The following is a 144,179-nucleotide window of genomic DNA, read 5'->3' as shown; positions in this document are numbered from 1 at the left end:
AGTCGCTCGTCCATCCATAATTGTATACCACCTACCCGTGGTGTTTTTTTTTCTTCTATCTTCTTGATACTAGTAGCTTACTTTAGGAGTCTGCAGTGCTGAGCTGACAGTGTCCAGCAGGTCCGTCATTATATAATATATACCTGTCCGGCTGCAGTAGTGATATATATATTTTTTTTATATCATTATCATCCAGTCTATATAGCAGCAGACGCAGTACGGTAGTCCACGGCTGTAGCTACCTCTGTGTCGGCAGTCGCTCGTCCATCCATAATTGTATACCACCTACCCGTGGTGTTTTTTTTTCTTTCTATCTTCTTGATACTAGTAGCTTACTTTAGGAGTCTGCAGTGCTGAGCTGACAGTGTCCAGCAGGTCCGTCATTATATAATATATACCTGTCCGGCTGCAGTAGTGATATATATATATATATTTTTTATATCATTATCATCCAGTCTATATTAGCAGCAGACGCAGTACGGTAGTCCACGGCTGTAGCAACCTCTGTGTCGGCAGTCGCTCGTCCATCCATAATTGTATACCACCTACCTGTGGTGTTTTTTTTTTTTCTATCTTCTTGATACTAGTAGCTTACTTTAGGAGTCTGCAGTGCTGACAGTGTCCAGCAGGTCCGTCATTATATAATATATACCTGTCCGGCTGCAGTAGTGATATATATATTTTTTTTATATCATTATCATCCAGTCTATATTAGCAGCAGACGCAGTACGGTAGTCCACGGCTGTAGCTACCTCTGTGTCCATCCATAAGTATACTAGTATCCATCCATCTCCATTGTTTACCTGAGGTGCCTTTTAGTTGTGCCTATTAAAATATGGAGAACAAAAATGTTGAGGTTCCAAAAATAGGGAAAGATCAAGATCGACTTCCACCTCGTGCTGAAGCTGCTGCCACTAGTCATGGCCGAGACGATGAAATGCCAGCAACGTCGTCTGCCAAGGCCGATGCCCAATGTCATAGTACAGAGCATGTAAAATCCAAAACACCAAATATCAGTAAAAAAAGGACTCAAAAATCTAAAATAAAATTGTCAGAGGAGAAGCGTAAACTTGCCAATATGCCATTTACCACACGGAGTGGCAAGGAACGGCTGAGGCCCTGGCCTATGTTCATGGCTAGTGGTTCAGCTTCACATGAGGATGGAAGCACTCAGCCTCTCGCTAGAAAAATGAAAAGACTCAAGCTGGCAAAAGCACAGCAAAGAACTGTGCGTTCTTCGAAATCACAAATCCACAAGGAGAGTCCAATTGTGTCGTTTGCGATGCCTGACCTTCCCAACACTGGACGTGAAGAGCATGCGCCTTCCACCATTTGCACGCCCCCTGCAAGTGCTGGAAGGAGCACCCGCAGTCCAGTTCCTGATAGTCAGATTGAAGATGTCAGTGTTGAAGTACACCAGGATGAGGAGGATATGGGTGTTGCTGGCGCTGGGGAGGAAATTGACCAGAAGGATTCTGATGGTGAAGTGGTTTGTTTAAGTCAGGCACCCGGGGAGACACCTGTTGTCCGTGGGAGGAATAGGGCCATTGACATGCCTGGTGAAAATACCAAAAAAATCAGCTCTTCGGTGTGGAAGTATTTCAACAGAAATGCGGACAACATTTGTCAAGCCGTGTGTTGCCTTTGTCAAGCTGTAATAAGTAGGGGTAAGGACGTTAACCACCTCGGAACATCCTCCCTTATACGTCACCTGCAGCGCATTCATCATAAGTCAGTGACAAGTTCAAAAACTTTGGGCGACAGCGGAAGCAGTCCACTGACAAGTAAATCCCTTCCTCTTGTAACCAAGCTCACGCAAACCACCCCACCAACTCCCTCAGTGTCAATTTCCTCCTTCCCCAGGAATGCCAATAGTCCTGCAGGCCATGTCACTGGCAATTCTGACGAGTCCTCTCCTGCCTGGGATTCCTCCGATGCATCCTTGCGTGTAACGCCTACTGCTGCTGGCGCTGATGTTGTTGCTGCTTGGAGTCGATGGTCATCCCAGAGGGGAAGTCGTACTCGTAAGACCACTTTTACTACTTCCACCAAGCAATTGACTGTCCAACAGTCCTTTGCGAGGAAGATGAAATATCACAGCAGTCATCCTGCTGCAAAGCGGATAACTGAGGCCTTGGCATCCTGGGCGGTGAGAAACGTGGTTCCGGTATCCATCATTACTGCAGAGCCAACTAGAGACTTGTAGGAGGTACTGTGTCCCCGGTACCAAATACCATCTAGGTTCCATTTCTCTAGGCAGGCGATACCGAAAATGTACACAGACCTCAGAAAAAGACTCACCAGTGTCCTAAAAAATGCAGTTGTACCCAATGTCCACTTAACCACGGACATGTGGACAAGTGGAGCAGGGCAGGCTCAGGACTATATGACTGTGACAGCCCACTGGGTAGATGTATGGACTACCGCCGCAAGAACAGCAGCGGCGGCACCAGTAGCAGCATCTCGCAAATGCCAACTCTTTCCTAGGCAGGCTACGCTTTGTATCACCGCTTTCCAGAATACGCACACAGCTAAAAACCTCTTACGGCAACTGAGGAAGATCATCGCAGAATGGCTTACCCCAATTGGACTCTCCTGTGGATTTGTGGCATCGGACAACGCCAGCAATATTGTGTGTGCATTAAATATGGGCAAATTCCAGCACGTCCCATGTTTTGCACATACCTTGAATTTGGTGGTGCAGAATTATTTAAAAAACGAGAGGGGCGTGCAAGAGATGCTGTTGGTGGCCAGAAGAATTGCAGGACACTTTCGGCGTACAGGCACCACGTACAGAAGACTGGAGCACCACCAAAAACGCCTGAACCTGCCCTGCCATCATCTGAAGCAAGAAGTGGTAACGAGGTGGAATTCAACCCTCTATATGCTTCAGAGGTTGGAGGAGCAGCAAAAGGCCATTCAAGCCTATACAACTGAGCACGATATAGGAGGTGGAATGCACCTGTCTCAAGCGCAGTGGAGAATGATTTCAACGTTGTGCAAGGTTCTGCAACCTTTTGAACTTGCCACACGTGAAGTCAGTTCAGACACTGCCAGCCTGAGTCAGGTCATTCCCCTCATCAGGCTTTTGCAGAAGAAGCTGGAGACATTGAAGGAGGAGCTAACACAGAGCGATTCCGCTAGGCATGTGGGACTTGTGGATGGTGCCCTTAATTCGCTTAACAAGGATTCACTGGTGGTCAATCTGTTGAAATCAGAGCACTACATTTTGGCCACCGTGCTCGATCCTAGATTTAAAACCTACCTTGGATCTCTCTTTCCGACAGACACAAGTCTGCTGGGGTTCAAAGAACTGCTGGTGAGAAAATTGTCAACTCAAGCGGAACGCGACCTGTCAACATCTCCTCCTTCACATTCTCCCGCAACTGGGGGTGCGAGGAAAAGGCTCAGAATTCCGAGCCCACCCGCTGGCGGTGATGCAGAGCAGTCTGGAGCGACTGCTGATGCTGACATCTGGTCCGGACTGAAGGACCTGACAACGATTACGGACATGTCGTCTACTGTCACTGCATATGATTCTCTCCCCATTGAAAGAATGGTGGAGGATTATATGAGTGACCGCATCCAAGTAGGCACGTCAGACAGTCCGTACTTATACTGGCAGGAAAAAGAGGCAATTTGGAGGCCCTTGCACAAACTGGCTTTATTCTACCTAAGTTGCCCTCCCACAAGTGTGTACTCCGAAAGAGTGTTTAGTGCCGCCGCTCACCTTGTCAGCAATCGGCGTACGAGGTTACATCCAGAAAATGTGGAGAAGATGATGTTCATTAAAATGAATTATAATCAATTCCTCCGTGGAGACATTGACCAGCAGCAATTGCCTCCACAAAGTACACAGGGAGCTGAGATGGTGGATTCCAGTGGGGACGAATTGATAATCTGTGAGGAGGGGGATGTACACGGTGATATATCGGAGGATGATGATGAGGTGGACATCTTGCCTCTGTAGAGCCAGTTTGTGCAAGGAGAGATTAATTGCTTCTTTTTTGGTGGGGGTCCAAACCAACCCGTCATTTCAGTCACAGTCGTGTGGCAGACCCTGTCACTGAAATGATGGGTTGGTTAAAGTGTGCATGTCCTGTTTATACAACATAAGGGTGGGTGGGAGGGCCCAAGGACAATTCCATCTTGCACCTCTTTTTTCTTTCATTTTTCTTTGCGTCATGTGCTGTTTGGGGGGTGTTTTTTGGAAGGGCCATCCTGCGTGACACTGCAGTGCCACTCCTAGATGGGCCAGGTGTTTGTGTCGGCCACTAGGGTCGCTTAGCTTACTTACACAGCTACCTCATTGCGCCTCTTTTTTTCTTTGCGTCATGTGCTGTTTGGGGAGTGTTTTTTGGAAGGGCCATCCTGCGTGACACTGCAGTGCCACTCCTAGATGGGCCAGGTGTTTGTGTCGGCCACTAGGGTCGCTTAGCTTACTCACACAGCTACCTCATTGCGCCTCTTTTTTTCTTTGCGTCATGTGCTGTTTGGGGAGTGTTTTTTGGAAGGGCCATCCTGCGTGACACTGCAGTGCCACTCCTAGATGGGCCAGGTGTTTGTGTCGGCCACTAGGGTCGCTTAGCTTACTCACACAGCTACCTCATTGCGCCTCTTTTTTTCTTTGCGTCATGTGCTGTTTGGGAAGTGTTTTTTGGAAGGGCCATCCTGCGTGACACTGCAGTGCCACTCCTAGATGGGCCAGGTGTTTGTGTCGGCCACTTGGGTCGCTTAGCTTAGCCATCCAGCGACCTCGGTGCAAATTTTAGGACTAAAAATAATATTGTGAGGTGTGAGGTGTTCAGAATAGACTGAAAATGAGTGGAAATTATGGTTATTGAGGTTAATAATACTTTGGGATCAAAATGACCCCCAAATTCTATGATTTAAGCTGTTTTTTAGGGTTTTTTGAAAAAAACACCCGAATCCAAAACACACCCGAATCCGACAAAAAAAATTCGGTGAGGTTTTGCCAAAACGCGTTCGAACCCAAAACACGGCCGCGGAACCGAACCCAAAACCAAAACACAAAACCCGAAAAATTTCCGGTGCTCATCACTAGGGGTGACGGCGGGCTCTGGGAACGAGCATCTAGGCGTACCTAGCGATAAGACCCTCAGGATCTAATAGTGTCCTGTAGCCAAAGAAGCAGAGCCTTTAAACTCACAGAAGTAGGTCTGACTTCTCTCCCCTAAGTCCCACGAAGCAGGGAGACTGTTGCCAGCAAGTTATCCCTGAAAATAAAAAACCTAACATAAAGTCTTTTCAGAGAAACTCAGTAGTGCATCCAGTCTCACTGGGCACAGATTCTAAACTGGAGTCTGGAGGAGGGGCATAGAGGGAGGAGCCAGTTCACACCCCTTTGAAAGTCTTAAAGTGCCCATGTCTCCTGCGGATCCCATCTATACCGCATGGTTCTTGAAGTGACCCCAGCATCCTCTAGGACGTATGAGAAATTGGGTATATTTGCGTTTTAGCATTGTTTTATTATTGATACATGTTTCTGATTGATTCACCTTTTCTCCACATGTTGTGCAAAAGCAATGGCTCCATCCTTGTCCTCATTTAGAAATTTGCGGTACATACATATGGACTTAAGAAAACCCAAGAGTTCTGCCACAGACACGTGAGACACTTCTGTAATGTCAGTGATCCTAAGAGATAGAACACACAATGTAGAAATCTCAACATAACATTTTGTCAGATCACAAAATACAATAGTAGAATTGTTATCATAATACTTAAAAAGTAATGACAGTTGCCTTAGTATCATGGGCCTAATTCAGGTTGGATCGCAAATTCAACCAGAATTTTAACGATCGGCCCACGAGCACATGCACAGGACCCGTCCTGCACATGCACCCGCATGTGCGTGGGGGGGGCTACGCTCCGTTTCCAGGGAGGAGACGGGGCATTGCAGGGGTGGTGCGGTGCAAACATGGGGCGGAGGCAGCCGAATGGGGGCATGTCGGGGGCGTGATCACGGCGGCTGCGTGACATCACATGCAGCCGTCGTGATCAAGAACGTGGCGGCGTGAACTCTTGCGGCAGGAGACATCCTCTGTTTCTGCTGACAGGCAGAAATTGTGATATGAGCGCAATTTCTGCTTGTGGAAGTGGGGGGAGGCGGCGGTCAGCATTGGTGGCCCCCAGCATGCTAGAAAAAGGATAGAAAATGCTGCTAATTAGCAGAATTTGCTATACTTATTGAATTAGGCCCTAAACCTAAACTGCTCAGTGTCAGTTCTCCATAGTATCATCAGTGCTCAGTATCATCAGTGCTCAGTATCATCAGTGCTCAGTGTCTTGTGGTGCTCAGTAATCAGTGGCGTAACTACTGCCCCCGCAGTCCTCGCGGTGGCTTGGGGGCGAGGGGCTGCGGGGGTGCCACTGACTTAGAACAGATTGACATTCGGAGGAGCGTCCGCTTGTCAATCTGCGGTCTCCTCTCCCTCCCTGCTGTGTTGGAGGGACACGGAACGCACATCGCGCGTCTCTCCTGTGTCCCTCCCTGGCTCTCCCCCGGCCGGTCTAAGGAAGTGCCGTTCGTGAGCTCCGATTGGCTCACGAACCGGCACTTCTTTTATTAGACCAGCCGGGGGGAGAGCCAGGAGGGACGCAGGAGAGACGCGCGATGCGCTTCGTGTCCCTCCAACACGGGAGGGGGAGGGGGATGGGGGGGAAAGCAGGGAGCAGGCACTTGGGGCATATACCTGGCACTGGGGGCATATACCTGGCACTGTGGGGGGAAGATCTGGCACTTGGGGCATATACCTAGCACTGTGGGGGGCACATCTGGCACTGGGGGCATATACCTGGCACTGTGGGGGGCAGATCTGGCACTGGGGGCATATACCTGGCACTGTGGGGGGCAGATCTGGCACTGGGGGCATATACCTGGCACTGTGGGGGGAAGATCAGGCACTTGGGGTATATACCTGGCACTGTGGGGGGCAGATCTGGCACTGGGGGCATATACCTGGCACTGTGGGGGGCAGATCTGGCACTGGGGGCATATACCTGGCACTGTGGGGGGAAGATCTGGCACTGGAGGCATATACCTGGCACTGTGGGGGAATATCTGGCACTGGGGGCATATACCTGGCACTGTGGGGGAATATTTGGCACTGGGGGGAGCAGGCACTGAGGGGGCATATGTGGCACTGTGGGGGAATATTTGGCACTGGGGGGAGCAGGCACTGAGGGGGCATATGTGGCACTGGGGGGGTATATGTGGCACTGGGGGCATGTACCTGGCACTGTGGGGGAATATCTGGCACTAGGGGCATATACCTGGCACTGTGGGGGAATATCTGGCACTGGGGGCATATGTGGCACTAGGAGCATGGCCCTAGCAACAAGCACTACCCCTAGCAACGAGCATGACACCCAGTGCATGAAACCCCTGGCAACGAGCATGACACCCTGAGCATGAAAACCCCTGGCACCGTGCATGGAACCAAGAGCATGAAACCCCTGGCAACGAGCAGGTAATTTAAAAGTAATTAGAAGCCTTACTGTAGAACTTAATGTGTAATGGGCATTACGGTGTGTGTCATAATGTATCAGGCATTACGGTGTGTTGTATACTATATCACGGGCATTGTGGTATGTGGTATAATGTCTCAGGATCATTGTGGTGTGTGTCATACTGTGTCACAGACATTGTATGTGCTATAATGTATCAGGGGCATTGCAGTGTGTAGCATAATGTATAACGGGCATTGCGATTCCTGTCATAATGTGTCACAGGCATTACGGTGTGTGGCATAATGTGTCTGGGGCATTACAGTGTGTGCATATTGTGTCATGTGCATTATTGTGTGTGGAATAATGTCTAAGGGCCATTGCAGTATGTGGAATAATGTATACTGGGCATTACTATAAGGAGGAAAAATGACAAATAATGTAAGGGGCATGAATCAGGATTATTTTTCTTTCCTGTGGTGGCCAACGTCTGGGCGTGCAGGTTGCAAAACTGGGGTATAAGGTAGTCTTTTCCTGCAATGCCACGCCCTCCACGCAAAGCCACACCCATTTCGACAAAGCCACACACCCTTTTTGCCGGCGCGCGCCTTTTTCTACCTTTGCTAGTGCCAATTACGAGGGGTATGGGGGGGGGGGGGGGGGGGGGCGCCGAAGGATTTTTTGGCTTGGGGGAGAAAAATTTCTAGTTACGCCACTGTCAGTAATACTACATTACTAATACTAGTACAGTGTCTTGTGCTAATCGTGCTGCTCAGTGTCAGTTCTCTTGTGAGTGAGTGAGAGGGTCTCTTACTTGGAGTAGTAGAGGGGCTGTGATTGTGCGTGTGTGAGGGGTGTTTTTTTTCTTTTTTTCTTTAGCAGGAGCTGGAAGCTGAGTAAAAAGGAGGTGCAGTGAGCTGGAACAACTGCTAAGTGGAGTATAGGTGCCGCAAGAGAGAGTACTACGGCTGCATAAAAGTGAAGGACCAAGAACCGCACAAAGAAAGATAAGTATAAGCCAGCTTAATTATTGTATAAGTGAGATTGTTTGTCTTCTACTTTTTATTTTTGCTGCTTTTTCTTTGAGAGTAACAGGGAGTTAGACCTTACAAACAATATTGGAGGGGCTGTGATTGGGGACCTCACTCAGTGCATGTCGTGCAAGATGTATGCACACCTGGAGCTACCGGCCCAGTCTGATTACATCTGCACGAGGTGTGTGCGAACGGTTGCCCTGGAAGCCCAGGTAACTGATCTAGAGCAAACCGTTACGCGACTGAGGGAGATTCACAATCTCGAGTGAAGTTTAGACAGAACGGTGGAGCAGTTGCGGGAGGGGTCACTGGTAGAAGAGGATGATGATCAGGTAGCCAGCTGGGTCACAGTTAGAAGGAAGAAAAAGAGGGGGAGGCTCGACATCTCTGAACTATCAAACCCGAACAAATTTGCCCGACTGGACGAGGAATCGGAGGATGATAGTGAAGAAATGACGGTGCCGGAGGAGACTGCTCCCTCTAGCATCCAGAGGAGCGGTCCCTCTGGCGCGGTTGGGATAAAAGATAGTGAGGTACCTAGTCAGATGGTGGTGGTAGGGGATTCTATCATCAGGAAGGCAGATAGGGCAATCTGCTACCGGGACCGTGATCGCCGTACAGTCTGTTGTCTCCCGGGTGCTCGGGTACGGCACATCGCGGACCGGGCAGATAGATTGTTGGGAGGGGCTGGGAAAGACCCGGCGGTCTTGGTGCACGTTGGCACCAATGACAAAGTTAGCGGAAGGTGGGATGTCCTTAAGAAAGACTATAGGGACTTAGGAAAGAAACTGAAGGCAAAGACATCTAAGGTAATATTCTCGGAATTATTACCCGTGCCACGCGCTAGTCCAGGGAGGCAGAGGGAGATTAGGGAGGTAAATGTGTGGCTTAGGGATTGGTGCAGGAAAGAGGGGTTTGTGTTCCTGGAACACTGGGCGGACTTCTCAGTCAGGCGCCATCTCTTTTGTCGTGACAGATTGCACCTGACTGAGGAGGGGGCAACGGTGCTGGGGGGAAGGATGGTTAGAAGATTGGAGGAGATTTTAAACTAGGAGCCTGGGGGGAGGGTTTAGCTAGAAACTACGGGTCATGCAGTGAGAATAGTGGGGATGGCGGTAGTAAACAAAATGGGGGAGAAGTTGGGGGGAGGGTAAGAGCAGGCGGTAAGGTTACTAACATGGGTACTAAAAGAGATTTTACCAAAGCACTAACCAATGACGATTACAGGTCATCATTGCTACATAAGGTAAAAGATGTCCCTAACGCAAGGGAAAATACTTATCTTAGTTGTATGTATGTAAACGCCAGAAGCATTACTGGTAAAAAGGGTGAACTAGAAATACTTGCAGCAAGCAAACAGTATGATATTATAGGCATTACTGAAACTTGGTGGGACGAATCTCATGATTGGACAGTCAATCTAGAGGGCTATACACTGTTTAGGAGAGACAGACTAAATAAAAAGGGTGGAGGGTTGTGTCTTTACGTAAAGCCGTTTTTAAAACCTGATATACGGGAAGATATTCAGGAGGGGACTGTAGACACTGTCGAGACATTATGGGTAGAAATTGCATGCGGGGAAAAAGGAAAAAAAAAGTTAGTATTGGGTGTATGCTATAGGCCGCCTGGTATCAAAGCATCTGATGAGGAATTGTTACTAAAGCAAATTGAAAGAGCAGCAGGAGTAGGAGACATAGTAGTGATGGGAGATTTTAACTATCCAGAGATAAACTGGAAAAACAATTCATGTGATACTGCTAGGGGCAAAATGTTTTTAAACACACTTAATGATAACTACTTAGTTCAACTAATTGAGGAATTAACTAGGTACAATGCAATCTTAGACCTGGTATTAACAAACAATGGGGATTTGGTATCAGGTATTATAGCAGGGGATCCCATAGGAAACAGCGACCACAATATGGTCACATTCAATATCAGTTTCCATAAACAGCCCTATACTGGCTCAACTAGGACTCTAAACTTTAGCAAAGCAAATTTTGATAAGATGAGGGTATTTTTCAGGGATATTGAATGGGAAGGTTTGTTTTTAGGAAAAAATACTACGGAGAAATGGGAGGTACTAAAATTCCTGCTAGCTAAAAATACACTCAAATTTATTCCTACGAGCAGCAAAAATAGGAATAAAAATCATAAACCGATGTGGCTAAACAAAAAGATTAAGGAACTTATGGGCAAGAAAAGGCGAGCATTTAAAAAATACAAATCTAACAGGGAAGCAGAGTCATTTCAGCACTATAAGGAATGTAACAAAATTTGCAAAAAGGAAATAAGAGCGGCTAAAGTAGAAACTGAAAAACTAGTAGCAAAGGAAAGCAAAGCGAATCCCAAAAAAATCTTTAAATACATTAATAGCAAGAGATTAAAGACGGAGAGTATAGGCCCTTTAAAAGACAAGTTGGGAGTCTTAAGCAAAAATGATAATGACATAGCGGACACACTAAATTAGTTTTTTTCAACAGTATTTACTAGAGAGGACCCAATTCAGGGACTAACATATAATCTCAATAATGAGAATATCCCACTGATAGGTACTTATTTAAGCGAGGAAGTAGTCTGTGACCGATTAAAACATTTAAAGATTAATAAGTCACCAGGTCCCGATGGTATTCACCCAAGGGTTCTAATGCAGCTTAATTCTGAACTTGCAAAGCTGCTATTTTTGATCTTTAAGGATTCAGTAATATCAGGTATGGTTCCCAAAGACTGTCGTATAGCGGAAGTAGTGACTATATTCAAAAAGGGAAGTAAAGCTGAACCAGGTAATTATAGACCAGTTAGTCTTACATCTATAGTGGGGAAAGTATTGGAAGGTATTCTAAGAGATAGTATTCAGAAGTTCCTTGAAGTCAATAAGGTCATTAAAAGGAATCAACATGGGTTTATGAAGGACAGATCCTGTTAAACCAACTTACTTGGCTTTTATGAAACGGTAAGCGCAAACCTAGATCAGGGTAAAGAGGTGGATGTAATATTTTTAGATTTTGCCAAAGCGTTCGATACTGTACCACACATGAGACTTATCTACAAGCTACAAGAATCAGGGCTAGGAAGCACAATATGCACTTGGGTCAAAAACTGGTTAGATAATAGGGAGCAGCGCGTTGTGGTTAATGGATCTTTTTCAACTTGGAATGAAGTGCTAAGTGGTGTGCCGCAAGGCTCAGTATTAGGACCGCTATTGTTCAATATTTTCATTAACAACCTAACAGAAGGTCTAGAGAGCATGGTGTCAATTTTTGCAGATGATACCAAATTGTGTAAAGTTATAATTGCGGAGGGGGATGCTGAGTCGCTTCAGAATGACTTAATTAAATTAGAAGCTTGGCCAGCAAAATGGAGAATGCGCTTCAATACAGACAAGTGTAAGGTAATGCACTGTGGTAACAAGAACAAAAATAACACCTACCTACTAAATGAGGTAAAATTAGGGGATTCTGTACTGGAAAAGTACTTAGGTGTCCTCATAGATAGCAAACTAAGCAGTAGTACCCAAAGTAGGACTGCAGCAAAGAAGGCTAATAAGATATTAGCATGCATAAAACGGGGAATTGATGCTAGGGACAAGAGTATTATACTCCCGTTATATAAATCACTTGTGAGGCCACACCTTGAATACTGTGTACAATTCTGGGCACCTTACTACAAAAAAGATATCCTGGAGCTAGAAAAGGTTCAAAGGCGGGCGACCAAACTAATTAAGGGTATGGAGACGCTGGAATACGAGGAAAGGCTTGCAAGACTAGGCATGTTTACACTGGAAAAGAGGAGATTAACAGGGGACATGATCATCATTTACAAATATATAAGGGGACAATATACAGATCTTGCGCAGGACCTGTTTTTGGTTAGATCAACACAGAGAACTCGTGGACACTCGCTCAGGTTAGAGGAGAGGAGATTCCACACAATACGGCGTAAAGGCTTTTTTACGGTAAGGACTATACGTGTTTGGAATTCCCTGCCTGAGGGAGTTGTAATGGCCAACTCAGTCAACACCTTTAAGAATGGGTTAGATAAATTCCTAATGGATAAGGATATCCAGGGTTACGGGGCATAGTAACGCACTATGGTTATTATAAAAAAGAGGGGTTAATCGGAACGGCAGTCAGCAACTTCAGTCAAAATTTTATACAAAATAATCGTGCATAGGAGACCACAAATAGGTTGAACCCGATGGACAATTGTCTTTTTTCAACCTTATATACTATGTTACTATGTTACTAATACTAGTACAGTGTCTTGTGCTGCATCTTGCTGATGTAGGGTGCTGTGGTAGTGTCCTGTCACTGTGCATAGGTCATCATCATTCCAGTCACAGTGGTATCTGGTATCTATCTAGTGGTATCTAATTCCAGACATTACTGCCGTCTAATTCCAGATATATTACTGGCATATAATTCCACACATTAAAATATGGAGAACAAAAATTTAGAGGGTAAAATAGGGAAAGATAAAGATCCACTTCCACCTAGTGGTGAAGCTGCTGCCACTAGTCATGGCAGAGACAATGAAATGCCATCAACGTCGTCTGCCAAGGTCGATGCCCAATGTCATAGTAGAGAGCATGTAAAATTAGTGATGTGCACCGGACATTTTTCGGGTTTTGTGTTTTGGTTTTGGATTCGGTTCCGCGGCCGTGTTTTGGATTCGGACGCATTTTGGCAAAACCGCCCTGAAATTTTATTGTCGGATTCGGGGGTGTTTTGGATTCGGGTGTTTTTTTTACAAAAACCCCTCAAAAACAGCTTAAATCATAGAATTTGGGGGTCATTTTGATCCCATAGTATTATTAATCTCAATAACCATAATTTCCACTCATTGCCAGTCTATTCTAAACACCTCACACCTCACAATATTATTTTTAGTCCTAAAATTTGCACCGAGGTCGCTGGATGGCTAAGCTAAGCTACCCATGTGGCCGACACAAACACCTGGCCCATCTAGGAGTGGCACTGCAGTGTCAGACAGGATGTAACTTCAAAAAATAGTCCCCAAACAGCACATGATGCAAAGAAAAAAAGAGGTGCACCAAGGTCGCTGGATGGCTAAGCTAAGTGACCCAAGTGGCCGACACAAACACCTGGCCCATCTAGGAGTGGCACTGCAGTGTCAGACAGGATGGCAGATTTAAAAAATAGTCCCCAAACAGCACATGATGCAAAGAAAAAAAGAGGTGCAATGAGGTAGCTGTGTGACTTAGCTAAGCGACCCAAGTGGCCGACACAAACACCTGGCCCATCTAGGAGTGGCACTGCAGTGTCAGACAGAATGGCAGATTTAAAAAATAGTCCCCAAACAGCACATGATGCAAAGAAAAAAAGAGGTGCAATGAGGTAGCTGTGTGACTAAGCTAAGCGACCCAAGTGGCCGACACAAACACCTGGCCCATCTAGGAGTGGCACTGCAGTTTTCTAGCGAGAGGATGAGTGCTTCCATCCTCATGTGAATCTGAACCACTAGCCATGAACATAGGCCAGGGCCTCAGCCGTTTCTTGCCATTCCGTGTCGTAAATGGCATATTGGCAAGTTTACGCTTCTCATCAGACGCTTTTAATTTGGATTTTTGGGTCATTTTACTGAACTTTTGTAGTATACTTGATGACACAGAGGTAGGTAGAGCAGTGGCCTACTGTACCGCACTGCTATATATTATATACTGGTGGTCAGCAAAATTATGCACTGTACTCCTACTATATACTGCGCACAACAACTAAAATGCACCACAGGTATGGATGGATAGTATACTTGATGACACAGAGGTAGGTAGAGCAGTGGCCTACTGTACCGTACTGCTATATATTATATACTGGTGGTCAGCAAAATTATGCACTGTCCTCCTACTATATATACTGCGCACAACAACTAAAATGCACCACAGGTATGGATGGATAGTATACTTGACAACACAGAGGTAGGTAGAGCAGTGGCCTACTGTACTGTACTGCTATATATTATATACTGGTAGTCAGCAAAATGATGCACTGTCCTCCTACTATATATACTGCGCACAACAACTAAAATGCACCACAGGTATGGATGGATAGTATACTTGATGACACAGAGGTAGGTAGAGCAGTGGCCTACTGTACCGTACTGCTATATATTATATACTGGTGGTCAGCAAAATTATGCACTGTCCTCCTACTATATATTCTGCGCACAACAACTAAAATGCACCACAGGTATGGATGTATAGTATACTTGACGACACAGAGGTAGGTAGAGCAGTGGCCTACTGTACCGTACTGCTATATATTATATACTGGTGATCAGCAAAATTATGCACTGTCGTCCTACTATATATAGTACGCACAACAACTAAAATGCACCACAGGTATGGATGGATAGTATACTTGACGACACAGAGGTAGGTAGAGCAGTGGCCTACTGTACCGTACTGCTATATATTATATACTGGTGGTCAGCAAAATTATGCACTGTCCTCCTACTATATATACTGCGCACAACAACTAAAATGCACCACAGGTATGGATGAATAGTATACTTGATGACACAGAGGTAGGAAGAGCAGTGGCCTACTGTACCGTACTGCTATATATTATATACTGGTGGTCAGCAAAATTATGCACTGTCCTCCTACTATATGTAGTACGCACTACAACTAAAATGCACCACAGGTATGGATGGATAGTATACTTGACGACACAGAGGTAGATAGAGCAGTGGCCTACTGTACCGTACTGCTATATATTATATACTGGTGGTCAGCAAAATGATGCACTGTCCTCCTACTATATATACTGCGCACAACAACTAAAATGCACCGCAGGTATGGATGGATAGTATACTTGACGACACAGAGGTAGGTAGAGCAGTGGACTACTGTACAGTACTGATCTGATATAATACTGGTGGTCACTGGTCAGCAAAATTCTGCACTGTCCTCCTACTATATACTACAATGCAGCACAGATATGGAGCGTTTTTCAGGCAGAGAACGTATAATACTGGTGGTCACTGGTCAGCAAAACTTTGCACTGTCCTCCTACTATAATACTGGTGGTCCCCAGTCACCACAATAAAGCACACTGAGCACAGATATGGAGCGCTTTTCAGGCAGAGAACGTAGATATTTTCAGCACACTGAGCACAGATATTTGCAAGCACACTGAGCACAGATATTTGCAGCACAAAGAGCACAGATATTTGCAGCACACTGAACACAACTGAGAGAACGCTGCACACATTCTCTCCCTATCATCTCCAATGCACGAGTGAAAATGGCGGCGACGCGCGGCTCCTTATATAGAATACGAATCTCGCGAGAATCCGACAGCGGGATGATGGCATTCGGGCGCGCTCTGGTTAACCGAGCAAGGCGGGCGGATCCGAGTCTGCCTCGGACCCGTGTAAAATGGGTGAAGTTCGGGGGGGGGGGGGGGTTCGGATTCCGAGGAACCGAACCCGCTCATCACTATGTAAAATACAAAAAGCAAAAGTTCAGTAAAATGACCCAAAAATCTAAATTAAAATCGTCTGAGGAGAAGTGTAAACTTGCCAATATGCCATTTACGACACGGAGTGGCAAGGAACGGCTAAGGCCCTCTCCTATGTTCCTCATGACTAGTGGTTCAGCTTCACATGACGATGGAAGCACTCATCCTCCCGCTAGAAAAATGAAAAGAGTTAAGCTGGCAAAAGCACAGCAAAGAACTGTGCATTATTCTAAATCACAAATCCCCAAGGAGAGTCCAATTGTGTTGGTTGCGATGCCAGACCTTCCCAACACTGGACAGGAAGAGGTGGCTCCTTCCACCATTTGCACGCCCCCTGCAAGTGCTGGAAGAGCACCCACAGTCCAGTTCCTGATATTCAAATTGAAGATGTCATTGTTGAAGTACACCAGGATGAGGATATGGGTGTTGCTCGCACTGAGGAGGAAGTTGACGAGGAGGATTCTGATGGTGATGTGGTTTGTGATGAGATTGAAGGAGGAGCGAAAACGGAGCGATTCCACTAGGCATGTGGCACTTGTGGATGGAGCCCTTCATTCGCTTAACCAGGATTCACGGATGGTCAATCTGTTGAAATCAGAGTACTACATGTTGGCCACCATGCTCGATCCTAGGTTTAAAGCCTACGTTGTATCTCTCTTTCCGGCAGACACAAGTCTGCAGATGTACAAAGACCTGCTGGTGAGACAATTGTCAAGTCAAGCTGATCGTGACCTGCCAACAGCTCCTCCTTCATTTTCTACCGCCACTGGAGCTGCCAGGAAAAGGATAACATTTCCAAAACCACCCACTGGTGATGATGCAGGAGCAAGTGCTGACATCTGGTGTGCACTGAAGGACCTGCCAACGATTACTGACATGTTGTCTACTGTCACTGCATATGATTCTGTCACCATTGAAAGAATGGTGGAGGATTATATGAGTGACAGTATCACTGTAGGCACGTCAGACAGTCCGTACGTATACTGGCAGGAAAAAGAGGCAATTTGGAGGCCCTTGCACAAACTGGCTTTATTTTACCTAAGTTGCCCCCCCTCCAGTGTGTACTCCGAAAGAGTGTTTAGTTCAGCTGGTCACCTTCTCAGCGATCGGCGTAGGAGGTTACTTCCACTAAATGTGGAGAAGATGATGTTCATCAAAATTAATTATAAATTCCTCCGTGGAGACATTTACCAGCAATTGCCTCCAGAAAGTACACAGGGACCTGTGATGGTGGATTCCAGTGGGGACGAATTAATACTCTGTGAGGAGGAGGATGTACACAGTGAAAGGGGTGAGGAATCAGACGATGAGGAGGATGTGGACATCTTGCCTCTGTAGAATCAGTTTGTGCAAGGAGAGATTGATTGCTTCTTTTTTGGTGGGGGCCCAAACCAACCAGTCATTTCAGCCACAGTCGTGTGGCAGACCCTGTCACTGAAATGATTGGTTTGTTAAAGTGTGCATGTCCTGTTTATACAACATAAGGGTGGGTGGGAGGGCCCAAGGATAATTCCATCTTGCACTTCTTTTTTTATTTATTATTTGCATCATGTGCTATTTGGGGACTATTTTTTTGAAGTGTCATCCTGTCTGACACTGCAGTGCCATTACTAGATGGGCCAGGTATTTGTGCCGCCCACTTTGTTCTCTTAGCTTAGTCATCCAGCAACCTCGGTGCAAATTTTAGGACTAAAAATAATATTGTGAGGTGTGAGGTGTTCAGAATAGACTGGAAATGAGTGGAAATTATTGTTATTGAGGTTAATAATACTATAGGATTCAAATTACCCCCAAATTCTATGATTTTAGCTGTTTTTGAGGTTGTTGTTTTTTTTTAAAACACCTGAATCCAAAACGCATCCGAATCTGACAAAAATCTGAAAGTGTGGTTTTCCCAAAATGTGTCCGAATCCAAAACACGACCGCGGACCCGATTCCAAAACCAAAACACAATACACGAAAAATGCCCACTGCACATCTCTATTAATTACTAGAGATGTGCGCTGACCCCTGTGTTTTGGTTTTGGACCTGGATTCAAAATGAATCAGTTTTGCAAAACCACTCTCAAGTGTTTTGGCTTATATTCAGTTTTTGGTTCGGTTTAAAATCTATAGAAAATTGATAATCTAGGATAAAAATCGATAAAAACAGCTAAAATCATGTAATTTTTGCTACACAAAACCAAAAATTCAGACTTAAAATCTGAATCCTGAACCTTGGGAACGTCCAAACTGGAACTCGGGCTGGGATGAGTCTGAGTCTGAGTCCGGTGGCCGTGCAGGATGTTGGCCTAACTCCGCCTTGTACATGATTGCCCCTTTAAAAAAAGTCAGAGTTTGGCCGTCATCCCGCAAGGCCACTGAACTTGGACTTCATTAAATTCCAACCTCAATTCGGATAGGATATCCTTGGGAGAAGCGGACTGGGTTTTGGTTCAGTTCGGATCCACAAAATTTGGGTGGATTCAGATTTCTTAGGTACCTAACCATATATCTCTATTAATTACCATACAATAAACATATAGAAAAGGGTGAATAGTACAGAACATTGTCTACAGCATAATTAATAATCCATCTAATTGATAATCCAACAGAAAATATATTCACTATACTGAGAAAGAATGTTAAGGGCAGCACACACGTATCGATGTGTACAGAGATGTGTGCTGAGCGAGGGGTCGGGACGGGGGGATGCTCACTATACCCAGCGGTGAAGTGAGCGATCTGTCTAGTTGTGCCTGCATGCATGCCAATCTAGAGTCAGCGATAGTGACGCAAGGGGCCACGCATCGCTATTGCAATGGGGCATACACATAGAGAGATCCGTACTTAATTTCTAAGCAATCTAGTCAGATCTCTCCATGTGTACCCCCCTTTACTTGTTCTTACTGTGATAGGAGCGCAAAGATCCCCACAGGTACTTCTTATACACTAAGTGTCAAGGATGTGCAATGATGTGGAAGTGAATGGATGATTGTTTACTTGCTCTATCTTGCTGTATGAGTAGATTAATTTTGTTGGAGGTGTCATTGATGGGTGGGAAATTGCTCTATTAAGATTTTGACTAAGCAGCTAATAGCGCACAGAATAAACAACATACTGTATGTTGCTCCACAACCTATAAAGGTGTGAAAAGTACAATATTACAGTACCTTTGCCAAAGTTTTAGGCAGGGGTGGGAAAAAATTATGCAAAGTAAGAATGCTTTCAAAAATAGAAGTGTTAATAATTTATTTTTATCAATTCACAAAATGCAAAGTGAATGAACAAAAGAGAAATGTAAATCAAATTAATATTTGGTGTAACCACTGTTTGCCTTCAAAACAACATAAATTCTTGGTACACTTGCACACAGTTTTTGAAGGAATTTGGCAGGGAGGTTGTTCCAAAACATCATGAAGAAAATAACTAAGATCTACTGTGGATGTAGGCTTGCTCAAATCTGTCTATTCATGTAATCCCAGACAGACAGGGAACCTTCCAGGACTCCTTGTTCTTCTTTACACTGAAGATAGTTCTTAATGACATTGGCTGTATGTTTGGGATAGTTGTCCTTCTGCAGAATAAATTAGAAACCAATCAGACACCTCCCTGATGGTATTGCATGATGGATAAGTACCTGCCTTTATCTTAGCATTACAGCACAAAGAAAGCAGCAATGTTAAGGACCTTAGATGCAGTGGTCAGTTAAGGAAACTTATGGGATCATTCCGAGTTGATCGCTCGCTAGCTAGTTTTAGCAGCCGTTATGAAGCCGCCCACTGGGTAGTGTATTTTAGCTTAGCAGTAATGCGAACGCTTGTGCAGCCGAGCTCTGCAAAAACATTTTGTGCAGTTTCTGAGTAGCTCTGAACCTACTCAGCACTTGCGATCACTTCAGCCTATTCATGTTCGGATTTGACGTCATACACCCGCCCAGTGAACGCCCAGCCAAGCCTGCATTTTTTCAAACTCGCCTGCGTTTTTGCAAACCCTCCCTGAAAACGATCGGTTGACACCCAGAAACGCCCCTTTCTGTCAATCTTCTTGCGGCCGTCTAGTGCGACTGAAAACGTCACTAGAACCCGTGCACAACCAAAACGGGCTTTGTACCCGTACGTCGCGCGTGCACATTGCGGTCCATACGCATGCGCAGAAATGCCATTTTTTAGCCTGATCGCTGCGCTGCAAACAACGGCAGCTAGCGATCAACTCGGAATGACACTCATAGTGCATCAGATGAAAGACACATTTTGCTTACTTTCCTTTGAAATTGGAAGATGTCCAGCAGTGCCATCATCTGGACCCGGGTACACCCATCTACTGTTCGGAGGTGTTTCCTGGAAGAATTGCGGCCAAAAAGCCATAGCTTCCACACGGAAACAAGGCCAAGCGACTCAACTATGCATGAAAACATAGGAACTTGGGTGTACAAAAATAGCAGCAGGTGCTCTGGACTGAAAATGGTAATATTGGTCTGTAACAGAAGGCAGTTTGTTCACTTAAGGGCTGAAGGGCAATACTATAATGAATGTCAGTGAAGCATGGTTGGGGTTCCTTGCAAATTTGGGGCTGCATTTCAGCAAATGGAGTTGGAGATTTGGTCAGAATTAATGGTGCCCTCAATGCCGAGAAATACAGGCAGGTACTTATCCATCATGCAATACCATCAGGGAGGCATCTGATTGGCTCCAAATTTATTATGCAGAATGACAATGACCTCACAAATAAAGCCAATGTCATTAAGAACTATCCTCAGTGTAAAGAAGAACAAGGAGTACTGGAAGTGATGATATGGGGGGTCATTCAGACCTGATCGCTCGCTAGCGTTTTTTGCAGCACTGCGATCAGGTCACAACTGCGCATGCGTATGCACCGCAATGCGCAGGTGTGTCGCACAGGTACAAAGGGGATCGTTGCTGTGCTTTGGATTTTACGAAGAATTCATTTACACAGCCGATCGCAAGGAAATTGACAGGAAGAAGACATTTGTGGGTGGCAACTGACCGTTTTCAGGGAGTGGTTGGAAAAACGCAGACGTGTCCATGCGTTTGCAGGGAGGGCTCCTGACGGCAATTCAGGCCCCGAACAGTCTGAAGTGATCGCAGAGGCTGAGTAAGTCCTGGGCTACTCAGAAACTGCACAAAGTTTTTTTGTACCGCACGGCTACACATGCATTCTCACACTTGCAAAGCAAAAATACACTCCCCTAAGGGTGGCGACTATCTGCTCGCAGTAGTGCAAAAAAACCCTAGTGAGCGATCAGATCTGAATTAGGCCCATGGCCCCACAGAGCCCACAACGTCATCAAGTCTGTCTGTGAGTACATGAAGAGACAGGAGGATTTGAGCAAGCCTACTGTACATCCACAGAAGATCTGTGGTTATTTCTTTAAGATGTTTGGGAACAACTTCCCTGCCAAGTTCCCTGCCAAGTGCAAGTTATTGCGCGTGCTGCAAAAAAGGGGCATGGTCTCAAAAAGAAAGGGGTGTGGTCACACAATAGTAATAACAACCACAGTAGTTGCATCCCGTAATACACATAATGCCCACAGCAGTAGCGCCCCTTATACAATGCCCACAGTAGTAGTGCTCCTTATGGAATATCGACTGTACTGGTAGTGCCCACAGTGGTAGTGCCCCTTATATAGAGCCCATAGTATTGGTGCCCCTTATGCAATGACTGCAATAGTAGTGCCCCTAATGTCCCCAGGAGTGATGCCCCTTATGAATTGCCCCCTTTACAATGCCCTCATTAGTAGTGCCCCCAGTAGTAATGCCCTTAATGGTAATGCCCCTGTGTAGTATTGCCCCCTTAGTAATGTTGCCTGTAGTAATGCCCCCAGTCGTTTAGCCCCATGTAGTTTAGCCCCAGTAGTTATACCCCCAGTGGTAATGCCCCTGCAGTTATGACGTCAGTAGTTTAGCCCCCAGTTGTTTAGCCCCTGTAGTTTAGCCCACATGTAGTTTCTCCATTAGTAATGCCCCCAGTAGTTTAGCCCACATGTAGTTTACCCACTTGTAGTTTAGCATCCAGTAGTAATGCCCTCTGTAGTTTGCTCCATTTTCGTTCAGCCCCTGTAGTTATGCCTCCAGTAGTTTATCCCCTGTAGTTATGCCCCCTTTTCGTTTTCCCCCTTATAGTTTAGCCCCCCAGTAGTAATGACCCCAGTAGTTTAACCACTGAAGTTATGCCCCAGTAGTTTAGCCCCCTGTAGTTTGCCCCAAGTAGTAATACACCTGTAGTTATACCCCCAGTAGTAATGCCCTCCTGTAGTTTGCCCCCAGTAGTAATGCCCCCAGTAGTTTAACCCCTATAGTAATGCCCCCAAGTAGTAATGCCCCTGTAGTTATACCCCCAGTAGTAATGCCCTCCTGTAGTTTTCCCCCCAGTAGTAATGCCCTCCTGTCGTTTGCCCCCAGTAGTTAGCCCCGATAGTAATGCCCAAAGTAGTTAGCCCCCGTTAGTAATGCCTCCAGTAGTAAGCCCCCATTAGTAATGCCCCCAGTAGTAAGCCCCCATGTAGTTTGCCCCCTTGTATCTTGGCCCCTTGTAGTTTAACCCCCAGTAGTAATGCCCCAAAGTAGTAATGCCCCCAATTAGTAATGCCCCCAGAAGTTTAAACCCTGTAGTTATGCCCCAAGTAGTTTAGCCCCCTGTAGTTTGCACCCTTGTAGATTGCCCCCAGGTAGTAATGCACCTGTAGTTATGCCCCCAGTAGTAATGCCCCTGTAGTTATACCCCCAATAGTAATGCCCTCCTGTAGTTTGCCCCAGTAGTTAGCCCCCATTAGTAATACACACAGTAGATTGCCCCCTTGTAGTTTTCCCCCAGTAGTAAAAAGCCCCAGTAGTAAAGTCCCCCACTAGTAATGCCCCCCCAGTAGTTGGCCCTTGTTAGTAATGCCCCCAGTAGCTTGCGCCCTTGTAGTTTGCACACAGTAGTTTGCCCACAGTAGTAAAGCCCCCAGTAGTAATGCCCCCAGTAGTAAAGCCCACCAGTAGATGCACCGCTACACATTGGAAAAACCACCCCCCCACCATACTCACGAGCCCTGCTCCTGTGTCTGACCGCTGCAGTCCTTCCAGCGTCCGCTCCTTGGCACTATGGGAGAGACATCATGACGTCTCTCCCATAGCACACACTGAAAGAGCCGGAAGCTGGAGCTCAGTAGTGAGCTCCTGACTCTGGCTGCCCGCTGTGGAGAGGGAGCCGGGCATCACATGTTTTAGGTGCTCTACTGTGGCGTAACGTGTACAAGTGGCTCTTCTGTGTGGCATAACATGTATAAGGATACTACTGTGCAGTGTAATGTGACTAACGGACACTACTGTGAGGTGTAATGTGACTAACGGACACTACTGTGAGGTGTAATGTGAATTGGTACTATTCTGTGGCCATGGCCCTATATTTTTGATGCTCAGCTTTGGTGCGCACTGTCCCTGTCTTGAGCATGGTGGGCACCAAAGGAAACTTTCGCCCTGAGCCCCCAATTCAATAAAGGGAAAGGGGCGATGAAACATACCCTTGCTCCAGGCACCATGGCACCTAGCTACACCTCTGATAAGGGGCACTACTGTGGGTCTTGTGTGTAAGGGGAAGTACTGTGTGGGGTAACGTGTACAAGAAGGGGCACTACTGTGTGACGTAATGTGAATAAGGGGCACAACTATGTGGTGTAATATGAATCAGGGGAACTACGTTTGGGGTATTGTGACTAAGACTGTAATACTGTGTGGTGTAATTTAATTGTGGGTACCATTGTGGCCACGCCCTTTCCTTGTGTGACCACACCCCTTTTTGCGGCATGCGCTGTCCTTTTTTTTGGGATGGGAGGGCGCAAATTTATCATTTGCCGGGGAGCGCCAAACACTCTAGCACCAGCCCTGTAAGTCAACAATGATGAAATGACTGACATTGATGACTTACACAGTTCCGCCTTGGAAAGAGGTCAAGATAATTAAAGACATCAGATGCTAAACATCAAAGCTGAGTATTTTACTTTCAATTGTATATTTATGGCATTATCACTTATCTGAGTCTCAGTGTATATTTACTGACTGACACAGAATAAAGTGAGCCGCACCAGCCAATCATAGCATTTAGCATTACACTGCACCCTGGATTACTGTTGTAAGTATATTTGAGCACAAAAATAGTAATCCAGAATTGCACGGGATAGTCATACAAAATCTGGGAATTTAATTATATTGCAGAGATATGTAACTGTCACCTAGGAAATCATGTGGTATCCAATGTAAGTGGAGAACTCCTTTATTTATTTATTATTTATTAACAGTTTCTTATATAGCGCAGCAAATTCCGTTGCGCTTAACAATTTGAAATAACAACAACAAGCAAGCTTACAATCTATAGGGAAATAGGCATATGTACACAAGGAAAGGTGCTATCTATTGCATAGAATGAGAAGACATGTGAGGATATGTGTGGACTGTACAGAGTGGATGTAATTTGATAGGAAGGTTTATGAAAGTTATGTGGGCGGTTCAGGAATTTGATACGCTTGCCTAAAGAGGTGAGTTTTGAGGGAACGCTTGAAGGTTTGGAGACTAGAGGAGAGTCTTATTGTGCGTGGTAAGGCAATCCACAGAGTGGGTGCAGCCCGATGAAAGTCCTGCAGTCGTGAGTGGGAGCGAGTAATGAGTGTGGATGAGAGACGCAGGTCTTGTGAAGAGCGAAGAGGTCGGGTTGGGAGATATTTTGAGATAAGCGAGGTGATGTACGTTGGTGTAGTATGGTTAATAGCCTTGTGTGTGAGTAAAAGTATTTTATATTGAATGCGGTAGAGTACAGGTAACCAATGGAGGGACTGACAAAGCGGATCTGCAGACGATGAACGTCTAGCGAGGAAGATAAGCCTCGCCGCAGCATTCAGAATGGATTGTAGTGGGGAGAGTCTCGTTTTGGGAAGACCAGTTAGGAGACTATTGCAATAATCAATGCGGGAGATAATGAGAGCGTGGATTAGAGTTTTAGCAGTGTCTTGTGTAAGGTATGGTCGTATTTTGGATATGTTTTTTAGATGCATGTAACATGATCTTGAGACAGATTGAATGTGGGGAACAAAGGACAGATCAGAGTCAAGGATGACACCTAGGCAGCGAACTTGTGGGGTAGGGTAGATAGTCGAGTTTTCAACAGTGATAGAGATATCAGGTTGGTACCTACTATTGGCCGGTGGAAATATAATTAACTCTGTCTTTGAAATATTAAGTTTGAGGTGGCGAGATGTCATCCAGGATGAGATGGCAGAAAGGCATTCAGTGACCCGGCACAGTACAGATAGGGACAAGTCAGGAAAGGATAGGTAGATTTGAGTATCATCTGCGTACAGATGATACTGAAAACCAAAAGAGCTGATTAGTTTACCAAGAGATGAGGTATAGATAGAGAAAAGCAGAGAAAAACTCCTTTGTAATACAAATTAAATATAAATTAAAACATTAATAACAGAAGACACCCAATAACAATAAGTAAAATATGCAAATGCTCATTATTTATTCTTCCACCACATGGTGCAATGAGAATGATAGGCAGATTCAGCACAGGTTATGATTTGCATGCCAGTATGCAGAAATACTTGACATGGAGCTCCAGGATTTCATCACCAGACAGTTCTCCCATGGTTTCACCCATCCTGCGGGAGAGAAATAACCGTGTAACAACTGATTTATATTTGTCAGACAAATATATTTATTTATATAGCAGAATAAAAGAAAGGTGGTGGCATAGCTTTAACCAAGCAGAGAAATGGCAATCTTTTACCCCATGCAGTAAACCAGCAGATATGCAGGGATGCGGTCAAGATCCCGCCAGACGGAATCCCGGCGGCCGAAATACCGACACCGGGTTCCCGACCGACACAATCCCAACATATTCTCCCTCCGTGGGTGTCCACGACACCCATAGAGGGAGAATAAATTAGTGTGCCGAGCGTAGCGAGGCTCTGTGCCCGCAAGGGGCTGCATTGCGCTCGCCCCCCTGTCAGGATTGTGCCAGTCGGGATCCCGGTGTCGGTAATCCGACCACCAGGATTCCATCCGGCGGGATTTTGTACTGATCCCGATATGCACCATAGAATTTTGAAATGGTGCCAACAAGCTCCATTTGTCTCATCTGACCACAGAACCTTATCCCACAATTTATCTGGGTCACTCTGATGTGTTTTTGGCAAACTCCAGAAGTGCTTTGATTTGGTTTCGGATCAAATATGGCTTCTTTCTAGCCACCATTCCATATAGGTCAGTTTTATGCAGAGTTCTTGATATGGTTGTCTTTTGCGCCATTGTAACATTGATACAGTATAAATAAACAAAACTAGTTTCTAACAAGTATCAAGAGAAAACGAAAAGCACTAGTAAATGTAATTTAATGGAACAAAAAAAGACAATATATTCACACCGGCCGGTACATACAATTACAAAAAACAGAAATAATATGAGTATTATGCATATCCTTACAAACAACTAAGGATTAAATAGGGTTAAGGTTACCTAAATGTTAAAAAGAAAGGGGCAGACTAGATGGGCCAAGTGGTTCTTATCTGCCGTCACATTCTATGTTTCTTTAATATCAATAAAAACAATTCCAGCAATCTTCTATTTAACTACTAATCCGTCACTGTATTGGTATTAGCATGCGGTCAGATTTTTAGTCAACATTTCCCATTGCATTATTCTCCAATAAAGCACAAAAAAGGTTCAAAAAAGCAGTCAATGGGTGGAATTCAAATGAAATAACACAATCAATCTCCTGTCTAAAATGATCCTCGTTATCATGCATATCGCGTCAAAGGTAATCAGGTTTAGCCATGGAAAGGGTTTCAGTGCCTCGCTACTCCAAAGGCAGCAAGCTGTGTTAATAGCAAGAGAGTTATATTTGTGGTCCACCCCACATTTTGCCTTCCACAGCCACAATTTATTAGGTACATGACATAGGAGGATTTACAATTTCTTTGATCTGAAAGATCTCCCCAGTCACACAGAGCCCAAATTCTGTGGCTTTTATTGGGGCCTATGTGCGTGAAGCACATGGTAAATTTCCAAATCTATGGTATCCGGCTGGTCTATTGGAAGACAGGTATTATTAACATTCACTCCCTGTTCTATGTGTCTCAACTTAGATCTCAAGTAATCAAACTTCCGTAGTTGATCTACTGTTTTAACACTTCATCTAACATAAGTAGTGATGTATTCTTTTTGATTGTATTTTTGATCTCCATGGCACAGCTATTGAACTGTGTGGTAAACATAGCTGTTAATTCACTGTGTCTCTTATCTAGTTTAGAGGTTGTTTGTGCTCTGACTTAAGAAGTTGTTCCCTATCCATCATGCTTACATCTTTATATGCCTCCTGTAATATGTTTTTTTAGCTATTCCTGACCTAAAAAAGATTTAATCAGAGATTGTACCTACTGATGGTATGCTTGCTTGGAGGAACAGTTTCACCTGACCATAACAAACTAGCCTCCAGGGATGTTCTATAAGGTATATATTCTGGTCTACCAGCTTTACATAAGTTTCTGTGACCAAACTGTCCCTTGCTACCAAGAGCAGAGTATCAAAACAATGAATGATAAGTGAGATCATAAGTGCAAGTGAATTTCAAACCAAAAGTGTTATTATTTCAATGATCAGTGAACTCATGCAGACAGGTCCCCATCACAAATAAACAACAAATCATCTATATATATATATATATATATATATATATATATATATATATATATATATATATATATATGCCATAGAGGACAAATTTGACATTCGTAAACCAGCAACCTTCTTAGGGGCACCTAAGGTAGGTTGTATAAAATGTACAGGATGTGTAACCTGTATCTACTGTCCAGGGTTGGGTAGGGGTACCGGCAGCTGGGATAGTGACTACATCCCACTGTACATGCTAACGGGAAAAATTTAAACATCCCTAGTCTAGATTTTTAAATTCCGCCATAGACCTACCTGTATGAGTTATTAGTTGTTTATGCTTTGACTTTGCCATGTGGTAAGTTCTACATACAGTAGACAAGACAGAACGCTAGTTTAAAGAAAGGATGGCTGTGCACAGGACAGCTAGCCTATACATGCTACTCAAACACAGGAGAACAACCTGCTGTAAGGCACTTTGCCCTAGCAAGGCGTTCACTGACATCTATGAAGAATACTGTGATTTACCTCATAACCCCCCTCAATAGAGGAGGTGACCGAGGTCACTCTCCAAAGGGAAGTCAAATGGATTTTTCATTGTTATTGTGTATGCCACACTAAATCCCGGCTCTCAGCTAAGAGTATCAAAGAACAAGCAGGGATTACACTACTAGAAAATAGATGATGTAGAGAGCAAAAGACTTAGGGGTCTATTTACTAAGCCTTGGATGGAGATAAAGTCGCTGGGGGTAAAGTACCAGCCAATCAACTCCTAAAGGGGGGTACTCACGGAGCGATCGCTGCTTAAAATCTAAGCAATCTGACTAGATTGCTTATATTTTAAGCAGTGATCTCTCCGTGTGTAGGCCAATCTAGCGGGTCGCTCACTTTACCCGCTGGGAGAAATAAGCACCCTCCCCCCCAGGGCCGTCTTTTCGTATGGGCTCAATGGGCTCTTGCCCAAGGGCCCCAGGAGTAAAAGGGCCCTAGGCTGATAGCTGAGGGTCCACTCTTTCCAGGGGTACCAGATTTTTGAAAATCGGCCCTGGGGAACCGGAGATATCTGACTTCAAAGCAGTGGTCCCCATCCAAGCCTGTTAATTGCTCTTCCCTGCCAGATATCTCGAGTTCTGTCTAACTTAGAGTTTTTCTGAGGGTAAACTCCAAAAGCTGAGACTCTCCCCTTTCAGTGGACACTGGCAGCTTGTCTCTACTATGCCCAGAACCAGAGATATCAGCATTCAAGCAGCTGGTCCCTGCTACAGCTCCACATGCATAATTTGCAGTTTTAAATTTTCGTTGGTGGATTACTCTGGCTCCTGAACTCTGATCCCCAAGTCCCCAGTACATCCTGAAAGGTGGGACTATCTGAAATCTATTTCCAGGAACTGGAGATATCTGCAGTAAAGCAAGCTGCCCTGATCCCCGGAAAATGATGAATATTAAGCCCACTCCACTATCCTCCCCTCCCCTGTGTATTAAACACCCCCTACCGCCCTGGAAGTCATGTACAAGTGCCCCTTCATTCTACAGTTTAGTGTTCTCCTTCCCTCCCCATCTGTGCAGTAAAGGAGTAATTAGCAGAAATTACTGCTCCAGGTCCTACATGTTGAGCGAAAGATAGAACCCCCCTACCCCCCGCGGGACATCAAAGCTACTGCTGATAGCACCTCCCACCCCTATCGCTGATGGGTGGGTAGGGGCCCCAGTGCATTGCTGTGCCCAGGGGCCTACACTGCTGTTAAGACGGCTCTGCTCCCCCCGCACGCTCAGCACACATGTCTCTCCACATCTGCCAGTGAGTACCGGCCTTAACTGTCATTTTTCAAACACAGCCTGTGACATAACGGTACTTTAGCTCCAGCAACTTTATCTCCATCCAAGGCTTAGTAAATAGACCCCATAAGTACTAATACTTCAGCTATAGGTTTCCTCTTTGTAATGCATACAGATGTAGCCACGCTCATCCAGCCTGCAGCTTGAACGCACAGACACACGTCGCTCCGAAGGACTGGGTGTGGTTTAGTATGCCGCCCATGTATTCCTATGGGTGCGCGTACTTAGACGCATGCGCACGTCCTTGTCACAGGCAACCTTGCTGCCCCTGGATTGCCGAGAATATGGTAAACTGCAGGAAGGATGAGCATGGCTAGATGTGTATATTTTTCATTTGCCTGAAACATTGAGTAGATTTGCTTTTTAGCATTGTTTTATTATTGATACATGTTTCTGATTGATTCACCTTTTCTCCACATGTTGTGCAAAAGCAATGGCTCCATCCTTGTCCTCGTTTAGAAATTTGCGGTACATACATATGGACTTAAGAAAACCCAAGAGTTCTGCCACGGACACGTGAGACACTTCTGTAATGTCAGTGATTCTAGGAGATAGAACACACAATGTAGAAATCTCAACATAACATTTTGTCAGATCACAAAATGCAATAGTAGAATTGTTATCATAATACTTAAAAAGTAATGACAGTTGCCTTAGTATCATGGGCCTAATTCAGGTTGGATCGCAAATTCAACCGGAATTTTTACGATCAGCCCGCGGGCACATGCACAGGGCCCGTCCTGCGCAGGAATGGTCCTGCGCATGCGCCCGCACTTTCTATGGGGGGGCAGCATTAAATGCAATCACAGGCAGAGGTGGTCGCGGAGCGGGGTGGGGGTGGGGGGATGGCAGGCAACGCTCCGTTTCCAGGGAGGAGACGAAGAGATGCAGGGGTGGTGCGGTGCTAAAATGGGGTGGAGGGAGCCGAATGGGGGCATGTCGGGGGCGTGATCACGGCGGCTGTGTGACGTATCACGCAGCCATCACCATCAAGAACGTGGCGGCGTGAACTCTTGCGGCAGGAGACATCCTCTGTTTCTGCTGACAAGCAGATATTGCGATATGAGCGCAGTTTCTGCTTGTTGAAGTGGGGGGAGGCGGCGGTCAGCATGGGTGGCCCCAGCATGCTAGAAAAAAGACAGAAAATGCTGCTAATTAGCAGAATCTGCTATACTTATTGAATTAGGCCCTAAACCCGTATCCATATGGCTTACAGTACTTCTGCGTCTGAAGGTTTTTGCAGGATTAAGAAAACTGAAATTGTAGAGACAGCAAACTAACTTCTCTCTGGCAGCCTGTAATTAATTTCCTTTTCCATACATAAAGAAAGAGATCAGACACTGGAAATTACATTAACGGTTTTAAACGGGTTGGGTATGTTATGCCGGCTGTTGGTATCTTGGCGGTCAGCATATCGATACCGGGAGCCCATGAGTAGAATGCGGGCGGGGGCGAGTGCAGTAAATCCACTTGCGGGCTCGCTGCACATGCCATGCAGCGGGCTAGGTGGTTCACAGCGCTCGCCACAGGTTCTATTTTCACTCTATGGGTGCTGTGGACACGAGTGGAAATGTACCCTGTGGGTCGGCATTCCGACTCCTGCCATTTTTAGCGTTCGGTATCCCGGCACTGTCATGCTGACAGCTGGAATCCCGAATGACGATTACATAGCCACATCCAGGGGCGGATTTGGGATCAAAAACCAGCCCGGGAAATTTATGGTAGGAGCCCTAATGGTGAGGGGATCTGTTGAGGGGGTGGAGTCTCTCAAGTGCGCAGGATTACTGCGCAAAGGCATAATTACATGCAGGAATAGAAAGTGCGCGCTACAGACTCGATGATGTTGAGGGCTCTGTGGGGGCCAGGGGCCTAATTCAGACCAGATCGCTCTCTGTGTGCAAGTGTACCTAGAAGAATATATGCGGTTTTGAAGGCAAAGGGTGGTCACACCAAATATTGATTTGATTTAGATTTCTCTTTTGTTCATTCACTTTGCATTTTGTTAATTGATAAAAAATAAACTATTAACACTTTTATTTTTATAATTATTCTTACTTTTGTTTCCCCACACCTTCCTAAAATTTTTGTACAGTACCCAGTGCTTAAAGTGGTCCTAGAGAGGTGGTGGAACTCACCCCCCCTCCCCAAGGTGCCCATGTAATAAAGCTATTGCGTGTGCCACAAAAAGTGGGCGTGGCCTCAAAAAGAAAGGGGCGTGGTAACACAATAGTACTAATGCCCACAGTTTTAGGACCCCGTATTACACATAATGCCCACAGCAGTAGCGCCCCTTATACAATGCCCACAGCAGTAGTGCTTCTTATACAATGCCCACAGTAGTAGTGCTCCTTATGCAATGTCCACTGTACTGGTAGTGCCCACAGTGGTAGTGCCCTTTATATAGAGCCCATAGTAGTGCCCCTTATGCAATGCCCGCAATAGTAGTGACCCTTATGTCCCCAGGAGTGATGGCCCTTATGAAGTGCCCCCTTTACAATGCCCTCATTAGTAGTGCACTCAGTAGTAATGCCCTTAATGGTAATGCCCCTGTGTAGTATTGCCCCCAGTAGTAATGTTGCCTGTAGTAATGCCCCCAGTTGTTTAGCCCCATGTAGTTTAGCCCCAGTATTTATGCCCCCATTCTAATACCTCTGCAGTTATGACGCCAGTAGTTTAACCCCCCTGTAGTTTGCCCCCAAGTAGTAATACCCCTGTAGTTATACCCCCAGTAGTAATGCCCTCCTGTAGTTTGCCCCAGTAGTAATTCCCCCAAGTAGTAATGCCCCCAGTAGTAATGCCCCAATAGTTTAACCCCTGTAGTTATGCCCCCAGTAGTTTAGCCCCCCAGTAGTAATGCCCCCAAGTAGTAATGCCCCTGTAGTTATACCCCCAGTAGTAATGCCCTCTTGTAGTTTGCCCCCAGTAGTAATGCCCTCCTGTAGTTTGCTCCCAGTAGTTAGCCCCCAACAATAATGCCCCCAGTAGTTAGCCCCCGTTAGTAATGCCCCCAGTAGTAAGCCCCTATTAGTAATGCCCCTAGTTGTTAGCCGCCATGTAGTTTGACCCCTTGTAGCTTGCCCCCTTGAAATTTAGCCCCCAGTAGTAATGCCCCCAAGTAGTAATGCCCCCAGTAGTTTAACTCCTGTAGTTATGCCCCCAGTAGTTTAGCCCCCCTGTAGTTTGCCCCAAGTAGTAATGCACCTGTAGTTATGCCCCCAGTAGTAATGCCCCCAGTAGTTATACCCCCAGTAGTAATGCCCTCCTGTAGTTTGCCCCCGGTAGTTAGCCCCCTTAGTAATGCCCCCAGTAGCTTGCCCCCATGTAGTTTGCCCCCAGTAGTTTGCCCCAGTAGTAAAGCCCCCAATAGTAAAGCCCTCCAGTAGTAATGCACCCACCCAGTAGTAATGCCCCCCAGTAGTTAGCTTCCATTAGTAATGCCCCCAGTAGCTTTTCCCCTTGTTGTTTGCCCACAGTAGTTTACACCCAGTAGTAAAGCCACCAGTAGTAAAGTCCCCCAGTAGTAATGAATCCCAGTAGTAAAGCCCCAAATAGATGCGCCGTACACATAGGGAAAACAAAACAAAACCCACCATACTCACCGAGCCCCGCTCCCGCGTCTGACCGATGAAGTCCTTCCGGCGTCCGCTCTTCGGAACTATGGGAGAGACGTCATGACGTCTCTCCCATAGCGCACACTGACAGAGCCGGAAGCCGGAGCTCAGTAGTGAGCTCCTGCCTCCGGCTGCACACTGTGGAGAGGGAGCCGGGCGCCTGCTGGTAACACAATCTCAGCGGGCGCACAGCATCTTCCAGTAGAACTGACAACTGACGGAACGCAGTTCCGCCCAGTTCCGGCTCATTTTAACCCCTGACAGTACCGTATATTAAAGATATGTGGTTTGGGTTCTGTGGACACCAAACACACCCAAACTCAGGGGTTCCTAGTCTCTCCGTGCCCCGACTCAGGTCTTCCTACCATGTTCCAATCTCAGAATTAGGCAAAATTTCACTTTCCTGGCGTCGGATAACACATGATTTAGATTGCATAGAAAAGTCACTCCGTCATAATCAGGCCCCATTTCTCACAGGAGACCATAGGAAGAGGGTGTGGGACTGTGGACTGCAGCACTGTGAAACACTAAACGACATAAGGAGTCAGACTGGAGCACTGTGTTAACTTAAAGCCAGTAAAGGGGTACTGTGTCATTTAAAATAAAAACGCCTTTGGGAGCATTGCGTTTAACTTAAAGGTGCACTGTGTAAAAATAAACCCATAGAGGCACTGTGGACTGTGAGCTGCAGCACTGTGAGGCACTAAAAACACTAAGTAAAACTAAAGGTGGGTACACACTAATAGATATATCTGCAGATCAATTGATCTGCAGATATATCTATGGACGGATCGGGCAGTGTGCTGTGCATACACACTGCCCGATCCGTCGGGGACTGACGTCATGAACTGGGCGGGCGTGTACACACGCCCACCCAGTTCAGCTGTCAATCACCGCCGGCCGTCGCAGCATGTGTACGGGCGGTCGGCCGACCGCCCCGTACACACACAGCGACGCGCCAATATATCGGTAGATATATTGGACATCGGCTGTGCTGCGCGGCCGACGCGATACGTCTGTGAACGACGGAGTTCACAGACGTATCGGCCGTACACACTGGCCGACGGTCCCGCGATATATATCGGCCATTCAAGAGAACGGCCGATATATCGATCAGTGTGTACGGGCCTTAAGGTGTATACACACGGTGCAAAATTACCTTGTGATTTTGATAGAGATGAGCGGGTTCGGTTTCTTTGAATCCGAACCCGCACGAACTTCACTTTTTTTTTCACGGGTCCGAGCGACTCGGATCTTCCCGCCTTGCTCGGTTAACCCGAGCGCGCCCGAACGTCATCATGACGCTGTCGGATTCTCGCGAGACTCGGATTCTATATAAGGAGCCGCGCGTCGCCGCCATTTTCACACGTGCATTGAGATTGATAGGGAGAGGACGTGGCTGGCGTCCTCTCCATTTAGATTAGATTTAGAAGAGAGAGAGAGAGATTGCTGTGATACTGTAGATTAGAAGAGAGTGCAGACAGAGTTTAGTGACTGACGACCACAGTGACCAGTGACCACCAGAGACAGTGCAGTTGTTTGTTTTATTTAATATATCCGTTCTCTGCCTGAAAAAAACGATACACAGTCACACAGTGACTCAGTCTGTGTGCACTGCTCAGCCCAGTGTGCTGCACATCAATGTATTGTATATAAAGCTTATAATTGTGGGGGAGACTGGGGAGCACTGCAGGTTGTTATAGCAGGAGCCAGGAGTACATGATAAATAATATTATATTAAAATTAAACAGTGCACACTTTTGCTGCAGGAGTGCCACTGCCAGTGTGACTAGTGGTGACCAGTGCCTGACCACCAGTATATTAGTAGTATTGTATACTATCTCTTTATCAACCAGTCTATATTAGCAGCAGACACAGTACAGTGCGGTAGTTCACGGCTGTGGCTACCTCTGTGTCGGCACTCGGCAGGCAGTCCGTCCATCCATAATTGTATTATAATATATACCACCTAACCGTGGTTTTTTTTTCATTCTTTATACCGTCGTCGTACTAGTTGTTACGAGTATACTACTATCTCTTTATCAACCAGTGTACAGTGCGGTAGTTCACGGCTGTGGCTACCTCTGTGTCGGCACTCGGCAGGCAGTCCGTCCAACCATAATTGTATTATATACCACCTAACCGTGGTTTTTTTTCCATTCTTTATACCGTCGTCATACTAGTTGTTACGAGTATACTACTATCTCTTTATCAACCAGTGTACAGTGCGGTAGTTCACGGCTGTGGCTACCTCTGTGTCGGCACTCGGCAGGCAGTCCGTCCAACCATAATTGTATTATATACCACCTAACCGTGGTTTTTTTTTCATTCTTTATACCGTCGTCATACTAGTTGTTACGAGTATACTACTATCTCTTTATCAACCAGTGTACAGTGCGGTAGTTCACGGCTGTGGCTACCTCTGTGTCGGCACTCGGCAGGCAGTCCGTCCAACCATAATTGTATTATAATATATACCACCTAACCGTGGTTTTTTTTTCATTCTTTATACCGTCGTCATACTAGTTGTTACGAGTATACTACTATCTCTTTATCAACCAGTGTACAGTGCGGTAGTTCACGGCTGTGGCTACCTCTGTGTCGGCACTCGGCAGGCAGTCCGTCCAACCATAATTGTATTATATACCACCTAACCGTGGTTTTTTTTTCATTCTTTATACCGTCGTCATACTAGTTGTTACGAGTATACTACTATCTCTTTATCAACCAGTGTACAGTGCGGTAGTTCACGGCTGTGGCTACCTCTGTGTCGGCACTCGGCAGGCAGTCCGTCCAACCATAATTGTATTATAATATATACCACCTAACCGTGGTTTTTTTTCATTCTTTATACCGTCGTCATACTAGTTGTTACGAGTATACTACTATCTCTTTATCAACCAGTGTACAGTGCGGTAGTTCACGGCTGTGGCTACCTCTGTGTCGGCACTCGGCAGGCAGTCCGTCCAACCATAATTGTATTATAATATATACCACCTAACCGTGGTTTTTTTTTCATTCTTTATACCGTCGTCATACTAGTTGTTACGAGTATACTACTATCTCTTTATCAACCAGTGTACAGTGCGGTAGTTCACGGCTGTGGCTACCTCTGTGTCGGCACTCGGCAGGCAGTCCGTCCATCCATAATTGTATTATATACCACCTAACCGTGGTTTTTTTATAACCACCTAACCGTGGCAGTCCGTCCATAATTGTATACTAGTATCCAATCCATCCATCTCCATTGTTTACCTGAGGTGCCTTTTAGTTCTGCCTATAAAATATGGAGAACAAAAAAGTTGAGGTTCCAAAATTAGGGAAAGATCAAGATCCACTTCCACCTCGTGCTGAAGCTGCTGCCACTAGTCATGGCCGAGACGATGAAATGCCAGCAACGTCGTCTGCCAAGGCCGATGCCCAATGTCATAGTACAGAGCATGTCAAATCCAAAACACCAAATATCAGAAAAAAAAGGACTCCAAAACCTAAAATAAAATTGTCGGAGGAGAAGCGTAAACTTGCCAATATGCCATTTACCACACGGAGTGGCAAGGAACGGCTGAGGCCCTGGCCTATGTTCATGGCTAGTGGTTCAGCTTCACATGAGGATGGAAGCACTCAGCCTCTCGCTAGAAAACTGAAAAGACTCAAGCTGGCAAAAGCACCGCAAAGAACTGTGCGTTCTTTGAAATCCCAAATCCACAAGGAGAGTCCAATTGTGTCGTTTGCGATGCCTGACCTTCCCAACACTGGACGTGAAGAGCATGCGCCTTCCACTATTTGCATGCCCCCTGCAAGTGCTGGAAGGAGCACCCGCAGTCCAGTTCCTGATAGTCAGATTGAAGATGTCAGTGTTGAAGTACACCAGGATGAGGAGGATATGGGTGTTGCTGGCGCTGGGGAGGAAATTGACCAGGAGGATTCTGATGGTGAGGTGGTTTGTTTAAGTCAGGCACCCGGGGAGACACCTGTTGTCCGTGGGAGGAATATGGCCGTTGACATGCCAGGTGAAAATACCAAAAAAATCAGCTCTTCGGTGTGGAGGTATTTCACCAGAAATGCGGACAACAGGTGTCAAGCCGTGTGTTCCCTTTGTCAAGCTGTAATAAGTAGGGGTAAGGACGTTAACCACCTCGGAACATCCTCCCTTATACGTCACCTGCAGCGCATTCATAATAAGTCAGTGACAAGTTCAAAAACTTTGGGTGACAGCGGAAGCAGTCCACTGACCAGTAAATCCCTTCCTCTTGTAACCAAGCTCACGCAAACCACCCCACCAACTCCCTCAGTGTCAATTTCCTCCTTCCCCAGGAATGCCAATAGTCCTGCAGGCCATGTCACTGGCAAGTCTGACGAGTCCTCTCCTGCCTGGGATTCCTCCGATGCATCCTTGCGTGTAACGCCTACTGCTGCTGGCGCTGCTGTTGTTGCCGCTGGGAGTCGATGGTCATCCCAGAGGGGAAGTCGTAAGCCCACTTGTACTACTTCCAGTAAGCAATTGACTGTTCAACAGTCCTTTGCGAGGAAGATGAAATATCACAGCAGTCATCCTACTGCAAAGCGGATAACTGAGTCCTTGACAACTAGTTCACAGGGAACTAGACAATTTATTGAGGCAGTGTGCCCCCGTTACCAAATACCATCTAGGTTCCACTTCTCTAGGCAGGCGATACCGAGAATGTACACGGACGTCAGAAAAAGACTCACCAGTGTCCTAAAAAATGCAGTTGTACCCAATGTCCACTTAACCACGGACATGTGGACAAGTGGAGCAGGGCAGGGTCAGGACTATATGACTGTGACAGCCCACTGGGTAGAAGTATGGACTCCCGCCGCAAGAACAGCAGCGGCGGCACCAGTAGCAGCATCTCGCAAACGCCAACTCTTTCCTAGGCAGGCTACGCTTTGTATCACCGCTTTCCAGAATACGCACACAGCTGAAAACCTCTTACGGCAACTGAGGAAGATCATCGCGGAATGGCTTACCCCAATTGGACTCTCCTGTGGATTTGTGGCATCGGACAACGCCAGCAATATTGTGTGTGCATTAAATATGGGCAAATTCCAGCACGTCCCATGTTTTGCACATACCTTGAATTTGGTGGTGCAGAATTTTTAAAAAAACGACAGGGGCGTGCAAGAGATGCTGTCGGTGGCCAGAAAAATTGCGGGACACTTTCGGCGTACAGGCACCACGTACAGAAGACTGGAGCACCACCAAAAACTACTGAACCTGCCCTGCCATCATCTGAAGCAAGAAGTGGTAACGAGGTGGAATTCAACCCTCTATATGCTTCAGAGGTTGGAGGAGCAGCAAAAGGCCATTCAAGCCTATACAATTGAGCACGATATAGGAGATGGAATGCACCTGTCTCAAGTGCAGTGGAGAATGATTTCAACGTTGTGCAAGGTTCTGATGCCCTTTGAACTTGCCACACGTGAAGTCAGTTCAGACACTGCCAGCCTGAGTCAGGTCATTCCCCTCATCAGGCTTTTGCAGAAGAAGCTGGAGGCATTGAAGAAGGAGCTAACACGGAGCGATTCCGCTAGGCATGTGGGACTTGTGGATGCAGCCCTTAATTCGCTTAACAAGGATTCACGGGTGGTCAATCTGTTGAAATCAGAGCACTACATTTTGGCCACCGTGCTCGATCCTAGATTTAAAGCCTACCTTGGATCTCTCTTTCCGGCAGACACAGGTCTGCTGGGGTTGAAAGACCTGCTGGTGACAAAATTGTCAAGTCAAGCGGAACGCGACCTGTCAACATCTCCTCCTTCACATTCTCCCGCAACTGGGGGTGCGAGGAAAAGGCTCAGAATTCCGAGCCCACCCGCTGGCGGTGATGCAGGGCAGTCTGGAGCGACTGCTGATGCTGACATCTGGTCCGGACTGAAGGACCTGACAACGATTACGGACATGTCGTCTACTGTCACTGCATATGATTCTCTCAACATTGATAGAATGGTGGAGGATTATATGAGTGACCGCATCCAAGTAGGCACGTCACACAGTCCGTACTTATACTGGCAGGAAAAAGAGGCAATTTGGAGGCCCTTGCACAAACTGGCTTTATTCTACCTAAGTTGCCCTCCCACAAGTGTGTACTCCGAAAGAGTGTTTAGTGCCGCCGCTCACCTTGTCAGCAATCGGCGTACGAGGTTACATCCAGAAAATGTGGAGAAGATGATGTTCATTAAAATGAATTATAATCAATTCCTCCGCGGAGACATTGACCAGCAGCAATTGCCTCCACAAAGTACACAGGGAGCTGAGATGGTGGATTCCAGTGGGGACGAATTGATAATCTGTGAGGAGGGGGATGTACACGGTGATATATCGGAGGGTGAAGATGAGGTGGACATCTTGCCTCTGTAGAGCCAGTTTGTGCAAGGAGAGATTAATTGCTTCTTTTTTGGGGGGGGTCCAAACCAACCCGTCATATCAGTCACAGTCGTGTGGCAGACCCTGTCACTGAAATGATGGGTTGGTTAAAGTGTGCATGTCCTGTTTTGTTTATACAACATAAGGGTGGGTGGGAGGGCCCAAGGATAATTCCATCTTGCACCTCTTTTTTCTTTTCTTTTTCTTTGCATCATGTGCTGATTGGGGAGGGTTTTTTGGAAGGGACATCCTGCGTGACACTGCAGTGCCACTCCTAGATGGGCCCGGTGTTTGTGTCGGCCACTAGGGTCGCTAATCTTACTCACACAGCTACCTCATTGCGCCTCTTTTTTTCTTTGCGTCATGTGCTGTTTGGGGAGGGTTTTTTGGAAGGGACATCCTGCGTGACACTGCAGTGCCACTCCTAGATGTGCCCGGTGTTTGTGTCGGCCACTAGGGTCGCTAATCTTACTCACACAGTCAGCTACCTCATTGCGCCTCTTTTTTTCTTTGCGTCATGTGCTGTTTGGGGAGGGTTTTTTGGAAGGGCCATCCTGCGTGACACTGCAGTGCCACTCCTAGATGGGCCCGGTGTTTGTGTCGGCCACTAGGGTCGCTAATCTTACTCACACAGCTACCTCATTGCGCCTCTTTTTTTCTTTGCGTCATGTGCTGTTTGGGGAGGGTTTTTTGGAAGGGACATCCTGCGTGACACTGCAGTGCCACTCCTAGATGGGCCCGGTGTTTGTGTCGGCCACTAGGGTCGCTTATCTTACTCACACAGCGACCTCGGTGCAAATTTTAGGACTAAAAATAATATTGTGAGGTGTGAGGTATTCAGAATAGACTGAAAATGAGTGTAAATTATGGTTTTTGAGGTTAATAATACTTTGGGATCAAAATGACCCCCAAATTCTATGATTTAAGCTGTTTTTTAGTGTTTTTGGAAAAAAACACCCGAATCCAAAACACACCCGAATCCGACAAAAATAATTCGGTGAGGTTTTGCCAAAACGCGTTCGAACCCAAAACACGGCCGCGGAACCGAACCCAAAACCAAAACACAAAACCCGAAAAATTTCAGGCGCTCATCTCTAGATTTTGACTATATAGTCAAAACCGCAATGAAAGTTAGTGCAAATCACAAGGTGTTAGCCACCTTGCAGTGCCGATTCAACGCCGATGCGCACTCCCATGGGGTAGGTATCACAAGGCTAGATAGACTGTGCAGGCAAGTCAATTTTGACTATCTTGTACTAAAGTATAGTCAAAACTGCCACTTAGTCAAAATCGCATATAGCCAATATCACTAAGCTGCCAATTTGATTTGACTTGGAAATTTACTAAACACAAATCTATGCAGTGTTGGACCAATTCGTATTGAGATAAACTGCCGTCCACACAAATACTTGGAGAACCACAAGTACCAGCATGCGGGGCATTAAAGGGCCTGCTGGTACCTGTAGTTCCACAGTAAAATAAATATTAAAAAAACACAGGACACACACACCGTGAAAGTGAAGCTTTAATAAATCACACTTGCACATCTCTTTTAATTACCATACAATAAATTTATAGAACAGTGTAAATAGTACTGAAATTATCTACAGCATAATTAATAATCCTTCTAATCGATAATCCATCATAAAATATATCCACTATACTGAGAAAGAAGAGTGTTACTTGTTCCTACTGTAATAAGAGTGCAAAGATCCCCCCAGGTGCTTCTTATACACAAAGCGTCAAAGACGTGCAATGATGTGGAAGTGAATGCAACCTGCTCTGGCTTGCTGTATGAGTAGATACATTTTGTTGGAGTTGTCATTGGGGGTCATTCCGAGTTGATCGCTCGCTAGCTAGTTTTAGCAGCTGTGCAAATGCTATGCCGCCGCCCACTGAGGAGTGTATTTTAGGTTAGCAGAAGTGCGAACGCTTGTGCAGCCAAGCTCTGCAAAAAAGGTTTGTGCAGTTTCAGAGTAGCTCTGAACCTACTCAGCGCTTGCGATCACTTCAGCCTATTCGTGTCCGGATTTGACATCATACACCTGCCCAGCAAACGCCCAGCCACGCCTGCATTTTTTCAGACACGCCTGCGTTTTTGCAAACACTCCCTGAAAACGGTCAGTTGACACCCAGAAACGCCCCCTTCCTGTGAATCTTCTTGCGGCCGTCAATGCGAAGAAAAACTTCGCTAGAACCTGTGCACAACCACAACGGGCTTTGTACCATTATGACGTGTGTGCACATTGCGGTCCATACTCATGCGCATAAATGCCATTTTTTCACCTGATTGATGCGCTGCGAAAATCGGCAGCGAGCGATCAACTCGGAATGACCCCCATTGATGTGTGGGAAGCTGCTCTATTAAGTCAGATTTTGGCTAATCAGATAATAGCACACAGAATAAACAACATATGTTGCTCCACAACCTATAAAGGTGTGAAAAGTACAATATTACAGTACCTTTGCAAAAGTTTTAGGCAGGTGTGGAAAAAATGCTTCAAAGTAGGGATCCTTTTAAAATAGAAGTGTTAATAGTGTGTTTTTATCAATTAACAAAATGCAAAGTGAATGAACAGAAGTGAAATCTAAATCAAATCAATATTTGGTGTGACCACCCTTTGTCTTCAAAACAACATCAATTCTTGGTACACTTGCACACAGTTTTTGAAGGAACTCGGCAGGGAGGTTTCTCCAAAACATCATGGAGAACTAACCAAGATCTTCTATGAATGTAGGCTTGCTCAAAACGTTCTGTCTCTTCATGTAATCCCAGACAGACTGTATGATGTTGAGATCACATCTCTGTGGGGCCATATCACTTCCAGGACTCCTTGTTCTTCCTTACACTGAAGATAGTTCTAAATGATGTGGCACCCCACTAACGGCTCTCGTTTTTTTCTTGATATGGGGCCCCTATAACCAATTGTACTGACAGCAGCTGGCCATATCAGGATGGTGGCACCAAGGGTGTGTTAATGGATTCAATACCCCCTTGTGAAGTCAGCAGCAGCATGAACACCAGGGGCACTAGGACCCAGGGGAGTGGAGCAGCAGTGCCCAGGGGGCAGTAGGACAGCTGTGTGGCAGTTGGTTAACCCCTGAACTGGGGCTTTGGCCTAGAGAGCTGAAACTGAAAAATAGGCGGAGTTACCTCTTGAGGAGAGCTGAAGCCATGTGAGGAGATGGACGGCTCGCATTGGGAGGTGATCATGAAAGGGGTGGGCTTCTGAGGAGAGCAGCGCAACGTATCGGGCGGCGAGACGCGTCCTGCTGTGGGTAGAGCCGCGACTGATGGGAAGCCACGTAAGCGGAGAACAGACAGGCAGGACACCGGGCGACAGTAGTGACTGTGGGGAGAGTGGCTACCCAGTAACTTGATTACTGGAGGGTGTCAGGAGGGGTGCACAATAGGAAATGCCAGGGAAGGAAAAGACATCCACTGGCAGTGTAAAGTGCCGGTGTTATCCGCAGACAAGTACCCCAGTCACGGCCCACAACTTCACAAGTTGCTGCTTAGACTGAGCTCACCATGGTTTGCATTAGGGAGCAACTAGTCAGTCAGTCAACTAGCTGCAGAGGCAAACTAGGGAACAAAACTGACATACAGTACTCATTCCCCATCCTCTTTTATACAGCCCATTAAGAGAAACTGAAAGCCCAGCTAAAGTGGCATAGACACCGCCAGGAACTCGCAGCCAGCCAGCTTATTACAGTCAGCCAGCCTGCTAATTATAAACAGCTAATTACAGCCAGCCATTCATAGCTAAAGCCAGCCTTAAAGCTCCTGTCATAGAGACTAACTGTGTACTACAAAAAAGGGGGGCTGTCAGTCCACCTTTATCCTATGCATCGGGTGGCTACTGAGTGAGAAGTGAAGAGAGAGAGACTTGTGCCAGTTAGCCAGTATTATACATACTCAGGGAACCAGCCCATTACAGCCAGTTTGTCAGTCAGACAGCTATTATTCGGATGCCAAAGATTTTGTATTCCCTCTGTCTGCTAACGCGTTGCATTTTCATTACTCCTACAACTCCCTGCTAGAACTGCTTGATACTGCTTCTATTTTGCTGAGGGATTCACTGCATGGCTTTCTTACTCATTATATGCTAATTACCACTATGGAACTGTGCTGTTAGTCACAGTGCTGTGCTGTGCTGTGCTCTTCTGTGCTTGTTTCTACCAAACTGAACTCTCTGTGGGGGTAATTTAGATCTAATCGCTTGGCAGCGTTTTTTGCAGTCCTGCGTTCAGATAGTCGCCATCTGCGGGGGGTGGTGTATTTTTGCTGTGCAAGTGTGCGAACGCATGTGTAGCAGAGCTGCACAAACTGGTTTTGTGCAGTCTCTGCACAGCCCAGGACTTACTCAGCCGCTGCAATCACATTAGCCTGTTCGGGACCAGAGTTGACGTCAGACACCGTCCCTTCAAACACTTGGACACGCCTGCATTTCTACAGACACTCCCTGAAAACGTTCAGTTGACACCCACAAACGCCCTCTTCCTGTCAATCTGATTGCGATCGCCCGTGCGAATGGATCCTTCGCACAACCCTGTTGCTGACCGGCGATCCCTGTTGCAGCTGATCAATTAACTGGCACATTGCGGTGGGCGGTATCCGTTCACATGGTCGACCATGTTATGGTCGACAGTCATTAGGTCGACCACTATTGGTCGACATTGACATGGTCGACATGGACACATGGTCAACACATGAAAATGGTCGACACATGAAAAGGTCGACATGAGTTTTTTAACTTTTTTTCCTTTTGGGGAACTTTTCCATACTTTACGATCCACATGGACTACGATTGGAACGGTAAAGTGTGCCGAGCGAAGCGGTAGCGGAGCGAAGGCACCATGCCCGAAGAATGGCGAGCAAAGCGAGCCATGCGAGGGGACGCGGTGCATTAATTGGGGTTCCCAGTCACTTTACGCAAAAAACGACACAAAAAAGTTAAAAAACTCATGTCGACCTTTTCATATGTCGACCTTTCATGTGTCGACCATTTTCATGTGTCGACCATGTGTCTATGTTGACCATGTCAATGTCGACCAATAGTGGTCGACATAATGACTGTCGACCATAACATGGTCGACCATTCATACCGGAACCGCGGTGCATACGCATGCGCAGTTTAGATCTGATCACCCACTGTGTGAAAACGCACAGCAGTGATCAGGTCTGAATTACCCCGTGCATGTGTTAAGCCCCATACACACTAGATGAGAAAATGAAAGATCACGCTAAGAAGGGCCGATCTGAGCGAGATCTCTCACAATCTCGTTCAGTATGTACACTCAATGTCGTTAACGATGCGCGCTCCTGCGCATCATTAACGACCCCCTCCCTTGTCTGAACATGTACAGATGACGGAGGTCCTAGTTAACGAGAGCCATGCAGCATGGCCGTCGTTCCCACCACCGTCGTTCCCTCACTCGCCGGCATCAGCACGTGTGTAACCCCGCCCAGTCCTCACCACGCCAATATCGGCGTCAGCGGGGATAACCTTGTATGTACTAGGCTTTAGACTTTACAAGACAATTTAGGGTCTAAGGGTGCGGATTTGAGGTGATAAAATCATCCGAATCCGCACTGCAATAATTGATTACATCGCACAGATGTATCAATTATTGCATGCATGGCCAGAGCTTGCGAGCAAGCTTTGTCCCTGCGATGCCTGACCGCAGCATCATTAGGGTATTTTTTGTGAAAAATACCCTGATGTCCTGCTGCGCATGCACCGCCTCTGCCGACATTGCCGTTACCGCTGCCACCAGGGCGAACCCTCCGTCACAACTACCCCCTGCATGGTAAATATACTCACCAGTCTAGGGAGCCGGTCATCGCTACTCCTGCATTGCTGCCAGATCCAAAACCCGAAAAGGGTGGTTTTGGCAAAACCAATCCAGATCCAAAACACGAACTGAGATCCAGATCCAAAACCAAAACACAAAACCCGAAAAGTGTCCAGTGCACATTTCTACTTACAATGCATGGATTTGCCTTATATGTAGTGATGAGCGGGTTCGGTTTCTCGGAAACCGAACCCCCCCAACTTCACCCTTTTTACACGGGTCCGAGCCATACTCGGATTCTCCCGTATGGCTCGGTTAACCCGAGCGCGCCCGAACGTCATCATCCCGCTGTCGGATTCTCGCGAGATTCTGATTCTATATAAGCAGCCGCGCGTCGCCGCCATTTTCACTCGTGCATTGGAAATGTTAGGGAGAAGACGTGGCTGGCGTCCTCTCCGTTTATGTTGATGCATTGCAAATATTTTGTGCTTGCTTATTACTTAACTAGGTGCTTCATCGCGCCCTACGGGCGCTCTTCACACCGTCGGAAGGGGCTGCGCCCTTTTAACCCCTGCAGAGACGCGGGGCGTCGGGGAGGGGACACAAAGACGCGGGGTGGCAGGGAGGAGACAGATGGGGAGGGGACACAGAGATGCGGGGTGGGGCCACATAGACGCAGGGAGGGGACACAGACGCAGGGCGGGGACACAGAGATGCAGGGTGGCAGGGAGGGGACACAGAGAGGCGGTGCGGCAGAGAGGGGACGCAGAGAGGCGGGCGGCAGGGAAGGGAGGCAGATACGCGGGGCGGCAGGGAGGGGACGCTGAGACACGGGCGGCAGGGAGGGGACGCAGAGACGCGGGGAGGGAGGGGACGCAGAGACGCAGGGTACCAGGGAGGGGACACAGAGATGTGGGGCGGCAGGGAGGGGGCGCAGAGAGGCGGCAGGGAGGGGACGCAGAGAGGCGGGGCGGTAGGGAGGGGAGGCAGATACGCGGGGCGGCAGGGAAGGGACGCAGAGACGCGGGGCGGCAGGGAGGGGACGCAGAGAGGCGGGGCGGCAGGGAGGGGACGCAGAGACGCAGGGAGGGGACGCAGACGCGGGGCAGCAGGGAGGGGACGCAGAGACGTGGGCGGCAGGGAGGGGACGCAGAGACAGGGGCGGCAGGGAGGGGACGCAGAGACGCGGGTGGCAGGGAGGGGACGCAGAGACGCAGGCTGCAGGGAGGGGACGCAGAGACGCGGGTGGCAGGGAGGGGACGCAGAGACGCAGGCGGCAGGGAGGGGATAGAGAGACGTGGGGCGTCAGGGAGGGGACGCAGAGACGCGGGTGGCAGGGAGTGGACGCAGAGACGCGGGCGGCAGGGAGAGGACGCAGAGACACGGGCGGCAGGGAGGGGATAGAGAGACGTGGGGCGGCAGGGAGGGGATGCAGAGACGCGGGCGGCAGGGAGGGGACGTAGAGACGTGGGGTGGCAGGGAGGGGACGCAGAGACGCGGGGCGGCAGGGAGGGGACGCAGAGACGCGGGGCGGCAGGGAGGGGATGCGGGGCGGCTGGGAGGGAACGCAGAGATGCGGGGCGGCAGGGAGGGAACGCAGAGACGCAGGGAGGGGACGCAGAGACGCGGGGCGGCAGGGAGGGAACGCAGAGACGCGATGCGACAGGGAGGGAATGCAGAGAAGCGGGGTGGCAGGGAGGGGACGCAAAGACGCGGGGCGGCAGGGAGGAGATGCAGAGACGCAGGGAGGGGATGCAGAGACGCGGGGGGGCGGCAGGGAGGGGACGCAGAGACGCGGGCGGCTGGGAGGGGATGCAGAGAGGCGGAGCTGCCTGTGCACTCTCACCTGTGAAGTTGGTGTAACGGCCACATTAGCAGGCGCGCTGTCCCCCGTCTCTGGCCTGTGGAGCTGGCAGGCCAGACCCTGTGGTGTACAGTCCTGGTCTCTGGGGATGGTGGGAGGCAGCGTTGTGTTCGGTGTGCGGAGGAGGCAGCGGGTGTCTGTACCGGCGCAGGGGGGGCTATGAAGCCTTCTCCTGCGCCACCCGTCCCACCTGATGTGTATGGCGGCGGCGGCAGCAGTTACAGGCGCGGGTGATGCTGCGCCGTAACTGCAATCTCTTCGTCCGTTGTGCGGGAGGCGTCTGGCGGGACAGTGGGTCCCAGGCGCGGCTGCAGTGCGGGAGCTGGCGTTGGGGGTGTGTGGAGGGCGGGAGGGGTGGTACGGGCTGCGGCTGTCTGGTCGGCCGTGGTGCGTGCGGCGGGGCCCGGCCACCGTGTCCGTGGGGCGAATGGCTGTGGGAGGTGATGCGGCGGGTGGGTTCGGTGGGTTAGGCTGGGCAGTGTGTGGTGGTGAGTTATGCAGGCGTCGGGGTCGGGGGTGTCTGGGCTGTCAGTGGCTGCATGTGGGAGCTGCTGGAGGGGGTTTGGGGTGTGTGGTGCGGGTGGCATTGGGGTGTAGGTGGCATGGGAGGGGTCTGTGGTTACCTGGCAGTGTGGGGTGTCCATGCCCTGGTGGCTTCTGGCTGGTGGGCGGATTATGTGTCTGCAGCTCCGTCCTGCTAGTGGTGTGCTGGGACAGGGCAGGAGCTGCTAACTCCGCCCACCACTGTGACTCCACCCAGCGTTAGAGGGCCAGGCACAGTCACAGGGCGAATATATAGGAGATATGTTTCGGGGTGGATAGAAGCTGGTTGTTTGTCTTTCTTTTGTGGGGTGTGGTTGGCAGGTATGGGGTTATGGTGGGTGTGGGATGTCCTTACGGTGTGTGGGGTGTTTAGGAGAGGGGTGTGTTTGGGTGTGAGTGTGTGTGTTTAAGAAAGTGTTTTGGCTGTGTGTGTGATTTGCGTATGGAAATGTGGCCTACCTCCCAACTTGTATTTGGAGTGAAGAGGCACATTTTAGATATGTGCGGGGGCAGCGTGTGGGGTTGGTGGTGAAAGTGGAGGTGGGCTGCAGTATGTTAGATGTTGGGGGGGGGTGGATTTATCAGCGGTGTGGGGAGGGGGTCAGGTGGCACATTGAAGACAGTGTATGTTGGGCTTGTGGGGAGGGTGGGCGTTGTACGGCGGTGCTGGGGAATGTGTGTGGGCGTCGTGCTGCGGGACTATGTGGATGTAGTGTGAGCGATGTTGGCGAGGGTGGTTTTTAGGCTAGGTGTGGGGACGGGGCACGGCGGCACACAGTGTGCAGGGACGGCAGACAGTTTGTGTTGGGCTTGTGGGGAAAGCAGGCTGTGTGTGGCCGTGTTGGGGACTGTGTGCGGGTGTGCTGCGGGACTCTGTGGGTGCGCCGTGGCTGTAGTGTGGCAGATGTTGGCGGGGTTGCATGTATTAGCGGTGTGGGGAGGGGGGCCGGTGGCACACAGTGTGCAGGGATGGAAGGTAGTGTGTGTGGGCCTTGTGGGGAGGGTGTCCGCTGTGCGGGCGTGCTGGGGTCTGTATGCAAGTGTGCTGTGTGCGTCGTGCTGCGGGACTGTGTGGGCGCGGCATGGCAGCAGTGTTTCAAATGTTGTGGGGGGTGAATGTGTGAGCGGTGTGGGGAGGGGGTTAAGCGGCTGTACAAAATGTGCAGGGAGGGAAGACAGTGTGTGTTGGTGTTGTGGGGAGGGTGGGCTGTGGTCGACCGTGCTGGGGAATATGTGCGTCCGTGCTGCGGGCGGTGTGCTGTGGGACTATGTGGCCATGGTGCGCCGTAGTGTGAGCAATGTTGGGGAAGGTGGTTTTTAGCATAGGTGTGGGGAGGGGGCACGGCGGGACACAGTATGCATGATGGCAGACAGTTTGGGTTGGCCTTGTGGGGACAGTAGGCTGTGTGCGGCGGTGTTGGGGAGTGTGTGCGGGCGTGCTGTGGGTGGCCGTGCTGCGGGACTCTGTGGGGGCGCCATGACTGAGGTGTGGGAGATGTTTGCGGGGGTGCACGCATCAGCGGTGTGGAGAGGGAGGCCGGCGGCTGTACTCACTGTGCAGGGAGGGCACTCCGCTGTGCGGCCGTGCTGGCGTCGTGCTGCGGGACTGTGTGGCCACGACACGGCAGCAGTTTGTGAGCTGTTTGCGGGGGTGAATGTGGCAGCCGTGTGGAGAGGGAGGCCGGCGGCTGTAGTCACTATGCAGGGAGGGAAGTCCGCTGTGCGGCCGTGCTGGCGTCGTGCTGCGGGACTTCGCGGGGGTGAATGTGGCAGCAGTGTGGAGAGGGAGGCTGGCGGCTGTACTCACTGTGCAGGGAGGGAAGTCCGCTGTGCGGCCGTGCTGGCGTCGTGCTGCGGGACTCTGTGGCCGCGACACGGCAGCAGTTTGTGATAGGTTTGCGGGGGTGAATGTGGCAGCGGTGCAGTGCTGCGTAGCTGACACTGTGCTGCGTCCTGGTTGGAGATGGTGGTGGGATTACGTGGCTGCTGCTCAGTTCTGCTATGCAGGGAAGGAGCTGCTAACTCCACCCAGGCCTGTAACTCCACCCAGCGTTAGAGGGCCAGGCACAGACAAGGCAAATATATAGGAGATTGTGGGGACTGGGGAGCAGCTGTATATAGGAGGAGTACAGTACAGTGCAGAGTTTTGCTGACAGTGACCACCAGTAATACGTTGTCTGCCTGAAAAACACTCCATATCTGTGCTCAGTGTGCTGCATATATCTGTGCTCACACTGCTTAATTGTGTGGACTGGGGAGCAGCTGTATTATATAGCAGGAGTACAGTGCAGAGTTTTGCTGACAGTGACCACCAGTATACGTTGTCTGCCTGAAAAACACTCCATATCTGTGCTCAGTGTGCTGCTTTATTGTGGGGACTGGGGACCACCAGTATAATATTATATAGGAGGAGAACAGTGCAGAGTTTTGCTGACCAGTGACCACCAGTATATAATATATAGCATTACGGTACAGTAGGCCACTGCTGTACCTACCTCTGTGTCGTCATTAAGTATACTATTCATCTAGATTCTATACCTGTGCTGCATTTCAGTTGTGCAGTTTGCTGACACAGTGACCACCAGTATATATAGCAGTACGGTACGGAAGGCCACTGCTGTACCTACCTCTGTGTCGTCATTAAGTATACTATCCATCTACATTCTATACCTGTGGTGCATTTTAGTTTTGCAGTTTGCTGACACAGTGACCACCAGTATACTATATATAGCAGTACGGTACGGAAGGCCACTGCTGTACCTACCTCTGTGTCGTCATTAAGTATACTATCCATCTAGATTCTATACCTGTGGTGCATTTTAGTTTTGCAGTTTGCTGACACAGTGACCACCAGTATACTATATATAGCAGTACGGTACGGAAGGCCACTGCTGTACCTACCTCTGTGTCGTCATTAAGTATACTATCCATCTACATTCTATACCTGTGCTGCATTTTAGTTTTGCAGTTTGCTGACACAGTGACCACCTGTATACTATATATAGCAGTACGGTACGGAAGGCCACTGCTGTACCTACCTCTGTGTCGTCATTAAGTATACTATCCATCTACATTCTATACCTGTGGTGCATTTTAGTTTTGCAGTTTGCTGACACAGTAACCACCAGTATACTATATATAGCAGTACGGTACGGAAGGCCACTGCTGTACCTACCTCTGTGTCGTCATTAAGTATACTATCCATCTACATTCTATACCTGTGGTGCATTTATTTTTTTGAAGTGCCATCCTGTCTGACACTGCAGTGCCACTCCTAGATGGGCCAGGTGTTTGTGTCGGCCACTTGTGTCGCTTAGCTTAGTCACACAGCGACCTTGGTGCGCCTCTTTTTTTCTTTGCATCATGTGCTGTTTGGGGACAATTTTTTTGAAGTGCCATCCTGTCTGACACTGCAGTGCCACTCCTAGATGGGCCAGGTGTTTGTGTCGGCCACTTGTGTCGCTTAGCTTAATCACACAGCGACCTTGGTGCGCCTCTTTTTTTCTTTGCATCATGTGCTGTTTGGGGACAATTTTTTTGAAGTGCTATCCTGTCTGACACTGCAGTGCCACTCCTAGATGGGCCAGGTGTTTGTGTCGGCCACTTGTGTCGCTTAGCTTAGTCACACAGCGACCTTGGTGCGCCTCTTTTTTTCTTTGCATCATGTGCTGTTTGGGGACTATTTTTTTGAAATGCCATCCTGTCTGACACTGCAGTGCCACTCCTAGATGGGCCAGATGTTTGTGTCGGCCACTTGTGTCGCTTAGCTTAGTCACACAGCGACCTTGGTACGCCTCTTTTTTTCTTTGCATCATGTGCTGTTTGGGGACAATTTTTTTGAAGTGCCATCCTGTCTGACACTGCAGTGCCACTCCTAGATGGGCCAGGTGTTTGTGTTGGCCACTTGTGTCGCTTATCTTAGTCACACAGCGACCTTGGTGCGCCTCTTTTTTTCTTTGCATCATGTGCTGTTTGGGGACTATTTTTTTGAAATGCCATCCTGCCTGACACTGCAGTGCCACTCCTAGATGGGCCAGGTGTTTGTGTCGGCCACTTGTGTCGCTTAGCTTAGCCATCCAGCGACCTCGGTGCAAATTTTAGGACTAAAAATAATATTGTGAGGTGTGAGGTGTTCAGAATAGACTGGAAATGAGTGGAAATTATGGTTATTGAGGTTAATAATACTATGGGATCAAAATGACCCCCAAATTCTATGATTTAAGCTGTTTTTTAGGGTTTTTTGAAAAAAACACCTGAATCCAAAACACACCCGAATCCGACAAAAAAATTTCGGTGAGGTTTTGCCAAAACGCGTCCGAATCCAAAACACGGCCGCGGAACCGAATCCAAAACCAAAACACAAAACCCGAAAAATGTCCGGTGCACATCACTACTTATATGTGATTGTCCTTTTAACTAAAAGAGTCAGAGATCGGCACCCCACACGTCCGGTGAACTCAGATGCCATTACAGCCTGCCGTTACTGGTTTTATAGTGATATTAGGTTAGACTACAAATGTGTCATCATGTATCATTGCTGGAGTCATGCCAAACAGACCCTCTCAGTGCACCAGGTTCCGTGAGACTGTGCTACTGTCGAGCATCTTTTTTGCCCAAAAAACTACTAGAGTGCACCATGAGGCTGTGCTAATTAATGTGATATATGACACTTGTCTATCTGTGTTCGACTGAGTCTCTGCATCAGTACGCGAAGTGCTACAATGTAGCAGCCACAGCTTTTCCAATACAAGTTCTGTTCTGCTCCGTATACAAATTCAATCACACACAATGTACTGTACAAGTGTCATATATCAAATTAATCAGCACAGTCTCCCAATGTGTCATAGTCACATAATATTTTGACTAAGATGCATTTTTCAACAAAGAAAAGATGCCCGAAGCTAACTAAGTAGTACAGGACCTGGAGGCTTACTCTCACCAGGGACAACATTTACTAAAGTTCGATTTTGGTGATTCAATGGATTTGGCATTGTTTCAAGTTGATTTCCATTCAATTTGGGTTGAACAGATTTACTAAAGTCCAAATCGAATGTCAAATTGAATCTAAAGGAAGATTCAAGTCATAGTAACATAGTTTCTTAGGTTGAAAAAAGACAATTTGTCCATCGAGTTCAACCTGTTAATGATCTCCTACACTGTAATATGTGTAAGACTAATTTAACTGTGGTAAATGTTTAGCCTTTATGTCAATTCCTTTTTTTTCTTTTCTTTTAATACTATAGTGCATGATTTACCCACCATAGCCCTGTATATCCTTACCCATTAGGAATTTATCTAGCCCATTCTTAAAAGTAATGACCGAGTCCGCCATTACTACTCTCTCAGGCAGGGAATTCCAAATACGTATTGTCCTTACTGTGAGGAAACCTTTCCGTCTCTGTGTGGGAAATCTCCTCTCCGCTAACCTAAGCAGGGGTCTTAACAAAAACAATTTCCCCGCTTGCTCTGTGTATTGACCCCTTATATATTTGTAAATGTTAATCATGTCCCCTCTTAATCTCCTTTTTTCCAATGTAAACATGCCAAGCCTTTCCTCGTATTCTAGCATCTCCATCCCCTTAATCAATTAATTTCACGTCTCTTAACATTTTCTAGTTACAAGATATCCTTTTTATAGTACGGTACCCATAATTGTGCACAGTATTCGAGACTTAGCCTCACTAGAGATTTATATAATGGGAGTATAATCTCATCCCTTGCATCAATTCCCTGCTTTATGCATGTTAATACCTTGTCTGCCTTTTTTGCTGCATTCCTACTTTGGGTACTACTGCTTAGTTTGTTATATATGTGAATACCTAAATCTTTTTCCAGTACAGAATCCCCTAGTTTTTCCCCATCTAGTATGTAAGTAGTATTCTTGTTCTTGCTACCAAAGTGCACTACCTTACATTTGTCTTCATTGAACTTCATTCTCCATTTTGCCACCCATGTTTTCAGTTTAAATAAGTCATACTGAAGAGACTCAGCATCCCCCTCTGAATTTATAACCTTACACAGTTTGGTATCATCTGCAAAAGATCATTTATGGAAATGTTGAACAATAGTGGTACAAGTGCAGACCCTTGTGGCACACCACTTAGTACTTCAGTCCAGTTTGAGAAAGTTCCATTTACCACCACTCGCTGCTCTCTTTTATCCAGTTTTTAACCCAAGTACATATTGTGCTCCCTGTTACAAAACCAGATGGACTTGGACTAAGAACCTTTTCATTCATCACTTGTTTCTCACATATAATGTACTTTTTAATCCTTGGCCCAGTCTAGGTATATACACCAGAGCATAGGTGTATCATGTATACTGTTATTTCTTGTTATTAGGTATTTATTGTCCTTGCTATTACCTGCAATATGGTAAGTATTGGAGATATAAAGACAATTGCCATACTGTGTGACTATAGCAGGACAGGCCATAGTGTGTGACAGGAGGAGAGCCAGGCAGCTGTGCTAGCTCATTACCATTTGTATCACATATGTGAGTCCATTGTGTGAGGTGTGATAGGTGTTGCTAGTAATGTAATCAGAACAATGACTGAGTGACTAGTAAGATAGCTAGCTGCCAGCCCAAATTATTTATCTAGGTCATCAGGTAATCTGGGTGGTAATTAGGGTAGAACTCCCAAAGGATGTACAATGGGTCTCCACAGCACTATACTGGCTGAAATAGCCTTGGGATACCCTGACCCAACCTCCTGAATAGACTGTTTGGCACCAGAGGGGATCTGCCAGTCAGGTATATAAGGAGCGCAGGTCTCAATGGAGGAGCACAATAAAGGGAAAAGTCCTCCCTGCAGCTGCAGAGAAAACAAGGAAAAAGAAGAACTTATCTTTTTCTGGGGCACGCTTTGTGAAATGATTATAGGAATTAAAAATAAATCTTTATTAATCACTATTAAAAGTCTAGGTTTTAACACAATTCAATCCTATCAAGCATAAAAATTGCTGAATATTAAGCAAAAATCTCAAAAAATATCCACTTCCGGGTATCCCTTACATCAATTTGCCTATCAATAGGTTTATTAGGGATATGGTCACTCTATCTCCACCACCAAAAAATTACATAAAGGGCAAAAAACAATTTTTGTAATGTTGAAGTTTGTATGTACTCCCTTTTATTGTGGTCTGTTCAAAATTTTCCTAGAACAGATCGTGTGATTGTCCTCTCACAATTATATATATGAGTGGGACTAGTTACATATGGCTAATTATATAAGACTTTGGCTCACACCACACTTATCCTTTGTTAATATAATCTTATTCCACACCACAGTATTGTTGGAATTATTTTGATCATAGCTCATAAAATATCCACAGAATATTGACAAATATAAATTATTGTTCAGACGACTGTTGTGATGGGTTAATAACCCTGATATTGTAAATCACAATTAATGATCATTAAATAATTTCATATATATCCACACACATAATGTAGAATTTCTAAATCCTGCTATTAGATATTTAAAATAAATTCATCTATGGTGGTCATTCCGAGTTGTTCGCTCGCAAGCTGTTTTTAGCAGCTTTGCACACGCTAAGCCGCCGCCTACTGGGAGTGAATCTTAGCATCTTAAAATTGCGAACGAAAGATTTGCAATATTGCGAATACACAAGTCTTAGCAGTTTCAGAGTAGCTCCAGACTTACTCGGCATCTGCGATCAGTTCAGTGCTTGTCGTTCCTGGTTTGACGTCACAAACACACCCAGCGTTCGCCCAGACACTCCTCCGTTTCTCCAGCCACTCCCGCGTTTTTCCCAGAAACGGTAGCGTTTTTTCACACACACCCATAAAACGGCCAGTTTCCGCCCAGAAACACCCACTTCCTGTCAATCACATTACGATCGCCTGAACGATGACAAAGCCGTGAGTAAAATTCCTAACTTCATAGCACATTTACTTGGCACATTCGCAGTGCGGACATTGCGCATGCGCACTAAGCGGAAAATCGCTGCGATGCGAAGAAATTTACCGAGCGAACAACTCGGAATGACCCCCAATGTACACATACTTGCTGCAAACCTATATTCACTGAAAAGCATATATTCCACATGAAAGATTTCTTAATCCAACTGGTAAGCACCTATATTCAATTCATATATGTACACACGCTTGCTGAGAAACACCCCATATTCACTGATTAGAATGTGATTCTAAACCAATATGAATCTCATTAATACTCAACTGTATCATAAGAGAAATGAGACCAAATTAAATTGGTTAATCTGTGCTGGTAAATAATAAATTCATATATATACACACATTTGTGGAAAAATCCATATTCACTGATTAGGATGTGATTCTAAACCAGTATGAATCTTATTCTTATCAAACTGTGTCAAAAGTGCGACCAGATTCAATTGGTTAATCAGTCTTAAACCATTGATAATACATAGCTAATGTTTCTCTAATATTATATATTACATATAGGTATAGAGTAAAGAGTAAGCAGGAAAGAAGGGCCTTTCTTATAGCTGCACTGGGAGCCCTGATGTCTGCCGATATTTACAGAGACAGCGCTGGATATCCCGGCTGCTGAAATGAATGAGCCTCCTCCTATAGGAAAAAGAAAAGTGGATACACTGTGGATATAAAAGAAAAAACTTTGATCCCATATACTTTACATATACAGTGGTGGTGCAGCGGAGCTGATAGGTGGATGCCTGCATCAAATTTCCATTAGCAAGGTAAAACCGTAACCATAATATGGTGGGGAGAAGTGTGACCACCGGCGTCCGTGTCCGTGCAACCGGAAGTCGGAGCCGGCACGGGGCGGAAGTGACATACGTTTCGCTTTCCTTAGCTTGTTCACTGTGAACAAGCTAAGGAAAGTGAAACGTACATCACTTCCACCCCGGACCGGCTCCGACTTCCGGTTGCACGGACACGGACGCCGGTGGTCACACTTCTCCCCACCATATTATGGCTACGGTTTTACCTTGCTAATGGAAATTTGATGCAGGCATCCACCTATCAGCTTTGCTGCACCACCACTGTATATGTAAAGTATATGGGATCAAACAGTTTTTTCCTTTTTCTTTTATATCCACAGTGTATCCACTTTTCTTTTTCCTATAGGAGGAGGCTCATTCATTTCAGCAGCCGGGATATCCAGTGCTGTCTCTGTAAATATCAGCAGACATCAGGGCTCCCAGTGCAGCTATAAGAAAGGCCCTTCTTTCCTGCTTACTCTTTACTCTATACCTATATGTAATATATAATATTAGAGAAACATTAGCTATGTATTATCAATGGTTTAAGACTGATTAACCAATTGAATCTGGTCGCACTTTTGACACAGTTTGATAAGAATAAGATTCATACTGGTTTAGAATCACAACCTAATCAGTGAATATGGATTTTTCCACAAATGTGTGTATATATATGAATTTATTATTTACCAGCACTGATTAACCAATTTAATTTGGTCTCATTTCTCTTATGATACAGTTGAGTATTAATGAGATTCATATTGGTTTAGAATCACATTCTAATCAGTGAATATGGGTTGTTTCTCAGCAAGCGTGTGTACATATATGAATTGAATATAGGTGCTTACCAGTTGGATTAAGAAATCTTTCATGTGGAATATATGCTTTTCAGTGAATATAGGTTTGCAGCAAGTATGTGTACATAGATGAATTTATTTTAAATATCTAATAGCAGGATTTAGAAATTCTACATTATGTGTGTAGATATATATGAAATTATTTAATGATCATTAATTGTGATTTACAATATCAGGGTTATTAACCCATCACAAGTCATCTGAACAATAATTTATATTTGTCAATATTCTGTGGATATTTTATGAGCTATGATCAAAATAATTCCAACAATACTGTGGTGTGGAATAAGATTATATTAACAAAGGATAAGTGTGGTGTGAGCCAAAGTCTTATATAATTAGCCATATGTAACTAGTCCCACTCATATATATAATTGTGAGAGGACAATCACACGATCTGTTCTAGGAAAATTTTGAACAGACCACAATAAAAGGGAGTACATACAAACTCCAATATTACAAAACATTTTTTTGACCTTTATGTAATTTTTTGGTGGTGGAGATAGAGTGACCATATCCCTAATAAACCTATTGATAGGCAAATTGATGTAAGGGATACCCGGAAGTGGATATTTTTTGAGATTTTCACTTAATATTCAGCAATTTTTATGCTTGATAGGATTAAATTGTGTTAAAGCCTAGAATTTTAATAGTGATTAATAAAGATTTATTTTTAATTCCTATAATCATTTTGCAAAGCGTGCCCCAGAAAAAGATAAGTTCTTCTTTTTTCTTGTTTTCTCTGCAGCTGCAGGGAGGACTTTTCCCTTTATTGTAGTCTTCTGGACTGAATATCTGGGTGCACTGCCAACTAAGTGCATAACTCAATTTAATGGTGATAGAGCCTAATGTTTGTTTACTGATAATATTTCATTTAAGGTAATTTTGTTTTTCCAGTGCGGTCTCCAAAACTCCCAATTCCCCTTTTTCCAAAACTCAATGGAGGAGCGTCTATTGTGGTAGATCCTGTGAATCAGACATCAGCAGGAAACACTCTAAGCTGGGCATAGCTGTGCCACCAGAGGAAACCCTACCAGGACAGGGTCAGTGTGAGCCAGTACTCCAGGCTGGGGGACACAGGACTGTCTAGCAAGAGGTAGTGGTAAGGATACAGATTATTGCTATTGCTACTTATGGATGCTGACTGCAAGAGGCTGCTGGAGGATATGTGCTACCAATAACCCTGTAACATGTGACTATTTTATGGTGCTGTGCTGTCATAATAAAGACTTATTTTTTGTATATTCTGATCTGCCCGAGTGAATTGAATCCCACAGAGGGCAACCACCATCCCATTGAAGCATGGTTTCCTCATACTCACTAGCCCAAGTTCTCTTAATTTGTAGATAAGTCTCATGTGAGGTACTGTTTTGAAAGCTTTAGCAAAGGCTAAAAAGATTACATCCAACTCTTTACCCTGATCTAGGTTCGCACTAACTGTTTCATAAAAGCATATTAAGTTAGTTTGACATGATCTATCCTTGGTTCCTATTAATAACCTTATTGGCTTCAAGGAACTGCCATATTCTATCCCTTAAAATACCTTTCAGTACTTTCCCCACTATGGATGTAAGACTTACTGGTCTATAATTACCTGGTTCAGAATTACTTCCCTTTTTAAATATCGGCACTACTTCCGCTGTACGCCAGTCTTTGGGGACCATCTCTGATGTAGTTGAGTCAATGAAAACTAAATATAGGGGTCTTGCTAATTTGGAGTGGAGCTCCATGAAAACCCTTGGGTGAATTCCGTCGGGACCAGGCAACTTATTCGTCTTAATTTTTCTTAATCGGTCACAGGGTACTTCCTCACTTCAATCCCGCCATCTGGTCATCTCTTGTGAATACAGATGAGGAAAACTTGTTTACATTTTTGAATAGGACGCCCAACTTGCCTTTTAAAGGGCATGTACTCTCTTTTTTTAATCTTTTGCTGTTAATGTACTTAAAAAACTTTGGGGGGTTTGAGTTACTTTCCTTTGCTATTATCTTTTCAGTTTCTATTTTAGATGCTCTGATTTATTTTTTGCATATTTTAGTTACAATCCTTATAGTACTGGAATGACTCCGCCTTCCTGTCCGATTTATACTTTTTGAATGCTCACATCTTTTTGTCCATTAGTTCCTTAATCTTATTATTAAGACACATTGGTTTGGAATTATTACTCCTTCGTTTGCTGCCCATGGGAATGAACTTACTAGTATAACTAGCGAGCAGTGTTTTTAATACATCCCATTTCTCTGTAGTATTCTTGTCTTGAAACAAAATTTCCCAGTCAATGTCCCTTAAAATTTCCCTCATCATGTCAAAGTTGGCTTTGCTAAAGTTTAGAGTCTTAGTTGAGTCAGTATAGGACTGCTTGTGAAAACTGATATTGAATGTGACCATACTGTGGTCGCTGTTTCCCATGGACTCCCCTACTATAATATTTGATATCAAATCCCCATTGTTTGTTAAAACCAGGTCTAAGTTGCATTGTACCTAGTTGGTTCCTCGATTAATTGAAGTACGTAGTGATCATTTAGTGTGTTTAAAAACCTATTACCCCTAGCAGTAGCACATGAATCATTTGTCCAATTAATCTCTAGACAGTTAAAATCTCTCAAAACTATTAAGTCTCCAAATCCTGCTGCTTTTTCTATTTGCTTTAGTAACAATATTAAAGTAACTATATTAAAATGAAGACAAAACTAATTACAGTGCCATTTCTTGCGGCGGGGGAGCCATGCAACCACACGGGGCGCCTGCCGTGGCACTTCTGCTGCTCCCTGTTTCCCCCCTCCTCCCGAGAACCCAGCTTGGGGTTCGGAGTTTTGTGGAATAACGCGGTTGCGTCGTGATGTCACGACACTTTCGCGTCATTCCATGAAACTCTGCCCCCCCGAGCTAGGTACTCGGGAAGAGGGTGGAGGGGGAGCCAAGCTACAGGAAGGGCCGGCTCGACGAGGGAGATGCAGGCCGAAGAGTGGGAAGAACCTCTTCAAATGTAAGTCAGTCTCTCTCTCTCTCTTCCCCCCGCCCCTCTTCCTCTGCCACCTGCCTAATGTATAAAATGGGGACTCTGCCTGCCTAATGTATAAATGGGGACTCTTGCCTGCTGTATTGTGTAAAATGGGGACACTTGCCTGCCGTATTGGATAAAATGGAGACTCTTGCCTGCCGTATTGTGTAAAATGGGGACTCTTGGCTACCGTATTGTGTAAAATGGGTACTCTTGCCTGCCATATTGTGTATAATGGGGACTCTTGCCTGCCGTATTGTGTAAAATGTGGACTCTTGCCTGCCGTAATGTCTAAAATGGGGACTCTTGCCTGCCGTATTGTGTAAAATGGGGACACTTGCCTGCCGTAATGTGTAAAATGGGGACTCTTGCCTGCCGTAATGTGTAAAATGGGGACACTTGCCTGCCGTACTGTGTAAAATGGGGATTTAATGTATCAAGGGCATTGCGGTGTATGGTATAATATAATTTTTTCTTTTTTTCCTGTGGTCGCCGTGATCTGTCGGCGCAAGGTCAAAAACTGGGGTGTAAGGTAGTCTTTTCAAACGAGGTCACGCCCATTTTAACAAGACCACACCCACATTATTGAGGCCACGCCCGATTGTTGGGAGCACATACTTTTTCTTTCTATATCTATATGGGGGGGGGGGGCGCATTTTTTTTTAATGTCAATGGGGGGGATCGCATTTTTAAATCTCGCACTGGGAGCCAAATTGGCTAGAAACAGCCCTGACTAATTATATGATTTCTATAGGGTATGTTAATTGCAAATACTGCTGATATTTATCATTATTACATTGTTACCTCTGCTTGTCAGCAAATGGCAAGGCCTCAAACATTTCTTGATAATGAGATTTCATGATATTATTTGGCTTTTCTTCGAATGTGCAGAGAGTATCAATAGCCTGTGTGAAAATATTGTTAACAAATGATTGCCAAGTTTTTATTAATTGGAAGCATAAATAAAAGACAGCAAATATGTTTTATATCTTTGTTAAGTATCAAGAATATTATTATCTTTTGTATGCCAGAATTTCAATGTACATGTCATGGAACTCATACTGTATTTAGCAACTTTAAAGGACATACTAAACAAAAACATTGTACTGTAAAGCTATATTACTGTATTATTTACAGGTCTTTGGATTAACACATTGTGGGGGAGACATATAAACCCTTGGAGAGAGATAAAGCGTAAAGAGTTAAAGTACCAGCTAATCTAACAGACTGACAGAGTCCTTCTGTTACTGTCTTTATCTCTCTCCACTTTATCTCTCTCCAAGCATTGGCCTTTAAGCTCCTTTTCATGACTGCTGTTCATCCAGGACTTACCCGCCGTCTTCAATCTTCAGGAGCTCTTCACTGTTCCTCTTCCGTCGTTGGACTGACACCTGCTGCCTCGCACTGGCTAATATTAGCCGGTACAAGGGGGCAGGTCGATGACATGGCAAGCCATGACTGAATTTTAAAAATGGTGCCATTTTTGATATGAGAAGTCACAATTTATGCACATTACCCGCTGCCGAACTCTGCACAGGTATAGTGTCCTGTGCCGCGTTGCTCCCCACCGCCATACCCTCTGCCAAGTACTGCAGCAGTGATGGACTGTGGCGGGATCCCTCTAGATCCTACACTGTGCTGGGCTGCCGGGACTGGAGATCGGTCACCTGCTCCGGTCTCAGTAGCCTACACACTACAGTTTCAGTCAGCTGGTAGGAGGTCACAACAGGTGACTAAGTTTGTGTGTGAGGGTCGGTCGGCGTAGAGTACACAATTGTCTAATGTCTGGCAAACCAGTCGGACGGGAGTTGGATTTCCCGAGGATTGGACAAGTGTATATGCTAAACTAAGTACTGTATATGCTGAACTACTACTTTACATCTGAACTATGCACATCTGACTTAAATACCACCTTTAAGTTCTGTGCTGGAACAAGCCTTAACTGGGTGGCTCTAATATGCCATGAGGACCGTGCTGTTGTTATTGAGGTTACAATGGCATAGTGTCTCTGCTGGAGCAGATGCATGTCTGAAATATAAGAATAAGTATGAAACTTGATGCCAACATATTAATTACTGAGACTTAAACCTGATCACAGTAAATAGTCATTATCCACGTTCTGTTATTCCCACCTAAATTCTTTGCCAGATTGGTGGTCAAAGTCAGAACTGGTGATGAGTGGAAAACAACTTTTTGCATCAGATACTGGGCCCGATTCACATGATTGCTGTTTTGTGGTTTCGAAGGGTGGCCCATTATCAATCAACTGCACATACGTATGAAAAGTAATGCGCATGTGCGTGGAAAAACTGCAAAAAAATCCAGCATCTTTTTTGATTGCTAGGCGTACGCAAGTTGATTGTGGGTTTTTTTTGCAAAGAAGCAAAAAGGAAGGACTGTTTTATTGTCTCTCTTGGGCACACTTTGTATCAATCAACATACTGGTAAGGTTATAATATGAGGTACACTGTAAGTGTAAAGATAAAAATTAACTTTTATTAATCTAGACAGACGAAAATATTGTTGTATATATCAACAACAATGACTTAAAAAAGTATTAAATAACAATGTGACAAAATGTTACTCACTTGTTGTGGGATAGGTGGCAGGTGGTTTATCTGCACATCCACTGTGTTTTAAGTGAGTATTGATATTTGACGTTCATCAAAGTGAAAATTTGAAATCTCTTGTTTTCTCTATCAACTTATGAATTGTTATACATAAGTACATTCATAAGAGAGAAACAAGAACCCCGGCTTTTCCAACTCTGGACTCCTTCTAAAAGAGTAAGAATAGGCATATATAATGAAATTGATATTTGAAGTGTTGGTTACTGATTATTCCTAGGTGCATCAACGGAAGATGTGTTCCTTGATACTACAGTACCCGGTATTCCCAGAGGGTCACCCTTTCTGGTACTGACCAGGCCCAATGCTGCTTGTCTTCCAAGATTAGACGAGATCGAGCATGTCCAGCATGGTATGACTGTAGATATTTAGGTAGACATCCATCAGCGTGTAGGAATACCCAATGGAAAGAAAAAATGTTTGAGCAAAATTGAATTGTGGATGGGGAAGTGCTTGAAGGAAAAAGCAAGCAAGGTTTAGAAAAAAATGTGATTGAATTTCCCTCAGTCTGCCCTAACGGTATGTCAAATTGCTCATAAATGAGGATCAAATCTAGAAAGAGATTTTACATAGGCAAGGGTGCAAATACACATCAGAACCGTATAGTAGACTTAATCGTCGCTTTAGTGCTCTGGCGATTACTATGAAGTATCGTTATCAGATATCCAATTGTAAGCCCAAAATATGACTTTCAAAAGAAACCCCAATATCCATAAGTGGTTATCATATGTTGTCTCTGAGGCATAAAGAAACACAGAAAACAACCAGGGAAAATTGCACAAGAGAAATTCACCAGAAAAAATAATAGTAATAATAATAATAATAATAATAATAATAATAATAGTACACCCTATTTGTTGAGGTATATCGTATTGCTGACGACACAATTCAAGGTCTGTCTTAAATAGGGATTCCTTTACATCAAATTGTAGAGAAACATTGAAAGCATCAAAGCATGGAGAAATACATCTTGATTGTTAAGGTATACTGTTTTGCTGAGGACACACACTTTTCTATGTCTATTCCAGACAGGGATTTGTTTGCATTAAATTATGTTTGTCCCAATTCATAAAAAAACAGAAAGAAATTTTCCACAGATAAGGGTACATATACATATCAAAACCATACAAAAAATTGCCTGGTGATAATGATGCTTTAGTGGGTGTTATAAAATATAAACGCAAGTTGATTGACAGGAAGCAGCTTTTGGGGCGGTACCTGGCCATTTTTTGGGAGTGTCAGGAAAAACGCAGGCATTCCCAAGCTTTTTCAGGGAGGTGGTGTGATGTCAGCTCCGGCCCTGACCAGCCTGTTGCTATCGCACTGTAGTAGTAGATCCTGTGCATACGCAGAGGTTTTCGCACAGCGTATGCAGACTTTCACAGGGCGGGTATTCACTATGTTTGAGCAGCGACTATATGATTGCAAACCTCTGCAAATTCACAGAGGAGTGATCAGGTCTGCATTGGGCCCTCTGTCATTAGAAATACTGTCATGCATTTTGTCTTGACAATGTCCCGTCCATCTTTCAACACTTCATTTTTAATTATGTAGAGTTCTGCTGGGCAGCTTTGTGGTAGGCTACTTTGATGACATTCTGGTGTACTCACAGTCTGAATTGTTTTATTGTATACATGACTCCACTAACATAATTTCTTTATGAAGCTGGAAAAATCGTCCTTCAAACAAGAATCCATGAAGTTTTTGGAGACATCAATTTTCCACAAGGTTGACAAATGAACCCTACCAAACCCAAGGCCATTGACAATGGCCTAATCCAAAAGATGGCTACTGTAAATGGTTTAAAACTTTATTAGCTCATAAACTATTTGCCTCCATGTCACCTGGAACTTTTCCAAAACTTAGGTTGCCATTACCAGTTTACTTGCATTTTCCAATATTCTATGAAGTCTCAAAATGGTTTTTACCACTTTCAAAACATTTTTTTTTTAAACAGTTCTGATTTTACATCATTCAGACCCTGAATTGTGGAAACAAACCTTGAATAAAGCACTAGGGGTCATTTTGACATAAAGGTAAGGAGGGAGAAAAATGCGATTCTCCATCATTGTACATACTACAATATTAACATAAATGATTACCACCTGAACAACGTTAAGGGATCAGAGATAAGGAACTTTTAGCCATGAAGGCTGCTAATTGGATGGCTCTTCAATGCCTTTTGCTGTCTTCATGCCTAACAATAAGCAACAAAAGGTAATTTGGTGTCTCACAAATTTGCTGTTCTTACTTTTCTGTTTTGCCACATACTGTATCCCAGGATTGGACTGGCCCACAGGGGTGCAGCGGAAACCCCTGGTGGGCCCCACTGACCGGGGTGGTGGAAGCGGGATGGGGGGGGGGGGGGGGGGGGTGCCCATCTCCTCCTCCTCCAGGGATCAGGTTCCAGACTGTGCACTTGAATTATACATCATAATGTACATAAATTACCTTAAGTCATAATGCACAGGACTGTGGTGTATTTTCTACAGTGCATTGCTGTTATTAATCTGGTACATTATTATGCATGGACCGGCAGTTATATATTTATCAAGGGGCACAGCCCATGCATTTTGGAATAGTTAGGTACACCAATGTGGTGGTTGGCCACACCCTCTCTGAAGAATAGCCACACCCCTAAAATGGGGTCCTACCACTGCATTCCCCGGTGGGCCCCAGTCCGACACTGCTGTATCCTACAAGATACTGCACATTGTATAGCATTGCATAATCATATTCATACATACAAAATATTTGCTTACCTCATTAAAGATGTTTGTCAATATCTCTGAACAATTCTTATAATGAATGGTAAAGTTTGGGATCAGTGAATGCAATGCAAGACAGCCTTTATTCTTAAGTACACGAGTTACTTCTAGAAAGAACTGGTCTACGGGGAACCAGTGAGCAGCAACATCTGCATTAATCAGATCCACAGAGGCATCTTCAAATGGCATCTTCTCTGCTGGGGAGACCCTGTAAAAAGAAGCTACAAATGGCTAATCTGAGTACACACATTACTACTAGAGATATTACCTCTGAATTTGGTTTTGGATTAATTTTCATGTTTTGGTTAGAGATCAGTGGGGCTGGTTCTCAGAGAACCAAAAACTCATTCAAAGCTACACAACTAGCCATGACATAGGGAGAGGAGGGGGAATGTACCTTACTCCATTGCAGTGGAGAATAATTTCTGTGTTGTCCAAGGTACTGAAAATCTAGTCACCTGAGTTCAGCTTTGCAGCTTGAGTTAGGTGATTCCCCTAATCAGGATTTTGGAAAAGCTGCTTGAGAAACTGAAGAAGATGAAACAAAGTGATTCTGCTAAGTTTGTCAGACTTGTAGAACAAGTCCTTGATTTGCTTCTCCAGGGTCCAGTGGTTTCTCTGGCAACTGGTGCTGCTAGGAAAAAACAGAGCTTTCCTAAGAGACCCACCGGTGATGCAGAAGAGTCAACATCACAACATTTTGACATCTTGTTGGGTCTGAAAGAATTGCCCCAAAATACCAACATCTTATCTGTGACTCCATGTGATGTCAGACAATCCCTTTGAGTACTGGGAGGAAAAAAACAATGCAGGTTGGAGGCCCTTGTACAAACTGGCTTTGCATCACTTAAGCTACCCATTCCCCAGTGTGTACTGTGAAAGAGTTTTCAGCACAGCTGGGAACTGGTCACTATATAAGCGGTCACCATATAAGCATCTCTTATATTTAAGTAAATGTTGGGCTGAGCACACAGATATTTCCTGCCTGTGCATGCGGGGCCCCAGCTGCTGACCTCCACTGTGTCCTAATGGCTTTCCTCACAGTTGCAGCAGGTGGGGGGACAGCAATAGCATATAGGGTATTTAGTGTAGTGGTGTAGTGCAGTGCATAGGGGTATGTAGTGTAGTGGTATAGTGCAGTGTGTAGGGGATGTAGTGTAGTGTAGTAAAGTTGTGCAGCATATAGAGGGGATGTAGTGTAGTAATGTAGTGTAGTGTATAGGGGGATGTAGTGTAGTGATGTAGTGCAGTTTATAGGAGGATGTAGTGTAGTATATAAGTGATGTAGTGTATTGGTGTAGTGCAGTGTATAGGGGCATGTAGTGTGTAAGGGATCTAGTTCAGCGTATAGAGGGGACGTAGTGTTGTAATGTGGTGCAGCATTTATGGGGATGTAGTGTAGTGATGTAATGCAGCGTATAAGGGGATGCAGTGTAGTGATGTAGTGCAGCGTATAAGGGGATGTAGTGTAGTGATGCAGTGCAGCTTATAAGGTAATGTAGTTTAGTGAAACAGTGCAGCATATAGGGGCATATAGTGTAATGATGTAGTGCAATGTATGGGGACACATAGGGGGCTTTTAGTAAAACATGCTGCTGGGTAACCATGTAACAGGGAGGGGGGATGATGCCAAGTTGCTGCCTTGCCCAGGGTGACAGAAATCATAGTTTCGGCCCTGCTGAGTGAGATGGTGTTACATCATTATATGAGGTAACAGAAGAAGATGCCCGACTGACAGCAGTTCTAGAACCACCAATCACAAATAAAGGCCAAGGCCTTCCTTGCCACTGCGTGTGGTGTTTGGCAAGTTGGCAATTTTATGTTTTTCGGCACTAAACTTTCCCTGTATTGGAGGTGATGTTTTCTTTAACATTGTGAATTTTTTTTTTAATTCAGGAGCTCTTTCTTATATCCTTTATGCCCTTGAGCACTGGCTTTAGTAGACGTTGAAGTGATAATATCATCATACTAGCTGAGGCCACAGCACTAGTACTTGGTTGCTGCTCCTGCTCCTTTATAAACTGATCGTGATCCATATCGACTCACACTTATATTAGAAATGCGGTGACACAGCACTTATTGAGCATTATTGTAACAAGTGTCACTGCCTGTTCCTGAAGACCCACAAGTTTAAAAATATATATATATTTTTTTTACAATTGCCAACTTCACACTGTGACTTACACAGAACATATAGGCACACTGGCACCTAATGAACATTATTATTTTACAACACAATGCCTGAACCTGAACAACACGTAGAAGTGTTTTTTAATTTCTTTTACACACTGCTGCAACTTACTGCGCTTATAGTAATGGTGGCACACTGGCACCTTTGGAATTCTAACACATCAAAAACTTTTGCGGGCAGTTACAGCACCAGTGTGCACCAATAAAGGATTAATGCTGTACTGTATTAGGATTAGGAACTCTGGGCTGCACTGCGGGCAGTTAGAGGACCAATGTGCACCAGTAAGGTTAATGCTGCACTGTGGAAGGATTAGGAGCTCAGGGCTGCACTGTGGGCAGTTAGAGGACCAATGTGCAACAGTAAGGTTAATGCTGCACTGTTGAAGGATTAGGAGCTCAGGGCTGCACTGTGGGCAGTTAGAGTACTAGTGTGCAGAGTAACAGTGTACACCAATATGGTTAATGCTGCCCTGTATTAGGAATAATTAGGAGCTCTGGGCTGCACTGCGGACAGTTAGAGTATCAGTGTGCAGAGTATCAGTGTCTACCAGTACGGTTAATGCTGCACTGTATTATGAAGAATTAGGAGCTCTGGGCTATACTGCGGGCAGAGTACCAGTGAGCAGAGTACCAGTATGCACTTATAATGTTAATGCTGCCCTGTAATGTATTAGGAAGGATTAGGAGCTGAGCTCTGTGCTGCACTGCTACAAGTCACTGTATTCTCCAGTGGACCTGTGTGAAATGGTTCCCAAATCACTGTTGGAGGGACTTATATCAAATTCAAAACTTGCAAGATCCAACGCCAGGAAGATTACTTTTATCTCATTTTTGAATCCGAACCTGGCAGGAAAACCCGAGCCACGGCTCGGGTTCACTGGGACTCATGAAGTTTGGGTGGGGGGGAGTTCAGTTTCCAGGAAACTAACCTATTCATCCCTAATTACTTTTGTACAGATATTTTCTGGCTTTGGTCTCATTGGACAGAGGTGATGTAGAATGATAAGACGTTACAGAATTGCACAGATGTTCATGACTACGGCAACAAATTTTCATCACAATGAAGACATGCAAGAGTTTCAATTCCACAGTGAGATATACTGTATATTCTGGATAATCCATTTGGAGAGAATGACAGCTCCATATGTACTTTTTTTTATCCTGAAACTCATTCTTTTCTCTCCTTATATGGTGCCAAATATAGAGACATTTTTGTCACAATGCTGAATTATAATGACATTACATGTGACTGATTCTGAATGGGATGCAAAGCGACTGCAAGTGAGGATGGCCACAGCAGACAGATTTAAGGGTACCAAGCAGTGATAAGAGTGGAGAAGTGGACCAGTGGAGAAGTTTTCCATAGCAACCAATCAGCATTGAGGTAGCATTTATCAAGTACATTCAATAAAATGATAGACAGTGGCTGATTGGTTGCTACGGTCATCTGCTCCACTGTTCCATATCAACCACTCTTTACACTGCTTGATGCATTAACCCCATTATCCTGCACAGCATCAAGGTTATCATCACACCGCCCACTGTTTCCATCTACAGTAGCAACTGCTATCATTTGTATCAGCACACAGACCAGCCCCATGCAAGGTGTAAAAGATCTAGGATAGGCGTACTGTCTCCGTATGTCTGCCTGAAATCAGTACAGAAGAGTGGCTATGGGGCAACTACGTTCCCATAACACTCCCGCAAGGTGCATGCTCTCTGTGTGTTTGCAAGGTAGCCACCCAGAGCTGGATTAAGGGGGGGGGGGGGGGGGAGTACATACCCCAGGCCCGACAGATTTAGGGGGCCTCCCGGCTGGAGCAGCTTTGACCCATCTCTGAAGCTCTCCCCATCCTGCCAGCAACAGCAGCAGCATTGTGTTAAGCTGCTGTGTGTTGGCTGGTCTGTGGTGTTGCAGGGAGGCTGCTGCCGCTTAGCAGCAGCAGCAGTAGTTTCTTCTGCCTGTGCGGGTGATTAGGGGGGAGCAATCACACTGATCGCTCCCCTCTCTGGATTTACCCCTAGCTGAGGGGCCAATATCTCCCAAAAAATACCGATCCCTATAAGTTTCATAAGGGGGCGTGGTCACACATCCCATTATTAGGCCACGCCCCGGAAACACAGCGGGCACAGCAATGAGATAGGGCTCCCCTGTCTCAAGTGTCCTGGGCCCCCCAAAGTCATAATCCGTCCCTGTAGCCACCCAGTTTCCGCCAAGGCTGAAAGATCTGGCCAAAGAGGAGTGAACTGGCCTGTCTCACATACTCCATCAAGGTGCCTATGAATGGTGCCGCACATGTGCAGTCTGCAGATAATTGCGGGCTACCTCCAACTTAGAATCAGGCCCTCTGTCGTTACAATTAATTGAAATGTAACTGATTTATAGCACGTGTTCCTAAACTGTTATTAATCACATTTCTCTTAATTAAAGTGCAGCCACACGTATTTTACTCCTTTTTGGTTGTAAGATTACACAATCTCTATGGGTGTGGTAAACAAGGACGACAATTATTAAGTTGACAGTGTCTAGGTCGACCCCAAAAGGTCAACATGCACAATGTTGAGCTTGACAAAAGGTCAACAGTGACAAAAGGTCGACACGGAAAAGGTTAAAATTAGAGATGAGCGGGTTCGGTTCCTTGGGATACGAACCCCCCCGAACTTCACCTATTTTACACGGTTCCGAGGCAGCCTCGGATCTTCCCGCCTTGCTCGGTTAACCAGAACGCGCCCGAACATCATTATCCCATTGTCGGATTCTCGCAAGATTCGTATTCTATATAAGGTGCCGCGCGTCGCCGCCATTTTCACTCATGCTTTGGAGATTGAACGGAGAGGACCTGGCTGTGTTCTCTCCCTTAAAAGCTACGTAATCTGTGCTCAGTGTACTGAAAATATCTGTGCTCAGTGTGCTGCAAATAATCTGTGCTCAGTGTGCTGAAAATATCTACGTTCTCTGCCTGAAAACGCTCCATATCTGTGCTCAGTGTGCTGCAAATATCTGATCAGTGTGCTGCATTGTGGGGACTGGGGACCACCAGTATATAATATATATACTTTTCTATAGCTTCTATACTGCTTGTCAGAACACATGGTCACAGTTACACTGCTCTGTACTGATATATACAATAATATACTGTATATACTTTTCTATAGCCTCTATACTGCTTTTTTAGGACACAGGTGTCACAGTTACACTGCTCTGTACTGATATATACAGTAATATATATACATTTCTATAGCTTCTATACTGCTTGTCAGGACACACGTGTCACAGTTACACCGCTCTGTACTACTGCTGATATACAGTAATATATTTACTTTTCGATAGCTTCTATACTGCTTGTCAGGACACATGGGTCACAGTTACACCGCACTGTACTGATATATACAATAATTTGAAATAATTTTCTATAGCTTCTATACTGCTTGTCAGGACACACATGTGTCACAGTTACACCGCTCTGTACTGATATATACAATAATATATATACTTTTCTATAGTCTCTATACTGCTTGTCAGGACACATGTGTCACAGTTACACTGCTCTGTACTGATATATACTGTAATATATATATATATATATATATATATATATATATATACTTTTCTATAGCTTCTATACTGCTTGTCAGGACACACATGTCACAGTTACACCGCTCTGTACTACTACTGATATACAGTAATATATATACTTTTCTATAGCTTCTATACTGCTGGTCAGGACACATGTGTCAAAGTAACACTGCTCTGTACTGATATATATACAATAATATATATACTTTTCTATAGCTTCTATACTGCTTGTCAGGACACATGTGTCACAGTTACACCGCTCTGTACTGATATATACAATAATTTTAAATCATTTTCTATAGCTTCTATACTGCTTGTCAGGACACACGTGTCACAGTTACACCGGTCTGTACTACTACTGATACACAGTAATATATATACTTTTCTATAGCTTCTATACTGCTTGTCAGGACACATGTTTCGCAGTTACACCGCTCTGTACTGATATATACAATAATTTTAAATCATTTTCTATAGCTTCTATACTGCGTGTCAGGACACACGTGTCACAGTTACACCGCTCTGTACGACTACTGATATACAGTAATATATATACTTTTCTATAGCTTCTATACTGCTTGTCAGGACACATGTGTCACAGTTACACTGCTCTGTACTGATATATATATATATATATATCCAATAATATATATACTTTTCTATAGCTTCTATACTGCTTGTCAGGATACATGTGTCACAGTTACACCGCTCTGTACTGATATATACAACTAGGTGCTTCATCGCGCCCTACGGGCGCTCTTCACACCGTCGCAAGGGGCTACGCCCCTTTAACCCTTGCATGCCTATATGAGGTTCAATATTTGTATTATATGGAGTATTACCTGCATTCCTTTGTTAGTGGTTAAATATTGCACAATGAAAGGGCGTGCGATGGTGAAGGAGGCGCAGCCCCTTACGACGGCGTGAACAGCACCTGCAGGGCACGATGTACAGAATGAGCGGGGTGCGGGGGGGACTGCGGATGGGGGAGGGTGTCTGTAGATGCTGCAGGTGGAGGGGGGGCAGATGCGGGGGGGCCCGGATGGGAAAGGGTTGGGAGGTGCTGCGGGTGGGGGAGAGACAGAAGAGTGGGGGCTGTAGATGGGGGAGGGGTCCGGAGGCACTGCAGGTGGGGGAGGGGCAGGGGTGCCACGGGGGAGGGGCAGGTGCAGGGTTGTTGCGGATGGGTGAAGGGTTCCGGAGGTGCTGTGGGATGGGAAGGGGCGGGGGTGCCGGGGGTGGGGTAGGGGGTCCGGAGGCACCACAGTGGGGGAGAGGCAGGTGCGGGTGGTGCGGCGGACGGGGAAGGGGGTCCGGAGGCACTGCAGGTGGTGGAAGGGCAGGTGCGGAGGTGCCATGGGTGGGTGAGGGGGGGACCGCGAATGGAGGAGGGTGTCTGCAGATGCTGTGGGTGGAGGGGGGCAGGTGTGGGGGGAGACATATGGGGGGTGGATGGTGGAGGAGGTCTGGAGGTGCTGTGGGTGATGGAGGGATGGGAGCCGCTGGTGGTGTAGGGGGTCTGGAGGCACAGCGTGTGGGGGAGGGGTGGAGTGTCGCATGTGGTGGAGGGGAAGGTGCGGAGGTGTGGTGCATTGGGGAGGGGTCTGGAGGCGCTGTGGGTACTGTACCTGCCAAAAAGGTAGTTGGAGGGTATGCAGTAACAGGGCCAGGACAGGGATGACAGGGTCAGAACAGGGGTGACGGGGCCAGGACAGGGGTGACGGGCCAGGACAGAAATGACAGGGACAGGATAGGGTTGACAGGGCCAGGGTAGGGGCGGCAGGACCAGGATTTGGTTGACAGGGCCAGGATAGGGGTGACAGGGCCAGGATAAGGGTGACAGGGCCAGGATAGGGGTGACAGAGCCAGGATAAGGGTGAAAGGGCCAGGATAAGGGTGACAAGGCAAGGCCAGGGGTGACAGGGATATGACATTACACAGGGCACGGGAGAGATTGGTATTAGGGACAAAACAGTGGTGACAGACAGATGTGTCTTACCGGAGTCACTGCTGCTGGCTGCTGCTGTTCCACTCCAACCTGTTGGGATCTGCTGCTGGTGGGGACTTGGCATGGCTGACTCTCTCAGGCTGGAGTTCTGCTTCCTCTGCCCGTCCGCATCCCTCCCCCCCACTCCTCAGTCACACACCGCGGACCTCGCGCGGCTGCCGGGCACTGTGGTAAGGGGAGACTGGGAGTGACTGGTTAGCCCCCAGGAGACGCTGCGACTGGAGGGAGGAGGGGGTCATAGCATGCACGCGGCGCGGACCTCGCGGCTGCCGGGCACTGTGGTAAGGGGAGACTGGGAGTGACTGGTTAGCCCCCAGGAGACGCTGCGGCTGGAGGGAGGAGGGGTTCGGAGCCTGCAAGCAGCGCGGACTTCTGCAGCGCTGCCCATTGGCTAAAGTGTGTGAAGGAGCTGGGCGCACCTCACTGCGGGCGGCAGCGCTGCAGCTAGCGGTGGGGTTGCCGGGGCTGGAGATAACAGAGGCAGTACGGAACCTGCACAGCGGCAGGTGCCCCACAAAACTGCAGCTAAGAAGCGTGGAGTGTGCCAGAAAGTGACGCTCCTCCGCGTCAGAGAGACCCTGCTGAGTATGCTGATGTGGGGGGTCAAGTACACAGTGAGACGGTGCCCATCTGTCTGTATGGCATACCCCCTCACACACACCCATACCTCCCAACTGTCCCGATTTTCGCGGGACAGTCCCATTTTTTTGGTCTGTCCCACCCGCATGCCGCAGTGTCCCGTGGTGGGGGGGGGGGCAGTTGGGAAGCTCCTGTACTCGCTGTTCTGCTTAGCATGCACACAGCGTCTATTTAGTGGAGACAGAGGGAGAGGGGGCATCAGGGGGTACGGATTAAGGGTGGGCCCAAGGGGGTACGTACCCTGGGCCTCACAGTTTTAGGGGGCCCCCATCTGGAGTAGCTCTGTCCCAGCTCTGAAGCTCCCCATCCTGCCAGCAACAGCAGCATTGTGCTACAGTCAGCACACGCTGCTGCGTGTTGGCAGGTCTGTGGTGTTGCAGGGAAGCCTCCCTGCTTTCTTCTGCCTGTGCGGGTGTGTAGGGGGGAGCAACCACCCCCTCTGGATTTACCCCTAGCTGAGGGGCCAAAATCCCATTAAAAAAAAAAAAAAAAAACCCGGAATTTGCATAAGGGGCGTGGCCACGAGGGTCGCAATTAGGCCACGCCCCCAAACCCACAGCAATGAGATAGGGTTCCAGTCTCAAGTGCCCTGGGCCCCCCGGACTCATAATCCGCCGCTGGGGGCATGCCAGCAGCTCACAGAGCGCTGGGCATGCCCCCTCACTGACGAAAACAGGGGCATGGCTCGCGATCGCGGGTCCACCCACAAAGCCACGCCCCCTTTCCCATTGGCCATGCCCCCTTTTTGCTATGCGTGTGTCCCTCCTGCCTGAAGAAAGTTGGGAGGTATGCACCCCTGCTTGTGCCATGGCCATACCATCTGCTCCTGCTCCTGGTCTCCTATAGATTTGCCCAGATCTGTGACTCATTTGACTAACTCCACCCAGTGTTTTGACTCCGCCCAGCGTTAGCAAATGAAGCACAAAGTCACAGATCTGGGCTATTATATAGGAGATAATTTTAAATAATTTTCTATAGCTTCTATACTGCTTGTCTGGACACACATGTGTCACAGTTACACCGCTCTGTACTACTACTGATATACAGTAATATATATATACTTTTCTATAGCTTCTATGCTGCTTGTCAGGACACATGTGTCATAGTTACACCGCTCTGTACTGATATATACAATAATTTTAAATCATTTTCTATAGCTTCTATACTGCTTGTCAGGACACACATGTCACAGTTACACTGCTCTTTACTACTACTGATATACAGTAATATATATACTTTTCTATAGCTTCTATACTGCTTGTCAGGACACATGTGTCACAGTTACACTGCTCTGTACTGATATATATATACAATAATATATATACTTTTCTATAGCTTCTATACTGCTTGTCAGGACACATGGGTCACAGTTACACCGCTCTGTACTGATATATACAATAATTTTAAATCATTTTCTATAGCTTCTATACTGCTTGTCAGGACACACATGTGTCACAGTTACACCGCTCTGTACTACTGCTGATATACAGTAATATATATATATACTTTTCAATAGCTTCTATACTGCTTGTCAGTACACAATCACATGTGTCACAGTTACACCGCTCTGTACTGATATATACAATAATTTTAAATCATTTTCTATAGCTTCTATACTGCTTGTCAGGACACACATGTGTCACAGTTACACCGTTCTGTACTACTACTGATATACAGTAATATATATACTTTTCTATAGCTTCTATACTGCTTGTCAGGACACATGTGTCACAGTTACACCGCTCTGTACTGATATACAGTAATATTATATATACTTTTCTATAGCTTCTATACTGCTTGTCTGGACACATGGGTCACAGTTACACCGCTCTGTACTGATATATACAATAATTTTAAATCATTTTCTATAGCTTCTATACTGCTTGTCAGGACACATGTGTCAGTTACACCGTTCTGTACTGATATATACAATAATTTTATATCATTTTCTATAGCTTCTATACTGCTTGTCAGGACACATGTGTCACAGTTACACCGCTCTGTACTGATATATACAATAATTTTAAATCATTTTCTATAGCTACTATACTGCTTGTCAGGACACACATGTGTCACAGTTACACCGCTCTGTACTGATATATACAATAATTTTAAATCATTTTCTATAGCTTCTATACTGCTTGTCAGGACACACATGTGTCACAGTTACACCGTTCTGTACTACTACTGATATACAGTAATATATATACTTTTCTATAGCTTCTATACTGCTTGTCAGGACACATGTGTCACAGTTACACCGCTCTGTACTGATATACAGTAATATTATATATACTTTTCTATAGCTTCTATACTGCTTGTCAAGACACACATGTGTCACAGTTACACCGCTCTGTCTGTACTGATATATACAATAATATATATACTTTTCTTATTTTCTATAACTTCTATACTGCTTGTCAGGACACATGTGTCACAGTTACACCGCTCTGTACTGATATATACAATAATATATATATTTTTCTATAGCTTCTAGTATTACAGTGCAGCATTTTGGTGACTAACAGTGTATAGTTGTACAGTAGGCCATTGCTGTATCTTGCAGCTCTGTGTCACTGCAAGTATCCATCCATTCCATTTTCTTCCAGTGATTTGGACCAATAATACCATTGATTAGAATGAATAATTCCAGTGATTTTGTCATTTTCTTTCAGTGATTTGGACCAATAATACCATTGATCAGAACGAATAATTCCAGTGATTTTGTCATTTTCTTCCAGTGATTTGAACCAATAATACCATTGATTAGAATAAATAATTCCTGTGATATTGAGGTGTTTGTGTCGCTTAGCTTAGCCGTCCAGCGATCAGAGTGCACCTCTTTTTCTCTTTTCTTTGCATCATGTACTGTTTGGGGCCAAATTTTTTAAGTGCCATCCTGTCTGACACTGCAGTGCCACTCCTAGATGGGCCAGGTGTTTGTGCCGCCCTCTTGGGTCGCTTTGCTTAGACCTCGGTGCAAATTTTAGGACTAAAAATAATATTGTGAGTAGAGATGAGCGGGTTCGGTTCCTCGGAATCCGAACCCCCCCGAACTTCACGCTTTTTACACGGGTCCGAGCAGACTCGGATCTTCCCGCCTTGCTCGGCTAACCCGAGCGCGCCCGAACGTCATCATCCCGCTGTCGGATTCTCGCGAGGTTCGTATTCTATCGCGAGACTCGGATTCTATATAAGGAGCCGCGCGTCGCCGCCATTTTCACACGTGCATTGAGATTGATAGGGAGAGGACGTGGCTGGCGTCCTCTCCATTTAGATAGAGAGTGAGACACTTGATTTACTGGAGCATTAGGAGTACTCAGAGAGTGCAGAGTTTTGCTGATAGTTATACTAGTGGTGACCACCAGTTTTATTTATTATTTAATATAATCCGTTCTCTGCCTGAAAAAAAACGATACACAGTCACATACCATATCTGTGCTCAGCCTCAGTGTGCTGCATGATAATATCATCTATGTATATCTGACTGTGCTGAGTAGTGCTCACTGCTCACACAGCTTAATTGTGGGGGAGACTGGGGAGCAGTTATAGCAGGAGTACATATTTAACAGTGCACACTTTTGCTGCCAGAGTGCCAGTGTGACTGACCAGCAGTGACCACCAGTATATTGTCTGCCTGAAAAAGTTAAACACTCGTGTGGTGTTTTTTTTTTTTTATTCTATAAACGCATTCTGCTGACAGTGTCCAGCAGGTCCGTCATTCATTATATTTCTATCTTCTTCATACTAGTAGTTTAGGAGTCTGCAGTGCTGACAGTGTCCAGCAGGTCCGTCATTATACAATATATACCTGTCCTGCAGTAGTGATATATATATATTTTTTATATCATTATCATCCAGTCTATACTAGCAGACGCAGTACGGTAGTCCACGGCTGTAGCTACCTCTGTGTCGGCAGTCGCTCGTCCATAATTGTATACCAACCTGTGGTGGTTTTTTTTTTTCTATCTTCTTCATACTAGTAGTTTAGGAGTCTGCAGTGCTGACAGTGTCCAGCAGGTCCGTCATTATACAATATATACCTGTCCTGCAGTAGTGATATATATATATTTTTTATATCATTATCCAGTCTATACTAGCAGACGCAGTACGGTAGTCCACGGCTGTAACTACCTCTGTGTCGGCAGTCGCTCGTCCATAATTGTATACCTACCTGTGGTGGGTTTTTTTTTCTATCTTCTTCATACTAGTAGTTTAGGAGTCTGCAGTGCTGACAGTGTCCAGCAGGTCCGTCATTATACAATATATACCTGTCCTGCAGTAGTGATATATATATATTTTTTATATCATTATCATCCAGTCTATACTAGCAGATGCAGTACGGTAGTCCACGGCTGTAACTACCTCTGTGTCGGCAGTCGCTCGTCCATAATTGTATACCTACCTGTGGTGGGTTTTTTTTTTCTATCTTCTTCATACTAGTAGTTTAGGAGTCTGCAGTGCTGACAGTGTCCAGCAGGTCCGTCATTATACAATATATACCTGTCCTGCAGTAGTGATATATATATATATATTTTATATCATTATCATCCAGTCTATACTAGCAGACGCAGTACGGTAGTCCACGGCTGTAACTACCTCTGTGTCGGCAGTCGCTCGTCCATAATTGTATACCTACCTGTGGTGGGTTTTTTTTTCTATCTTCTTCAGACTAGTAGTTTAGGAGTCTGCAGTGCTGACAGTGTCCAGCAGGTCCGTCATTATACAATATATACCTGTCCTGCAGTAGTGATATATATATATTTTTTATATCATTATCATCCAGTCTATACTAGCAGACGCAGTACGGTAGTCCACGGCTGTAGCTACCTCTGTGTCGGCAGTCGCTCGTCCATAATTGTATACCTACCTGTGGTGGTTTTTTTTTTTCTATCTTCTTCATACTAGTAGTTTAGGAGTCTGCAGTGCTGACAGTGTCCAGCAGGTCCATCATTATACAATATATACCTGTCCTGCAGTAGTGATATATATATATTTTTTATATCATTATCATCCAGTCTATACTAGCAGACGCAGTATGGTAGTCCACGGCTGTAGCTACCTCTGTGTCGGCAGTCACTCGTCCATAATTGTATACCTACCTGTGGTGGTTTTTTTTTTCTATCTTCTTCATACTAGTAGTTTAGGAGTCTGCAGTGCTGACAGTGTCCAGCAGGTCCGTCATTATACAATATATACCTGTCCTGCAGTAGTGATATATATATATTTTTTTATATCATTATCATCCAGTCTATACTAGCAGACGCAGTACGGTAGTCCATGGCTGTAGCTACCTCTGTGTCGGCAGTCGCTCGTCCATAATTGTATACCTACCTGTGGTGTTTTTTTTTTTTCTATCTTCTTCATACTAGTAGTTTAGGAGTCTGCAGTGCTGACAGTGTCCAGCAGGTCCGTCATTATACAATATATACCTGTCCTGCAGTAGTGATATATATATATTTTTTATATCATTATCATCCAGTCTATACTAGCAGACGCAGTACGGTAGTCCACGGCTGTAGCTACCTCTGTGTCGGCAGTCGCTCGTCATCCATAAGTATACTAGTATCCATCCATCTCCATTGTTTACCTGAGGTGCCTTTTAGTTGTGCCTATTAAAATATGGAGAACAAAAATGTTGAGGTTCCAAAAATAGGGAAAGATCAAGATCCACTTCCACCTCATGCTGAAGCTGCTACCACTAGTCATGGCCGAGACGATGAAATGCCATCAACGTCGTCTGCCAAGGCCGATGCCCAATGTCATAGTACAGAGCATGTAAAATCCAAAACACCAAATATCAGTAAAAAAAGGACTCAAAAATCTAAAATAAAATCGTCGGAGAAGCGTAAACTTGCCAATATGCCATTTACCACACGGAGTGGCAAGGAATGGCTGAGGCCCTGGCCTATGTTCATGGCTAGTGGTTCAGCTTCACATGAGGATGGAAGCACTCAGCCTCTCGCTAGAAAAATGAAAAGACTTAAGCTGGCAAAAGCACAGCAAAGAACTGTGCGTTCTTCGAAATCACAAATCCACAAGGAGAGTCCAATTGTGTCGGTTGCGATGCCTGACCTTCCCAACACTGGACGTGAAGAGCATGCGCCTTCCACCATTTGCACGCCCCCTGCAAGTGCTGGAAGGAGCACCCGCAGTCCAGTTCCTGATAGTCAGATTGAAGATGTCAGTGTTGAAGTACACCAGGATGAGGAGGATATGGGTGTTGCTGGCGCTGGGGAGGAAATTGACAAGGAGGATTCTGATGGTGAGGTGGTTTGTTTAAGTCAGGCACCCGGGGAGACACCTGTTGTCCGTGGGAGGAATATGGCCATTGACATGCCTGGTGAAAATACCAAAAAAATCAGCTCTTCAGTGTTGAAGTATTTCAACAGAAATGCGGACAACATTTGTCAAGCCGTGTGTTGCCTTTGTCAAGCTGTAATAAGTAGGGGTAAGGATGTTAACCACCTCGGAACATCCTCCCTTATACGTCACCTGCAGCACATTCATCATAAGTCAGTGACAAGTTCAAAAACTTTGGGCGACAGCGGAAGCAGTCCACTGACCAGTAAATCCCTTCCTCTTGTAACCAAGCTCACGCAAACCACCCCACCAACTCCCTCAGTGTCAATTTCCTCCTTCCCCAGGAATGCCAATAGTCCTGCAGGCCATGTCACTGGCAATTCTGACGAGTCCTCTCCTGCCTGGGATTCCTCCGATGCATCCTTGCGTGTAACGCCTACTGCTGCTGGCGCTGCTGTTGTTGCTGCTGGGAGTCGATGGTCATCCCAGAGGGGAAGTCGTAAGACCACTTTTACTACTTCCACCAAGCAATTGACTGTCCAACAGTCCTTTGCGAGGAAGATGAAATATCACAGCAGTCATCCTGCTGCAAAGCGGATAACTGAGGCCTTGGCATCCTGTGCGGTGAGAAACGTGGTTCCGGTATCCATCATTACTGCAGAGCCAACTAGAGAATTGTTGGAGGTACTGTGTCCCCGGTACCAAATACCATCTAGGTTCCATTTCTCTAGGCAGGCGATACCGAAAATGTACACAGACCTCAGAAAAAGACTCACCAGTGTCCTAAAAAATGCAGTTGTACCCAATGTCCACTTAACCACGGACATGTGGACAAGTGGAGCAGGGCAGACTCAGGACTATATGACTGTGACAGCCCACTGGGTAGATGTATGGACTCCCGCCGCAAGAACAGCAGCGGCGGCACCAGTAGCAGCATCTCGCAAACGCCAACTCTTTCCTAGGCAGGCTACGCTTTGTATCACCGCTTTCCAGAATACGCACACAGCTAAAAACCTCTTACGGCAACTGAGGAAGATCATCGCAGAATGGCTTACCCCAATTGGACTCTCCTGTGGATTTGTGGCATCGGACAACGCCAGCAATATTGTGTGTGCATTAAATATGGGCAAATTCCAGCACGTCCCATGTTTTGCACATACCTTGAATTTGGTGGTGCAGAATTATTTAAAAAACGAGAGGGGCGTGCAAGAGATGCTGTCGGTGGCCAGAAGAATTGCGGGACACTTTCGGCGTACAGGCACCACGTACAGAAGACTGGAGCAACACCAAAAACGCCTGAACCTGCCCTGCCATCATCTGAAGCAAGAAGTGGTAACGAGGTGGAATTCAACCCTCTATATGCTTCAGAGGTTGGAGGAGCAGCAAAAGGCCATTCAAGCCTATACAACTGAGCACGATATAGGAGGTGGAATGCACCTGTCTCAAGCGCAGTGGAAAATGATTTCAACGTTGTGCAAGGTTCTGCAACCTTTTGAACTTGCCACACGTGAAGTCAGTTCAGACACTGCCAGCCTGAGTCAGGTCATTCCCCTCATCAGGCTTTTGCAGAAGAAGCTGGAGACATTGAAGGAGGAGCTAACACAGAGCGATTCCGCTAGGCATGTGGGACTTGTGGATGGAGCCCTTAATTCGCTTAACAAGGATTCACGGGTGGTCAATCTGTTGAAATCAGAGCACTACATTTTGGCCACCGTGCTCGATTCTAGATTTAAAACCTACCTTGGATCTCTCTTTCCGGCAGACACAAGTCTGCAGGGGTTCAAAGAACTGCTGGTGAGAAAATTGTCAAGTCAAGCGGAACGCGACCTGTTAACATCTCCTCCTTCACATTCTCCCGCAACTGGGGGTGCGAGGAAAAGGCTCAGAATTCCGAGCCCACCCGCTGGCGGTGATGCAGGGCAGTCTGGAGCGACTGCTGATGCTGACATCTGGTCCGGACAGAAGGACCTGCCAACGATTACGGACATGTCGTCTACTGTCACTGCATATGATTCTCTCCCCATTGAAAGAATGGTGGAGGATTATATGAGTGACCGCATCCAAGTAGGCACGTCAGACAGTCCGTACGTATACTGGCAGGAAAAAGAGGCAATTTGGAGGCCCTTGCACAAACTGGCTTTATTCTACCTAAGTTGCCCTCCCACAAGTGTGTACTCCGAAAGAGTGTTTAGTGCCGCCGCTCACCTTGTCAGCAATCGGCGTACGAGGTTACTTCCAGAAAATGAGGAGAAGATGATGTTCATTAAAATGAATTATAATCAATTCCTCCATGGAGACATTGACCAGCAGCAATTGCCTCCACAAAGTACACAGGGAGCTGTGATGGTTGATTCCAGTGGGGACGAATTGATAATCTGTGAGGAGGGGGATATACACGGTGATGAATCGGAGGATGATGATGAGGTGGACATCTTGCCTCTGTAGAGCCAGTTTGTGCAAGGAGAGATTAATTGCTTCTTTTTTGGTGGGGGTCCAAACCAACCCGTCATTTCAGTCACAGTCGTGTGGCAGACCCTGTCACTGAAATGATGGGTTGGTTAAAGTGTGCATGTCCTGTTTATACAACATAAGGGTGGGTGGGAGGGCCCAAGGACAATTCCATCTTGCACCTCTTTTTTCTTTCATTTTTCTTTGCGTCATGTGCTGTTTGGGGAGTGTTTTTTGGAAGGGCCAGCCTGCGTGACACTGCAGTGCCACTCCTAGATGGGCCAGGTGTTTGTGTCAGCCACTAGGGTCGCTGAGCTTACTCACACAGCTACCTCATTGCGCATCTTTTTTTCTTTGCGTCATGTGCTGTTTGGGGAGTGTTTTTTGGAAGGGCCATCCTGCCTGACACTGCAGTGCCACTCCTAGATGGGCCAGGTGTTTGTGTCGGCCACTAGGGTCGCTGAGCTTAGTCACACAGCTACCTCATTGCGCCTCTTTTTTTTCTTCTTTGCGTCATGTGCTGTTTGGGGAGTATTTTTTGGAAGGGCCATCCTGCCTGACACTGCAGTGCCACTCCTAGATGGGCCAGGTGTTTGTGTCGGCCACTTGGGTCGCTGAGCTTAGTCGCACAGCTACCTCATTGCGCCTCTTTTTTTCTTTGCATCATGTGCTGTTTGGGGAGTGTTTTTTGGAAGGGCCATCCTGCGTGACACTGCAGTGCCACTCCTAGATGGGCCAGGTGTTTGTGTCGGCCACTAGGGTCGCTGAGCTTACTCACACAGCTACCTCATTGCGCCTCTTTTTTTCTTTGCGTCATGTGCTGTTTGGGGAGTGTTTTTTGGAAGGGCCATCCTGCCTGACACTGCAGTGCCACTCCTAGATGGGCCAGGTGTTTGTGTCGGCCACTAGGGTCGCTGAGCTTAGTCACACAGCTACCTCATTGCGCCACTTTTTTTTCTTCTTTGCGTCATGTGCTGTTTGGGGAGTATTTTTTGGAAGGGCCATCCTGCCTGACACTGCAGTGCCACTCCTAGATGGGCCAGGTGTTTGTGTCGGCCACTTGGGTCGCTGAGCTTAGTCACACAGCTACCTCATTGCGCCTCTTTTTTTCTTTGCGTCATGTGCTGTTTGGGGAGTATTTTTTGGAAGGGCCATCCTGCCTGACACTGCAGTGCCACTCCTAGATGGGCCAGGTGTTTGTGTCGGCCACTTGGGTCGCTGAGCTTAGTCACACAGCTACCTCATTGCGCCTCTTTTTTTCTTTGCGTCATGTGCTGTTTGGGGAGTGTTTTTTGGAAGGGCCATCCTGCGTGACACTGCAGTGCCACTCCTAGATGGGCCAGGTGTTTGTGTCGGCCACTTGGGTCGCTGAGCTTAGTCACACAGCTACCTCATTGCGCCTCTTTTTTTCTTTGCGTCATGTGCTGTTTGGGGAGTGTTTTTTGGAAGGGCCATCCTGCGTGACACTGCAGTGCCACTCCTAGATGGGCCAGGTGTTTGTGTCGGCCACTTGGGTCGCTGAGCTTAGTCATCCAGCGACCTCAGTGCAAATTTTAGGACTAAAAATAATATTGTGAGGTGTGAGGTGTTCAGAATAGACTGAAAATGAGTGGAAATTATGGTTATTGAGGTTAATAATACTTTGGGATCAAAATGACCCCCAAATTCTATGATTTAAGCTGTTTTTTAGGGTTTTTTGAAAAAAACACCCGAATCCAAAACACACCCGAATCCGACAAAAAAAATTCGGTGAGGTTTTGCCAAAACGCGTTCGAACCCAAAACACGGCCGCGGAACCGAACCTAAAACCAAAACACAAAACCCGAAAAATTTCCGGTGCACATCTCTAATTGTGAGGTGTGAGGTTTTCAGAATAGACTGGAAATGAGTGGAAATTGTGGTTATTGAGATTAATAATACTATAGGATCAAAATTACCCCCAAATTCTATGATTTAAGCTGTTTTTTAGGGTTTTTTGAAAAAAACACCCGAATCCAAAACACACCCGAATCCAACAAAAAAATTTCAGGGAGATTTTGCCAAAACGCGTCCGAATTTAAAACACGGCCACGGAACCGAATCCAAAACCAAAACACAAAACCCGAAAAATGTCTTGTGCACATCTCTAGTTAAAATGTGGTTTTTAATTTTGGGGTCAGTTTCTCCACATTAACACATGGGACCGTAATAAGTGTACTGCGTCCCCTCACATGGCTCGTCTCACTCGCCATGCTTCGGGGCAAGACAGGTTACCATTCCCAACTGTAGCCCACGTGGATGGAAAAGTATGAAAAATCTTTTAAAAAATGAAAAATTTCCAAAAAACGTATGTCAACATTTTGCTGTGTCGACCACTGGCATGTCGACCTTTTGACAATGTCAACCATTTGTCAATGTCGGCATGATGCACATCGAACATATGGTGTAGAGCTATTGACTGTTGACCTAATAACTATCGATCTATCATCCGAATCTCAATCTCCATTTATCACCTGATTTATTGTTGCTTACTTTAGTGCCCGAGGCATTAGCGTTTTTGGAGCGTATTCAAATTCCAACCGGAATTTTTACAATCGCCCCGCAGGCGCATGCGCAGTGCCTGCACTTTCTGTGGGGGAGCTGCAAAAAAATGCGATCGCCTCTGCCTGTCAATCAGGCAGAAGAGGTCGCGGGGCAGGGGGTGCGGCAATGCTCCGTTTACAGGATCATTGCGGGGCAGTGCGATACGAACGGGGGGGCGGAGGCTCCCAAACAGGGGCGTGTTGGTGGCGTGATCACGGCGGCTGCGTCCATCACACGATCAAGATCATGGCGGCGGGTCTCCTGCAGGCGCAGCTAAGCTGCGCTGGCAGGAGGCTTCCTCTGTTTCTGCTTGTTGAAGGGGGGAGGCTCCGGTCAGCATGCTGGGCGGCCTTGCCCAGCGATGGGCGGCCCCCAGCATGCCCTCCAAAGTGTAGCAAATTCTGCAAATTACTGCTGTGCTTACTGAATTAGGCCCTTTATGTTTCTTTTTTAATGCAGTAATACTCACTGATAAGTGACGTTCTCTTGTGGTGTAAATCGTTTTGCTTCATTTATCTGGCTCTTACTTATGTCTATTCCAATCACTTTGTAGAAATGTTCTGCCAGAGGCCGGGTTGATCTTCCTGTACCACAGCCAGCGTCTACAGCCAATTCAAAGGGTCGTCCCTTCTGATGAGAAAAGAAAAATGATGTATCTGTCTGTACACAGGGGCAGATGTATTAAGCAGTGGTGCAAGTACAAAAAATGTCTTATAAATGGGTGTGGTCAAATGCCACATGGTGCGTGGCCAATGAAAATGGGTGCGTGATGCACATATGGGGGGGGGGGGGGTCAGATACACATATGGCCCCAATAGTTTCAGATACTGGTTGCCCCACAGTGCCCGATATACATTGCCCCAACTGTGCCAGATACACAAATGCCCCCACTGTGCCAGATACACAAATGCCCCCACTGTGCCAGATATACATTGCCCCACTGTGCCAGATACACAAATGCCCCCACAGTGCCAGATATACAATGCCCCCACAGTGCCAGATACACAAATGCCCCCACAGTGCCAGATATACAATGCCCCCACAATGCCAGATATACATTGCCCCCACAGTGCCAGATATGCATTCCCCCCCTGTGCCAGATATACATTGCCCCCACAGTACCAGATATATATTGCCCCCACAGTGCCAGATATACAATGCCCCCACGGTGACAGATATACAATGCCCCCCTGTGCTAGATATACAATGCCCCCTGTGCCAGATTTACAATGCCCCCTTGTGCCCCCCCCCCCCCCGCCCCACCCTTTACTGTTGGCTCTGTTTCTTCTATGTGAGGGGAGGAGAGCGCAGCGCCTCTCCTGCCCCTCAATTCTCTTTGATGCCTGGTCTCACTCTCCAGCGTCAATCTGAAATGAGCCGCCGGTTTGTTAGCCAATCAGAGCTCGCGGATCAGCAGCCAATCAGCTCTGATTGGCTAGCAAACTAGTGCCTTATTCAGATTGACCCCGCCGCCGCTGATGGAGAGTGAGACCGGGCATCAAAGAGAATTGAGGAGAAGGAGAGGCGCTGCACTCTCCTCCCCTAACACAGAACGAAGTCAGCGGGATGCAGTATGGTGGACGGCCCGGCGGTACGGCGTACCTGCTGGGAATTTCTTACCGGTACACCGTACCGCCCCATACAGCCATACTTGCAGCCAGGGCCGGCTCCAGGCATGTTCGAATAGAGCGGCCGTGCGGGGTGCCACACTTAATGGGCGCCGCATGCTGGCGCCGCCATATTCCTGCCTTGAGCCAGCCTGTAGTGTCCTGGCCCCGGCCGCTTGTGTGCGCGCTATGCAGCGTGCTGTGCGGCGCTGGCGTCTGACGTCAGACGCCGGCACCGTGCGCACACAGGAGTTTTGATCCGTCCGCCTGCGCCCACAGCAGGACTCCCCCTCCCGGCTCCCAGCACCACAGGTATTGTGACCTGTGAGTGAATAGCTGGCACTGTAGGGTCATAGCTGCACTGTGGGGATATTTATGTATCTGCCACTGGGGACATTTATGTATATAGAACTGTGGGGGCATTTATGTTTCTGGCACTGTGGGCATATCTGCACTGGGGGGGCAGTTATGTTTCTGGCACTGAGGGCATTTATGTATCTGGCACTGTGGGGGCATATCTGTACTGTGGGGGCATTTATGTATCTGGCACTGTGGGGGCATATTTGCGCTGTGGGGGCATTTATGTTTCTGGCACTGGGGGCATTTATGTATCTGGCACTGTGGGGGCATATCTGCACTGTGGGGGCATTTATGTTTCTGGCACTGGGGGCATTTATGTATCTGGCACTGTGGGGGCATATCTGCACTGTGAGGGCATTTATGTATCTGGCACTGTGGGGGCATTTATGTTTCTGGCACTGGGGGCATTTATGTATCTGGCACTGTGGGGGCATATCTGCGCTGTGGGGGCATTTATGTTTCTGGCACTGGGGGCATTTATGTATCTGGCACTGTGGGGGCATATCTGCACTGTGAGGGCATTTATGTATCTGGCACTGTGGGGGCATTTATGTTTCTGGCACTGGGGGCATTTATGTATCTGGCACTGTGGGGGCATATTTGCACTGTGTGGGCATTTATGTTTCTGGCACTGGGGGCATTTATGTATCTGGCACTGTGGGGGCATTTATGTATCTGGCACTGTGGGGGCATATCTGCAATGTGGGGGCATTTATGTTTCTGGCACTGGGGGCATTTATGTATCTGGCACTGTGGGATCATTTATGTTTCTGGCACTGGAGGCATTTATGTATCTGGCACTGTGGGTGCATATCTACACTGTGGGGGCATTTATGTTTCTGGCACTGGGGGCATTTATGTATCTGGCACTGTGGGGGCATTTATGTTTCTGGCACTGTGGGGGCACTTATGTATCTGGCACTGTGGGGGCACTTATGTATCTGGCACTGTGGGGGCACTTATGTATCTGGCACTGATGTATCTGGCATTGTGGGGGCACTTATGTATCTGGCACTGTGGGGGCACTTATGTAGCTGGCACTGTGGGGTCATTTATGTATCTGGTACTGTGGGGGCACTTATGTATCTGGCACTGTTGGGTCATTTATGTATCTGGCACTGTGGGGGCATATCTGCACTGTGTGGCCATTTATGTATATGGCACTGCTGGGGGCATATCACGTGTATCTGGCACTGCTGGGGGGCATGTCACGTGTATCTGGCACTGCTGGGGGGCATGTCACGTGTATCTGGCACTGCTGGGGAGCATGTAGTGTTCCCGCTAGGCATCTGTGGCTAGGCAATGTGTCTCAGTGCTCTACCTGGCGCAATGTGTCTCAGTGCTCTGCCTGGCACAAAGTGTCTAACGTGCTCTGCCTGGCGCAATGTGTCTCAGTGCTCTGCCTGGCGCAAAGTGTCTAACGTGCTCTGCCTGGCGCAAAGTGTCTAACGTACTCTGCCTGGTGCAAAGTGTCTAGGAGGTTCTACCTGGTGCAATGTGTATTAGCTGCACTACTGTGTGGTGTAATGCGAATTGCCACTATTATGTGGCCACGCACCTTCCCCACGAAGCAACGCCCCTAAATTTTTGCTGTCCATGCTTCGGCTTGTAGGTAGGGGAGCACCAAGCATTACAGTATGTACATCATTTTGCCCTCCTAACTTAAAAATGTGCCCTCCTTGTGATCAGAACCCTACCCTAAAACAGGAACACTATCATGTGTAGCTGGCACTGCTGGGGGGCATATTGTGTGTAGCTGGCACTGCTGCGGGGCATGTCATGTCTATCTGGCACTGCTGCGGGGCATGTCATGTGTAGCTGGCACTGCTGGGGGGGCATATCATGCTATCTGGCACTGCACATTATATGTATCTGGCACTATACTGGAGACATTGTGTGTAAGGAACACTACTGTGGCTGTTCTGTGTAAGGCTGCTCATTGTGTGCGTAGAGGGGGTGTGAAAATATATTTATTTATAGTTTGATAATATAAAGTTATGAGGCCATGCCCACTTTCACAGGAGGCCACGTCCACTTTCCCAGGAGGCCACACCCACTTTTCCCAGAGCGCGCGCCTTATGTGCGCGCATAGGGTTTGGGGGGCGCTTTTAAATTTTCTCGCTCAGGGTGCTAGTAGGCCTGGAGCCGGTCCTGCTTGCAGCGCTGGTATTAAGCCTGGAGAAGTGATAAAGTGGAAGGTGATTATGCATCAACCAATGAGCTCCTAAATGTCATTTTCAAACCCAGCATGTAACTTGACAGTTAGGAGCTGATTGACTGGCGCGTTATCATCACCTTCCACTTTATCACTTCTCCAGGCTTAATAAATCTGCCCCATTAATCTGCCTTTCCAAACATCCCCATTATGACTTACTTCACCTTCATTTACACAAATAAAAAAAAATAATCACTGAATAAACTTGGAGATCTCTAACTACACTTAAGATGACCTGTATATCATACCCTCCAACATTTTACACATTAAAATTGGTACAAATTTGGAAAGGGGCGTGGCCACGGGTAAAGGGTCACGCCCCTTTTCGTATACTTTCAATGGAAGTTTGGAGAGCCAATCAGTACATACCATAAAAAAGGTACTGCACCTACTAAAAAGGTACAGTTGGAGGGTAGGGTATATTAACTTACTACTTTGTAACACTTACTAATCTAGACATGTGTGGTACCCCAAAGATCTGCCAAGCTGCACAGCAGACATTGGGTGTCATGCCGAGTTGATAGCTTGCTAGCTACTTTTAGCAGCCGTGCAAACGCATAGTCGTCGCCCACAGGGGAGTGTATTTTCGCTTTGCAAGTGTGCGAACGCCTGTGCAGCCAAGCGGGTACAAACACATTTTGTGCAGAACAAGACCAGCCCTGTAGTTACTTATTCTGTGCGGTGATTGCAGTGACGAAGGTCCTGGAATTGACGTCAGATACCCGCCCTGCAAACACCTGGACACACCTGCGTTCTTCCAAACACTCCCAGAAAACGGTCAGTTGACACCTCTAAACTCCCACTTCCTATCAATCTCCTTGCGATCGGCTGTGCAAATGGAATCGTCACTAGAAGCAGTGCAAAACAACGATGCTCTTTGTACCCGTAACTCGTGCATGCGCATTACGCCCCATACACTTGCGTAGTTTTGCCATTTTTTTTAAATGATCACTACGCAGCGAACATCGGCAGCTAGCGATCAACTCGGAATGACCCCCATTGGGCCTAATTCAGACCTGATTGTAGCAGCAACTTTGCTAGCAGTTGGGCAAAACCATGTGCACTGCAGTGGGTGGGGGGCAGATATAACATGTGCAGAGAGTTAGATTTGGGTGGGGTATGTTCAAACTGAAATCTAAATTGCTGTGTAAAAATAAAGCAGCCAGTATTTACCCTGCACAGAAACAATATAACCCACCCAAATCTAACCTTCACATGTTATATCTGCCCCCCCCCCCCTTGCAGTGCACATGGGTGGTCGTTCCGAGTTGATCGCAGCCAGCAACTTTTTGCTGCTGATCCTGCGATCAACTAGGCCATGGGGGGAGTGTATTTTAGCTTAGCGGGGCTGCGATCGCTTGTGCAGCCCTGCTAAGCTAAAAATTTTTTAAGTAAAACAAGACTAGCCCTGGAAATACTTACCCTGTGCGACGATGTCATTGACGCCGGGGCCGGCTCTGACGTCAGACATCCGCCCTCCATTCTCTTGGACACGCCGGCATTTTCTTCTCCACTCCCCGAAAACGGCTGACAACGGTCCGGTGATGCCCAGGTACGCCTTCTTTTTGTCACTCTTCTTGCGGTCGGTTCTGGGACCGCTTTCTTCGTTGTCCTGGACCTAACCCAGCGACCCCTGTCGCCGGGCAATGTCGAACATGCACAGTGCGGCCGCCGCACATGCGCATTCTGGACCCGTTTGCACCGCAGCGACAAATCGCTGCGTGCGAACGGGTCGAAATGACGCCCCATGGTTTTGTCCATCTGCTAACAAATTTGCTGCAACGATCAGGTCTGAATTAGGCACATTAACTGGTATGCTAAAGCCAAAAGACTGATTTTTGCATAGACACAAAAACCAAAAAGGAAAGACTAAGGGGGTCATTCTGACCCATTCGCTCGCAGCGGTTCTTCGCTGCGGTGCGAACGGGTCCAGAATTCACATGCACCCCCGGGCAAAGTCGCTAGCAATGAAGAAAGAAGATGGACAGCAAGAGGGCATTCCTGGGCGTTACCTTACCATTTCCTGCCATTTTCGGGAAGTGGTAAGTAAAACGCACGCGTGTCCAGGAGAACGAAGGGCGGAGGTGTGACGTCAAAGCCGGCCCCATCAACGCTGAGATCATCGTACAGGGTAAGTATGTTCAGGGCTGTTCTTGTTTTACACAAAACTTTTTTAGCTAAGCAGGGCTGCACAAGCGTTCACAGCCCTGCTAAGCTAAAATACACTCCCTCATAGGCGGGGATTAGTTGATCGCACCAGCAGCAAAAAGTCGCTGGCTGCGATCAACTCGGAATGACCACCTTAATGTCTATTCTGGGGCACACTTGACTTTATATATATATATATATATATATACACTGCTCAAAAAAATAACGGGAACACTAAAATAACACATCCTAGATCTGAATGAATGAAATATTCTTATTAAATACTTTGTTCTTTACATAGTTGAATGTGCTGACAACAAAATCACACAAAAATTATCAATGGAAATCAAATTTATTAACCCATGGAGGTCTGGATTTGGAGTCACCCTCAAAATGAAAGTGGAAAAACACACTACAGGCTGATCCAACTTTGATGTAATGCCCTTAAAACAAGTCAAAATGAGGCTCATTAGTGTGTGTGGCCTCCACGTGCCTGTATGACCTCCCTACAACGCCTGGGCATGCTCCTGATGAGGTAGCGGATGGTCTCCTGAGGGATCTCCTCCCAGACCTGGACTAAAGCATCCGCCAACTCCTGGACAGTCTGTGGTGTAACGTGGCGTTGGTGGATGTAGCGAGACATGATGTCCCAGATGTGCGCAATTGGATTCAGGTCTGGGGAACGGGCGGGCCAGTCCATAGCATCAATGCCTTCCTCTTGCAGGAACTGCTGACACACTCCAGCCACATGAGGTCTAGCATTGTCTTGCATTAGGAGGAACCCAGGGTCAACCGCACCAGCATATGGTCTCACAAGAGGTCTGAGGATCTCATCTCAGTACCTAATGGCAGTCAGGCTACCTCTGGCGAGCACATGGAGGGCTGTGCGGTCCCCCAAAGAAATGCCACCCCACACCATTACTGACCCACTGCCAAACCGGTCATGCTGGAGGATATTGCAGACAGCAGAACGTTCTCCTTGGCGTCTCCAGACTCTGTCACGTCTGTCACATGTGCTCAGTGAGAACCTGCTTTCATCTGTGAAGAGCACAGGGCGCCAGTGGCGAATTTGCCAATCTTGGTGTTCTCTGGCAAATGCCAAACGTCCTGCATGGTGTTGGGCTGTAAGCACAACCCCCACCTGTGGACGTCGGGCCCTCATACCACCCTCATGGAGTCTGTTTCTGATCGTTTGAGCAGACACATACACATTTTGGCTTGCTGGAGGTTATTTTGCAGGGCTCTGGCAGTGCTCCTCCTGTTCCTCCTTGCACAAAGGCGGAGGTAGCGGTCCTGCTGCTGGGCTGTTGCCCTCCTACGGCCTCCTCCACATCTCCTGATGTACTGGCCTGTCTCCTGGTAGCGCCTCCATGCTCTGGACACTACGCTGACAGACACAGCAAACCTTCTTGCCACAGCTCGCACTGATGTGCCATCCTGGTTGAGCTGCACTACCTGAGCCACTTGTGTTGGTTGTAGACTCCGTCTCATGCTACCACTAGAGTGAAAGCACCGCCAGCTTTCAAAAGTGACCAAAACATCAGCCAGAAAGCATAGGAGCTGAGAAGTGGTCTGTGGTCACCACCTGCAGAACAACTCCTTTATTGGGGGTGTCTTGCTAATTGCCTATAATTTCCACCTGTTGTCTGCTCCATTTGCACAACAGCATGTGAAATTGATTGTCAATCAATGTTGCTTCCTAAGTGGACAGTTTGATTTCACAGAAGTGTGATTGACTTGTAGTTACGGTACATTGTGTTAAGTGTTCCCTTTATTTTTTTGAGCAGTGTATAAGAAAGAAATATATATCCATAAAATATAACTTTCTCTGACGTCCTAGTGGATGCTGGGAACTCCGAAAGGACCATGGGGAATAGCGGCTCCGCAGGAGACTGGGCACAAAAGTAAAAGCTTTAGGACTAGCTGGTGTGCACTGGCTCCTCCCCCTATGACCCTCCTCCAAGCCTCAGTTAGATTTTTGTGCCCGAACGAGAAGGGTGCAATCTAGGTGGCTCTCCTGAGCTGCTTAGAGTAAAAGTTTAAATTAGGTTTTTTATTTTCAGTGAGTCCTGCTGGCAACAGGCTCACTGCATCGAGGGACTAAGGGGAGAAGAAGCGAACTCACCTGCGTGCAGAGTGGATTGGGCTTCTTAGGCTACTGGACATTAGCTCCAGAGGGACGATCACAGGCCCAGCCATGGATGGGTCCCAGAGCCGCGCCGCCGTCCCCCTTACAGAGCCAGAAGAGCAGAAGAGGTCCGGAAAATCGGCGGCAGAAGACGTCCTGTCTTCAATAAGGTAGCGCACAGCACCGCAGCTGTGCGCCATTGCTCTCAGCACACTTCACACTCCGGTCACTGAGGGTGCAGGGCGCTGGGGGGGGGCGCCCTGAGACGCAATAAAAATACCTTAGATGGCAAAAAAATACATCACATATAGCTCCTGGGCTATATGGATGCATTTAACCCCTGCCAGAATACATAGAAAAACGGGAGATAAGGCCTCCGATAAGGGGGCGGAGCCTATCTCCTCAGCACACTGGCGCCATTTTCCCTCACAGCTCCGTTGGAGGGAAGCTCCCTGGCTCTCCCCTGCAGTCACTACACTACAGAAAGGGTTAAAAAAGAGAGGGGAGCACAAATTGCGCGCAGTATTAAAAGATACAGCAGCTATAAGGGGAAAAACACTTTTCTCTATCGTCCTAGTGGATGCTGGGGTTCCTGAAAGGACCATGGGGAATAGCGGCTCCGCAGGAGACAGGGCACAAAAAGTAAAGCTTTAGGATCAGGTGGTGTGCACTGGCTCCTCCCCCTATGACCCTCCTCCAAGCCTCAGTTAGATTTTTGTGCCCGGCCGAGAAGGGTGCAATCTAGGTGGCTCTCCTAAACAGCTGCTTAGAAAAGTTTAGCTTAGGTTTTTTATTTTACAGTGAGTCCTGCTGGCAACAGGATCACTGCAACGAGGGACTTAGGGGAGAAGAAGTGAACTCACCTGCGTGCAGGATGGATTGGCTTCTTGGCTACTGGACATTAGCTCCAGAGGGACGATCACAGGTACAGCCTGGATGGTCACCGGAGCCTCGCCGCCGGCCCCCTTGCAGATGCTGAAACGAGAAGAGGTCCAGAATCGGCGGCAGAAGACTCCTCAGTCTTCTTAAGGTAGCGCACAGCACTGCAGCTGTGCGCCATTTTCCTCTCAGCACACTTCACACGGCAGTCACTGAGGGTGCAGGGCGCTGGGAGGGGGGCGCCCTGGGAGGCAAATGAAAACCTTTTTTGGCTAAAAATACCTCACATATAGCCTCCGGGGGCTATATGGAGATATTTAACCCCTGCCAGAATCCGTTAAGAGCGGGAGACGAGGCCGCCGAAAAAGGGGCGGGGCCTATCTCCTCAGCACACAGCGCCATTTTCCCTCACAGAAAGGCTGGAGGGAAGGCTCCCAGGCTCTCCCCTGCACTGCACTACAGAAACAGGGTTAAAACAGAGAGGGGGGGCACTAATTTGGCGTTAGAAATATATAAAAAAGATGCTATAAGGGAAAACACTTATATAAGGTTGTCCCTATATAATTATAGCGTTTTTGGTGTGTGCTGGCAAACTCTCCCTCTGTCTCTCCAAAGGGCTAGTAGGTCCTGTCCTCTATCAGAGCATTCCCTGTGTGTGTGCTGTGTGTCGGTACGTGTGTGTCGACATGTATGAGGACGATGTTGGTGAGGAGGCGGAGCAATTGCCTGTAATGGTGATGTCACTCTCTAGGGAGTCGACACCGGAATGGATGGCTTATTTAGGAAATTACGTGATAATGTCAACACGCGCCAAGGTCGGTTGACGACATGAGACGGCCGACAAACAATTAGTACCGGTCCAGACGTCTCAAAAACACCGTCAGGGGTTTTAAAACGCCCGTTTACTTTAGTCGGTCGACACAGACACAGACAGGGACACTGAATCCAGTGTCGACGGTGAATAAACAAACGTATTCCTTATTAGGGCCACACGTTAAGGGCAATGAAGGAGGTGTTACATATTTCTGATACTACAAGTACCACAAAAGAGGGTATTATGTGGGATGTGAAAAAACTACCGTAGTTTTTCCTGAATCAGATAAATTAAATGAAGTGTGTGATGATGCGTGGGTTCCTCCCGATAGAAAATATGGGCGGTATACCCTTTCCCGCCAGAAGTTAGGGCGCGTTGGGAAACACCCCTTAGGGTGGATAAGGCGCTCACACGCTTATCAGAACATGTGGCGGTACCGTCTATAGATAGGGCCGTCCTCAAGGAGCCAGCTGACAGGAGGCTGGAAAAATATCATAAAAAGTATATACACACATACTGGTGTTATACTGCGACCAGCGATCGCCTCAGCCTGGATGTGCAGAGCTGGGGTGGCTTGGTCGGATTCCCTGACTAAAAATATTGATACCCTTGACAGGGACAGTATTTTATTGACTATAGAGCATTTAAAGGATGTATTTCTATATATGCGAGATGCACAGAGGGATATTTGCACTCTGGCATCAAGAGTAAGTGCGATGTCCATATCTGCCAGAAGATGTTTATGGACACGACAGTGGTCAGGTGATGCAGATTCCAAACGGCACAAAGGTGTATTGCCGTATAAAGGAAGAGGAGTTATTTGGGGTCGGTCCATCGGACCTGGTGGCCACGGCAACTGCTGGAAAATCCACCGTTTTTACCCTAAGTCACATCTCTGCAGAAAAAGACACCGTCTTTTCAGCTTCAGTCCTTTCGTCCCTATAAGAGTCATATCTGCCCAGGGATAGAGGAAAGGGAAGAAGACTGCAGCAGGCAGCCCATTCCCAGGAACAGAAGCGTTCCACCGCTTCTGACAAGCTCTCAGCATGACGCTGAGACCGTACAGGACCCCTGGATCCTACAAGTAGTATCCCAGGGGTACAGTTTGGAATGTCGAGACGTTTCCCCTGCGCAGGCTCCTGAAGTCTGCTTTACCAAGGTCTCCCTCCGACAAGGAGGCAGTATGGGAAAAAATTCACGAGCTGTATTCCCAGCAGGTGATAATTAAATTACCCCTCCTACAACAAGAAAAGGGGGTATTATTCCACACTATATTGTGGTACTGAAGCCAGAAGGCTAGGTGAGACCTATTCTAAATCTAAAAAAATTTGAACACTTACAAAGGTTCAAATCAAGATGGAGTCACTCAGAGCAGTGATAACGAACCGGGAAGAAGGGGACTATCTGGTGTCCCGAGACATCAGGGATGCTTACCTCCATGTCCCAAATTTGCCCTTATCACTAAGGGTACCTCAGGTTCGTGGTACAGAACTGTCACTATCAGTTTCAGACGCTGCCGTTTGGATTGTCTACGGCACCCCGGGTCTTTACCAAGGTAATGGCCGAAATGATGGTTCTTCTTCGAAGAAAAGGCGTCTTAATTATCCCTTACTTGGACGATCTCCTGATAAGGGCAAAGTCCAGGGAACAGTTGGAGGTCGGAGTAGCACTATCTCGGATACTGTTACAACAGCAGGGGTGGATTCTAAATATTCCAAAATCGCAGCTGATCCCGACAACAAGTCTCCTGTGCTTAGGGATGATTCTGGACACAGTCCAGAAAAAGGTGTTTCTCCCGGAAGAGAAAGCCAGGGAGTTATCCGAACTAGTCAGGAACCTCCTAAAATCAGTGCATCATTGCACAAGGGTCATGGTAAAAAAATGGTGACTTCCTTCGAAGCAATTCCAGTCGGCAGATTTCATGCAAGAACTTTTCAGTGGGATCTGCTGGACAAATGGTCCGGATCGCATCTTCAGATGCATCAGCGGATAACCCTATATCCAAGGATCTCTCCTGTGGTGGTTACAGGGTGCTCATCTTCTAGAGGGCCGCAGATTCGGCATTCAGTTTTGGATGTTGGTGACCACGGAGGCCAGCCCGAGAGGCTGGGGAGCAGTCACACAAGGAAAAAAATTCCAGGGAGTGTGATCAAGTCTGGAGATTTTTCTCCACATAAATATAGCTAAGGGTAAATTTATAATGCTCTAAGCTTAGCAAGACCTCTGCTTCAAGGTCAGCCGGTATTGATCCAGTGGGATAAAACATCACGGCAGTCGCCCACGTAAATAGACAGGGCGGCACAAGAAGCAGGAGGGCAGTGGCAAAAACTGCAAGGACTTTTCACTGGGCGGAAAATCATGTGATAGCACTGTCAGCAGTGTTTCATTCCGGGAATGGAAACTGGGAAGCAGACTTCCTCAGTAGGCACGACCTCCACCCGGCAGAGTGGGAACTTCATGGGGAAGTTTTCCACATAATTGTAAACCGTTGGGAATTACCAAAGGTGGACATGATGGCGTCCCGTCTGAACAAAAAACGGGACAGGTATTGCGCCAGGTTAAGAGACCCTCAGGCAATAGCTGTGGACGTTCTGGTAACACCGTGGGTGTACCAGTCGGTGTATGTGTTCCATCCTCTGCTTTTCATACCTAAGGTACTGAGAATTATAAGACGTAGAGGAGTAAGAACTATACTCATGGCTCCGGATTGGCCAAGAAGGACTTGGTACCCGGAACTTCAAGAGATGCTCACAGAGGACTTATGGCCTCTGCCGCTAAGAAGGGACTTGTTTCAGCAAGTACCATGTCTGTTCCAAGACTTACCGCAGCTGCGTTTGACGGCATGGCGGTGGAACGCCGGATCCTAAGGGAAAAGGCATTCAGGAAGAGGTCATTCCTACCCTGGTCAAAGCCAGAAAGGAGGTGACCGCACAACATTATCACCACATGTGGCGAAAATATGTTGCGTGTTGTGAGGCCAGGAAGGCCCCACGAAGAAATTTCAACTCGGTCGATTCCTGCATTTCTTGCAAACAGGAGTGTCTATGGGCCTCAAATTGGGGTCCATTAAGGTTCAAATTTCGGCCCTGTCGATTTTTCTTCCAGAAAGAATTGGCTTCAGTTCCTGAAGTCCAGAAGTTTGTCAAGGGAGTATTGCATATACAACCCCCTTTTGTGCCTCCAGTGGCACTGTGGGATCTCAACGTAGTTCTGGGATTCCTCAAAACACATTGGTTTAAAACCAGTCAAATCTGTGGATTTGAAGCAGCTCACATGAAAAGTGAACATGCTCTTGGACCTGGCCTGGACCAGGCGAGTGTCAAATTGGTGGTTTTTTTCTCAAAAAAGCCCATATCTGTTTGTCCATTCGGACAGGGCAGAGCTGCGGACTCGTCCCCAGTTCTCTCCCTAAGGTGGTGTCAGTGTTTCACCTGAACCAGCTTATTGTGGTGTCTTGCGCCTACTAGGGACTTGGAGGACTCCAAGTTGCTAGATGTGGTCAGGGCCCTGAAAATATAGGTTCCAGGACGGCTGGAGTCAGGAAAACTGACTTGCTGTTATCCTGTATGCACCCAACAAACTGGGTGCTCTTGCTTTTAAGCAGACTTTTGCTAGTTGGATGTGTAATACAATTCAGCTTGCACATTCTGTGGCAGGCCTGCCACAGCCAAAATATGTAAATGCCCATTCCACAAGGAAGGTGGGCTCATCTTGGGCGGCTGCCCGAGGGGTCTCGGCTTTACAACTTTGCCGAGCGGCTATTTAGTCAGGGGCAAACACGTTTGTAAAATCCTACAAATTTGATACCCTGGCTAAGGAGGACCTGGAGTTCTCTCATTCGGTGCTGCAGAGTCATCCGCACTCTCCCGCCCGTTTGGGAGCTTTGGTATAATCCCCATGGTCCTTTCAGGAACCCCAGCATCCACTAGGACGATAGAGAAAATAAGAATTTACTTACCGATAATTCTATTTCTCGGAGTCCGTAGTGGATGCTGGGCGCCCATCCCAAGTGCGGATTATCTGCATTACTTGTACATAGTTACAAAAATCGGGTTATTATTGTTGTGAGCCATCTTTTCAGAGGCTCCGCTGTTATCATACTGTTAACTGGGTTCAGATCACAGGTTGTACAGTGTGATTGGTGTGGCTGGTATGAGTCTTACCCGGGATTCATAAATCCTTCCTTATTGTGTACGCTCGTCCGGGCACAGTACCTAACTGAGGCTTGGAGGAGGGTCATAGGGGGAGGAGCCAGTGCACACCACCTGATCCTAAAGCTTTACTTTTTGTGCCCTGTCTCCTGCGGAGCCGCTATTCCCCATGGTCCTTTCAGGAACCCCAGCATCCACTACGGACTCCGAGAAATAGAATTATCGGTAAGTAAATTCTTATTATATAAGGTTATCCCTGTATATATATATATAGCGCTCTGGTGTGTGCTGGCAAACTCTCCCTCTGTCTCCCCAAAGGGCTAGTGGGGTCCTGTCCTCTATCAGAGCATTCCCTGTGTGTGTGCTGTATGTCGGTACGTTTGTGTCGACATGTATGAGGAGAAAAATGATGTGGAGACGGAGCAGATTGCCTGTAATAGTGATGTCACCCCCTAGGGGGTCGACACCTGAGTGGATGAACTGTTGGAAGGAATTACGTGACAGTGTCAGCTCTGTATAAAAGACAGTGGTTGACATGAGACAGCCGGCTACTCAGCTTGTGCCTGTCCAGACGTCTCATAGGCCGTCAGGGGCTCTAAAGCGCCCGTTACCTCAGATGGCAGATATAGACGCCGACACGGATACTGACTCCAGTGTCGACGGTGAAGAGACAAATGTGACTTCCAGTAGGGCCACACGTTACATGATTGAGGCAATGAAAAATGTTTTACACATTTCTGATAATACGAGTACCACCAAAAAGGGGTATTATGTTCGGTGAGGAAAAACTACCTGTAGTTTTCCTGAATCTGAGAAATTAAATGAGGTGTGTGATGATGCGTGGGTTTCCCCCGATAACAACTGATAATTTCTAAAATGTTATTGGCATTATATCCTTTCCCGCCAGAGGTTAGGGTGCGTTGGGAAACACCCCCTAGGGTGGATAAAGCGCTCACACGCTTGTAAGGGCTCTACCCTCTCCTGAGATGGCCGCCCTTAAGGATCCTGCTGATAGAAAGCAGGAGGGTATCCTAAAATGTATTTACACACATACTGGTATTATACTGTGACCAGCAATCGCCTCAGCCTGGATGTGCAGTGCTGGGTTGGCGTGGTCGGATTCCCTGACTGAAAATATTGATACCGTAGATAGGGACAGTATATTTTTGCCTATAGAGCATTTAAAAGATGCATTTCTATATATGCGTGATGCACAGCGGAATATTTGCCGACTGGCATCAAGTCTAAGTGCGTTGTCCATTTCTACCAGTAGAGGGTTATGGACACGACAGTGGTCAGGTGATGCGGATTTCAAACGGCATTTGGAAGTATTGCCTTATTAAGGGGAGGAGTTATTTGGGGTCGGTCTTTCAGACCTGGTGGCCACGGCAACAGCTGGGAAATCCACGTTTGTACCCCAGGTCGCCTCTCAACATGAGAAGACGCCGTATTATCAGGCGCAGTCTTTTCGTGGACAAGCGGGCAAAAGGTTCCTCATTTCTGCCCCGTGACAGAGGGAGAGAAAAAAGGCTGCAGAAATCAGCCAGTTCCCAGGAACAGAAACCCTCTCCCGCCTCTGCCAAGCCCTCAGTATGACGCTGGGGCTTTACAAGCAGAATCAGGCACGGTGGGGGGCCCGTCTCAATGATTTTCAGCGCGCAGTGGGCTCACTCGCAAGTAGACCCCTGGATCCTTCAGGTGATATCTCAGGGGTACAAATTGGAATTCGAGACGTCTCCCCCTCGCCGTTTCCTAAAGTCGGCTTTACCGATGTCTCCTTCTGACAGGGAGACAGTTTTGGAAGCCATTCACAAGCTGTATTCCCAGCAGGTGATAATCAAGGTACCCCTCCTGCAACAGGGAACGGGGTATTATTCCACACTGTTGTGGTACCGAAGCCGGACGGCTCGGTGAGACCGATTCTAAATCTAAAATCTTTGAACACTTACATACAGAGGTTCAAATTCAAGATTGAGTCACTCAGAGCAGTGATTGCGAACCTGGAAGAAGGGGACTACATGATGTCTCGGGACATCAAGGATGCTTACCTTCATGTCCAAATTTACCCTTCTCACCAAGGGTACCTCAGGTTTATGGTACAGAACTGTCACTATCAGTTCAGACGCTGCCGTATGGATGGTCCACGGCACCCCGGGTCTTTACCAAGGTAATGGCCGAAATGATGATATTCCTTCGAAGGAAGGGAATTTTAGTTATCCCTTACTTGGACGATTCCCTGATAAGGGTAAGATCCAGGGAACAGTTGGAGGTCGGTGTAGCACTATCTCAGGTAGTGTTGCGGCAGCACGATTGGATTCTCAATATTCCAAAATCGCAGCTGGTTCCGACGACTCGTCTTCTGTTCCTAGGGATGATCCTGGACACAGTCTAGAAAAAGGTGTTTCTCCCGGAGGAGAAAGCCAGGGAGTTATCCGAGCTAGTCAGGAACCTCCTAAAACCGAGCCAAGTCTCAGTGCATCAATGCACAAGGGTTCTGGGTAAAATGGTGGCTTCCTACGAAGCAATCCCATTCGGCAGATTCCACGCAAGAACTTTCCAGTGGGACCTGCTGGACAAATGGTCCGGGTCTCATCTTCAGATGCATCAGCGGATAACCCTGTCACCAAGAACAAGGGTGTCCCTCCTGTGGTGGTTGCAGAGTGCTCATCTTCTAGAGGGCCGCAGATGCGGCATTCAGGACTGGGTCCTGGTGACCACGGATGCCAGCCTGCGAGGCTGGGGAGCAGTCACACAGGGAAGGAATTTCCAGGGCTTATGGTCAAGCCTGGAGACATCACTTCACATAAATATCCTGAAGCTAAGGGCCATTTACAATGCTCTAAGCTTAGCAAGACCTCTGCTTCAAGGTCAGCCGGTGTTGATCCAGTCGGACAACATCACGGCAGTCACCCACGTAAACAGACAGGGTGGCACAAGAAGCAGGAGGGCAATGGCAGAAGCTGCAAGGATTCTTCGCTGGGCGGAAAATCATGTGATAGCACTGTCAGCAATTCCGGGAGTGGACAACTGGGAAGCAGACTTCCTCAGCAGACACGACCTCCACCCGGGAGAGTGGGGACTTCACCCAGAAGTCTTCCACATGATTATAAACCGTTGGGAAAAACTCGACAGGTATTGCGCCAGGTCAAGGGACCCTCAGGCAATAGCTGTAGACGCTCTGGTAACACCGTGGGTGTACCAGTCAGTGTATGTGTTCCCTCATCTGCCTCTCATACCCAAGGTACTGAGATTGATAAGATGGAGAGGAGTAAGCACTATATTCGTGGCTCCGGATTGGCCAAGAAGGACTTGGTAACCGGAACTTCAAAAGATGCTCACGGAGGATCCGTGGCCTCTACCTCTAAGAAGGGACCTGCTTCAGCAAGGACCCTGTCTGTTCCAAGACTTACCGCGACTGCGTTTGACGGCATGGCGGTTGAACGCCGGATCCTGAAGGAAAAAAGGCATTCCGGATGAGGTCATCCCTATCCTGATCAAAGCCAGGAAGGATGTAACCGCAAAACATTATCACCGCATTTGGCGAAAATATGTTGCGTGGTGCGAGGCCAGTAAGGCCCGACGGAGGAAATTCAACTGGGTCGATTCCTACATTTCCTGAAAACAGGAGTGTCTATGGGCCTGAAATTGGGGTCCATTAAGGTTCAAATTTCGGCCCTGTCAATTTTCTTCCAAAAAGAACTAGCTTCAGTCCCTGAAGTTCAGACGTTGTAAAAGGGGTACTGCATATACAGCCTCCTTTTGTGCCTCCAGTGGCACCTTGGGATCTCAATTTAGTTTTTGGGTTCCAAAAAGTCACATTGGTTTGAACCACTTAAATCTGTGGAGTTAAAATATCTCACATGGAAAGTGGTCATGCTTTTGGCCCTGGCCTGGGTCAGGCGCGTGTCAGAATTGGCGGCTTTATCCTGTAAAAGCCCTTATCTGATTTTCCATTCGGACAGGGCGGAATTGAGGACTCGTCCTCAGTTTCTCCCGAAGGTGGTTTCAGCGTTTCACCTGAACCAACCTATTGTGGTGCCTGCGGCTACTAGGGACTTGGAGGACTCCAAGTTGCTAGACGTTGTCAGAGCCCTGAAAATATATGTTTCCAGGACGGCTGGAGTCAGTAAATCTGACTCGCTGTTTATCCTGTATGCACCCAACAAGCTGGGTGCTCCTGCTTCTAAGCAGACTATTGCTCGTTGGATTTGTAGTACAATTCAGCTTGCACATTCTGTGGCAGGCCTGCCACAGCCAAAAATCTGTAAATGCCCACTCCACAAGGAAGATGGGCTCATCTTGGGCGGCTGCCCGAGGGGTCTCGGCTTTACAACTTTGCCGAGCAGCTACTTGGTCAGGAGCAAATACGTTTGTAAAATTCTACAAAATTGATACCCTGGCTGAGGAGGACCTGGAGTTCTCTCATTTGGTGCTGCAGAGTCATCCGCACTCTCCCGCCCGTTTGGGAGCTTTGGTATAATCCCCATGGTCCTTTCGGAGTTCCCAGCATCCACTAGGACGTCAGAGAAAATAAGAATTTACTTACCGATAATTCTATTTCTCATAGTCGTAGTGGATGCTGGGCGCCCATCCCAAGTGCGGATTGTCTGCAATACTTGTACATAGTTACAAAAATCGGGTTATTATTGTTGTGAGCCATCTTTTCAGAGGCTCCTCTGTTATCATGCTGTTAACTGGGTTCAGATCACAGGTTGTACGGTGTGATTGGTGTGGCTGGTATGAGTCTTACCCGGGATTCAAAATCCTTCCTTATTGTGTACGCTCGTCCGGGCACAGTATCCTAACTGAGGCTTGGAGGAGGGTCATAGGGGGAGGAGCCAGTGCACACCAGCTAGTCCTAAAGCTTTTACTTTTGTGCCCAGTCTCCTGCGGAGCCGCTATTCCCCATGGTCCTTTCGGAGTTCCCAGCATCCACTACGGACTATGAGAAATAGAATTATCGGTAAGTAAATTCTTATTTTTTAATATAATCACTTTAAAAATGGGCGGAGAACAAGAATATGCCTGAAATGACATTAAAATATAACGTATGGCGCATTAGCTCCATGAGCGAAAACATATCAATTTTGAATCTCTTTCTCTAGGTGAAACTATGAATTTTTCACCTCTCCAACTTAGGAGATAATTGTGGGAAAGAGATTCATTCATACTCTATATAAATTGATTCAAATAGACATTGATCCTGTGCAGACTTATTGAACCTTTTTGTCTGGTGTGGTAAAGACTCAGACAGTGCAGCTGGAGAGCATAGCGTTAAATGGCCTCCCCTCTGACATGGTGATGCATAGAGGGGCGGGGCATGTGATGTTCAACTGATTGACACATGCAGGGAGCCACTGGATTGAACAGTTCCCCAGTGGAGTGAGAAGGTGGAGTGAAGGGGCCAAGGATGGTGACACTGTGAAATGTGTGTAATATCTATCTATATAGTATATATATACATACAGATGGAGCCTTCCTCATCTATCCCTTTAATAGGATTAACTGAGCCAGGTGAGTCGGATTTAATCCCCTGCTGTATTGTTCTCTCTGTATTGTATTGCAGCTGAGAACAAAAGATGAAGGGCTTATGCTAATAAGCCTTGGTGCATCTAGGCGCAGCAGAGAAGCCTAGATGAGTGAGGCTCCATCTGTATGTGTGTGTGTGTGTGTGGGTTGGATTTGTGTGACTGGCGGTCGGAAGACCGCAGGTCACCATCCCGACATTTAGATGGCCGGTGGGGGGAGCGAGTACTCGTTCTATTTCCACTCTATGGGTGTTGTGGACACCCATGAGTGGGAATAGTCCATGTTGGTCGACATGCCGACCGGATATTCAGGTTTTGGGATCCCGGCGTCGGTACTGTGACTGGCGGTCTCCTGACTGTCGGTCACATAACCGCATCCCTTAGTGTATATATCGATCTATCTGTCTACATATGTCATGGCTGGCACTCCGTCCAAAATACTGCACATTTGCCAGGGTGCCCTTAGTGGGATGACAGGTAGTATAAGCAGAAATACTGTGGCACTCTCGGGACTTACTAATTAACAATATATTCTGGTGATGACTACTAATGTGCAAGTCAACATTTCAGTTTATTCAGCCTTGAACACTTTTGTCCCAACTGCTGGGAGGTTTGTCATGCTCCTGTGAGTGGGTACTTGTCGTGTTCTAGAGTGGGTACGTACTTCTCATGTTCTAGACATGCCCCCAAAGTGGTGCAGCCATGCAACCTGCAGGAAGGCCCCGGGAAGTTACTGTACCGGGTCCCAGGATTTCTGTTAGCAGCCCTGTGTGAAAGCACTAGGAAAGCAGTATGTGTGGAGGGCATCCAGTCTTTATGTCGACCACAATTAGGTCGACAGTCATTCGTTCAACCACTATTGGTCGACATGGTAACTAGGTCGACATGTACTAGGTCGACATGGATAAAGGTCGACATGAACAAAAGCATCGCCGCTGTAGGATGCTTTTGCACTTTTGCACTTCTGCGGGGGAAGGGGGGACGTCACTGACATGCGAGGCAGACTAGCCCTGTGCTGGGCGTCCCCCCGCATGTCTGTGTGACTGATCGTAGCTGTGCTAAATTTAGCGCAGCTACGATCAACTCGGAATGACCCCAACTGTTACCCTGCCTGGGTAACATAAACGCTAGTTTTTTACTTTCTTATTGACCAGAGATACACAGCAAAACAGCACCACCTAGGGACATTAACCGGGATAACTCCTTACTGGAAGTAGTTCTCAGTGTATTGTGACAACCAAAATCTATTGTCTACTATAATTCCCAAGTCAAGACCCCAAGTCTATTTAATACAGAAATTTGCCTTGAACTCTAAAATCTACCGGCAGGAGCCGATTACTTAGTGGTCAGCACCAACAATAACTATATAAGAAGTCACGTTTAGTGTCAAGACATTGCCCCCTTCCTGTGCACAGGTAAAAACAAAGGGGGATTTGGTATCTAGACTACCTTTATTGATCGGGTACCCAAAAGTAGGATAGGAGTGACGTGCTGGACTTTAAAGGTTATCAGAGTTATTATTTTGCTTCACTATTTCTAAAGTGTTCCTGTTATGTTGTGATTTGGCCACAAGAACTGTAGAAGTGTTACGAGATCATAGTGTTACCTGTTAGTCCAAGTGTTATTGTTGTACAGTATACTGTTTTTGTAATTAGGTAATTAAGGTAATTAAGTTGCACGGGCTGCAGGTTGCTCATATTAGCATTCCGCACTGCGGAGTAAGTTGAACGTCAACAGCATACAACATAAATGAAGGATATGCAAAAAAAAAAATCGCATCAAATCGCACATTTGTAACTTGAGATTTTTTTGTAAAAATAGCAAATGTAATACGGTGCGATTTTTAAGGTTAAAATGGAATTTGCTTGCTATTATTGGTGACTTTTAGTAAAGCAAACGTGATTTTTAGTAATAAAAACATGCGTTTTTTAGGTCATGTTTTTATTACTTAGTCAGAAGCATGCACAGATCAGTAAAATCCGTGCATGCTTCTGTCTGTAAAAGTTAATAAAGTGTTAAAAAATTTTTTTTTTAAAAGAGACGTGCCGGTATCCCCCCAAAAGCATAACCAGCTCGGGCTCTTTCAGATGCTCTTGGTTCCAAAAATACAGGGGACAAAAGAAGTAGGGGTTCCCTGTATTTTTAAAACCAGCACGGGGCTCCACTAGCTAGAGAGGCGATGCCACAGCCGGGGGACACTTTTATATAGGTCCCTGCGACCGCAGCATCACACCCCCCAGCTAGTTACCCCTGGCCGTGGTTCGCTGGGGTAGTGGGGATCCCTAAAATAAAGGGGTCTCCCCCCCCCCCCCTCCCTGCAGGCCTCCAAGGGCCAGGGATGAAGCCCGAGGCTGTCTCCGCCATCTGCAAGGGTCAGCACCAATTGACATTGTAGTTTGTGGGGAAACCACAAGGTCAATTGTCTCTGACCCTTGCGGTTACATCAATTAAGCGTCACACAGCATATTAATGACTGGAGCAGAGCATCTCCATTCAATACAGTGGTTTACCCACGATTGTCTGTACTCTAGCAACACAGAGCCAATCAGGAAGCTGCTGCAATGGTACTGGTTCCTGATTGGTTGGGGGGACCCTCCATTGATATCACTATCGTAGAGGGCCCTCATTCGTGTAGTAGAAGTGTATGTAAAAACATACACTTCTACATGTTCGATGGTACGGGTTAGCATTTTATTTTATTTTTAACCCATGGATGCCTACAGTATATGGACAGAAGAGGACTGAACTACGGCGGATTGTTTGTATTTTTTTTTTTTACAGGTACCCTATGGATTCTACATGGACAAGTGGACATGAATGGCGGCGTGGGATGTAGGTAAGTATGTGTGAGTGTGTAAGTGTGTGCAAATAACTTTTACTATCATGGTTTTTGTTGTGGAACTACAGTTACCAGCGGGCCCGTTAATTCCCCACATGCTGGTACTTGTGGTTCTCCAACTACCATCATGTGGGGGGGCTTGCTGGGACTTGTAGTTCCACAGCAAAATACAATATTCTTTTTTAACACTTTCATGGCTATCAGCCCACCATCCACAGCCCACGGATGGCGGAGACAGCCTCTGGCTTCATCCCAGGCCCTTGGGTGCCTAGAAGGGGCCCCTTTATTTTAGGGGTCCCCACTCCTGCAGGGAACCCGGCCAGGGGTGACTAGTTGGGGTGTGTGATGCTGCGGACACAGGGACCTATATAAAAGTGTCCTCGGCTGCGGTGTCACCTCTCTGGCTAGTGGAGCCCGGTGCTGGTTTTAAAAATACGGGGGACCAATACTTCTTTTGTCCCCCATATTTTTGGAAGCAGGACCAGTCCAAGAGCCCGGTGGTGGTTGTTTAAATATGGGGAACCCCTACACATTTTTTTTCGGGATCCGGTGTTTAGGTCGACAGTAAGTATGTCGACACTGTCTAGGTCGACCACTATTGGTCGACAGTAAGTAGGTCGACATGGTTTCTAAGTCGACAGGGACTCTAGTAGCAGAGCGAGGCACCTTGCCCGAAGCATGGCAAGCAAAGGGAGCCATGCGAGGGGACACAGTGCTCTAATTGGGGTTCCCGGTCACTGTACAGCGAAAACAACACCAAAAAAGTAGGAAAACTCATGTCGACCTTTTCTCATGTCGACCTAGTACATGTCAACCTAGAGTCCCTGTCGACCTAGAAACCATGTTGATCTACCTACTGTCGACCAATAGTGGTCGACCTAGGCACTGTCGACCTAAGTCTAATCTACCTAACATACCACACTCATTTCCCCCCCGTATTTTTGCAATCAGGATTAGCTCAAAGAGCCCGGGGCTGGTTATGCTTTTGGGAGGGGGCTGCACGTCTTTTTTTTTTTTTTACCCTTTCTTAACTTTTACAGACAGAAGCATGCACGGATCTCACTGATCAAACTCGCCAGCCAGCCAGAAGCTGGTCTATGTATGTGCAATTTTTTGGTAATGTTTTAGGTGCGATTTTAAAAATCGCATCCCATTACATGGCAAAACATCTGGATACAAATTTTGCCATTGCAATATTTTTAGACTGCTTGAAACTTGTGAAATTGCATGTTTCCTCACTCCATTACATTTGCAAATTTCGGGAAAATGTGCAATTTTTCAGGAAAAATCGCACGTTCCCAAAATTCGCACACTGTTACATTTGGCCACTGACCTGTTTATTAATTTTGTGTTTGTGTGACTGCTCATAGTCAAATAAGGATCGTTGTTTACAAATTGATTTGGATGAAATTACCTGTAAGGTGATGATTAGAACATCCAAACCGTTAGCTGCACTATTTCTTTGATGTGGATTTCATGTGAGATCTTCAGTATATGTATTGTACCTAAAGCTGACTGCTTCTATTGTTCTAGTAAAACTGGTGCAGCTGAAGTCTTTGTGGTCCACTCCTTGAGGTACAGGGGCACTCATATACACCCGGAAAGAGGGGAGAAGAAACACCACCGATACAGTTCACTCAGACCAAAGGTAACTGAAATTTAAAACTATCACCCTCGTGTGACAAGTTATTCCAGTGGCTATTGTCATTGTTGGACTGGGGCATGAAGGGCCCACCGGGGGAATGCAGTGATAGGGGCCCATACTTAGGGGTGTGGCCAGCCTACAAAGGGGGTGTCGCCAGCCTCCGCAGAGGCTTGAAATACACAATAGTTTAGTGCAGTGTAATGCAACATATCTACCATGTATAAACAAGGGCACAGTCTGGAACCTGATCCCTAGAGGAAGGAGTGGGGCCTACCGGTGGTTTCCCTGGTACCCCTGTGTCCTAGTGTTAGGGAAGCACGGACGGTGTAATAGTCAACATTACTGCCTCGCAGCACTGACGTCATGGGTTTGATTCTCACCATGGCCCTAACTGTGTGGAGTTTGTATATTCTCCTGTGCTTGCATGGTTTTCCTCCAGTTACTCCGGTTTCCTCTCACAATCCAAAAATATACTGGTAGGTTATTTGACTACCAACAAAAATTAACCCTAGCGTGAATGTGTGTGCGTGTACATGTGGTAGGAAATATAGATTGTAAGCTCCACTGGGGCAGGGAATGATGTGAATGGCCAAATATTGTTTGTAAAGCGCTGCGGAAAATGTGTGTGCTATATAAATAACTGGTAATAAATAATAATAATAAATAGTGTTGGTTTATTGGAAAGAGAGGGCAAACTTTCCACTACACCTATATTGTACATGACTAGACGGATTCCTGAGCCAACCCCATGCCACCCTTCTACAGTAAACAAAAGTTCTTAGACCTACTTAAGTAGAAATCCATTAGATTCTTGTGACCCCATCTCCCATCTATCCGTAATACAGGCGAATAGGTGCTACATACACAAAAACTTAATGTGCAGCAAGCTCCAAAATCTTAATCAACTATGACATATACTGATGAGTTCCCCATTAGACATTCATAGCGCATATTCTTTACAAAATAACTTACCTTCTCTTCCAAGTAGCTTATAACAAGATTTGTAATTTTTTTGGAAACAGGGACCATCCTATCCTGATAGACTTTGGAGAATTCTTCATCTTTGAACACTTCAATATCCATCTGTACAGATCTGAATTCAGATAAATTGAAATTTTTTACAAAAAATGTTTCCAGATTATTTTTCAAATAGTTTCAAAACATTATAGTATGCAGTAAATGTCACCTTAATGCAAGCAGGTATTACACAAAGACCCCTTTTCACTTGCTACAGTATGTTATGTTGCTAAATTGCTAATAATTGGGTAGCCTTTGCAGAAGTCAAAGGGGGAATTTCTGTGCCATCGTTTGGTGTGGTGTGGTTATGCCTTCCTGGCCAACCGTGCCCTTAGAGGGCGTAGCTCCTTCTCCTGTGTTCTATTAGGGTACTAATTAGCTGTTCGTGCTAATTAGTACTCTATTAGAAAATACTGTACAGAGATACTAAGGATGGTGATTTGGCATCCAGGAACTTAGGGAGGAGCTTTTATCTCTGCCTTGTTTGTCCCTGAAATTGGTCTTTTGTACATTCCTTGAAACTATAGCTCCGTCTCTAACCACTTAAAGATCATTTGTTGTAATCCTCTCCTGTAAAGCCGGGACAATACACTGGATACAATTTAATGTTTCACAGTCAGCTCAATTAATCTCAAAGTCCAGCAGCTGTGACAATATAATTAAACACTACCTCTGCAGTCAGCCACAAATTAGATATTGTTGAACGATTTCCCTTGAACTTCCCAGAGTCCCAGACAAATGATATAGGGGTCATTCCGACCCGTTCACACGCAGCGGTTCTTTGCTGCGGTATGAACGGGTTGGAAATGCGCATGCGCGGCGGAAGCATTTCGCAACGCCGCCGCCAGTGACAAATGCGATCGCAAGAAGACAGTCAGACGGGAGGCGTTCTGGTGCAGATACTCACCATTTTCCAGGCATGGTGAGTCCAACGCAGGCGTGTCGAGGCGTTTGGAGGGCAGATGTCTGACGTCAGGACCGGGACCTTCATCGCTGGATCTGTCGCACAGGGTAAGTAACTCTTACCTGGTCTTGTAGGAAACTTTTTTAGCATAGCAGGGCTGCACAAGCATTCGCAGACCTGCTATGCTAAAATACACTCCCCCACAGGTGGCGTCAGGTTGATCACACGAGCAGCAAAAAGTTGCTACGTGCGATCAACTCAGAATGACCCCCATAGTGCATGCACACTGAACAATTTTTACAAATAACCAACAATATACAGGAGTTATCCGATATTTACAAATTGTTGGGTTTCAGCCTAATTTAACATGTCGTTCATAGTGTACACACTGAACGATATGCACCTTGTCATTAACGACATAGCTGAATTTGACCTGCATGTAGAGACGACAGAAGACCTCGTTAACGACCCGCAGGAGGGCGCATCATTGACGATATAATGCGTACACTGGAAGATTTGACAATAATATCGTTCAGAAATGTCTTTATCGGCAATATCATTCAAAAAGTCGTCCAGTGGGGACTCATCTTAAATCTTGTTACTAAACTGAAAGGTTAAAGTCACTAGTTTATAACAAAAGAGGCTTTATGAATGGACAACAGCACTAGTAGTGCTTTCATAAATACTTATAACCGTCTATCTCATATTAGCTTACTCTTTATACATCCAATTTAAGTTTCCTTTTGCTAATACTGAAGGCCCCTCTTTCTTCCTTCTTTATACTGTATTTATAGGAGAATTTTATAACAGTACTTGGTACAGTTCAACTAAGAGCTGGTGAGACATCACCCTCTTAGTCACTAGGTGGCAGTGTTCCTTTAAAAAAGAAGTGAACTTGCTAGCATCTAATCGATTACAGGTTATTCAGAATTCTTAGCAAACCAAAAAAGTTAGCTATTGGGCAAAACCATGTTGCAGTGCAGGTAGGGCAGAGGTAACATGTGCAGAGAGATTTAGATTTGGGTGGGTTATATTGTTTCTGTGCACCATAGTACTGTTTTCTTTATTTTTACACTGCACATATATTTCAGTTTGAACACACCAGACCCAAATCTAACTCTCTGTGCACGTTACATCTGCCCCACCTGCAGTGCAACATGGTTTTGCCCATTAGTGTACTTTTTGGTTTGCTAACAACACCAAATAACCCCCATAATCCCATTAACTGCTAGGCTATTGGCAAACCTCTTAATCAGTTTATAATTAATTAAAGTCTTATCTTACACATACCCTCGAGTTTGGTTACCTAGGTCATGTGTAACATAGATGTTAGTCTCATTACTATATACTGTAAGTCTGCTTGTTCATTGGCTCACCAGTGTACTCCCCCTATTGGCTGCCACCGACTATGACCACTCCCCCTTCTACTTAATTAGCCACTTATATTATTCAGTGAAGAGGAAGCTCAGCCTCTCCACCATGTCAGCGCTGCCTCACCAATAGCTGCTTCTTTCCTCAGTTGTGCCGCTCCACCTCTTGTCAGCTGCTCAGCTCAGCTTCCCATGCAGCAGATGGGTAAGTGTAGTGGTTGCGCCTGCCTTCCACCACTCACCCACTTTCAGAGCCCTGCCTTAACCAATATGATGCCCTAGGCAAGATTTTGGCTGGTGCCCCCTAGCACCACCGCTAGTTCTGCAGGAGATGCCTGGCATGAGTCAGCTGGCAGCTCTGCTAACAGCCTTTTGTTTATGAAAATGCATCTTATTTGCATTACTATGTCACTAGGATGCACAAGCAGCTTCTGCTGATTAAAGTGATATGCAGCATGCCTATATACTGTGTGCGACTGTGGCTGTATCTGCATACGAAATGCTACATTACAGTGATTTCCATAAATACACTGCAATATAGCATTTCGTATGCAGATACAGCCGCAGTCACACACACAATATAGGCATGCCGCATATCATTTTAATCAGCAGAAGCTGCTGGTGCCCCTAAGCATACCAAATGCCCTAGGCATTTGCCTAGTTTGCCTATGCCTAAGGCCGGCTCTGCCCACTTTTAACGCCTCTTTTCAGGATTCCTTTCTGGAGCCCTCACCGGCTGCAATTTCTCTAGCCCCAGCCACTCAGTTGCAGCTCCTCTTACAGCTCTGTGGTCTGGGAGCTATGAGAGGTGAGTGCTTCGGACGGGGTTCAGCAGTCTTCCTAACCGCTGGCATGGAGTGCCTTATATGCCTTTTCCGGCAGTGGCACACAATCCCCTTGGGTCCCCTTGGCTGTGAAGAGAGATGCAGTTAAAATGCCGGCCGTCAGGATCCCAGCATTCAGGATATCGACGCCGAAATCCTGACAGCTGACAATGCCGGCAGCTGGAATCCCGGCAAAACCGGACTATTCCCACACTCATGGGTATCCATGACACCCATAGAGTGGGAATAGACCCTGTGGCAAGCGCAGTGAGCCACCAAGCCCGCAAGGGGACTCAGCGCTTGCCCCACTGCCGGTATTCTGGCGGGCAGGATGCCGCTGTTGGGATATTGACATCACTGGCGGCTCTTGCCACGGGCAAGCAGGCTTTTCGCCCGGGGCACCGCTACCCTGAGGGCGCCGCCGCCGCCGTGGCAAGAGCCGCTACTAATCTACCCTCCCTCCCTCGCCCCTCCCCGCTCCCCGGCTGCAGCGAGCGCCGCTGACAGACACTAGAGCTCATAATTGACCCCTAGTGTCAGTGCGGCGCTGCTATGGGAGAGACGTCAGCAGCAGCAGCGGCAGCAGCGGTCCGGAAACAGGAGCGAGGCTGGTAAGTATTGTGATTTTTATTTTTTTAAGGTTTCAAAGCAGCGCTACTAAAGGGGGCACTACTAATGGGTCCACTACTATAGGGGGCACATACTGGTGGCACTACAAATGGGGGCACTACTACAGGGGGCACATACTGGTGGCACTACAAATGGGGGCACTACTACAGGGGGCACATACAGGTGGCACTACAAATGGGGGCACTACTACAGGGGGCACATACTGGTGGCACTACAAGTGGGGGCACTACTACAGGGGGCACATACTGGTGGCACTACAAATGGGGGAACTACTACAGTGGGCACATACTTGGGGACTACAAATGGAGGCACTACTACAGTGGGCACATACTGGTGGCACTACAAGTGGGGGCACTACTACAGGGGGCACATTCTGGTGGCACTACAAATGGGGGCATTACTACAGGGGGCACATACTGGTGGCACTACAAGTGGGGGCACTACTACAGGGGGCACATACTGGTGGCACTACAAATGGGGGCACTACTACAGGGGGCACATACTGGGGGACTACGAATGGGGGCACTACTACAGGGGGCACATACTGTGGGCACTACAAATGGGGGCACAGCTACTGTGGGCAGGTCTACAGGGGGCACAACTACAGGGGGCACATACTGGGGGCAATGCTGCAGGGGGAATAGCAACTGGGGGCACAGCTACAAGGGGCACCGCTAATGGGGGCACTACTATAAGGGGCACTGGTACTGGGGGCACAACTACAGGGGGCACTACCAAAGGGGGCACTGCTACAGGGGGAACAGCCATTGGGGAAAATTAACTAGGGGCACAGCTGCTGGGGGCACAACTACTGGGGGTCCGGAAACAGGAGCGAGGCTGGTAAGTATTGTGATTTTTATTTTTTTAAAGTTTCAAAGCAGCGCTACTAAAGGGGGCACTACTAATGGGTCCACTACTATAGGGGGCACATACTGGTGGCACTACAAATGGTGGCACTACTACAGGTGGCACATACTGGTGGCACTACAAATGGGGGCACTACTACAGGGGGCACATACTGGTGGCACTACAAATGGGGGCACTACTACAGGGGGCACATACTGGTGGCACTACAAATGGGGGCACTACTACAGGGGGCACATACTGGTGGCACTACAAATGGGGGCACTACTACAGGGGGCACATACAGGTGGCACTACAAATGGGGGCACTACTACAGGGGGCACATACTGGTGGCACTACAAGTGGGGGCACTACTACAGGGGGCACATTCTGGTGGCACTACAAATGGGGGAACTACTACAGTGGGCACATACTTGGGGACTACAAATGGAGGCACTACTACAGTGGGCACATACTGGTGGCACTACAAGTGGGGGCACTACTACAGGGGGCACATTCTGGTGGCACTACAAATGGGGGCATTACTACAGGGGGCACATACTGGTGGCACTACAAGTGGGGGCACTACTACAGGGGGCACATACTGGTGGCACTACAAATGGGGGCACTACTACAGGGGGCACATACTGGGGGACTACGAATGGGGGCACTACTACAGGGGGCACATACTGTGGGCACTACAAATGGGGGCACAGCTACTGTGGGCAGGTCTACAGGGGGCACAACTACAGGGGGCACATACTGGGGGCAATGCTGCAGGGGGAATAGCAACTGGGCGCACAGCTACAAGGGGCACCGCTAATGGGGGCACTACTATAAGGGGCACTGGTACTGGGGGCACAACTACAGGGGGCACTACCAAAGGGGGCACTGCTACAGGGGGAACAGCCATTGGGGAAAATTAACTAGGGGCACAGCTGCTGGGGGCACAACTACTGGGGGCACAAGTACAGGGGGATAACTGTGGGCATGCCCCTTCCCTATGAAGGAGCCACGCCCCTGTTTTGGGGCGTGCACCAACTGTATTTTTCCTGGAGGGGGGGCACCACAGGAAACTTTAGCCCTGGGCGCCACAAGGTCTAGAACCGGCCCTGATTGACAGCCGCCATCCCGCCTGCCAAGATAACGTATGTAACACCCGCGAGGAGACTCAAAGCTTTCCTTTCTTCCCTACTGTATACAATTAATACAGTTATTAAACAATTTTATACATTAATACGTCAATATAAATTTACAAATTCTACATTAGATCTCAATATATACACATACAGTATAAAACTACATATTTTTAACTTATTAAACAAGGTTACACCCCTATAACACATTCCCACTCACACCTCACTGTGACACATTCCCACTCACTATAACACATTCCCACTCACCCCTCACTGTCACACATTACCCCTCACTATAACACATTCCCACTCACACCTCACTGTGACACATTCCCCCTCACTATAACACATTCCCACTCACCCCTCACTGTCACACATTCCACCTCACTATTACACATTCCCACTCACCCCTCACTGTCACACATTACCCCTCACCAAGGGTGTTGGAACGTATTTTGGTTGGGGGGGGGGGGTGGGGGTGGCCAAGCTAGAATCTCAGTTTGGCGCCCCTACCTCGAGGAGTACTATGGAGGAGTCCAGGAGTCATCAACCGCAGGAGATGGAAAGAGGCGGTACGGTGGGAGGAGAAGAGGTGGCCGGCAATGGTACAGCCAGGGTCAGAGTGAGCCTTATTTTTTTGGTATGCGAGTATATATTTTGGCACCCCTCCGTGGTTAGTGGAATATATATAGAGCCGCTTATACACATCACACCACAGAAGAGCCGCTTATACGCATTACATCACAGAGGAGACGCTTATACGCGTTACACCACAGAGGAGACGCTTACACACGTTACACCGCAGAGGAGCCGCTTATACACGTTACACCACAGAAGTGCCGCTTATACACGTTACATAGACTGCATAAAGGGCACACTGACAAACACACATACATATAGCAGCAACCAGAGGCACACTGACACATTTTAAAGGGGAGCTGCACATACCTTTGATCTGTAGGTCATAGCTGCAGCTCCCCCAGTTAGTAGATGCTGTACTGTCTCCCTCCCCCTGTTCCCTGGAGGGCTGTGGAGACAGAACAGTCACTCGGTACGTGGATCATTGCAGGTCTCCTCTGTGCGCTTGTCAGAGGAGCCTGCTTGTTACTGTCCATGGTGTAATGCGGGTGGTGAGCGCCGCGGCGGGTGGAGAGAGGTGAGCGGCTGTAGTGAGAGATGAATGGCGGGCGGCAGGTGGTAAGAGGTGAGCGGCGGGTGGGGAGCAGCAGGATGCGGGCGGCGTACGGCAGAGAATGAGTGACTTCATCAGCACCGGAGTGCGTTACACCACACAGGAGCCGCTTCTACACGTTACACCACAGTAGAACCGCTTATACACGTTACACCACAGTAGAGCAGCTTATACGCGTTACACCACAGAGAAGACGCTTATACGCGTTACACAACAGAGGAGCCGCTTATACACGTTACACCACAGAGGAGACGCTTGTACACGTTACACCACAATAGAGCAGCTTATACGTGTTACACCACAGAGGAGTCGCTTATACGCGTTACACCACAGAGGAGCCGCTTATACACGTTACACCACAGAAGAGACGCTTATACGTGTTACACCACAGTAGAACCGCTTATACACGTTACACCACAGTGGAGCCGCTTATACGCGTTACACCACAGTAGAGCCCCTTATACGCCTTACACCACAGAAGAGCCGCTTATATGCGTTACACCACAGAAGAGCCGCTTATATGCGTTACACCGCAGAGGAGTCGCTTATACGCGTTACGCCACAGAGGAGATGCTTATACACGTTACGCCACAGAGGAGACGCTTACGCATGTTACACCGCAGAGGAGACGCTTACACACGTTACACCACAGAGGAGACACTTACACACGTTACATCACAGAGGAGTCGCTTATGCACATTACACCGCAGAGGAGTCGCTTCTACACGTTACACCGCAGAGACGTCGCTTCTACACGTTACACCACAGTAGAACCGCTTATACACGTTACACCACAGTAGAGCAGTTTATACGCGTTACACCACAGAGGAGACGCTTATATGCGTTACACCACAGAGGAGACGCTTATACGCGTTACACCACAGAGGAGACGCTTATACGCGTTACACCACAGAGGAGACGCTTATACACGTTACACCACAATAGAGCAGCTTATACGCGTTACACCACAGAGGAGCCGCTTATACACGTTACACCACAGAGGAGACGCTTATACGTGTTACACCACAGTAGAACCGCTTATACACGTTACACCACAGTGGAGCCACTTATACGCGTTACACCACAGTAGAGCCCCTTATACGCGTTACACCACAGAAGATCTGCTTATATGCGTTACACCACAGAAGAGCCGCTTATATGCGTTACACCACAGAGGAGTCGCTTATACGCGTTACGCCACAGAGGAGATGCTTATACACGTTACGCCACAGAGGAGACGCTTACGCATGTTACACCGCAGAGGAGACGCTTACACACGTTACACCACAGAGGAGACACTTACACACGTTATACCGCAGAGGAGTCGCTTATGCACGTTACACCGCAGAGGAGTTGCTTATGCAGGTTACACCGCAGTAGAGTCGCTTATACACGTTACACCGCAGAGGAGTCGTTTATACACGTTACACCGCAGAGGAGACGCTTATACACGTTACACCGCAGAGGAGTCGCTTATACACGTTACACCGCAGAGGAGACGCTTATACACGTTACACTGCAGAGGAGACGCTTTTACACGTTACACCGCAGAGGAGACGCTTACACGCGTTACACCGCAGAGGAGATGCTTATACGCGTTACACAGCAGAGGAGTCGCTTATACACATTACACCGCAGAGGAGTCGCTTATACACGTTACACCGCAGAGGAGACACTTATACATGTTACACCGCAGAGGAGACACTTATACACGTTACACCACAGAGGAGACGCTTATACACGTTACACCGCAGAGGAGTCGCTTATACACGTTACACCGCAGAGGAGACACTTATACACGTTACACCACAGAGGAGTCGCTTATACACGTTACACCACAGAGGAGACACTTATACACGTGTCAAAGTCAGAAAAATATCATGCTACACGTTGCCATATATTCACCCCATGCGCTTGCCCGCTGCACGTGCACATTCTCTCCCGTGCGTACGGATACTCGCAGCTGTGTGATAGCGCCTCCTCGGCCATGCGCTCGAGTGCGTGGTATGTGCATTTACGGTAGAGTTTGTGTGCGTCTAGCGGGCGACTCAATCGTTAAATAATAAAACCAAATAGTATGTTTTATAGATAATGTTCCCCTTAATAATGACTGTAAGTTTGTTTAATGTAACTGGTCGCTGGACAGGGGAATTCCTCTTTGCATGATATGAAGGGTCAGACAGGGTTTGAGCAGTGGTGTTTGGTACCTAACTAAAGAACATTTTATTAGGAACAATCCGGTGCTGGTTAGGTAAAGATTAATCGCTCCCTGCGTATAGTTATGGCCATTAGTAGTTTCTGGACATTTCCTATATTTGCAGTCCATTATCCATGCGGCGGGAATTCTGAGATTCCCTCCCACCTGAGCAGTTTGATATAGTCACAGCCCACCTGTTCAAACTAACCTATGACCTTTTGTTATGATGCGAGGAGACATTCCTGTGTCCAATGAACAATGAGATTATAGGTCCCTTTGTAGTGTACTGTATGCAGTGTATATAATGGCAGCCAGCCTGGCCAGCTCTCTTGCTCTCTTCACAAACGGTTTTCATCTTGACTAACTTGGAGCTGGTACCAGAAGCTGCGCAGCGATCATTCCCCAGTGTGTGTAAGTTATTCTCTGTAACCAACCAACTTGTTCCCTGTTTGTATTGGCCATACTCTCTCTCTCTCTCTCTCTCTCTGTTATTGTATAGGATTGTGACGCTATTGTATATTTATGTGTAGTGATTCTGCTTAGATATTTATGTTAGACTGTAGTGTATGAATTGTTAACTGTATTCTTTTTTTACATCAGCTAGACATTGTTAGTAAAGGTGTTGGAACCTTAGCAAGGTATCGTGTGTTTATTACATTGCAGAGGGTAATAGGAGCGTCTCAAATACTCAAGCAGCTTTAACATTAACAAGGTTAAGCAGCGTTATATTGCTACAGTATTTCAGTACAAGGTTTACAGTATAAGAGTATCTTTTCTGTGTGTTGCATTCAAGGTTTACTGAGTGTCATTCCGTGAGCGTCTGCGCCGCTCGTGTTCCCCTCGTGGTCTCGAGCGTCCGCTACGCTGGTAGCGTAGCAGTACGGTAGTCGGCCGCCTATAGCGTGCTCAACACTACGCATTAAGCTGTGAGCGAGCGTGTCGCATGTGCGTCTCGATCACGGCCGAGCGTATGCTACGCTAAGTGCGTACCCTTACGGTACCCCATACGCCAATTGCGTACTGAGTCTCTTACCTGTATATAGTGAAGGTTATAAGATAAATAATCAGCTTTATCAATTGGAGGCTCGTCCGTCCTCCACATATCCGCACTAGCGAACACAGACTTTATCTGTCAGCAAGGGCGGGAAGGCAGTATCCCTTCGTATCGGGATACAGTAGTGCTGGCTAGATAAGCGTCTGTTTCGCTACGTTGAAGGAGTGCTGGTGGAATCCGGAACCGGAAGGTAAGAACAGTACGCTATTGTCTTTTAAAACTGTTTTTTTTCTGTTTTGCGTACGCACACATGCACACACGCACACACCTGTATTTCTTTTTCCATCTGTGTAATGTCACATCTCACTCTCCTGGTTGCCATTTCATAATTGATAACGTGCTGAGAAAGATTTGTTGCTATTGGTAGTTAAAAGTAATATTAATACGTTAAGGAGTAATTTGTAAAACACGCACACGGCTTTGCCTAAAGATACAAGGAAAGACCTGTGTGGTGCTCGGTAGATGATTACAGTTAAAGATCATCTACATTGATATAAACGTGTTAGTTGTATTGCTGTGGATATACCCGGCTGGCGTACACGTGTCTCTAACAAAGGGTGAGACTAGCGTACGCGACGCAAGGGCCGACGCACGAAGCGTATATTACGCAATGGAGCGTCTGGGTACGCCCACGTGATACAAATCACACGATAGTATTGTTTTAGTTAGGCGATACGGAGGCAACGCGATAATAGCGCAAATCTATCTCAGTGTCCAAAATTTTAAGCTAATAGATCTTTCTCTAGTTGCAACTCCTCTGGGATTGGACTACTGCCTGTATGAAAGGAATTTCTGTACAGAAAGATTAGAGTGTATATGAATGAACAGGAGTGAGTGTGTAAATAAAGGTATTATTTTTTGTGAACCCACAAATCGGGATCCCGTCGGAGACCACATCAGGTGAGTGGACACTTGGTGGCGTGGGACTGGCTTGCCCGCGTTAACATTATACAAGGTAAAAGGAGCAAGTAGTATCCGCAGACAAAAGGACTGCGAAGGTTTAAGCGCAGCCCGAGGGGTTTTGCGTATTACCCATATAGATTGAGCTCCGGCTGAAGGTTTCGCAGCCTAAACAACCGATTCCGTTGGTCGTACAGCGTATAAATATTAAGTTACTTATGCGCAGTGCGACTGGACCGCACGTAATTGTGTGCATTAGTTTGTTACCTTGATACCCATTAAAATTTACTATGGGATCATAAACGCTATTTGTACATTCTAACGTAATTTGTGTAGGTTTTTGTTATTTTAAGGGAGTTTCGCTGCTCACTCAGGAAATCTCCAACAACCAATACTTACTGGGGAGGGTAGATCCCACACGCCCCAGTAAATAGAGGTTACAAAAAGATCCCGCAAATTGGGTACGTCCAGTGGTGGGCACATTGCTGGAACTCGTATTGGCCAATTGGGGCGTAGAGTGAGTGAAGGCACTAGTTGAACTTTCACCGTCGCCTTACCGCGGGCAACCTTGGTTTGTTTTGTAAGAATTCGCTGAGACAGGGATATCTGCAAACGATGGGGGCAAATTGTTCAAAGAAGGGACGTCCAACAAGGGTTCACGTTGGTAGTTGCTGGCCAAAAGGGTCCGCACGGTTAATATGCAAAGAATGGGAACGAATGACAGAGGATGATGGGGCGCAGTTTCCCCGGGTAGGCAGTTTGAACCCTGAGGTAGTGCAAAATCTAAGAAGAAGGAAAGGTCTCATTAAATCTGCAAAGAGACGAATCAGACATTATGATTGTTTACAGTTATGGCAACGGGAAGGTGAGAGACAAGGAGGATTAGCTTACACAGCTGACTCTCACTGTGGTAAGAAAAGTATGGCAACAAGAGAGGAGGTGGTTACAGAGAATAGCACACTGGTGTATGATAAAAATGCACTTAGCAACTGTATTATCGATGATAAGAGTAATTGTAACAAATGTAACAATGATAAAAGTAAACCTGTTGAATGTACAACTGTTAACCCGTGCAAGTTGCACTCCATGTTAAACTTCCCTCAGGATTACCAGCAAGAAAGTGAGCCCAGCACGATGTCGGCACCTTTTCCAGCAGCCATCCCACAAGACATCCAGGTGGACGCGACCAAATCGGTAAAGGCAGTAATCAAACCCCCTAACGGAGGGTCAGGTGAGGTCGTGTCCACAGGTACGTACGGTGTTATATATCACGCACAAACAAATGTACCTCATATTGAAGAACCAACACAAGATGATGTAGTTGAATTTAATCCTGTCAGGGTGATCACAGTCCCCAATGGGAAGACTGACGCTCAGGGAATCATTCCCGTCAAGGACAGTGCAATGCGCCGTCCCTGGTCCCGGACAGAATTAAGGTCAATTATGTCTGAATTTCCTGATCCTAGGAAAGATCTAAATTGCATGTCAAAGGTTTATTAAAGAACTAGGAAACTCCACAGAACCCACCAACAAAGATTGGCGGACAGTGCTGAGGGCATGTTTGCCCTCCAGTGTTGACCCTGCGAAATTTATTGCTGATTGTAAATTAGACACAGAAGTACCTCAAACGGAGGAACACAATCAGGAATGTATTAAGCAGATTAACCAACAGTTAGGGGTATATTTCCCAGCCATTGTCGAGTGGAACAAAAATCTTCTCCATAAGACAAAACGAAGGGGAAAGTACTTCTAATTATTTCCATCGGGCATTGCAGGACATGACTAGGTATACAGGTATAGAAAACATCGAAACAAGTGCACCACACAGAGAAGTAGCAGTATTTGTGTTAATGGATGGTTTAAAGGAAGTGTTGAGAGCAAGGGTACAGACCACCAATCCATACTGGAGAAATATCTCGGTGGCTGCATTAAGAAAGTCCGCTGTTGGGCATGAGCAAAACATCAGCAAGCACAGGGAAACACAGAGAAGTAAGAAGCCCCAGATCCCTGTGGGTAAGTCAAAGGCGATAAGGTGTTATAATTGCCAGAAGGAAGGTCATTATGCAAGAGATTGTAGATCAAGAAATAGACAAAGGTTATATAAACCCCCTAGACAAGAACACGAGCAGAGTTATAACACACAAAATTGTAATCAGGGATCATATAGGAAGAAGTTTGGGCCGCACCTGTAATATGCAGTCAGGAAAGTGGATCATTAGGACTGGTAGTAAACCTGAGGTTACAGTTAATGATATTGGGAGGCCAGTTCTTTGTAGGTACAGGAACGGCCGGGTGAACGTTGTAAAATTTATCTGTAAATGTTTCTTTTTCCCCATCTCTGACGTTCATCGGCAGAACTCAAACATCACGTAGCTATTTGGTCCTTGCAGAAGTCTACCTAACCCCAGTGTGACCTACCGACATCGGTGTGTCCTGGCCAGGCACAAAAGGGTGGGGTGTGGAAATACTGGTGGGGAAGGGACTTCGCAAGGACACCAGTGGATGCGTTGGTGTGACAGCCTGATGGTGAACGGAAGATCTGACAATGTTTTTTTGTTTGTTGCTTAATGCAAAATGTGATGAATTGTTCTCTCTCTCGTTTTTTTTTTTTTTTCCTCTTCTTTCTCATGTTCTCATGCTTTAAAGATGGTATGTCACACATCAGTTGGACAAATGGTAATGCAAGATTTTTGCTCCTTACAGAAAGATCGCAGATTTGGAAGGAATATTGTATCACCGGAATGTTCGTTTGGAAGACTGAGAGACAGCACCTTTGAGATGACAGCAGAGCAAGAAGAACAACAAGACTAGAGGACAAAAGCATCATAACATTTTTTTCTTCCCCCCCAAAGTATTTTTTTTTGTGTGCCCCCATTACAAATTTCTCTTTCTCCTCCTGTAAGATAGACTCGACCCAAGAGACTGCAGTCCGTGTTTTCCTGTTGACCATGATGTTGACCAGAGCAGTCTGTTTCGGTGAGAGTACCAGTGAGGTCGAGAAAGGATCCGGAATGGGTTTCTGATGACTGAGACGGAGGCGTAAATTTCCAATAGCAACACAATCACCAAGCAAAGGCGAGTACCAGAAAACGATCTAGCAGCCAGGTTATTTGTAGACATTGTAAAGGATTGTTAGCTAAAATTAGAACTGCATCTGTAGGCATTGTGACAATATAGTTGAGGATGGGTGCATCAAGAAATGTCAGTCCAGTTTTAATGTCCACATGGACCGGCATCCATTGAGTGACTATCACTCCCTAGTGGGTAAAGTGTTAAACCAGACAGACTGTTGGGTATGCTCTCAAGTACCTCAAGGTCATAGCAAATCAGGACTAGTACCACTCGCTTTAACTGTAAGAGAGGTACTTGAGCTAAGTGGTGGGAGGCCGGTGGACAAGAGGTTTAATATCTCTAGTCCTCCTAGTTTGAAGCTCCATCAATATCATGTGGATAGGTCCTTAGTGTGCTTTAACATTTCCAATCCCCGAAAGCCGGGAAATTGGGAAGTGTCATGGAGTAATCAGACCATGACCTTTTCATACAGAGCCGACAGAATGCCCATAGACACAGAACTTATACGCCAGATAGCCGACTATGGAAAATATTTCCGGTATAGGTATACTCTAGGAAGTAGGACCATGCGAGTTGGAGAAGTATCACCAGGATACTGTGCACATATCGTACAACCTGATACGTGTACTAGACAGATGGGAAAGTTAGGGTTAGGAGAGTTCACATGGAAAGTTTGCAACATGGTTATGTCATACTCAGTCCCATATGTTCTCCCCGATGATGCATATTTCATATGCGGGAGGAAGGCGTTTAAGTGGCTTGCCCCAAACTCAGAGGGATTGTGTTACATTGGAAAAGTACTGCCTGAAGTAATGACTGTATCCCATAGTAAAATGAAAGATATTCACCGTGGTGCCCAAGCTCCTTATACTCACACTCATTACGAGCACATCGTTAAACGGCACCTGATAGAGAGGACAGAGCATTCAGCCTCTGATCTGATCCATGAATCCACCGGGATTCAATTCCTACTCGCGTTAGATATCACTCGTACCGCCAGAGGAGTGATAAATTATAAATATATATCTGCGCTTGCAAATTTATTAGACAATATCACCGAAATGTATGACGACACATTCAGGTACACTGGGAAAGAGTTACAAGCCTACAAAACAGAACTGGTTCAGCATAGGATGATTCTCAATTACCTCACAGCAGTGACAGGCGGGTATTGTGTTACCCTAGTAACTCAATATGGAATAAAGTGCTGCACGTACATTACAAACAGCACGGAGGACCCAGCCGAGGTCATAGACCAAAAGATGGATGACATTTTACAATTAAAATGGGAGTTTCGAAGGAAACACAATCTCACACTCGCTGCTGTGGGAAATGAGCTGACCAGTTGGGTGTCATGGTTGAACCCACGAAATTGGTTCTCGGGCTTAGGAGAATGGGCCCAAGGTATTATTGTGGATGTAGGGAAATTTCTTTTGTGTATTCTAGGAGTCGTCATATTGGTCGGACTGATATTTAGATGCGTTCGGGCTTTAACGAAGTGTAAAGGTAGTACTAGAGTGGTGAGCCTGAGGAGCGAGGACACTGTACTAACAACAACTAATTTGATTTATGACCCAACGATAGAGACAATGTTGTGATGAAAATGTGATTCCACGGTCCGTTTCTTTCACCCGTTTCTCCTTTGTTTTCCTCCAAGGTACAAAGACATCCGCTTGGAAGAAGAATTTGACAACCTCTTTTATACAGACTATTGATGAACTATGCAACAAGCCCCAATTTCCCTAGTGACTTTAAAATTTACGATAGCCCCAAATATTATAGAGACTGTAATTTTCTGGACAATGGAAAAACTTTTGCTCGTTATTTATAGCAAAAGCATCGGGAGACTACAGTCAACATGTACATCGAGACAAGACACAAGACAAGACTTCAATCGGCAAATGTATATTAAACTCACATAGTTTATGACTGCATTTACAATAATTGCTTCTTATCTTCACCTCTACAACCTTCAGGTAATGACAAACATAGTCGATAGGGAATATAGACACAGATATCAGCACTCACATACCCCCCCATTCATGTATCATCAACTAAAATGTGCTTCCCCATTTGTTGCAACCAAAAGCCGAAAAGAGCTCGGTAAAGTTTGACAGCCCATCCACAGACCCGTAATACGGGATAAGAAGGAATTCAAATGTATACTTCGCAATACCTCGAAGCTTGATTTAAAACACGTACGGCACGATGATACATGACCCCTCAAACATGGATTCATACATACATGCTTCTACTATGTCACTAGGTCATACCTTTTTCCCACCTGCTCTTCTCCTCCCTTTACCCAATCATAAAATGGTATTTACATTATGACATATATTTTTCTTTTTTTGAACTGTTTTAGGAAGTGGCAGTTATTGATGACTGCCAAAGGGTGGACTGTCAAAGTCAGAAAAATATCATGCTACACGTTGCCATATATTCACCCCATGCGCTTGCCCGCTGCACGTGCACATTCTCTCCCGTGCGTACGGATACTCGCAGCTGCGTGATGGCGCCTCCTCGGCCATGCGCTCGAGCGCGTGGTATGTGCATTTACGGTAGAGTTTGTGTGCGTCTAGCGGGCGACTCAATCGTTAAATAATAAAACCAAATAGTATGTTTTATAGATAATGTTCCCCTTAATAATGACTGTAAGTTTGTTTAATGTAACTGGTCGCTGGACAGGGGAATTCCTCTTTGCATGATATGAAGGGTCAGACAGGGTTTGAGCAGTGGTGTTTGGTACCTAACTAAAGAACATTTTATTAGGAACAATCCGGTGCTGGTTAGGTAAAGATTAATCGCTCCCTGCGTATAGTTATGGCCATTAGTAGTTTCTGGACATTTCCTATATTTGCAGTCCATTATCCATGCGGCGGGAATTCTGAGATTCCCTCCCACCTGAGCAGTTTGATATAGTCACAGCCCACCTGTTCAAACTAACCTATGACCTTTTGTTATGATGCGAGGAGACATTCCTGTGTCCAATGAACAATGAGATTATAGGTCCCTTTGTAGTGTACTGTATGCAGTGTATATAAGGGCAGCCAGCCTGGCCAGCTCTCTTGCTCTCTCCACAAACGGTTTTCATCTTGACTAACTTGGAGCTGGTACCAGAAGCTGCGCAGCGATCATTCCCCAGTGTGTGTAAGTTATTCTCTGTAACCAACCAACTTGTTCCCTGTTTGTATTGGCCATACTCTCTCTCTCTCTCTCTCTGTTATTGTATAGGATTGTGACGCTATTGTATATTTATGTGTAGTGATTCTGCTTAGATATTGATGTTAGACTGTAGTGTATGAATTGTTAACTGTATTCTTTTTTTACATCAGCTAGACATTGTTAGTAAAGGTGTTGGAACCTTAGCAAGGTATCATGTGTTTATTACATTGCAGAGGGTAATAGGAGCGTCTCAAACGCTCAAGCAGCTTTAACATTAACAAGGTTAAGCAGCGTTATATCGCTACAGTATTTCAGTACAAGGTTTACAGTATAAGAGTATCTTTTCTGTGTGTTGCATTCAAGGTTTACTGAGTGTCATTCCGTGAGCGTCTGCGCCGCTCGTGTTCCCCTCGTGGTCTCGAGCGTCCGCTACGCTGGTAGCATAGCAGTACGGTAGTCGGCCGCCTATAGCGTGCTTGACACTACGCATTAAGCTGTGAGCGAGCGTGTCGCATGTGCGTCTCGATCACGGCCGAGCGTATGCTACGCTAAGTGCGTACCCTTACGGTACCCCATACGCCAATTGCGTACTGAGTCTCTTACCTGTATATAGTGAAGGTTATAAGATAAATAATCAGCTTTATCACACGTTACACCACAGAGGAGTCGCTTATACATGTTACACCACAGAGGAGACGCTTATACATGTTACACTGCAGAGGAGACACTTATACGCATTACACCGCAGAGGAGACGCTTATACACGTTACACCACAGAGGAGACGCTTATACACGTTACACCACAGAGGAGTCGCTTATACAGGTTACACCACAGAGGAGACGCTTATACACGTTACACCACTGAGGAGTCGCTTATACACGTTACACCACAGAGGAGACGCGTATACACGTTACACCGCAGAGGAGACACTTATACGCGTTACACCGCAGAGGAGACGCTTATACACGTTATACCGCAGAGGAATTGCTTATACACGTTACACTGCAGAGGAGACACTTATACGCGTTACACCACAGAGGAGATGCTTATACACGTTACACCGCAGAGGAGCCGCTTATACACGTTACACCACAGAAGTGCCGCTTATACACGTTACATAGACTGCGTAAAGGGCACACTGACAAACACACATACATATAGCAGCAACCAGAGGCACACTGACACATTTTAAAGGGGAGCTGCACATACCTTTGATCTGTAGGACATAGCTGCAGCTACCCCCGTTAGTAGATGCTGTACTGTCTCCCTCCCCCTGTTTCCTGGAGGGCTGTGGAGACAGAACAGTCACTCAGTACGCGGATCATTGCAGGTCTCCTCTGTGCGCTTGTCAGAGGAGCCTGCTTGTTACTGACCATGGTGTAATGCAGTGGTGAGTGCCGCGGCGGGTGAAGAGAGGTGAGCGGCTGTAGTGAGAGATGAATGGTGGGCGGCAGGTGGTAAGAGGTGAGCGGCGGGTGGGGAGCAGCAGGATACGGGCAGCATACGGCGGAGAATGAGTGACTTCATCAGCGCCGGAGTGCCCTCATAGGTCCAGCGCTCTACGCAGCCGAGTAGTCGGTATATGCGTAGGGCCGGGCCTGGGTAACAGCACCATTGGATAGACGTGGTGAGTCCGATGTCCGGCCGCAGGGACCATGGGGAAGCAGCTGCAGGAGCCACTGCACTATGGAGGAGGAGGTGGCGTAAGGTGCAGCAGCGGCATTTCACCTGACCGCTCCCCTGCTCCTCCAATATCAGCGCCTCTCTCATATTTGGGGGGAACGAGCTGCCCCCTTGCTCACCCCATTCCGACGCCCCTGCCCCTCACTATAACACATTCCCACTCACCCCTCACTGTAACACGGTTCCGGTATGAATGGTCGACCATGTTATGGTCGACAGTCATTAGGTCGACCACTATTGGTCGACATTGACATGGTCGACATGGATACATGGTCGACACATGAAAATGGTCGACACATGAAAGGTCGACATATGAAAAGGTCGACATGAGTTTTTTAACTTTTTTGGTGTCGTTTTTTGCGTAAAGTGACTGGGAACCCCAATTAGTGCACCGCTTCGCTCGCCATGCTTCGGGCATGGTGCCTTCGCTTCGCTCGGCACACTTTACCATTCCAATCGTAGTCCATGTGGATCGTAAAGTATGGAAAAGTTCCCCAAAAGAAAAAAAACTTAAAAAAACTCATGTCGACCTTTTCATATGTCGACCTTTCATGTGTCGACCATTTTCATGTGTCGACCATGTGCCCATGTCAATGTCGACCAATAGTGGTCGACCTAATGACTGTCGACCATAACATGGTCGACCATGTGAACGGATACCCTGTAACACATTCCCACTTCCCTCTCATTGTAACACATTCCCCCTCACTCCTCACTCTCACACAACCCCACTCACACCTCACTGTAACACTATCACCCAACACTGTAACACATTCCCCCTCACCCCTCATGGTAAAACTCCATCCCCCCCCCGGGGGAGCGTGACCACAGCAGCGAGGACATAGAACGTGGATTTGTGAGCTCCCCGGTCCCACATCCTGACTCAGACCTCCTCCACACCCTCTCGCAGGGCTGCCTTTCTGCTGCTTGACGGGGCTCTGTGATTCCGCTGCCGCTTCATTTGGCTGGGAGCTGTTTGGGGGGAGCCGCGGGAGGACTTCGGAGACGTGTGGTGGTGTGTCCTGTAATACTGAAATAGAAAACTACGCATACATAAGGCACTCAAAGGTAAAAATAGTACACCAAATATTTGGTGTACTATTTTTACCTTTGAGCGCCTTATGTATGCATAGTTTTCTATTTCTGTATATTGCTCTAAGTGTTCTTTGGATGTACACTGTACCACGCATATTTTGGCTGCATCTTTGGTTTTAATTGCGCACATTTTTCCTTACCTTTTTCCACGTGTCCTGTAATACTGCCACGGCAACCGTTTGTTCCACGTGGGGTGCCTTCCTGGAAGCGACTGCATGCCTTCGCCTGGAGCTGCCTTCTTGGAGAACTGATTGCACCCTGTGACATTCAGGGAGACCCTGCTGGTAGGACTAACTGGTGCGAGCCACGGAGGAATGCGGAGACACGTGGCAGAATAGACCACAGGGGTTTTGAAGCAAAACTTTTCCTGCATCTGTTCTCCCTGTGTGGGAAGCCTGGCCATGAGTAATTATGTTTGCTGTACAGCCCCTGGAGATACAGGGGTTGTTTGATTGGAACTTGAATCCCTGTAGAAACTCTGGGATTTGATGGTTGAGAGCCGTGAAGACTCGTGCCAGATTAGGTCAAAAGGACGCCCCTGCAGTGTTCTCCCTGAGTCAACCTTCCCTGCATGGGATACTTGGAGGTACACAGCCATATATTGTTAGATAACCTCTAGTGGTGCTGGGGCTGCTTAATTGGAACCCGAAACCCTATGAGACCCTTGTGATTTGTAGGTATACCTGCCCAGTGTGGACCCTAATCGGTGGGCTTGATTATTGGTGCAACTGCGGGAGGAATATAAAGCCAAGATTTTGGGGACGCTGCTGCAGCATTCTCACTTCATTACACTGTCCCGGGCAGATGCCTGGCCCCGTGCAGTGGTAATTGTTATATACCCCCTGGAGGCATATATAGTGTCTGTTTAATCGGATACTGAATTGTGGGTGTTTTTTTCTTTCTTTTTTGGATTTATATACAATAGCTGAGGAATCCCTTTCTGTTTGCCTACTATGGGGAAGACACAGCAACAGCAGGCTGCTGCAGCTAGTTTTGAGAGATTCTCTCGTGGGTCTGCAGCTCAGAACACAGCACCACCTCCTGAGCCCCAGGCGCCTACTCAAGGGGCATCTACCTCCTTTGGTGCTTCCTAAACTGCACTTTCTCCTTCTGTCTCCCTACAACAAGTAATGGAGGCAATAGCTGAAAGTGAGAAACGACTTTCAGATAAAATAGATCAGTTGTAATGTGATCTATCTATATTGCGCTAAGATGTCCAGCTTATCCGGGAGAGAATCGGAGACATAGATATCCAATATCGATGACTCGATTGGTCCTCTTAAGGAAAACGTGCCTACACTAAATTCTCAAAATGCGATTATACAGAATAAGCTCCTGGATATGGAAGGTCGCTTGCGAAGAAACAATATTCGATTTGTTGGATTACTGGAGAAGGAGGAGGGTATGTCTCTAGAATCTTTCTTGGAAACATGTCTTGTTAAGACATACGGTAGAGATTCCTTCAGTTCACAGTTTGCAGTGGATCGGGCTCACCAGGTCCCTACTCGCCCACTACCTCGCTCCACCCCACACTTTCATTGCAAAGTTGTTACATTATAAAGACCGTGACACTATACTACAGTTAGGGCGTACTAAAGGCCCCTTAATGCGGAATGGCGTGCGGGTTTCCACTTTTCCAGACTTCTCTGTTGAGGTCCAGAAGGACCGTGCACAGTTTATTCCTATTAAACACTGGCTTAGAGTCTTAATCTAAGGCCCTCAGTATACTTGCTGTAAATAGGAAGAATTATTATGTCTATTTGAAATTAATTAATTTTTTTTTTTTTTTTTTACATGTAGGGCCATATGCTATATTGGGCTAGTGAAATATATGCAATTGAGGTATATTGCTTAAGAAAATAATGAATATCTATTAAGCTCTACGAGGCGATCTTAGAATTGGGGATTGTGAATCGGCGAGCCCCTTTGCTTGGGTGGCTAGTACATAGATTGCCCTCTGGTTTTATTAGTAGGCAGGGGTAGTGGGGTTCTTCTAAGTTCAGTCTAAGTTAGGTAATGAGCGTACCAAGGTATGGGGTGGTATGCGGGGTGGGGGGGGGGGGGTTGGTTTATGTTTTTGTGTTGGTGGGATTTTACTTTCTTGCTGGTTTATTTCTTTTGATATGTGCTGAACTTGTAATGCCTATTTCATCCAATCACATGACTGCCTCAGTATTTTGGATTTCTGTCCTTGATTTCGTAACATGGCATGGAATGTCCATGGCATGAACGATAGAATTAAGCGCTCTCTGGTGTTTAAAATGCTTCTGCAATATAGTCTAGGTATATTGAAAAAGCGGGGTTTTTTTGTTTTTCTCTTTGTAAAGATATAGTTGGCTGCCTTATTGGTATGTAATGTCTGTTTTTCTAAGCTAATTTATGGCCTTAGCTTAAAGGGGGGTTGTATTGGGTGGAGTTTGCAATCATTGCATTCACATGGATATTGTTCCTATTTGAAGTCTAGTATACGGCTGGATAGCCATCGGCTGGTAGTGCTTCCATAGAAGTACTGACATAAAAGTGTTATTATAAAAATAGCGTTATACCTGCGTTAAGCCGAAGGAAAACAGAAGGAAAACATCAACACACCAACACTACCACAAAAGGACTGCCTTACTGCCTCAAAAGTATGTAATTCATCTTATGCATATTATCTGTTTTTAAAAACCTATGAAAAGGCATCCCCAATCTGCTCACTACAGTTCTCTCTTAGGCAAACTTATGTATGTTTCTTGATGTAATGATTTCTTGTAAATGACATTGCATGTGTGGGGAAGTTGCTCGGTGAAACAGTTTATTATTGCATACTGACTGGTGTTTACCTCCTTTGAACATTTACCCATTGTGGTCAGGTGTACTATATCTTTATATTTAGTAAGGTGTAGTCATGGTGTAAAGGACAGAGTATGATTACCAATAAGTAAAAGAAAACAAATACTGAGCAACATCCCCAAACAGGTAATTTCAACTTTAAACTTGTCATTTATTTTGTACGCTCTGGACATGGCTACTAATAACAAAGGCACAGACAAAATTCTTAAAGCTATGTGTGCAAATGCTAGGAGGTTAGGAGACAAAATTCCAGAGCTAATTGCGATAATGACAAGGGATAACCTGGATTTTGTGGCAATTACAGAGTCTTGGTGCAATGAGAATCATGACTGGGACTTAGCTATACCAGGATACAATTTATTTAGGAAAGATAGAATAGGAAGAATAGGAGGAGGGGTAGCAATGTATGTGAAAAAAAGCATAAATGCTACTTTAATACAAAATATTGAAGCCAAAACTGAGGCCCTTTGGGTCACCATAGAAACTGGGAAGAAGGACATTATTCGCATTGGGGTGATCTATAGACCACCAGGCCAGGTGCAGGATTTGGACAGGAACCTATTGTTGGACATCTCTAAAATGGCTTTTAAGGGAGAAGTCATAATCATGGGAGACTTTAATTTACCTGATGTAAATTGGGAGGGGTCTTTTGCAAGTTCAGCTACAAGTGGCAAATTTCTACATTCCTTACAGGGAGCATCTCTCAAGCAATTGGTGAGGGAGCCCACTCACAAAGACTCAATATTAGATCTAATTCTTACAAATGGTGATAGGATATCTGATATATATGTGGGTGAGCACCTGGGATCCAGTGATCATCAAGCAGTATGGTTTAGTAAAAAGACAGGATCCAACTCCTGTCACACAAAAACAAAGGTGTTGGATTTTAGAAATGCTGACTTTGCAAAAATGGGGAGATGTTTAAGTGATTCATTGGCAGACTGGAGGAACTTGGAAGGAGTGCAGGAGAGGTGGAAAAAACTGAAAAGTGCAATGCTAAGTGCAACAGACCTTTGTATCAAAATGGTTAGGAAAAGCACCAGGAAAAGGAAGCCAGTGTGGTTCACAAAAGAAGTATCAACGAGTGTGAAAGCAAAAAAGAAGGCTTTTAGGAAATACAAACAGACTCAAAATAATAACAAAGAGGTGTATCTGGACAGACGGAAGGATGCTAAGAAAGTGATCAGACGTGCAAAGGAAGAAGCTGAGGAGAAAATGGCCCAGTCAGTAGATAAAGGGAGCAAAACTTTTTTTAAGTATATAAGTGAAAGGAGAAAATCAAATGGAGGAATAATAAGACTTAAGACAGAGAGTGGGCATTTGGTGGAGGGAGACAAGGCAATAGCAGATCACCTAAATAATTATTTTTGCTCAGTATTTACTGCAGAAGAAGGGATGGGGCCACAGTTAAGTTGCAAGGACATTCATAAAAATAAGGTAGATGAAAATACATTTACAGAGGAGAAGGTCCTAACAGAACTTTCAAAACTAAAAGTGGATAAATCAATGGGACCAGATGGGATACACCCAAGGATACTCAAAGAGCTAAAAGATTTGCTGGTTACATCTTTAACAGAATTATTTAACCAGTCACTAAATACAGGTGCTATTCCAGAGGACTGGAAAAGAGCAAATGTAGTTCCACTGCACAAAAGTGGAAGCAAGGAAGAAGCAAGTAACTACAGACCAGTAAGCCTTACATCAGTAGTAGGGAAAGTAATGGAAAAACTATTAAAAGAAAGAGTAGTGGAATATCTTAAATCAAATAACTTACAGCATCTAAAACAGCATGGATTTACTGGTGGGAGATCATGTCAAACAAATCTTATTGACTTTTTTGACTCTGTGATGAAAATAATAGATCAAGGGGGAGCTGTAGATGTAGCATATCTAGACTTTAGTAAGGCATTTGACACTGTCCCACATCGCAGACTGCTAAATAAACTTGAAAGCCTGGGGGTGGATTATAAATCAGTTAAATGGATAAGAACCTGGTTGCAGGATAGGAAGCAGACAGTCATAGTTAATGGAGTGCAATCTATGGAGGGAAATGTTACCAGTGGAGTACCCCAGGGATCTGTACTTGGTCCAGTTCTCTTTAATATCTTTGTTGGTGACATTGCAGATGGTATTGAAGGGAAGATATGCCTTTTTGCAGATGATACAAATATATGCAACAGGGTAGACACACAGGGAGGGGTCAAACAAATGATTAATGACCTAGGTAGGCTTGAGAAATGGTCAAGAACGTGTCAACTACAGTTTAATGCTAAAAAATGCAAAATCATGCACTTGGGTCTCAAAAACCCAAAGGCTAAGTATAGTATCAAGGGTACTATAATGGAAACTACTGAGGAGGAAAGAGATTTAGGAGTCACTATTTCAAGTGACTTGAAGGCAGGAAAGCAATGCAACAAAGCAATGAGAAAGGCAAGTCAGATGCTTGGTTGCATAGGAAGAGGAATCAGTAGCAGGAAAAAAGAAGTGATAATGCCACTGTATAGGTCATTGGTACGGCCCCATCTGGAATACTGTGTCCAGTTCTGGAGACCCTATCTCCAGAAGGATATAAATACATTAGAGAGTGTACAAAGAAGGGCAACTAAAATGATGCATGGCCTACATCACAAAACTTACCCGGAAAGGCTAAAAGATCTTAACATGTATAGTTTGGAGGAGAGAAGGGAAAGGGGGAACATGATAGAAACTTTCAAATATATCAAGGGTCTTAACAAAGTTCAGGAGGGAAACATTCTTCAAAGGAAAAGAAGTATTAGAACTCGAGGGCATACATTGAGACTGGAGGGGGGGAGGTTCAGGGGAAATTTAAGGAAAAATTACTTCACAGAAAGGGTAGTGGATAAGTGGAATAGCCTCCCATCAGAGGTGGTAGAGGCTAAGACTGTAGGGCAATTTAAACATGCTTGGGACAGGCATATGAATATCCTTACAAAGAATTAAGGTTTAAAAAGGGTTTAATTGCCTAAAGGATAAAATAAAAAAGGGGCAGACTAGATGGGCCAAGTGGTTCTTATCTGCCGTCAAATTCTATGTTTCTATGTTAATATAAAGCTGTGATATGTCTTGTGGAAACACATTTAGGGGGTAATAAACTTATCTCCCTATGTAGGCTGTGGGTGGGTTGGGCTTATCATGCTGCCTACACTACACATTCTCGGGGTGTTTTTGATTAAAAAGTCAGTACCTTTCGTGCTGGATTCGGTGGGGACTGATCCATATGGTAGATATGTGTTTATCTCCTGTAGATTATATTCTAGCCCCTTTTTTATTATGGCCATGTATGTCCCTCCTCCCTTTTTCTATGAAATCCTAAAGAAAGCTGCAGCATTCATGTCATCATCGCCTGCCACCCCTGTCATTTGTTTGGGGGATTTTAATAATTTGATGGATAATTCCCTTGACAGTGGAGGGAGCTCCCTGGCCCTACTGCTTTGATGGGACCTTCAGCTTTTGCCGCCTTCATACATAGTCTTGGCCTTGTTGATGTATGGAGAGCGGCACACCCATTGGATAAGCAATTTTCTTGTTTCTCTAAAACCTATAATTCTTTCTCTAGAATTGATCTTGCCTTAGTTTCCTCATCTCTAGTCCCTAGGGTTCAGGATGTCCGTTATGAGTCTAGTGGTGTGTCGAATCATTCACCTGTGTTCCTGAGTGTTAATATGGAGTGCCAGAGAGGCCAGACATTTTGGAAATTACACCCAGCATGGCTTCTTCAGATGGCGAGGGATTTTGAATTGGAGACTCAGTGGGAAGGATATTTTGAGGATAATGAAGGAACTACTTCTAAGGCAATGGTTTGGGATGCATTTAAGGCATTCTTACATGGCAACTTAATAAAGAGTATTGCTACTTTGAAATTAAATAGCAGAAAGAGAGGGGAGGAGGTGGAGGCAGAGTGTCGTAGGCTAGAGTCCTGCTACATATTAGATGGAACAGCCAGTTCAAGGGAAAGCTGGCTTGAGGCTCAATCTAACTGGTTGTAGTTCCAGTCTGATCGAAATACGCGTAGCCTGATGTTTAATTCTGATAGAGCAGGTAGTTTTCTTGCACATGTGGTTCATGCGAATGAGCCAGATGCTACAGTTAGGGAACTGGTAGATCAAGCAGGTAACTCAGGTTTCATTACTCCAGATATAGCAGGTGTTTTTTTTCCACTTTTATAGATATAGATCTAGATATATATATATATATATATATATATATATAAATCACAGTTAAATTGTACTTTAGAGGCTCTGCACCAGTTTGTGTCCTCTGCTCAGTTAACACAGCTTATGCCCGATGCTAGAGAGCTATTGGATGCACCATTTACAGAGGAGGAGGTGAAGGATGCTCTTGCCACCTTTCCTGGGGGAAAGGCACCTGGTAATGAGTGACTGCATCCCTATTGAGCTCTATAAGAAGTATTCGGAGGTACTGATTCCCATGCTCCTCGCTCTATTTAATGATCTGCTTGAGGAGGGAATTCTCCCCTTATCTATGTCGGAGGCCGTCATTGTTGCGGTGCCTAAACCTGGTAAGGACCCTAAACAGCCTGATTCACACAGGCCCATATCATTAATTCCAACGGATGCTAAAATATTAGCTAAGGTATTGGCTATTCGCCTTAATCCTTTAATTTCCACTGTTATACATCCGGATCAGACTGGCTTTATGCCCGGTATGTCTACCTGTATTAATCTGTGCCAGGTGTATACACACCTACATGCCTCACATGGTGGGGGGGGGAACTTCTGTTTTGGTGTTTGATTCTGTGGAGTGGCCCTTCTTGTGGGAGGTCATGAGGTGTATGGGGTTTGGTCCTATTTTTCTGAAATGGGTACAGTTGCTATATTATCAGCCCAGAGATAGAATAGCTGCGAATGGCTTTATTTCCCCCTTCTTTTTCCCTGGCTAGAGGTACTAGGCAGGGTTGCGCCCTGTCTCCTACACTTTTTGCACTTGCGATTGAACCACTGGCATGTTTTATTAGAAACCATTTAGGCACTGAGGGTTTGGAAATTGGCCCTAGAGAGGATACTATAGCCTAATATGCCGATGACATTCCTCTGTTTCTTAGGGATCATAGGGTAGTGATGCCGCTAGTAATATCAGTTTTTGAGGATTACAGTATATATTCTGGCCTCACTATTAATTAGTCCAAGTCGGCTATTATGCCATTGAGAGGATCTCTCCCTATGTTCCCTGGGATATCTCTTCCTCTGGGCTGGGCGTCTCAATTTAAATATCTTGGTATACTGTAGTTGTAAATAACATTCCATTTCCATCTGATTATTACGATCTTAATCTTGCACCAATACTTTCATATATTAAGGATAGTTAAGGAAACATGGGGTAAGCTACCATTAACAGTTACTGGGCAAGTTAATGTAATAAAAATGGTGGTGCTCCCTAAACTTTTATATATATTTTATAGTAGTTCCCGGTATACCTCCCTTCTTCCTTCTTTGGGAAGTTGAATAGTATACTTGGTTCGTTTATATGGGCAAATAAATGTCCCCGGATTAAGACATATACATTAACTAGACTCAAAAATGATTCAGGACTGGCCCTCCCTAACTTTAAGCTGTATTATTTTTGCTGCAAAACTTGCTCATATTAGGGTATGGGTTCAGGATAATAGGGAGTATTCTCTTCATTTGGCTTTCATACGACAACAGGTACAGGGATGTAACCCCCTACAATTACTACTAAGTGCTAAGATTCCTCCCCGCTGCCCTCCTATTATAACTCAGGCAGTCAAAATTTTGAAAAAAGTTTAGGTCGTAGTTGGATTTTCTGAATTGGATCTGCAGACTTCTATCTGGTACTCCAGTCAGCTTACGCAGTTGCGATGCACAGATGTGACCACTTACATCTTCGCTATTTTGTTCAATTTGGCACAACATGCAAAACATGGCTAAGCTGTTTTTCATGAGTAGCGAGTGGATGGATTTTAAAATTTTTGTTTGCCATAATAGAATATGTATAAAGTAACATATTAAAGAATCAAATTAAGAAAAATCACAAGGCATGGCTAAATCTCTGAGTCTATGGCATGCAAAACTGTGCCATACATGGTGGGATATAGCAAAGAGATGGGAAACAGATGTGTGGTCATAGGGGGTATATTTGATAGGAGAATTGTATCATGCCGGGATGTTAAAGTCTTTTCAGCAAGTAAAAAAGGAATTTGCTATATCCCAATTATATTTCTTTTGTTATTTGTAAATCCGACACACCCTGCAGATTCAGTTTCGGGACTCGCCTCCTAATTTGCTTCCTTCTCCAGCTAGGATCTTCTTGTCTACACTTAGTTGGCAAAAGGCAGTTTCTCTAATATATTCTTTTCTCTTAAATAATTATCATGCTGATACCCTTCCGGCATTATGTTGCAAATGGAAGCAAGATTTGGGCCCCATGGATGATGGTCAGTGGTCTGCGGCCAGGGAGCTTCACCATATAGCTAGTACCTGCATTAGGTTTCAACAAATTCAATTATTAATGCTTCATAGAACTTATTTAACGCCAGTGAGGTTGGCTAGATTTGGAGGACGCTCCTCGAATACATGCCCTAAATGTATATATCGGGTGGGTACTTTCTGGCATCTTATGTGGGATTGCTGAATGTTCAGAAATTTTGGATTGAGGTAAAACGAACATTGGAATCTACGGGAATTGCATCTATAGCAGTTGTTGATGGAGTTTCAACCTGGTCGGATATGACATATATTATAAATTGTATGTGCATTGGCCAAAGTAATTATTGCCAGTGCCTGTATGGCTTCGGTTGATCTGGATTTTCTTTCTCTATGGGCAGTAATTAACTCCACATGGGTGTTTTATTTATATATATATGTATATATATATATATATATATATACACAGGTATATATATATATATATATATATATATATGTGTGTGTGTGTGTGTGTGGGCATGCTGGTATTACGTTTAAAAAAAAATTGGTCTAAATGGATGGAGTTTCTGTATTTTAAGGTGGAAGTCATAACTTAAAGAATATTATATTCTCAGGCTATTGTATGAGGGCATAATATATTAATGTCTTATTTTTTGGAACAAGCAAAAAAATATTATTATTATTATTGGTATTAGTCTTTTTTTTGTCTAGTGGTGGGGAGTATTGCTTAGTATTGTTAGTGATATAGGAAGGTTGGAAGGTGGTATAACGCTAAATTCATTAGGATGTAATATGGGTACACTTGTATTATGTGGTCTATGGCTGTAACTGGACATTCTAAATTCTCTTCTGCATTAACATCTGCATTAACAAATTGTTGTAAAGGAGGTCCTATATATCCCTGGTTTTAGTAAAATGTGGACTTTTTGTATTATTTTATGCACACATATACACTTATACACTTATTTTTCACTATTTTTACTTATACTTAAATTAAATATAAAACATTCAAATTGTGTGATTAAGGGGGGAGGTGTTAAGGAGGGCAGAAAGGGAAGGGAAAGGGGAAAAAATATATGTATTGATTTATTCATAGAAGTTATTGGCACTACTCCTTCACATTCTATATATTGAATACACTTATGTGATGAGTAGTATATATAATAATTAAATAAACACATTGGGTATACATTTTTTTTTAGGATAAGAGTTATAAAGAAAGCAATTTAGGGTATACACAAGTTTAAATATACAAGAAGAGAATATTTATATGGATCTCCTACAAATAATAATACTGTATCCACTCATACATCACTGTCACACATACCCACTCACACCTCACTGTAATACATTCCCCCTCACTGTCACACATTCCCACTCACCCCTCACTGTCACATATATCCACTCACACCTCACTGTCACACATATCCACTCACACCTCACTGCCACATATACTGTATATCCACTCTCACCTCACTGTCACACATACCCACTCACACCTCACTGTAATACATTCCCCCTCACTGTCACACATTCCCACTCACCCCTCACTGTCACATATATCCACTCACACCTCACTGTCACACATATCCACTCACACCTCACTGCTACATATACTGTATACCCACTCTCACCTCACTGTCACACATACCCACTCACACTTCACTGTAATACATTTTCCCTCACTGTAACACATTCCCACTCACCCCTCACTGTCACATATACTGCACCCACTCACACCTCACTGTAATGCATACCCACTCACACCTCACTGTAATACATTCCCCCTCACTGTAACACATTCCCACTCACCTATCACTGTCACATATACTTTATCCACTCACACCTCACTGTAATGCATACCCACTCACACCTCACTGTAATGCATTCCCCCTCACTGTCACACATTCCCACTCACCTATCACTGTCACATATACTGTATACACTCACACCTCACTGTCATGCATACCCACTCACACCTCACTGTAATACATTCCCCCTCACTGTCACACATTCCCACTCACCCCTCACTGTCACATATATCCACTCACACCTCACTGTCACACACACCCACTCACACCTCATTGTAATACATTCTCACTCACCCCTTACTGTCACATATATCCACTCACACCTCACTATCACACATTCCCACTCACCCCTCACACTCACACATACCGTACCCACTCACATCTCACTGCCACATATACCCACTAACACCTCACTGTGTTACATTCCTCCTTGTCATGAACCTGACTTACTTTCTCTTGTTTCTAGAGACTGGTGAAATCCTGCACTGACCTATTCTCCTTTACATATATCAAATCATATATCTAACATTAGGTAGAACCAACACCCACAGCCGTGACGTATATGTGACTGAGGGATACCCACCGTTCCAAAGGATTAAATCATGAAAGTCAATGGTTGGAACATTCCTTTATGTAAAAGTTTGAACTGTTGTACAGATGTATTATATTCTTCCAACAAGGAAACACACCAAGACCACCCTATCTCTCATAAAGGAGAAAGATGTAAAAATATTTCATTGTAATTGAATCACTGCTAGAAAACAATGTACTTTGCATACATTTGTTTGATGTATGTAATAAGATGTTTCTTGTGAACCAAGAAAATGGCATGTTTTTATTTTAAAGTAATTTCAAAAAAAGATAATATTATATTTCAAGAGTGCCCCAATTACTTCCCTGTCTGCTGTTTAATTACTCTCCCATGTTCAAGTAACCTCTCCTTTGACTTACCTCAATCTTTTTTCCAACTGACTAAGATATCCAGCAGTGTACTCAGTTCAACTCAGCATTGCTTCGGAAGTTCAGAATTCTTGCTTTTATTCTTTGACTCCAGTATCTGCTGAGCATGCAATTTTCCAAGCTGCAACACCTTCAGTCTGAGCTAGAGCCTATGTTGCAGGTTGATTATTAACCTGTGAATTCGTCTGCCCAGATTCCTGATTGTACAAAAAGGAAAGAAAAAAGTATGACTCTTGTTTGGGCGCGCTCTTATAATATCTTAGTGTCTACTGATAAGTGATGTGCCTAAAAATTAATGTAGTCTTTATTTCTACTCTAAAAATACGTGGGAACTCAGCAAAAACAAAGCAATAAGATTAGACATAAACAAACATTGACGTGCCAACATAGAGAATCTATTCCGAAAAAATAGGAAATGTTCAGATCTTGATTATGCTTGGATAAATGCATATAGGAAGATAGCTACATGCCATGCTGCTTCCATCTGCCAAAGATCTGTACAAACTGTGTTTGTATTAATGCAGCCCTAGGTTGGGTTAATTTCATGAGAGGGAGAGCCCACACACTAAAATACAATCCTGATAGTTGACCACTGTCGTGGATTAGGTACGAGGGATAAGACGGGGATGGGATCTAGTTCAAAGAATAGTAGGAGCGGGTATAAGTGGTGATCCTGCTGTTAGTGTTGTTCCACAGGGAAGGGGGTCTTCCTACTTCACTGGGTATTCCCTAGCGATCGCCCGTCTAGGTACTGACCCAGCCCGCCTCCGTTTAGCTTCCAAGATTGGACAAGATTGGGCGTGGGCATAGGGGTATGGTCGTAGGAAGACTTGACCCTGTACCACCAATTAGAGTGCACCGAAAAGGAGGGATTGATTCCTCCTCGGGAAAAAGATGATGGGATGCGTGGGGAAGGGGAATAGCGTTGGATGTGTAGACGTGAATCTGCTGTCCATGTTAGACGGAAGAGACGTGTCTCCAGAGGGGACGCGCTCCCCAGAATCGTGGATGAGAGTTCACAGAAGGAAGAGAAGGAAGAAAAGAGTTAAAGAATGAAAGAATGAAGAGTGGTGGAAGTAAATAATAAATCCACGCTAATGTAGGTCCTTATTGGTCCCCTCAATTGTTGGATACTTATAGATCCTGAGTCAGATAGTTCGCTATCACAATTTCAAAAAGTGCAAAATCATTGGATATAGCATGAGACTTGGTATACATTTGTCCATAACATACCATTGCATTAATGAGTAATTATACACTTATACTGTACAATGCACCTTGACCCAGAGCGCCAACAATAATAGTAGCAGAAATTCTTTCTGCAAAAACAAGTATTTTGCTAGAGCATGAAAACCTAAATAAATGAGGCAGATAAA

The 144,179-nt window shown here is 46.1% G+C and overlaps 1 protein-coding gene and 1 pseudogene across 1 annotated transcript; both read right to left on the bottom strand.

Moving 5' to 3' along the window:
* Positions 1-25,534: 25,534 nt before the first annotated feature.
* On the bottom strand, positions 25,535-110,775 carry LOC134944003 (uncharacterized). Its single transcript, XM_063932548.1, has 6 exons — positions 110,665-110,775; positions 85,848-86,008; positions 65,646-65,859; positions 61,061-61,161; positions 29,873-30,010; positions 25,535-25,622 (listed from the first exon to the last, which is right to left on the bottom strand). Exons 1-6 carry the CDS (start codon positions 110,773-110,775, stop codon positions 25,535-25,537), a joined length of 813 nt encoding a protein of 270 aa, XP_063788618.1.
* Positions 63,131-63,249, bottom strand: LOC134947120 (5S ribosomal RNA; annotated as a pseudogene).
* Positions 110,776-144,179: the final 33,404 nt, after the last annotated feature.

This window comes from Pseudophryne corroboree, chromosome 7 (genome assembly GCF_028390025.1).
Source record: "Pseudophryne corroboree isolate aPseCor3 chromosome 7, aPseCor3.hap2, whole genome shotgun sequence".
Classification (NCBI taxonomy): Eukaryota; Metazoa; Chordata; class Amphibia; order Anura; family Myobatrachidae; genus Pseudophryne; species Pseudophryne corroboree.
This window is presented reverse-complemented; position numbering and strand designations above follow the sequence as displayed.

What these genes read in the sequence shown, in the direction of transcription:
- LOC134944003 (XM_063932548.1), bottom strand. Translation starts at nt 110,775, where the DNA reads ATGGATATTGAAGTGTTCAAAGATGAAGAATTCTCCAAAGTCTATCAG. An exon ending in TAAGCTACTTGGAAGAGAAG is followed by an intron (nt 86,009 to 110,664) that starts GTAAGTTATTTT and finishes TTTTCTCATCAG; the next exon opens with AAGGGACGACCCTTTGAATT. An exon ending in CCATTTGCTGACAAGCAGAG is followed by an intron (nt 30,011 to 61,060) that starts GTAACAATGTAA and finishes TCTATCTCCTAG; the next exon opens with AATCACTGACATTACAGAAG.